At 36.4% G+C, this 144,179-nt stretch overlaps 1 long non-coding RNA gene across 1 annotated transcript; it reads left to right on the top strand.

Moving 5' to 3' along the window:
- Positions 1-45,296: 45,296 nt before the first annotated feature.
- LOC131405648 (uncharacterized) lies at positions 45,297-139,422 on the top strand. The gene is made up of 4 exons (XR_009219989.1): positions 45,297-45,463; positions 82,922-83,017; positions 138,011-138,184; positions 138,291-139,422. It is a non-coding gene; the product is annotated as an uncharacterized LOC131405648 (long non-coding RNA).
- Positions 139,423-144,179: the final 4,757 nt, after the last annotated feature.

The following is a 144,179-nucleotide window of genomic DNA, read 5'->3' as shown; positions in this document are numbered from 1 at the left end:
TGAAATTTTACTGGGATTTTTTCTTTTTATCTAAAGGAATATGGAAATTAAGAAAAAAGCATTCTAAGACATTTCTTATTTGAAATGGGCCTAGAAGCCTCTAAATTCAGTTCCTGCATGACTGAATGATGTGTTTATTCTAACTAGTCTGTGAATACTTTGTGTTTCTGAAATAGGTGTATGAGGTCACAAATTTGGCATACAGTATAGTCCTTTCGGGAATCTGATGCTCCTTCGAAGTGTCTGCACCACACGTGGAAGGGATTCTTAGATTTTCTCAGGAAGATAACTCAGTTTTTATCAGTCTAGGCCATCCATAGATCACACATTTAATTATAGCTACCTACTTGACACTCTGCCAATTCAACCCTCACAGCTTTCAGTTGTGTTAGCAATACATACAGATATGTGTCCAAAGACACAACACAGTGTTTTAAAGTTCCCTGTTACTCTTATTACCATTACCATTACTCCATTACTCTAGTGCCATTCACTGCTACTTTCCCCTGTCTATTGGTAAATGGACTATATGAGATCCTGAGATCACTGCAAGGCCAGCAATGGCTACAACAGTTACACCTACAAAATGAGCTATATCTATAAAAGCAGATAGAGTAGAGAGAAAAATGAGAAGTTTCTGTGTTTTAGTTTATGCCTGACAACCAAGCAGCTAAATAGATGATCATTGGATAAATGGTGATTTACAACTTTGATGGGTGTCACTGCCAGAGTAAGTGGGAAAAACCTGTTTTAATCCTCAATTCCAGGTCTTGGCATTAAGTGATTCCTTCAGAATATCTTTTTGGTGAAGAATAATGTGATATATAAGAATGACATTAGCAGATGCATTGCACTTCTTACTTTGCTTGACACCAACTACAGAGGGATTTTACATTGCCCACATGCTGGCCACACCCATCTTTTACAGTGGATTTTACACACGGTCCAACACTTCACAGTCAGCATGACGCTTGTGTCCATCTACCACTAATACAGTGAGCTGAACAACATCTGAACACATCTGAAAAACATCTATACGCACAGTAAAGAGTTGTTCTCCTCTTTTCCACACTCAGAAGAGTTGGTTGTGAAAATCTAGCTGCATCTTCCATATGTAGCATAGATTCTGTTCTTTTTACTGGTTTGAGAATCATGGCCACCTCACACACATGTGGACTGAAAATCCCTACAGTCAAAGATACCCATGATTGATCAAATTATTGACAGGATCACCAATTAGAGGCAAAGTCAAAACTTTCCCAATTAGATGAGATAGTGTTTGGCATACTACATGATCTTTTGCTCATAGAGAGGCACCTGCTCGTGGTGATGTTTTCACAGAATGCCAAGCAAGGCCATAAGTTTTCAAGGCGCCTTCCTGACACTATGACCTGAACATACCAGAATTTCCCCAATGCTTTTTAGAAGGGAGTGCAAGGATCTGAAAGCCTGTGATATGATTTCTCTATATACATTTTCCTAGACTAGTTTAGCAACAACCCAAGCATGTCAAAAGAATCAAGACCTTACTGTGTCATCATGGGTAAACATTGTAGAATTGCTGACAAAATAAGCAATGCAAGCCTCACTCTCCTTTGCTAGGAATATTGTGGCCAGAACAAGGAAGGTGCAGACCTGCTGTGGCAAACCAAACTTTGGGCCCCAACTCTTCATCCTGCCTTGTGTCTGCATCTTTGCCATGTGACTTTGCAAGTCCTAATGTAAGGTATACTTCTCTGCCTCTTGATTTTGAGTTTGTCCATGTAATTTGTTTTGGTGATGGGATGTTGACAGATGTGACTCAAGCAGAAGACTGAAATGTGCTTGTGTGGTTGAACTTGGCACTTTATGCTCTGGTCACCATGAAAACAAATGGCTTCAGGTAGCCCACCGGTCTCAGAGGAATGAGAGATATGCAGAACAGACTAAACTAAACATGCACCTGGGAACTAAGCCAAATTAAGTCTTGCTAGTATCAACAGAGAAACCTCCAGATAACTTGCAGATACACGAATAAGAATAAATGATTGTTATTTTAAGCCACTGAGTTTTGGGGTGATATAGTATGCAGCTTTAATGGCATTACAGAAGTTGGTACTGGGAACAATGAGGTGCCATTGCAACAAAAACCTAAAGTATGATTTTGATCAAGGCTGTAGGGTATAAGAAAATGCCTATAAATGGCCATAAAAATAGTGAGCAAACTATTATGCACATTAGAAAAATTGTGACCTATGGTATGTACTATTGAAACATTTACTAAAATTATTGCCTGCAACTGGAAGGAAGATTATGTACCTGATAAACATAGAAGTAAAAGAAAATGATGAAATCTGAAAAGAAATAGCCAGTTTTCAAGCAGTATTTACAACTAGTAAAGACAGTGCAGAATTGTAGGGTTTCTAAATGAAATTATTTTTCACCAAATTAAAGATGTGGCCATTAAGACATAGCCTCAAGGAAAAGGCCCAAAGAAAAGGCCTAAATCAGAGGTTACCACTAGAACTCACCTCAGGAGAAATATCTATGGAAGGACATTGTCATCAAAATTTTTGTTAAAACTTCTAAAATAAATTAACGTGCCTTGTAGTATATGCCTCTAAAATAACTAACATGCCATTCAGCAGGCGAAAAGTGATGCTAGAATGAATAAAGTAGTATTTTTGCTGAAACATGATACATCCAAAATGTACACAATTGAATCTAGAGAGAGAGGCTTGTGGAAAGAATTATGGACATAGATTTGGTGGAGAGGATCTGAAAAACACACAGAAAATCGATAACCTCGTAAAATATAGTTGTGCTAGCAAAAAGCACCACCACCCTGGACTGGAAGAGATCGTGAGTTATTGGTATGCTAAATACTTCTAGGTCTCCAAATTTCTACAAGTAGTTAAACCGATTGCCAGGATGGAGGTGTTCTCCAATCCTCTCTTCATGATTGGCCAAAGAGGATAATAAAAAAGGAATGAATTTTCAGAAGGCAGAGCTGAGAACAATGGTAGATGGACCTATTCCCAGAACTTAAGGAATATATCTTACCCTCAGGTAATGCCAAGTAGGATTTCAGAATTGCTATGGACCAGCCACTGCTAAATAGCCCCCATCCTTCCCCTTTTAGATGGGAGAGTTTATTGTAGTTATCCTGTCTCTCTTCTACTGTTATACAGCAGATAATTTGACTTTTTAGTTCATGGGTCTTCAGATCAAGAGACACTGCATCCAGACCTCATCCAGATCATGAGATTCTGGACTTTGTGCCTGATGTCATGATTGGGCAAAGTTTTGCAAGTCCTGTGATGAGGAAAGGAGAAAGAATCAGATGCTTGCAGGAAGACATGATCTTAACCCTAACTATATAGCTAAAAATGAAATCATAGCCCAGTGGTTAGAAGTATATTGAGTAGCTAAACCAGGATTTTAGATACTTGCTAACTCTTGGTCATACTTTATATTTAAAATGGTAGTAATAATATGTAATTAATCTTGTTGTAATGAGTATATAATGTGCTATATGCAAATCTCTAATACAGATTTGACACACTGTAGTGACTCAGTAAATTGGGGTCCATGTTGTTCTCAACTGAATTGTTAGTTTTAATTCATTTTATGTCTATTTTTGGCATATTAAAAAACTGCATTCTCATTGATGCAGTCGCTTGTCATGATGACATGCAAAGGTCTTGAAAGCTGATGAAATATTCCAACTACAATTTTGTTCTTATATATAATTCCACTATTAATACAGAAATTTAGGATGTTAGAATATTTTTAATGACATAATGATCTATTTGTACAGCTGTGCTAGTGATATCTGCTAATTTCAACTATAAATTCTGGTTATTAAACTTTTGTATTACTCATTATAAGAAGACCATATTATTAACTGCTAAGAAGAGGTATATTAATAAAATGATTTTAGACTAGATTTCTCTCTTTGAAATGTTGCTTGGAAATATCCATTTGTTAAGAATATCCATTTGCTAAGCAGATGCAGTAGTTAGTTTTGCAATATTCATTTCAGTTTTCTATTTTTAATTTTTGGAATTAACCAACAATTCTTTTGTACAATAAAATGATATAACAGCACTTACAATGTCCTGTTAATCACTCTATTGTAATTGTTGCGACAGTCCCATTTAGCCAACACTGTATCAGGTCTTTCAGAAACATATCACAAGTTTTAAAAGAGGCCTGCTCCTTACTTTTACCACACACACTAACAGCCACAAACACGCTCCAGGTTAGGGCGAGACAAGTCTGTGCCATAAATCCTGATTGTACACAATAAAGACTTATTATTATTAACTTTTACAGTAAATTTAAACAAATGTGGTTATATCTGTGCCTAAAAGAAGCAAAAATGGATTTTAATAGGTAGCATTACTAAGCAATTATGACAAACACGAAAACCTTGCACTGGACTGTCTCTCCCTAAGACCCATGCTCAGAGGTATAGAAGTGACGTGGTTCTGTAATCCCTATTGTCAAGGGTTCCTCTCCACACCAGGGCAAAAGGGAGCCTTGAGTCTCTGTCTGTTAGGAATGGGTGAGCACCTGGTCTTGTTCCACTCCTCCCTGGCAGCTTTGTGCTTAAGGAGGCTTGCACCAACTGGGAAAGTGTAATATTCCATAAATATGCCTATCTGGTAGTAGGTACAGGGATGCATAAGGGCTAGTCCCTTGGGGAGAGAGGTCATGTGTTTTATTTTAGCTGTTTCACTCAGAAGATCTCCTCTGTAATCCTCTCCTCTAGAGCAAGAAATCCCTTCCTCTAGAATAACTATAGTCCTTGGCCCAACTACTATTTCTAAGCCTGAGGTGACCATGGAAATTATCTCCCATCTTGAGCTCCTCCCACTTAATGCTGAGGAGTATCTTCTGAGACTTGCACCATTTAAATAATAGTAACGTATTGCTTAATTTCATCACTAATTATGTCCTATATATAATCGACAAGTCACAGACATACACTTTTTAAGTATATTCCGTGTAGTTTATAGTACATCTACACTTTGGCACTTTTCCCTTTCTCTCATATAAGGCTGCTGGTATTTATTTGTATCTTTATTTTAAGGAGTGCTGTTCATATTTTGATGTGTTATTACAGTTAACCATTCGTTATTTTCCTTCCTCTTTCCTCAGGCCCCTACTACCCAATGAAGTATTTCTGTTACCATTAGTACAATAGTAGCATATGGAACATATAAATCATTTCACTCTCCTCTTTAAATTTGTTGTGACAAAGCTTTACTGAGGGGTGGGAAATTGAGATGAAAAATCCTTAGCTCAACAACTGTCAACTCTTAAGCAATTAGTCAACTGGTAAATTTTATAGTGCATGGAGTCTTGCGTCTAGTGGAAAAGCGAGCTACTTTGAAAATCTAACTTCACATAAATTTTCCAGTCTTGGTACTGTGTTTATTTAAGGGAACCACTTGGTACATTTGACCCCCAGAGACAGCCAAATAGGCAGCCAGCATGAGATTTTGATAACATGTGGGTTAATTAATAAGGTCTAACCAGTCAGAGGAAGTGTTGGATTTAAAGGCGTTTAATAAGATTAGACTTTCAAACATTATTTTGCGCATTAATTCAAGAATGCAAGTTGGTACAGCCCTGAGGCACAGGCATGAAAAAAAATGAGGGAAGATAGGAATAAAATTAAATTTTAGGAAGGTATTAAAATAAAAGTACACTCACAACTTGAAATTGAGGGTTGGAATTAAGAGTTCTTCAGCCTATTAAAACTCACTGCTATTAGTTTCTGAGGCCACTAAGGTAGATAGGTGGGTAAATTTGCAAGCAGGTATATATGTAAAATTAGAAATCATTATTTTTTTCAGGCATTAAATTTAAATCTTCTATATAGTCTACTCAGGCAATTGCTGCCAATACTAAAGCATCTTTATTCTTAAAGAATTAAAAATAGTACAGCTTTCTATGAATTATAATTAAAGATGTTTGCTGTATAACTGATTTGATATTTCACATTCATCATGTTAATACCTACATGTCCATTGATAATTCAGGCCAGTGTGGGAACCATGGAAAGAAAAAGTAAACGTTTGCTCTGAAAACTCAACACCATTGAATTTTGAATTTTGAAAACAGAAATTAAAAATCATCAGAAGTATTTCCTGCCAGGCACTTTTACAATGTAATATTTGGTGCACTTATAAGATAGCATGAATTTTTTATACTGTAGTTAGTAAATTAAAACTAAAATGAAATTAAAACAGAGCCTGTTTACATCATGTTATAAATGAAAGTTATTATAATTCAATATCTGATATGAATCAGTTAATTCTACCTCAGCCAAAGCTCTGATGTTTCAGAGAACAGCAGATGTTACCCTTTCTACCACCCCATTAATATACCTACTCAGTTTTTCTACTCTTCTCCCTAAGGCAGAGAGAATAAAGGCATATTTTCCTTTCTATTCCTTAAACAAACTTATTTGCTCCCTGAAGCACAAGATTTAATTATCCTTATTGCATTATATTTGCTTGAATAGCTATAGAAATTATTAATGGGCATAACATTCTCTGATCTTTTTCATGAAATTCAGCTATGATATTTATGCTGATTTAATTCCCTCTAGCACATTAATCAGTCTAGCAGTAAGAATCAAGGACTTTGGATTTCTAACAAATTTAATTTATTTCTATTGATTATTATGATATGTGACAGTTTGGCTAACGGGAGAGTTTAGACATAGAATTCACATACCTATACATGTGTCTGGGAAGAAGGAGGTGGTGACTCACTCTATTAACTAGCTGTTTATGGGAATATCAATCAAGAAAGGACTCTGGAGCCATAGTGGGTGCTAGATCAATCACTAAATGGCTGCGTGACCTTAGGCAAATAATTTAACTTCTCTGTGTCTCAGTTCTGTCATTTGTAAAGAGGACATAATGATAATCTCTGTGTTATAGAGTTCTTTTTAGGATTAAATAATGTAATGTTTGTAAAGCACTGAGAGCAATATTTGGCACAACATATGCTCTACTTAAGTGTAAATTGTTGTTGTTGGTTGTGTTATTATTATTGAAAATCAGCAGAAGAGACAGACTTTGAAAAACAGAGAGTAAATTTGTGTTCAGTCACTTTGACTGCTATACAGAAATCTAATGAATAATTAAAATACACAGGGCTTTTATGACTATGGCTCTATAGTTGGGTATTTCAGGATTATTGGAGTTAATAGTTTTGGGTAACATTAAATTATAGTTAGTATTTGAAGTCAAAAAATCAAGGGGAAATGTGAGATAAAATGTGAAAAATTAAGGAGGCAGTTAGGACAAACATTGGGCATTGAAAGCATTTTGTCAGTCAGGAAAGGAGTGAGGAATGTGAAGGAAATTGGGGTGGAGATAAGGAGATGGTTGGTAAGAGGAGCAAGAAAAATTACAGTTCAAAAGGCACAGAAAAGAGACACAGTGTTAAATGCAGTAAAATAGTGACATTAAAAGGAAGCCAGGGGCTTTGAATATGAAACTTATTGGTATCCCTTGAGTGTAGTTTTAGAAGAATTTGGGGAAAAGACACTGGCTGCAAAAAGTTGGGGAGTAAATGTGAGTTTAAGCAAAGGAAATATTTTAGAAAACTTCAAAAATATAGGTGGGCAGGCTGGCCTCAAAACTTGATTAAAAAATGGAAGGGGAACGATAATCACAAGCCAGCCATAACATGAAATTTCACCACCTGATTGTCTTATCCTCAAGTTTTGAATTTAGTTTGAAGTGACTGAGTCAATAGTGGCCTCAGTTGCCTGGGAGAAGCAAAAGCAGAGCCTCCCTGGAGAAACCCATTTCCGCACAGACCTCAAATAACTTGCATACTTAACATTCCAGAAAATGTGAGCCTTCTCATAGGAAATCAGAAAACTCATACGAAAACAAAGTATCATGAACAAGATCCGGCAGAAGCACGCAAAGTGGGTTCATAAACACGATAATGTGAGATATTGGGTTTATCAGACACTGTTTAAAACAAGTATTTCTTAAAGTAATGAAACAAGAAATTTAAAATATGAGCAAAAAGAAACAAATTATAAAATGACCAAGTACATTTGAAATAGAATAAAATACAAATTCCAAAAATGAAAAACATTTAATTAAAATAAAAAATAACTTAAAATGTTATATTGTAGATGTTTATCCTGTCAAAACATGAAGATGTAACTTTTTGTCAAATATATTTCATACTTTAAAATTATATATGGACATGGAATGTATTAGTTTTCCAAGCTGTGTAACAAATTATTACAAATAATGCAGTCTAAAACAACACACACTTATTACCTCATGATTTGTGGATCAAGAGTCTGGCCCAGGGTCCTACAAGACTGCAATCAAGGTTTTGGCCAGGACTGGATTGTACTGAATATGCATTGAATTTGCTTTCAAGTTCACTCAGGTTGTTGCAGAAATCACTTCCTTGCAGTTGTAAGACTGAAGGCCCTGACCTCTTTCTGGCTATTGTCTAGAGGCTGTCCTCAACTTCTTGGCACATGGGCCTTCCAGCATGGTCATTTGTGTTATCAAGCTGATAGAGAGACACTGTCGAGTGAGCCTGCAAGCAAGATGAAATCTCTTATAAAGTAATCATGGAAGTGACATTTCACCACCTTTGCCTCCTGTTGGTTAGAAGCAAGTCACAGGCCTCATCCACACTCAAGGGGAGGGAATTATACACGAGCAGGGAATTATACAAGGGCAGAAGTACCAGGATACAGGCATTATGGGGAGTCACCTTAGAGTCTGTTTACTATGTGGTTAAAATTAAAGCCATACAGAAAAATATAACATTAAGTGCATAAAATAAAGTGAAAAGGAAAAGTTTCCCTCCTCCTGTCCTAATATCTTGTTCTCCCCAATAGTATTGACTATATGTAGGTTTCTTTTGTGTCCTTCCTGAAAATAAATAAATGTATTCCCCCAAATTAAAAATGGCCCCTACTAGATGTTATGGACTGAATGGTGTCCTCCAACCCAGGCCTTCAGATTCATATGTTGAAGCTCTAACCCCCAATGTGACTATATTTGGAGATAGAGCCTTTAAGGAGGTAATTACAGTTAAATGAGGTCATAAGGTGGGGCCCTGATCTGATAGGACTAGTGTTTTATGAGAAGAGGGAGAGACACCAGGGATGCATGTGCACAGAAAAAAAAGCCATATGAAGACAAAGTGAGAAAGCGACAGTCTGTAAGCCAAGGAGAGAGGTCTGACCAGAAACCCAGCCTGATGGTTGATCTTGAGCTTCAAGCTTCCAGAACTGTGAGAAAAACAATTTTCTGTTGTTTAAGCCACCCACTCTGTGGTATTCTGTTATGGCAGCCCCAGCAGACTCATACAGTAAATTGTAGTTTTAATGAACTGGAAGATACATCTGAAGACACTAATTGGAATGTGGCGAAGAAAAACATGAAATGCATGAAAGAAATATCAAGGAAGACGAAGAATAGAGTAAAAGGTGCTAAGAGTATTGAACCGGGGTACCAGAAGGAGGGCAGAAAGAGGACGTGACACGGGGGATAAACAAATAAGTAAGTGCTAAGAATTCTACAGAACTAATAAAAGTCTGTCGAGAGCTTTGAAGGGTTTGAGATTTTACACTACTTGCCAGCTAACAAGTTAGTCTGCCACAGTTTTATAGAAGTTGGCAGAAGACACAAGATGCCTGCGTCAGAGGAAGAGGACTTTATTGCTCACAGAACAGTAGGATCTAGAGTTTCATGTTTGCTTAAATTCTTCTAGACCTCCAAATCTGACAAGGGTGATGTGGAGGGAAGTCCAGGAGGGTGGTATGCATAGTGGACTGTGTGACAGCTGAGGTCTTCTGAGCTTAGGGAACACAAAACTTTAAAGGTGATGTTAGCAAACCTGCCCAATGCTCCCCTGGAGAGACACACTGTGTTTATTTTCCTGGTTAGGAAACAAATTTGTTTGACGAGGAGGAAGACTCTCTATATTCCAAGGCTGTTTTCTATGCAGACATCTTTAAAAAGATAATGTAGAACAAAGCTGCCAATATCTCTTCAGAAGATGTGCAGAACTGTAAAAGACCCCTGGAGAATTGCCTCCCAACCAAGACATTGCCTCCCAGAAAGTCCACTGGATTCTAAGCTGGAAGAATTTAAAGAAATTCTCACCTAGATGTATATCAAAGTGGAACTACAGAACACCAAAGGCAAAGAGGAATCTCAGAATCTGAGAGAAAAGACAGTTTACCTCCCAAGAATGGCAATAGCAAATAGCTGACTTCTCAACAGTGTCAATGGAAAGAGAACAGCAATGAACTAAAATGATCTAACAAAAATAGTTGGCCACGTATAACTGAATAACCGGTCCCATTTTTCCAAACAAAACAACAAGAATGACAGCAATAGTAGAACTGAGTTTGCTACCAAGTGAACCTCACTAAATAAAATTTCAAAGGATATTATTTGGGCAGAGGAAAAGAGATCCCAGCTAGAAGGCCTGAGATACACGAAGATATGATGAGCAAAGAAAATATCAAATATAGTTATAAATCTACACAAATAGTGACTCTAAAAAGCAATAATAATTTTTCTGTTGGTTAACGTGAGCCAGAACTCAAATAAGTAAAAATAGTATGTAAGTCAGGAAGGGGATGATAGGAGCTAAAGTCCTCAGTAGAAGGGTAAGTGTGTAACTTGGAATGATTTTAAAGTTGGATACATTTAGAAGGCATGTTAAAATTTCTATGAAAATTACTAAAGCATCAGAAATAGAGTACGTATCTTTCAGAATAGCAGAGGAAAATAAACGGACTGCCAAAGCTACCATGAACATGCTAAGAAAATTTCTGATATAGTAAAACTGGTCTTTAGGGTATTGGATAGACTCTGAGTGAAACAGACAGAACAATATTATTTCTCCAAAGCACGAGCCTACAAATACCTGTGCAGAAAGTGCTTTGTCTAAGATTGCTGATGTAACGATAGTTGAAAAAAGATATGTTCACTAGATTAGTTTTGTTTTTTTTGAATTGAAGTATAGTTGACATACAATTTGTATAAGTTTCAGGTGTACAACACAGTTATTCCACATTTATTTACATTACAAAATGATCACCTTGATAAGATTAGTTAACATCTGTCACCATACAAAGTTATTACAATATTGTTGACTATATTCCCTATGCTGTACATTACATTGCCATGACATCTATTTTATGACTGGAAGTTTGTACTAGATTAGTTTTAGTTTTATCAATTACAAGGAATAGACTTTGGAAACTGACCATCAAAATTATTGCTTTTTATAGTTTTATGTGTCAGTACATATTCACTTCAAGCTTTGTTTCATATTGGGCAAGCTGATTCATCATTTTTGTGGATTATTTTATCTGTCAATCAAATTATATATTTTTTGCAGATATGTTTTTCAGTTTATTCATTTGCATATTTATTTAAAGTTGCCTAGTTTTTTCGAGTTAATTATTTCAGTGCCAAGCAGACTCAACTTCAAAATGATGCAAACACCTAGATTTTCCATACTATATAAATTTATGTGTAGATATTTTGAAAAAAACAAAAAAGCATACTCTTTCAGTGAAAATCTCTCCAAAAATCTATCCAAAAACTGTATAAATTTATCAGGATATAGAAAATAAGAGTTTTGTGATTCTAAACCATTTTGACTTGCTTTATCCTAATAATGGGTGCTATTCACTCACATCTGCAAAGAAAACAGGAAAATATAAAATATGTTTTAATACAGAAAAGATTTATATGAGTTCTAATAATTCTGATACCATATACCAGTATACTTTTAAAAATATGATATAATGAAGTGGAGAATAAATCGAACATTCACAATTTCAATTGTTGTGTATAAAAATATTTTAAAACTGAATATGTAGCAGTGGCATCTAATTAATCCATGTCAGACATTGATAGCATTCCTTATGACAGCCTGTAATTATATTCTTCACATGTTAGAAATTAGAGACAACATATGCATTATAATTTTAAAAATGTAAGAGGACTTTCTTTTTAAAATGGGAAAAAAAATACAAATATAGAAAATGACCTGGATTTTAAAATGTAATAGGCTTATCTCTGTGTCCAATTTAATGTGTACAATTTAACGTACTCAGCATTATCTGTAATGGTACTCTCGCCAGAGGGTGAACACCTTGACCTGATAGGGGTACAGTTGTAAAGATTTAAGAAGTAAAGTTGAAAAGGTATTTGCCCTTTATTTTCTGATACACAGGTGCATCAGAGTGTTATGTTAATTATGGAATAGAGATTGCTACAAAGGTTTGATTTATTGGGCAGCAAACATCTATTCTCTCAAAAATCAGTGCAGATGTCTGTATTGTATGATTTAATGCAGCTTCTCTCTCTGGCCCATCTCCTAGCTAATCAGACATTGAATGGAAGGGAGGCTAAAGTGCTGACGGGATCAAGCAGTGTCTTCTGGTGACAGAAGAAAATGAGTAGGCACACCAATATGTAATGATATGCCTAGAAGGGACTTTCTGCCATTGAAAAAGTTGAAACAAATGGACAAAATGTATTCCTTCTGTCCTGATAGGAGGCTCACTGCAACTAATGAAAGTTTCAGAAACAAAGAATGAAACTGTTCAATTTCTCCATTCGAGAGTTGTTGTAATATTAGAATGTATTAGAGTGGTTTTAACATGACTGGAGAAGAAAATTCCGTCCAGATAATCTCTGATGGCTAATATTTAGAAAAATGTCTTTCAGAGTTCTCTTTAGAGTCTGAGGGGTCATTTAAAGTTTTATTTGAACAAATTTCAAGGCTAAACATTTTGAAACCATTGGCTGAAAGACACCTATTTCAAATATTTAAAACAGAATCTACCAGTAACTATCAATTATATTTTCCCTTCTTTATTAATAATATATACCTCCTGGAAAAATAATATGTTTTCTTGTTGTGTCCTTATACTTATATAGCACACAGGAATTCATGTGAGTCAAGATTTAAAAGTAAAGAAAAAGAAATAGTATGAGTCTGTGTGGTATAGTGAAACAAAGAGCACACTGGAGGAGGAAAGAGATGTGACACTGTCTTAAATAACTGTGAGTTCTGTCACCTTCATTGAGAAAAATCACTCAATCCATTTGTGTGTAAGTTTCTTTATCTATAAATTGCACATACTAAAATGAATGATCTCTTTTGGGATGAAAATAATTTTGTTATTGAGTCAATGAATTCTAATGCATTTATTTCTTTCCAGCAGAACTTTTCTGTAATTTTTTAAAAATTGCCAATGTTTAAAAACTTAGGAAATGTAAGAGAAGTTATATACTTGGTGTACATATTCAACATAGCTTTTTTTTTTTTCAAGTTTCATGGTTTTTAATCAAAGTTAGCAAGGTTGGGAGGGGTTCCAAAAATGAAGTCAGCATTTCCTGTAGACCATCAAGGGTCAATTTTCAAGGTTCTCAGTTTCACATCATGATAGAAAATCAACACTGAGTCCATTCTGGGGTTGTTAGCTTCAATTTTTATATTGTAAATATTTAAGAGTGTGTGTTAACAGATTTAAAACTTTTTATGAACTGATATCTTTTGTCTTTGAAAAAAAACAGCATGGTCTGTAGTTCTGTCATTGAAAAGACCTAAGAAAAAGTGATAACTTGAACCCAAAATGTGATCTCTAAATGGAATTTTCAAAAAAATAGGAGCCAGTATTCCTTGGAGAAATGACAGACCTCAGATCTGGAACAGAAAATGTACAAGATGATCCTGGATCATTTGATCACACAAGAAATCTAGGAAACTATAAAAACTACCATCTTTATGGCAAAAGAACTCAAGGGCCAACATGAAGGGGATCCCATTGTCCAAAAATGGGACAATTTGACCAACAATAATAAAAATAACTGCCCTTGATTGAAAAATAACAATTTTAAAATCCTAATGTATGGCAAATATAATGAAGTCATAATGATACTTTAAAAAATACTAAATGTTCAATGTTGTAGAATACTAGTAAACGAACTCATTATTTTGAAAATTGGTAAATAAAGTGAAAGAATTAATCAAGAAAAATAGATTAGGGGGAGACTTACTTTATGGAAAGTTTCCAGGTAATAATATAAGGAGTGGCAGAATTAGAATATCAACATTTTGCAACGCCTAATTAATTTACTGTATCTAAGTATTCATCATCAATCATCACCTTCAAATTAGTCCACTTCCCCATCCCCAAAACTGTAGTGGAGTTTGATCTAAATTGAATTTATATTTTATGGGAAATCTAGAAGGTAGAGGAAGATGTTTATACTACGGGAATGAAGTGAGCAAAATCTAGTTGCAAGAAGACTCCATAGGACAAATGACCTGGTTTCCTCAACAGATAAGTGGCAAGCAAAACAAAGAAAGATGAAAGAAATATGAAGCATGTCAATCAATCACAAAATGTGGAATTTATTTGGATTCTGACTTAAATGGTCAAAAGAAATATGACATTTCTGAGACAACTGGAAATTTGACTCTGATTTATTATTTAAAGATAATAAGAATCAACTTTTTCTCATAATGGTATTATGGTTATGTGTTTTAAAACTATCATTGAGCAATATAGTAAAATATTCATGGATGAAATGACATGATGTCTGAGATTTCCTTCATAGTGATATGAAGTTGGGAAATGGATGAATTCATGAGTCCCATGAATTGATAATTACTGAAACTGTATGATGGGTACATGGGGGTTGATTTCATTATGATGTCTACTTTGGTGTGTTAAATTTGTCCTTACTTAAAGTTTTAAGTATAGATTTTGCTGCCATGAAATATACCTTTTTACTCAATGGCCCATTATGTAGGTCAAAGGGTAGCTCCTGACCTGGATATACATCTAATCTATCAGTTTTTTTTCCCCCAGGTTGTGCATTATTATTTGTCAGTCACCATATAAATGCCCCCCTTCATCCCTTGTGCCCACCCCCGCAGTCCCCGTCCCCCTGGTAACCACCAAACTATTCTGTCTGTCCGTGTGTTAGTTTATATTCCACATATGAGAGAGATCATACAGTGTTTGTCCTTCTCTGTCTGGCTTATTTCACTTAACGTAATACCCTCCAGGTCCATCCATGTTGTTGCAAATGGGACAATTTTGTCTTTTTTTTATGGCTGAGTAGTATTCCATTGTATATATATACCACATCTTCTTTATCCAATCATCTGTTGATGGGCACTTGGGTTGCTTCCACATCTTGCCTATAGTGAATAATGCTACAATGAACATAAGCCTCTTTGGATTGTTGATTTCAAGTTCTTTGGATAAATACCCAGAAGTGGGATAGCTGCATCATAAGGTATTTCTATTTTTAATTTTTTGAGGTATCTCTATACTGTTTTCCATAAAGGCTGCACCAGTTTGCATTCCCACCAGCAGTGAATGAGGGTTCCCTTTTCCCCATATCCTCTCCAACATTTGCTATTTTTTGTCTTGGTGATTATAGCCATTCTCATGAGTGTAAGGTGATATCTCAGTGTAGTTTTGATTTGCATTTCCCCGATGATTAGCGATGGTGAACGTCTTTTCATATGTCTATTGGCCATCTGTACATCTTCCTTGGAAAAATGTCTGTTTATATCCTCTGCCCGTTTTTTGATCAGTTTATTTGTTTTTTTGTTGTTCAGGGGTGTGAATTCTTTATATATTATGGAGATTAATCCCTTGTCGGATATATGGTTTGCAAATATTTTTTCCCAGCTGGTGAGTTGTCTTTTCATTTTGATCCTGGTTTCATTTGCCTTGCAGAAGCTCTTTAGTCTGATGAAGTCGTACTTGTTTATTTTTTCTTTCGTGTCCCTTGTCTCAGTAGACACGGAATTTGAGAAGATCCCTTTATGACCAATGATGAATAGTGTACTGCCTACATTTTCTTCCAGAAGTTTTATAGTTTCAGGTCTCATCTTCAGGTCTTTGATCCATTTTGAGTTAATTTTTTTGTATGGTGAAAGCAGATGGTCAACTTTCATTCTTTTGCAAGTGGCTGTCCAGTTTTCCCAGCATCATTTATTGAAAAAACTTTCCTTTCTCTGTTGTATGTTCTTTGCTGTTTTGTTGAAGATTAGCTGCCCATAGATGTGAGGTTTTATTTCTGGGGTTTCAATTCTGTTCCATTGATCTGTGTGTCTGTTTTTGTACCAGTACCATGCTGTTGTGATTACTATTGCTTTGTAGTATGTTTTGAAGTCAGGGATTGTGATGCCTCCAGCTTTGTTCTTTTTTCTTAGGATTGCTTTGGCTATTCGGGGTCTTTTGTTGCCCCACATGAATTTTAGGATTCTTGGTTCTATTTCCGTGAAGAATGTCATTGAGATTCTGATTGGGATTGCATTGAATGTGTAGATTGCTTTAGGTAGTATGGACATTTTAACTATGTTTATTCTTCCAATCCATGTACATGGGATATGTTTCCATTTCTTTATGTCATCATCGATTTCTTTCAATAATGTCTTAGAGTTTTCATTGTTTAGGTCTTTCACCTCCTTGGTTAAATTTATTCCTAGATATTTTATTCTTTTTGTTGTATTCTTATTGTAAATGGGATTGTATTCTTGAATTCTCTTTCTGTTAGTTTGTCATTAGAGTGTAGAAATGGAACTGATTTTTGTAGGTTGATTTTGTACCCTGCAACTTTGCTGTAGTTGTTGATTATTTCTAATAGTTTTCTGATGGATTCTTTAGGGTTTTCTATATATAAAATCACGTCATCTGCAAACAGCGAGAGTTTCACTTCTTCATTGCCTATTTGGATTCCTTTTATTCCTTTTTCTTGCCTAATTGCTCTGGCCAGAAATTTGAACACTATGTTGAATAACAGTGGCGAGAGTGGGCACCCTTGTCTTGCTCCTGTTCTCAGAGGATGGCTTTCAGTTTTTCCCCATTGAGTATGATGTTGGCTGTGGGTTTGTCACATATGGCCTTTATCATGTTGAGGTACTTTCCTTCTATACCCGTTTTGTTGAGAGTTTTTATCATAAATGGATGTTGGATTTTGTCAAATGCTGTCTCTGCATCTATTGAGATGATCATGTGGTTTTTATTCCTCATTTTGTTAATGTGGTGTATCACATTGATTGATTTGCCGATGTTGAACCTTCCTTGTGTCCCTGGTATAAATCCCACTTGATCATGGTGTATGATCTTTCTAACGTATTGCTGTATTCGGTTTGCCAATATTTTGTTGAGGATTTTAGCATCTATGTTCATCAGGGATATTGGCCTGTAATTTTCCTTCTTAGTATTGTCCTTGTCTGGCTTTGGTATCAGGGTGATGTCGGCCTTGTAGAATGTGTTAGGAAGCGTTCCATCTTCCTCTATTTTTTGGAATAGCTTAAGAAGGATAGGTATTAAATCTTCTTTGAATGTTTGGTAAAATTCTCCAGAGAAGCCATCCGGTCCTGGACTTTATTTTTTGGGAGGTTTTTGATTACTGTTTCTATCTCTTTACTTGTGATTGGCCTATCCATGTTCTCTATTTCTTCCTGATTCAGTTTTGGGAGGTTGTATGAGTCTAAGAATTTATCAATTTCTTCTAGATTGTCCAATTTGTTGTAATATAGTTTTTCATAGTATTCTCTTATAATCCTTTGTATTTCTGTGATATCTGTTGTGATTTCTCCTCTTTCTTTTCTAATTTTACTTATTTGAGCCTTCTCTCTTTTTTTCTTGGTGAGTCTGGCTAAGGGTATGTCAATCTTGTTTATCTTCTCAAAGAACCAACTTTTTCTTTCACTGATCCTTTCCACATTTTTTTTGTTTCAATTTCATTTATTTCTGTTCTAATTTTTATTATTTCCCTCCTTCTGCTGACTTTGGGCTTTGTTTTTTCTTCTTTTTCTAATTCTGTGAGGCGTAGTTTGAGACTGCTTATTTGGGATTTTTCTTGTTTGTTAAGGTGGGCCTGTATTGCTATGAATTTCCCTCTCAGGACTGCTTTTGCTGCATTCCATATGAGTTGGTATGGTATATTTTCATTTTCATTTGTCGCCAGATATTCTTTGATTTCTCCTTTAATTTCTTCAACGATCCATTGATTGTTCAGTAGCATGTTGTTTAGTCTCCACATCTTTGTCACTTTCCTAGCTTTTTTCTTGTAGTTGACTTCGAGTTTCATAGCATTATGGTGGGAAAAGATGCTTGTTATGATTTCAATCTTCTTAAATTTATAGAGGGTTGCCTTGTTTCCCAACACATGGTTTATCCTTGAGAATGTTCCATGTGCACTTGAGAAGAATGTGTAATCTGTTCTTTTTGGATGGAGTGCTCTATATATATCTATTAAGTCCATCTGGTCTAGTTTTTCATTTAAGTCCACTATTTCCTTATTGACTATCTGTCTGAATGATCTATCCATTGATGTAAGTGGGGTGATAAGGTCCCCTACTATTATCATGTTGTTGATACTTCCTTTTAGGTTTGTTAATAGTTGCTTTATGTACTTTGGTGCTCCTGTGTTGGGTGCAAATATATTTATAAGTGTTATGTCTTCTTTGTGGAGAATCCCCTTTATCATTATATATTGCCTCCTTTGTCTCTCATTACCTTTTTTATCTTGAAGTCTACTTTGTCTGATATAAGTATGGCAACATCTACTTTCTTTTGTTTGCCATTAGCTTGGAGTATCATCTTCCATCCCTTCACTCTGAGCCTGTGTTTGTCTTTAGAGCTGAGATGTGTTTCCTGGAGGCAGCAAGTTGTTCGGTCTTGTTTTTTAATCTATCCAGCCCCTCTGTGTCTTTTGATTGGGGAATTCAATCCATTTACATTTAGAGTGATTATTGATATATGAGGGCTTAATGCTGCCATTTTATCTCTTGTTTTTCAGTTATGTATTTCCCTTGTTTCTCATCCCATGTATTTTGGACTGCTAATTCAGTTTTGTGGCTCTCTATGATGGTTTTCTCATTATTTATCATTTATGTCTTTGTTCTGATTTTTTGTTTTGTGGTTACCATGTGGTTTGTATAAAAGATCTTGTAGATGAGATAGTCCATTCCCTGATAGCTTCTTCCTCCCTTAGTCTAAGCAGGTTTCATCCCTTTCCTCTTCCCCTTCTAAGTTGTTGTTGTCACAACTTATTCTGTTATGTGTTGTGAATTTGTGGTTAAAATTAAGTGATAATATTTATTTTTGATGTTTTCTTTTCCTTTATCTTTAGAGTTATAATTGTTTGCTAATCTGTTCTGATAGAGAGTTGCAATTTCTGATTTTGTCTGCCTATTTATCTGCTTGCTCAAGGCTTTGTAAACCCTTTTTTTCTTTTTTTTTCAGGTATGAGGGCTTTCTAGATCAAATCTTGTAAGGGGGGCTCTTGTGGCAATGAACTCCCTCAGCTTTTGTTTATCTAGGAAAGTTTTCATTTCTCCATCATATCTGAAGGATATTTCACAGGATATAGTATTCTTGGCTGAAAGTTTGTCTTTCAAAATTTTGAATATATCATTCCACTCTCTCCTAGCCTGTAAGGTTTCTGCTGAAAAATCTGCTAAAAGCCTAATAGGGCTTCCTTTATAAGTTATTCTCTTCTGCCTTGCTGCCCTTAATATTTTTTCTTTATGGTTGGCTTTTACCGGCTTTACTAACATATGCCTTGGAGAAGGTCTTTTTACATTGATGTAATTAGGAGTCTTGTTGCTTTCTTTTACATGTAATTCCAGCTCTGTCTCCAGCTTTGGGAAGTTCTAAGTTATTATTTCTTTGAACAAGCTCTCTGTTCCTGTTTCCCTCTCTTCTCCCTCTGGAATACCTATGATCCTTATGTTGCATTTCCTAATTGAGACAGATATTTCTCAGAGAATTTCTTCATTTCTTTTTAGTCAAAGTTCTCTCTCCTCCTCCATCTGAAGCATTTCTGTGTTCCTATCCTCCAGATTGCTAATTTTATCTTCCATATTATCAGCCCTGTTGTTTAAGGACTCCAGATTTTTCTTTATCTCATCCATTGTGTTTTTCATCTCTAACAATTCTGTTTGGTTTTTCTTTATAGTTTTGATATCTTTTGTGAAGAATTATCTCTGTTCAGTAATTTGGTTCCTGATTTTATTGAACTATCTTTCAGAATTCTCTTGTAGTTCATCAAGTTTTCTTATGATGGCTGTCTTGAATACTTTGTTATTTAAATAATAGATTTCTATGCCTTCAGGATTGGTCTCTGGGTATTTGTCTTTTTCCTTCTGGTCTGGAATATTAATAAATTTCTTTACTGTTTGATGGAATGGATTTGTACCAGCACATAGTGATAGTTTCTGAATGCAGGGTCTGCCTGCTGCCACTTGGGGGGGCGGGGAGAACAGAAGCTGTGCAATCTGAGTCCACTGCCATGATCCCTGTCAGCTGTGCCTGTCCAAGCTTGGGTCACTCCTTGGGATCGCAGTGGCCCTTTGGGGTCTCCCACCAAATGGGAAAGTAGTCACGTGGGAGGCTCAGGGCCACTGCCGCCTGCTCCCACAGACCCTGAGGGTTGTGCTCCCTGCTTCTGGGCCACAGTGGTACTATGAGTGTCCACGGCAGCTGGGAGCTTGTTTACCTGGACTGGGATCTCAGCCACCCTCTGCTCCTAGGTCGCACCAGCCGTTGTGCTTGGTGGGCAGGAGCTCCCCTCTGGGACCAAACCAAAGCCACTCCCTGGGACCACAGTGGGGTTGTGGTCTCTCCTACTAGATGAAAGAATGATCACATGGGGGCTCGGGGCCACTGCTGCCCGCTCTCACAGTCTTGTTGAGACACACTTCCTCCCTTTGGGGCCGCAGCAGTACTATGGGTGTTCACGGCAGACAGGAGCTTGCTTGCCTGAGCAGCAGCTCAGCTGCCCTCTGCTCCTAGGTGGCACTGGCCTTTGTACTTGGTGGGTGGGGCTTCCCCACTGGGTCCAAGCCTGTGCCGCTCTCTGTGGGCTGCATGGCTCTGAAGGCTCCCCCACTAGACGGGGAAGTGATCACATGGGGGGCTCAGGGCTACTGTCACTTGTTTCCATAGTCACACTGAGGTATGCTCCCACCCTTGGGGCCACAGCAGTGCTATGATCACTCCAGCCAGGAAAAGAGTCACACACTTGCACTGGGCTGTCTGAAGTCCAGAGGGTGCTCACCTATCTCCACCACCTCCTGGGGGGAGGGCAGTCCCTCCACCTTCAGATATACAGCTGCTCGGGTCTCTCAGGCATCCTGGTGTGCTGTGTGGGTATCCTCCACTGATCCATGAATGTCCTTTTATTTGTAGTTTGAAGGGGGAGAGACATGGAACAGCTCACTCCACCACGTTGCTGATGTCACTCCCCGTCAGCTTTTTAATTGCATTTGGATCTCGGCAAATAGCTTAACTTTGTGAAGGTTCATTTTATGAAAAAATGTCTCTTTTAAATGCTTATGGAACAAATGAGTAAGCCCCTCACCTGAGATTGTTTTAAACTTAGTTCAGATTAGTAGAATTATGCTGTATTCCCCCGAACCTCTAAAGTCATTAATGATATATTGCCCATACGTAACAAATTTAAATTCTAGACTTAAACTTGTTTTCTCAATTCTAAATTTGTTCTCCTTTTTATTACTTAGAGAATTTTATTTCGAGATTTTTATTATATCTGTATTTGTTTGCATCATCCCTTCTCTTACTCTTTCATTTTAAAATTAGTATAAAGAAAATTGTCAAAATATTAGGATCTTGGTCTATCACTGCCAAGGGCAAGCTTTTTTATTATTTTAAGTTTTAATACTAAAATTCTGCCTTACACCCTGACTTACGTAGTAATATAAAGCAGAGTTCATGAGATCTAGATCTCAGCATTTCTCTGATATTTACAATAACCATAATAAGTCATAAAAGGTCAAGAATGATATACTCTTTTAGTTAAATATAAATACAGTCATACTTTTTATGTCTCTACATGCACAGATTATAGTATGGAGTTGAGTTTTGCTGTTCTTTCCCAGTTTCCTGACTTCCACGTCAGATCGCCTCCATCTTGGAAGTGAAGTCGTCACAGTTTATGGTTAGTGTTTTCTTTAGTCTACTGCTTGGTGGTCTTCTCCAGCTTGTGGATGCGCATCTGGTCCTAACTCAGTCTTGCTTGGAAGGCCAAGGCCTCCTCTTGAGCCTGGCTCCAGACCTGGGCCACCTCCTCATTTGCCAGCTTGACTTCTCTTCTGTCTTCCTTTTCAACACTTACTAGGTAATCCTCAACACCTCTTCACCGTTCTTGATTCATGTGGTAGCCTTGGATCACCTTCTGTTTCTCAAACCGCTTGAAGAGAAAGATTTTTCCATGGAGTTGAGGTCTGCTGTAAGTTGGTCTTTTTCTTTCAGAACCTCTGGATTTCTTTGGCCAGTTTCTTCCGTTTCTGAGCCTCCTCCATCGCCCTGTACATGATCCCCTCAAACCCGTCTGTGACGTTCCCCATCTCCAGGTTCTCCTCCTGGAGCTCCTCACACCTGCTCTTCACCAACGGGTTCTCCTCTTGTGTCGCTTCCGCTGCCATGTGTCTGTCCTTCCCGCGGTCCTGCAGCACGTCCATGACCTGCCCCACGGGCAGCAGCTGACCCCCAGGCCGAGGTCACATGGGGGCAGCCGGAGCTCCCAGGAAATCGAGTTCCTCCAGCTTCCTCGGGCGGACTTCGGAGGAAGGGGCCTCGCATCAGGCGGAGGGCTTGGCTCAGGGGCCAGGGGCTCGGTCTCTGCAGGCCGTCCTTTAGGAGCTGGGCGAACTCGAGGTGTAAGGACCGTGTCCTCGAGGCCGACTCCTTCAAGAGGAAGCCCCAGACTGCTCCAGGTACCCCACCTGGCCGGGCCGAGAGCTCTGCCGGTCCCGGAGGCCTCGCTCCCTGAGGTGGGAGGCAGGCTCGCCCCGCTTGGGGGGCGGCTCACTCCCTGGACTGCGGGCGGGAGCCCCGGCTCCGGACAGTGCACGGTCCCCTCCGCACCCCCTCTCGGGCTCCTGCGGCCCCACGGGGCCGCCCCACAGGAGTGTCCCGTGAGGCTGGCGGCGCCCGGGCTCGGAGGTGAGTTCTCGGGGCGCAGGCCCGTCTGCTCCCGGGCGTCTGGGGGCCGGCCTCCGCCACCTCCAGGCTGTAAGTCTAGACGCAGGTTGTGAGACCCCCGGGAACGGGGATCGGGCCCGGCCCTCGCCCGCCTCCCGGGCCGTCTCCTGCGGCGCCTCCCGCCTCCTGCAGCGGGGTCGAGGCGGGGTCTCTCCCCAGCGACCTCGGTGGAAGTCACGTCCCAGCCTCCAGGGCCCACTCCTCCAGGGGCCGGCGTTTGGCCTCTTCCTTCCGAGGACTCGGGCACACGGCCCCTCCCGCCTTCAGAGGGCGGCGGCGGCGGCGGTGTGCTCGGACCACGAGCGTCCCGGGGCCCGGGGCCTCGCCAGGGGGGGTGTGAGGGCCGGGAGCTCGGACCACGAGCGTCCCGGGGCCCGGGGCCTCGCCAGGGGGGGGGTGTGAGGGCCGGGAGCTCGGACCACGAGCGTCCCGGGGCCCGGGCCCTCGCCAGGGGGGGTGTGAGGGCCGGGAGCTCGGACCACGAGCGTCCCGGGGCCCGGGGCCTCGCCAGGGGGGGTGTGAGGGCCGGGAGCTGCAGGGGCCAGGCCGGGAAGCGGGCAGGGCGGGCGAGCCCCTCCTTCGCTCTGTGCGGTCCTCTGTGAGCCGGCCGGGAGGGGTTTCTAGGATCCCGGAGGTGGGCCTAAGGCTTTCTCTCAGGGATAAGAGCTGACGTTTCCTCCCAGGCTTGCTCAGGGCTGTCAGACCTTCCTCCCGGAGATGCCGCTTGCTTTTCAGGACTTCCCGGGGTCTGGGGAGAGCTGGAGGGATCTAGGGATTTCTTCAATTCCTCTACAGTTTTCTCTAAGCCCTACTTTACCTGCCTTTTGCAAATTTCAGTAAGTTGTGTTTTAATTTTCATTCAGTTAAAATATTTTTAAATTTCTCTTGAGGCTTTTTCTTTGACCCATGAGTTATTAAGAAATGTGCTGTTTAATTTCTGAATTTGGGGAGATTTTCATTTATCTATTATTGATTTCTAAATTAATTCCATTGCAGACTGAAAATACACTTTATATAATTTCTGTTCTTTCAAAATTAAGGTATGTTTTATGGCCTGGAATGTAGTCTGTCTCAGTGAATATCAATGTACGCTTGAGAAACATAGGGATTCTGCTGTTGTGGAGTGGAGTAGTCTATAGATGCAAGTTATATCAAGTTTATTGCTATTCAGGTCATGCAAATCCCTACTGAATTGACCTATTAACTACTGACAGAGGGATGTTGATGTCTCTGACCATAATAATGAACTTGTCTATTTCTCTTTTTAGTTCTTTCAGTTTTTTTTCCTCCGGTATTTTGATCTTCCATTGTTAGATGCATATGTATTTAGGATTTTTATGTCTTTTGGAGAAATGACCCTTTTATCATTATGCAGTGTCCTTCTTTGTCCCTGGTAATGTTCCTTCTTCTGAATATGCTTCATGTGAAATTAATATAGCTACTCCAGCCTTCCTTGGATTGGTGTTAGCATATCTTTCTCCATCCTTTTACTTTTCACCTATATGTAGTCTTTCTTGTAGACAACATATCTTTGAGTCTTGTTTTATTTTTAACCCCCTTTGACAATTTCTCTTTTTCAATTGATATTTTCAGACCATTCAGAACATTTAAAGTGATTATTGTTGTAGACCAGACAAGTTATATTGGGTAATAGGAACTGAAGTAAATAGGCTTTTAGTATGAGAATTTATGTTAATCTGGCTAGGAGTTGGGTTGTGTTTAATGTTTACTGTAGCTGCCAGGGGCTTCAAATTCCTCTAATGTCCTTGTTTTTATCGCCCCTCTTGACTTTGGGGCTTCTCTATACTACTACTCACCGAGTATGCATCTTGCAGTTCTTTCAGTTATGACCTACTGGAGCAGCCTTAGTGTGGTGATAGAGTGTAGGGGAGAGGGAGCATTCTATAATCCAATTAAGTGTCAGTCTTTCAGTGGGCCTGTGTCTCCGGCCTTCAGAAGTGTTTCTGTCCCCCAAAGCCTACTCACTTCCCTGACTGCAAGGTTCACGAGCTATTTCCTTGACATCTTGAACCATTCTAACTACTTTTTCCCCTTAGGTGAGATGATAAGTCTAGGGGGGACTGTAGTTGGGAGGAATCCTTTTCCCCAGTTTGGGTGAGGGTTCAAAATTGTGCTCTGACAGAGTACTATCCCACGGAGAGTAGACCTTTGTTATGGAGAATGCTCTGGACATGTTTCACAATGTTACTCTTCCTCCTCCCCCTGCCTTGGTGCAGTGGATCTTTCTCAGATCCTCACCATAAGAACCTGGTGGGGTTCCTGGAAGGAAAGCCATGAAAGTATGGGCCCCGTAATCCTGAGACCACCAGGAGTTTCTCACTTTCGTGTTAGTCCACACTTGATGTGTAACAATTCATCAAAATTACCATTTAAGCACGCCTATCAGTTCCTATCAGCTCTAGTAGCTTCTGCTTCAGGAAGGCATATCTCTGCTGCGATTTCTCTGGATTCACCTTTCTCTCCAGATTTAGGAGTGGTGGTTTGCCCTGAGACCTCAGATCTCTAATGGATCCAAGAAACATCACTGATTTTCAGCTTGTTCTGGTTTTTCCTCATTGTAAGGATGAAAGTGACCACTTCTAAGCTCTTTATGTTTTGGAACTGAAAGTAGAAGTCCCCCCATACCTCTTTTTCTAAAATTTTTTTCTTGATTTTAAGTAGTCTAAAAGTCTAAGCATTGTCATCTCAACTAATTTGAGTTCAGAATATCTAAGCAGTATCAAGAATGCTGTAGCAATCTAATTTTTGCATTAAATATTTTGGGGCATGCTTCTGCTAACATTTGAATGGAATCTTAAATAGAAATTCATGCTAAAAAGTTCAAGGATATCTATTGAATGTTTTAAAGTCTTCCACAAATATAATAGATATATATGCAAAAACATGCTTGGTTTAGTGCATTGAACACACTTTTACGGAATGTGCTATAGCAATTAGCTGTGATTTCGTTTATACAGATTTATTAAATACTCAAGGACTTCTCTATCACTGGCTTTGCTGAAGTGTTATTATCCCTTTTCCAAATATGGGCTAAGTGAATGTGGTTTGAAATGCTGGTAGTCTAAGGCAGCTGAGGCATTTGAAGTTTGCTGGCTCTGCTACTTTGGAGAGAGCATCTACATGTCCCAGTAGTACTCTAGGCATTGACCACAAGAGAAAGACAACTTATTTTCTTTTCATTTTAAGGGTTTTGCTCACATTAAGAATATAAATTTCATGTTACAGGGTAAGATAAATCATTGTGACACTATAACTGATTCTGCAGCAAATTCTATTCATTCTGCTACTGTACAAGTTGGAGACCTCCTAGGATGAATTAGAGATGCTGACTCTATAGGTTTCACAAGTAAAAATGGGAGCCAAAAATAGAATCACACACAAACCAGTAGAGAATTACAGCAGCATCTTATAATGTTGATTTTTTGATATTTTAACAAATAGATTTTAAATTATATTAAAGATTTGAGAGATTTTCCACATAAGTACTATAAATAATCTGATGCATACATACACACACATTTAAAAACATATCTTAAATCATGTGGAATAATTGCATTATCAAGTGATATTTTTCCTGCTTTTATATATTACCTCGTCTACATTTCAATTTCATTTTCATATGACTTTAGTTTAGAGATATAGTAATTCAAATATAATTTTCAAAATGACCCTACTTTAAAATCCAATTTCCTTTTGACAGTGTATTATGCTCAGTGTCTGACATGTTTCCAGTAAATTCAGAACCAAAAACAGCTAGGTTTCTTTAGCCTAAATTGCTAATTTGTCCATAAAATTAAATCACATTCAAGTATCTTAAGAAAAAAATCCTGGTGGAAACTCAATTACTATTAAAATAATAAACAATTATTATTAAATTAATTAAATGTTAAATCAACCAAAAGCAAAACCCCTAGCCACTTATTACTTTGACAGAAATTTTATAATTTCTTGGATTATCTTAGTTTTAGTAATGCCACCGAATTTTTATAGAGAAGCACACGTGCTTTGATATATGACTCAGATTGTAGATATATTTAAGAAAACATTGTTCGCTCAGATTAAAAAAAAAACACCACAGGAAAGATACAATAAGTTTTATGTGCTGTAGTAACTAGAAAATTATGACTAAGTTGATGCATACATATGACCACTTTCCACCTAAGAACTCAAGATGCATGAGCCTCGTTTCACAGAGACCAACACTTCATCATTTTCAGGCTTGGCAATGAGAGTCTCCCCAAAGAAACAAGAAGTGTCTTGTTTGCCCAGTTCTAGAATTATGTTTGACTGGTGCTGTTTCTCAAAGTCACATCTTAATTTGTTTCCTAGGCTTCACTGGAATTGCCGGGTGCACCGTTGCATGGATGTATGCATTGAAAGTGCATCTTTCCAGAATAAGAAGACTGGAGAGAGCTTTTAAAAAGGATTTAAAAATGAAAATGTATGACAAAGATAAAAATCATGGAGGAAAATAATTTTCAACAAATTTGAACTCACACGATGTGTAATGACTTTGGGAAACAGTAATGCAATGTTATTTTTGCTGTTCCATGCTCAGTAGAGGTTTACATTCAAAACATTTTAGTTCACGGCAGAGTTTAGTAATGTTTTAATGAATTTAGTAAAAATAAATTTTTATATGTAATAAAATAGAGGCACAGTAGAAGAAGAGGATATCTCTGTCTGAACTTACTTTTAGCACTCTGTATGAAGTGGCAACTGAGCCCTGACTTCAAAGTTTCATGTAGGCAGGGATAAAGGAAGCATTAGAGGCTGAGAGCACATCATGAGCAATAGCACATAGCATAAGAATGTGGAAGATATTCCCCATGATAGAGAAGACCTCACTTTTGCTTCAGTGGAAGATGCATGGTCACTAGAATTTAGAATTGGAACTTGGATATGGCCAGTTTGTTGAAGACATGGCTTCAGAATTTAGAAACATTCTAGAAGCCTTTCTGGCTTAGAAGCAGTAAGGAGGTAATTACAGTTGTCCAGACAACAGGAAAATATTTTTTGGCAATATAAATAAAAAAATAGAAGATTGAGATAGGTAGAGATAGAATTAATATTGTTTGGTAACTGATTAAAAACGAAAGTGAGAAAAGAGTCAAAGATAACTGGCTTCAAACTTAGATCACTTGGGGCTGTTATGCCTTCACAAAACGGGAGAAAAATGAAGCACAGATTTTAAAGAAAGAATTATTGTTTGTTTTGGATATCCCAGTTTTTGGGTGTTGGTGTCTATCAGAGAATCCTTGCATTTATCCTGATAATTTGCCTATATTATAGATGATAAATTATGTCTAAAAGAGACTAAGGTCACATAATCTGTGAATTACTAAGCAGATCTTTAAACTCAAGAATTTCGTCTACAACAAGAGTTCTTTTTTATCATCTACACTTCTGCTTCTCTTTTTGTAAATCTAAGTATGGCAGGTCGTATCCATAAAGGACTGGAGAATGTGCTAAGGGGATAGACAGGCCAGGGTGCATGCTCTCACTGCCACTTCCCAGTTCTGTTACCTGCAACATTTTACTCAACCATAGTGAGTTTCAGTTTGTTCACGTGTAAAAATATGGATAACAACACCCACCCATAAGCTTGTTGAAAGGATTATATGCAATAATGTTGTAATAATTAAAGTAATATAAAAATAGGAGAAATTTATATAATAAGACTGGAAAATCAGTGGAACCTATCAACAGGCCATAAATATCAAAGATTTTTTGCAGAGTGGGTGTACATGGTGTGACATTGAAGGGTGACATCAACCATTGATTCACAACTCATCTTCCTAAAAATGTGAAAACAAAATTAGACCCTGTTACATCTGTTTGGAGGCAACAGAGGTGAAAACAGTGATACCATAAGACAGATTGGGAAATCCAATGTTGGCCTTTTTGCACTCTGCTGTATTGATTGTTTTGAAAATGAACTGCTGTTTACATGTATGGCAGTCAAATACCTGAGAAGCTATTTGATAGCTGATAATCACACCATGTATTTAGAAGATGTGGACCAAAGGTACATGTTTCAATAAAGATAGAAATTGTGACCTCCCCCTGATGTGAGTCTTTGTTGGTACAACAGGGCTAATACATATTTCAGCAGCTCCAGGAAAGAAGTTGAACATGGTCTCATTATATTTGTGTCATGGAAGCTGGCCCTAGTGCATGGTACTCTTTAGAGACAGGGGAGAGACAACTCAGAGAAAACAGTTACCTACTGGGACAGCCCATGTCCTGTCAAGAGGCTGGGTTACTTAACGGGTAGTATAAGCTGGCATCATCTCCCAATATGGCAAACATAGACCTCCCATTTTAGGGATAAAAGAGAGAAGAAGAAAACTTAATGGACTTAGTCTTTGTTCCTAGGGCTTACTTAATAATCTTCTTGGCCTTACTTCTCCCAAGAAGAAGAAACACCTCTGCTTATAGGAGAATAGTGATGATCTTTTTAGTCTCTCGTGATATTATGTGGTAGGAATAATCATAGCCCTTCGTGTCAGACAAACCTGCATGTGGATCTCTGATCTGCCACTAATTTGTAGGTGTTTGACTTTGGGTAAGATATTTAAATTCACTAAGCTTCAATTTACTTATCTGTTAAAGAGGAATAATAAAAATAATATAAAAATAACACTTACTTCATGGGTTGCTCTATAGAATAAATAGGGTATTCACGTAAGCAATTGGTATATAGCTTGGCACATAATGAACAGTTACTGAATGTTAGTTCATATATCAAGATTATTACCCATGGAAAATTGAATTTTATTCCCTTTGGGAAGAGCTACCAAAGGGCTGAAAAATTCAGCATAATTCTCAATATCTCTCTCTTCCTGTTGTGGTTTTCTCTTCCAGTTATTTATTTTTGTCTTAACAAACTACCTCAAAACTTATTAGCTTAAAACAACATTTTAAAACTGATCATCTCTCACAGGTCTATTGGTTGACTGCACTCAGCTAGGTGGCCCCTGTTGGAGTCTCTCGTGTGGTTGCAGTCAGACATCGGCAGGGGCTGAGTCTGCTGAAGCCTTGACTGGGCTGGATGTCCCACACGGCTCACTCACATGGCTGGCAGTTGATGCTGGCAGTGGGTGGGGAAATCAGACTCTCCATGTGGCCTACACGCGGCCTTTCTATGTACCTAGGACTTCTCAGAGAATGACAGCTAAGCTCCAAAAAAGATTGTCCCAAGAATATTTCAAGGAAAGAAAGAAGTAGAAGCTTCCAGATAAGTTGGGAGTTATGTTCAGAACTGACACAGCATTTCTTCAGCCAGATTCTGTTGATCAAGGCAGTTGCGAGTCCTGGTTATATTCAAGGGTGTGGAGAAATACACTCCACCTTTTTGGTGGAGTGAGAAGTGCGCATTGCAGAAGAGCATGCGGAATGGGAAATATTGTAGCTTTTTTTGGAAAATGCAATAGGTTACAGTCTGCTTTCTTACCAAAATAATCCACATCCCTCCCACAAACAGAATACCCTCACCTCCTCCCTTAACTCCACTAAAGTTTCCTAATTAAGGCATCAAAGCCATGAGTGCAGGATCTCACATCTAAACCAGGATCATGTGCCTATTCCTCCGGAATGGTTTCTCAAGTATTTCCTCTTGATCAAAAAGCTATAAAAAATGTGGTTTATCCTCTACAGACCCAGCATACAGTATACATAGGATATCCACAATAGATCGTCCTGTTCAAAAATGGGCATGAAATAGGAGGCTTATGAGCAGTCACTTATCTATAGCAGTATTGGGACCCAGCACAGCACGTCACCACTTCTTCCATTAGGGCCCCGTCCTGCTCTCTGGGCAGCAGTGCTCAGGGGACCTTGGCTCTGTCCTTTGAGTTATACTTCATTCTTCATATGAAATGGTCCGTGTTTGGAGTGGAAACATGAGGGCCCAGAGACCTCTTCATAATGAACTGTCTCTGTCATTTTTAGTCTGAGCTGATATAATTCCTTTTAAAACTCGATGGGTTTCTTACATATGGAAGTAGAATCAGTTTCATTAGACAGAATGCACAACTACATTTTTTTCCAAGCCAAACTCCTTTCTACTTTGGCCTGACTGTAAAGCTACATGGGACAAATATCCTTAAGATTCTTAGAAACCTTTTTTGGCTAGTTCAAAGAGTCTATGAGGCAGCACCTTAAATTTCTGAAGTCTCAAAAAAGGGGCTAAAATTCATACCCTTGATGTTAATTTTACTCTGAGACCATGTTTTATCGCCAGTCCCCTGGATTTGTTTCCCCCAAGTCCATTTCTTACTTTGAGAACTTTTTGCTGTTTGGAAACACTGAGGATGAGAAACTTCTATTTTATTCCTTCTAAATTCTGCTCAAAATCTAAATAGTCCCTTCTTTAAATCTTCTATAAATTGATTATCTATATTTTAATTATATTTAATACAGGATTAAATTATATTTAATTCTATCTCTAAATTATCATATGAAGCTAAAAGAAATCAGGTGCCTGAAAATGTCCTTCTCTAGAGCCATGGATTTATTAGGTACATTTTCTTTATTCCATGTTGCCACAGACAAAAATTTTACTAAACTTCCTACCTCTATGTACATGACTCATCTTTTCTCCATCATCCGATAACAATTTCCTCACTGTCATTTCAATCACATGCATAGTCCTCTTGTGGCCTTCAAGCCCCTGCTCACTGCCCAGTGCCAAAGCCAATGCCATATATTTTAACTTTTTGTTGTAGCAGTACTCCACTTCTAGGTACCAAATTCTGTTCTAGTTATACATTGGTGGGTAATAAACTACCACAAAGCATAGTGCTTTTAAACAACAATTTATGCTTATTTCTCACAACTCTGTGGTTTGCCTGGTCTCTGCTAGGTGGCTCTCCTCTGGAGTCTTGCTTATAGTTGCAGTCAGATGTTGGCTAGGGTTGACGTCAGGTGAAGTTTTGACTGGGCTGCACATCCCAGATGATTCTCTCACATGGCTGGCAGTTGATGTTGGCTGAAAGCTAAGCTGAGCCTGTTGACTGACGCAAAGCTTCTTCATGTCACTTTGGCTTTTCACAATATGGCGACTGGGTTGTGAGAGGGAGCATCCCAAAAGTGTGCAAGAAGTGTCAGGAAGCAGGAGCTGCCAGACCTGATAAGGGCTGTGCCTAGAACTGGCATAATGTCACTTCTGCCATATTCTATTAGTCAAAGCAGTTATAGGGCTTACCCAAATTCAAGGTGGTGGAGAAATAGACTTCACATCTTGTTTGGAGAGTGGCAGGGTCACATTGGAGAAGATCATAGACACTGAGAGATTTTATTGCAGCTCTGTTTGGAAAATACAATCTCCATAGATGGTAAGCAGGCCAGGGCTGCTTGTTAAAGTGAGTCCTTCTCTCTGTCAGTCTGTCTTCTTCTTACCCTCTTCCTCTGTGTTCACCTTTATTGTCGCCTCATTTTCCATTTTGTTCTCATGTAATAGCCTTGTCAAAAGTTGTTGCTACAGTTTAGGAATCAATGGGTGGGAGATTCTAGACCTTGGGGATGAACTTTGCTTCCTACAGTGTCTTTCTAGGTAAATTTTCTCAAGTGCTGGTACATCTCATCTCAACGGAATTGTAAATTTTGATATTTGCGTGGCTTAGGGCAAATAGGTCATTTTATTTACTTTGGCTTTGGGTACTACTCTACCACAAATGAGACAAAAGAGTGTTCTATATATGTTATATGTCAGATCATTTACATCAGTAGTGCACTGCATAGTGGTTTGGGACCAAAGGTAAAGTTATAATTAATATACTATTTTGATTCTGTTATTTCTTGGTGTGTATTCCTCTGTTTGAGTCCTCTTGGGAAATAATGTGATAGCCAGGACCAAGTCAGCACCCAGGTTAGTATGGATTTCCTGGTCAAAGACCTGATGACATCTCATGAAGATCATATGAATATATTGACATGACTTTTAAAAAACTTGGTACAAGGTACAAAGAAAAGGAACCAATCTCTGTATTGGGACAAAATCATGGCCCTTTGAAACAGTGTTCTATAAGAAACAGGAGAAATTTATGTCTTCAATTCGTATATTTAATAAAATTCAAAAGGACATTTGATGAGATTAAATAGGTTAAAAGGATAGTTATGAAAAAAAGTATAAGAAAGATTATTGTAGAAGGAAAACATGATTGACTATTTTTGTTTAAAAATCACGCTGGAGGGAGTAAATATAAGATAGGGTAATAGGAAAACCAATTTGTGAAATAGAGGACAGAGTTAGGAAATTGATGAATCATGAAAGCAAAATATAGAAGACACAGAGAATAGGTCTCAGATATCCAACATAGTCTCATTTAATTAATCTTTTCACATATTTAGTGAGCATCTATTATTATTTTATATCCAGCAGTGTCCTAATTGCTTGGGACACTGTCCTTTTTCTGAAAGAGATTAAAGTCAAGCAAATGAAACAGAAAATTAAGTAATTATGGTAAAACATGATGAATTATCTGATTGAGAAAGTACAGGTTGCTAAGAAGAGAGTGAATAATGGCTATATGAAAGTACTCTTAATAGGGTCAGAAAGTCTTCTTAGAGGAAGTGATATTTAAAATGAGCTCTGAAATATGAGTAATAGGTAAAGAAGGCAGTGATATGGAGAGAGAATTTCAAAGGAAATACTGTAGATATACCCAATTAGGCCCATGTAGAGGAGAGAACATGGCACATTCAAAGAAATGAAAGAATTTCTGTTGATAGTTGAACAGTTGATCCATTTCATTCAGCTCTGTGATTCACTGGGTTAAGCTGAGTTAGGCCAGATACTTGCAAACTCTGAGTCAAGCCCCAAACTAAGAACCAACAGCAAGGCCCAGTGTCTAGAGACCTGCGTTTCTTAGTATGACGGCACAAGAGTTGAGTGCATACAGTCAACAGAAAATTCTTAGATTTCACAGGGTTTGCCCACAGCATTAGAATGGCCATATAGCTTGTTGCTACTTATTTTTGACCATAGGTCTCATATTCTTGGATCTATGGACATCCTCTATTGCTTTGATTAGAATAAATTCAAAACAAATGCTTTCCAAAATTAACTTTAAATTAATTTAAAATTTTCTGTTAGATATCTGTATATCAAATATATCCTTTTGCTCTGAGCCTTGAACATTATATTTTCCATTTTTTACTTTACCAAGTACTATAATATTAATAATAACAATAATAACAACAACAACTAATATTTAGTGAATGTGTCAGGTACCATTTTAAGCATCTTATATGTAATAAATAAATTAATCTTCACAATAACCCTGTAAAGTAGGTGCTTTTTTTTTTTCATCATTAATGCTTTACAAATGAGAAAACTAAGACACAGCAAGCTTGAGTTACTTGCCTAAAGTCACCATAGCTAGAATACGGTGGGGCATTTAGTCTGAGCACAGAGCCATGTTTTTAATCATTATAGTAAAAAGCCTATCTTGGGGCTGGCGTGGTGGCATAGTGATTAAGTTCGCATGCTCGGCTTCGCGGCGTGGGTTTCGCAGGCCCGGATCCCTGGCACGGACCTACGCACTACTGCTTATCAAGCCATGCTGCGGCAGGCATCCCACATAAAATAGAGGAACGTGGGCATGGATGTTAGCCCAGGGCCAATCTTCCTCAGCAAAAAGAGGAGGAGGATTGGCAACAGATGTTAGCCCAGGGCTAATCCTGCTCACACACATACAAAAAAAAGCCTATCTTTTTGTAGAAACTTTTTTTTTTTACAGTAGTATCATTGCTGATTTAGGAAATGCAGAGGAAGGATAAAAACAAAGAAGATGAGGAGAAACTAGTGAAGAAGAAAACAGAAGCAATTTCTCTGAGCTAAAGAAACAAGTGAAGCTTGGGGTTGGCCCAGTGGCGTAGCGGTTAAGTGCGTGCGCTCTGCCTCAGCTGCCTGAGGGTTCGCAGGTTCTGATCCCAGGTGGGCACCGAGGCACCGCTTGTCAAGCCATGCTGTGGCAGAGTCACATATAAAAGTAAAGGAAGATGGGCGCGGATGTTAGCCCAGGGCCGGTCTTCCTCGGCAAAAAGAGGAGGATTGGCATCATATGTTAGCTCAGGATGATCTTCCTCACCAAAACAAAACAAAAAAAGAAGTGAGGCTTGAAATTTCTTACCAAGTGTCACCCTAAATTTATAGTGAAATGTGTGTAGTTTATGAGAATATGAAAAAGAGAATCTCTTTTAAGCATCTAGACCAAAAATATACAAATTATATTTAAAAAAGAAGTAGATTGATAACAGGTTTTTCTATTGCCGTAAATTTAGTGAGGCAATGCTTGCATATTTTAATTTAAATTATAGCAATCTGGGAATTTTGTACACAGAAAATACATTAGTCTTGTGTAAGACACATATGTCATGAAAGAGTTTAGAAATTGTACTACTAACCTACGCTTCATGAAAAATGTCTCAGGAAAAAGAAGGCAAACGAATAGAGTGAGAGCTAATTAGATGAAGCTCATTGTCCCTATAGTGGTAGAAGTATTGTGAAGGGAGTAATTGAAAGGCAGCCAGGATGGCTGGAGCCAGGCGAGAAGGCAATGATATGGCAAGAAATAGACCTGAAGAGATGGAAATGGTAAATTAGAGCAGACAGGGTCTTGTAAGCCAAGTTAAGTGGTCTTGCCTTTTATTAAAAATAGTGGGATGGCTTTAGAAGATATTAAGCAAAATCAGATTTAGGTTTCAAAATAATCTGTTTTCATTGTGGAGAATGGAAGGGAAGGTGCTAAATGAATGAGCAGAGAGAAGTCAAGATGTTACTAGTAATATAGATGGCTTGGACTGCAATGTTTGTGGTGAAGATAGGTAAAGAGATTTGCGCATGGGTTGAATATGTTTAGTCACTGTATTGAACACAAAATTTAGCTGCCTTTTCAAATTCCTTACCAATGCCAACTCCCTCTGGGACAAGACTACTGACGTCTAAGTGAACTTGCTCTGAGATATCCTGGTCCTTCTAAATGACTGCTGATGCAGCCATCCGACCAGCCATGTACCTGGAGTTTCTCAGAGATGTCAGAACTTTCTTGGTATAATATTAAAAAAGTGATTGGAAAATTCAAGGAGGTTGGAGTGTTAGACTTGATTTATTATTTACGGCTTGAGAATCCACCAGATTCCCTTAGTAGATACTTCTTTACTAAGGCAATAAAGGATGCAATAGTTTAGGGGACACTAGCACCCTCTTCAGACAAGGATTGATGGTGGAGAGGTTGCCATTAATCTGGGATAATATTGTGAACAAATAATATTGTTATTATTACCTTAGAGTGGCAAATCCTAATAGCATTGCAATTGTCAGAGGTGACATGAACTGTGATTACTGAAATTGTCAGCAGGGCCAGAGTAGCAATCAAGATGATTAGATCTACAGAGACCTGTGAAATAGCCAGTAGAGCATGATGTTCTTATGGCAAGGTAGACAGAAAACCAACTGGATTTTTATTCAGTTTGTATAATCAGAAAAACTCAGAGTTGGAAAACAGGTCTACATCAGCTGCTACAATGGAGAATATCATCTTTGTAACCAGTTTCCATATTTACGCTAGTTTACAGACCCACTGTTCATTGATTGAAAGGGAGGTCAGATCTTCTTAAAGGACCCTACAACTCCATCAAACACACACGCAGTAAATACTCCTCTGAACTTTCCTCTAAGGTGTCTGAGGGCATTAACCAAGGTAAATCCGTATTGGGAAAAGGAGGAAAACTCAGGTTTTCCTGTGTCTATTAGATATGGCATCTGACACTAAATCTAGATTACCAAAAATGCCGTATGGAGACCAAGTGATAAATGGAGTTTTGGCATTAGTTTATCTCACAGTGGGTTCAATAGGTCTGCAGACTCACTTTGTCATTATTTGCCTGTTTCTAATTTTTTGAATGAGATAGCTCTACCTAGCCTCTGGAAGAAGCCTCACAGTGATACTTTAATCATTGAAATAGGGCATATTATGGCAAGAAGGGCCAGGTGGAAGACCCTAAAACTGCAATCCTTTCCCTGCTAACAGGGTAGTAAATCAGAAGCGATACCACATTCCTGGAAGAATTGCAGATATTGCCTTTAAAGATTGAAAAGGTCCAGGGATGGTGGAACTTATCTTTTTCCCATCTTCAGACATAGAGTGAGAAAAACAAGGGTAGACAATAAATCTGATTTGGGAGCATAGACTGAAAATTACCAACAATATTTATCAAATAACTACTATATCTAGCTTAAATGCTACACTGAGAAATCTAAAACAATTACTAGCATTATGTCTATACTTCATCTTAGTGAGAGACTAGAACATCATTGAGTGAAATAATTATGTCTTCATATAAAATAATTCCTAAAAAGTAGAGGATGAACAATAATGTATTCATTACAAAAATATTATTTGTATGCTAATATTTTTTGCAATTTGATTAAATGCTATCTATGACTGTTTTGTTTATTAAAGGAAGAGAAACTTTAGTTATTTTTCTCTAAAATGCTTAATTATGTTTATATCTGTTCCATAAATATCAATTAGCTCATTTTGGTTAATAAGTTGCTCACATGTTCTATATCTTTACTTGTTTTATTTCCCAAATATCCTATTAATTATCAAAAGAGACAGATTAAAATTTCCAAACATTACTTTGGATTTGTCTATTTCTCCCTTCATTTTTCTCAATTTTTGTTTCATGTATTTCAAAGCTCAGTTACTAGGCACATACAGATTTATGACTGTTATGTCTTCCTGATGAATTGACCTTGTTACCATTTTGAAATGTCCCACCTTATCTCTAGTAATAATCCTTTTCTTGGAGTCTTATTTTGGTTGATATTAAAGTATTCTCTCCAGCTTTCTATGGTTTCTCTTTACTTGTATGTATTTTGTATCTTTTTACTTTCAAGAGATAGGCATCTTTCTATTTAAAGTTCATCTCTTATAGACAATGCATGGTTAGATCTTGCTGTCTGAAAATCAAAGCCTTTAGATTGGAGAGTTTAGGACATTTATATTTAATATTTTTTTGTTTTGTTTGCACTTATGTCTGCTAATTTACTAATTACCTTCTATTTGTAACATCATTTTTGTTTTTTTTTTGTTCTTGTGTATTTTTCCTTTCTTGACCTTTTTGGACTGATTGTTTCTCAATATTCCATTCTAATTTCTCTACTGGCTTTTGAACTACAGTTTTTTGCATTAGTTTTTGAGTAGTTGCTCTAGGCAGGATTATAATACTTAGAGTCCTTAACATAGAGTCCTTGAACATAATTGTAATTGCAAGTTTGAAGCTTTTTCTGATAGTTCCAACATCATGATTATCCTTAGATTTGTTTCTATTGGAACTGTTATTTTCTTACAGTGCAAAGTTTCCTCTCTCCCACCCTCAAGAAAATGCTAATTAACAACCAAAAAAAAAAAAAAAGAAGAAGAAGAAACTGAGAATAAAATAGGAAAATGATACACATTTTCTAAAAATTAACCCAAAGTTTCCAGCTCAGATAACTTTAAAGGCAATTTTCATCACCTTTAAAGTACAAATAATTCTTCAAATAATCCAGCTCTTCCATAATATAGAGAATTGTGGAAACTTTATAATTCTAGCAGACTATGATTTACACAATGAAGCTAACAAATGAAGCTTTTAGCATCTTGAATTAGAAAAGTTAGTCATATTTTCATATCACAACAAATAATCTCTAACATTCACCATCATAGTTAATGGTAAAACATGATAGTCAAGTTGTTCTGGAATAATTCAAGGGTGCCTGATATCACCATTTTTATTTGCTATTATTCATATAATTCTATCTAGTGCAAAAATAAGAGAAATATTTTAAAATTAAAATAATATTGGAAAAGTGACAATAAAATCCTCATTTTTCTATAATCATATGATTATTTTCTGGATAAATCCAACAAATGAACTTAAATATTATTATCCTAAATTAAATTTCAATGAGATCATAACTTAGAAATAGATATACTGTGTTTAGAGTGAACTAAGCAAAGCTTTTTTACCTCACATCTGTCATAAAAATATATTCCAGATAAACATATGTTAAAAGAAAAAATTGTTTGTAGAAGAATGTACCTGCCAATATTTAACAAACTTTATATATATTTGAAATGCCTTTTTCTTGTACAAAACTAAAGGCAGAACCATAGAGGAAAGTAATTATGTAGTTGATAACAAAACAATGAAATATTTATAAAAAAAGAAAAAACTAAAACAAAAACCACCATTGCTAAAGAAAAGTTTGGGGTCATCTCCATGAAGGTGCTAGGGCAATCTGTGAGCGTTTATGGAGCTGTGGAAAAAAGGAAGACAGTCTCTGAGTGGATCATTGAAATTATGTACAAGGAGAACAGAATAAATGAGAGCAGCTGGCTATGGAGACAAAGAAGATGCAGTCCAAGAGATGGGAGGATAAACAGCATCACAGAACTCAAGGGATTGGAATTTCAGCGGGAAAATGTGTTCAAGTGATTTGAAGGCTGAGGAGAACTTCAAGAAAAAGTTTGCAGAATTTGTTGTTGAGAAGTCATTGATGACATGTAATTATATAGTATATTTGGAGATATTTAACTAAACTAAGTAAAATAGACTATTAATTATGTCAATCAACCAAAGTAAACATATTATCAAATTTTATGGTATTTCTAGTTCAATAACACTTGATGAGTATCTTTTCACTGACACTTGATAAGCCAAATCAAATGACAAGTAAAAACCTTGAATTATGGACGTAATTGCAAAAAAGAAAGAACAAGATCAAGGCACATGAGTTTTCATTACATTCTTTAATTTACTTACAATAACTTTATCATTAGCTTTTCTTTATAAAATGGAGTTCTGTCTGTTCTATCTCCTCTAAGAGAAGTTTTAAAAAATAAATCATGGTTGTGAAAATACATTAAAATATTTTTAAGAACTCTGTAAGTATATGGTATCCCTCATATACCTCCAGTTTCTGATTGCTGTGAACCAAGAATGGAATAGAAAATTCCCAAATCTCTAAAAACTGTCAATGGGAGATTTTTGTAGTCCTTACACTGAAATGCTATGTAAAACTTAAATTGTTATGTAAATTTACAGTAAATAAAAACGATTAAGTCAGAGTTTGAAGAAATAACCACAGACGAAAATAAATTTGGCTAATGTTCCATTCTCATCCTTTTTTCATACTATGGCCTAAATTTTCTTTCTCTTTACTGTACTGAAGAGATAACGAATATGAAAAATAATATATCAGCTACACTTTTCCCCCTAAATTTGCTTGTCTTTGCCTGTCTTGGGAAAGTTAAGCCCACTGACTGGATTGCAGGTTGAGCTAGATAAATAAATTGAACGAGAACTAGGTGGTAATTCTGTTATTAAAGGAATAAACGAGTCTATTTACTGCACTTAAATATGCTAATTAACATTTTAGGACAATATATGTTACTATGGTGGAAAAATTGTTAGTTTCTCTAAACCTCAAGTTCCTATCAGTAATTCGGGAATTATCTAAGTTACTGTATTGTTATAACTTTTAAATGAGATAATATATTCATGTTACTAGGGACTAGCACAATGCTTGGCAAAGATTAGATACTCAATAAGTGAGAGCTGCTGGTATTTTTATTGTTCTGTTTTGTTGATCGTAAATTGAAAATTGCTAGTAGTTACATTTAGTTTAATAAAAGCAGCTATTTCCAAAAACTTACAAACACCTCTGCTGAGATACAGACTAATGACATTTTTGTTCCTTGGATATCAGTTTCTTCATTCTTTGAGAATAAAGGGTATTTGCAAATTGTACTAGCTTTTGCAAATTCCAGATAAAGTCCTAATTTAAAATATGTCTTTCTTTTGTTCTCCTTGGGAACGTGACTCGGTTCTACATCACTATCTGCCCTTTCAAATCTCACCCATAAATATACAATAAATACTGCTATCTTCATTTAGAAAAAGTATTATCCTGAATATTGTTATTTTGAGAAATGATTATTTTTAAAACTATGACTCCTTTCTACTGACTGAGTTTGTTGACTGCATATCCAAATATACCTCATGCTATTCTTAGAAGATATTTAAATAGTCAACAATATATTTCATTCATCTGAATTGAAATGAGGTTATGTCATATTTGTAGTGAAGTAGGTCTCATATTTAGGAAAAATAAACTTAAGATTTGTTGTTAGATTTATGGTATCTATTTTACACCCACAAATGTAAGCAATAAATGTATTCCAAAATCTTTTTTTTTAAAGGATAAATCAGTGAAAAAAGAGGTTGGTTGATTTGGTCAAAGCATCTAGATGATCTGTTTAATTTTTTATTTATTCAAGTGATTTTTGTCACATGACTTAAGCCCAATCATCATTTCGTGTATTAATTTGCATTTTATCTCATATAAGAGTGTATCCATTTTCATATTTCATATGCTTCGTATTTCTGTAATACATTTTATACACTCTAGATTATTTTCTATAAAATTTTAGTCTATGCTGTTATTTCTAGAGCAAGATATTTCAAACTACTTATCTTGCTGTTATAGTCATCCTAGTGTCTTAATATCGATTGCTTATACACAAGATGAAAGAGGTTATTTTCAGGGTGTCATTGTTTTAGTGGCCTTGTTAAAACTGCTCAGCAAAAAAGGCCAATCTGAGTGCCGTTTACTGCATTATAAATTGCTTATGTCTTCTATATTGGCATTAGGGACAGATTGAAAAATGGATACTCTAAGGTGGAACTTCTTAAAACTGTAAATTTCTGAGATCCTAGAACATCACACACCCTGGAGAGATCTGTTTTGCCTTGGAATGTAATTTAAAGACTCTGTTGATAATATTGTAGGAATTTCTTCTGCCAAACATTTGTATGAGAAAGAAGGAAATCCCTTTATATTCTTTATGAAATTCAGATGGGAAAGTTGAAGCTAAATCTGAGATACAAAAGCTATAGTTAACCTTTATAAAATATATATATATTATATAAAAGATATTTTTACAAAAATTGGCAACAAAATGTTAAAACTTATTTTACTCTTGATTATAAAATTCGAATAAAGCTGCATTGCAGAGAGGGATAAGATTATTTTTCTCTTTTTGTATATTGATGCATATCTTTGGTATGTCATATTTTTGTATCTCTGGCAGTTGATTATCTTCCTTTCAGAAAGACAAGAAAAAAAATATTTTGTTGAAGTTTACTAAATGTCGCCTCCTCTGTGGAAGAACTAGTGTTTAGTGACTCAATTGAATATGTTGAAGTTAACTTTCAGAGAGTTATGAATAAAATATTGATCCACAAATTGTCTGTGAAAAATTCATTTTATAACATTTTACATAAGCCGTATTCGGTGTATTATTTCTTGATGAAAGTCTTCATGTATCTAGCATTAATTTAATGCAAACTTTTGATCTTGATGGTGGGGAACAAAGTTTGTGTTCTAGAACATTTTATTTCTATTATCTTAGTTGTGTTTCCCTGATTCCTACAAGGTAGTTTAGAGAAACTGTATTATTGTCCCAATTTTACATATTGGGAAACTGAGCTAAGGACCGTCAAGTAACGGACCCAAGCTCATTAAACTCTGTTGGTATAATTCTCTATCAGTTATATAACTGATACTGGAAACTCTTGCTTCTTTTCCCACAGAGAAAATAAGTAATATGCATTTATTTTAAAATGATAATAGTGAGATGCTCCAAAAGCTAAATCCACATCCTGTATATGTTTGTTAATTGTGCTATTTTGTTGGACCCTAATGTTTGTGAGTCCCTTTAGCATCAACTAAAATGATTAAGAAAATAAAATGTTTTAATGGTAAAACAATCCCTATTTCTGTTTGTTCACTGATGTGGAACTGCATCTTTTGCCTTAGAGGTCATGACAGTGTTATGTTAAGGATTATTAAGTATGGAAAATTTTCGAAGGAAGAAAGAGATTGAAAAATATCCCTTGTCCAAATCTCTTCTCTTGTAATAGATGTCTATTGTTTTTGATACCCAGCATCTGTTTAGCTTTCTGAAAACCAGCACTCTGACTTTTTATGTGGGAAATTAGCCTTCTCCCATTAGATCTAGTGATAGAGTTTTTCCATGCCTTATCTCAGCTAAGGAATGGGAATGAGACCTAAGCTGGACCAAACCGACTTTCTTCCCTGGGAATTTGAACTTTGAGCAAACTGAATGTACAAACACTGAGCAAGATTGGAACTTATTCATCTACACTAATTCTTGGTACCTTGAAGACTTACATTGGTTCCCACTACCTACTGAATTACCCTTGGTGTTGTACAGTATTTGTCTTTCTCTGTTTGACTTATTTCACTTAGCATAATACCCTCAAGGTCCATCCATGTTGTCACAAATGGCAAGATATCCTCCTTTTTTATGGTTGAATAATATTTCATGTGTATTTATACTATATTTTCATTATCCATTCACCTATTGATGGGCACTTAGGTTGCTTCCATGTCTTAGCTATTTTAAACAAAGCTGCAGTGAATGTGAGGTGCAGATATCTTTTTGAGTTAGTGTTTTCATTTCCTTCAGATAAATACCCAGAACTAGAATTGCTGGATCATACGGTAGTTCTATTTTTAATTTTCTGAGGAACCTCCACACTGTTTTCCATCGTGGCTATACCAATTTACATTCCCACCAACAGTACACAAGGGTTCCCTTTTCTCTGCATTCTCGCCAAATACTTGTTATTATCTTTTGGATAATAGCCATTCTAACAGGTATGAGGTGATACACTATTGTGGTTTTGATTTGAGTTTACCTTAGATTAGTGATGTTGAATGCCTTTTCATGCCTCTGTTGGCCATCTGTATGTCTTCTTTGGAAAAATGTCTATTCAGATCCTCTGCCCATTTTTTAATTGAATTGTTTTTTTGCTATTGAGTTGTATGAGTTCTTTATATATTTTGGATATTAACCCCTTATCAGATATATGATTTGCAAATATTTTCTCCCATTTGGTAGCTTGTCTTTTCATTTTGTTGATGGTTTCCTTTGTTGTGCAGAAGCTTTTTAGTTTGATGTAGTCCCACTTGTTTACTTTTACTTTTGTTGCTTTTGCTTTTGGTGTCAAACGAGAAGAATATTTCTGAAAAACCCAAGCAGACTTGCAGTTTCTGGTCTGTTATATAAAAATCTTGGAAATCACTACTCCATCCTAACAACAAATAAAACGCTGAACAAAATAAAATATCAGCGACTCTTCTTAGATCCATAAGAGAAGTGAAGTCACAGGGCAAACTGCTGCCCCCAAAATTGGAGAGACTGACAGGCCGATACAGAGAATCATAACTCACTGGAGCCAAACTCACTAACTGAAGCTTCCGCAGAAACCAGTGCCAGAGTAGGGAAACCTGAACTGTGATGAATTTCAGGAGGCTCAGTGTGAAAAGCGGGAGATAAAAAACTCTAACGGGACCCAGTCATCGGGGTGGACCCCACACTTTTGTGAGTTTTGCCTCCTTGAGCTCTGTGAGATTCTCAAAGTGAATATCAGAGAAGGGTCCCCTCATGCTTCCAGGGGGAAGAGGGGAAAAGGAGCCATTTGGAAATATGCCAGATCATTCTGTTCTTCTTAATGAGGTTTTCCCTTGGGAGAAACTGTTTGACCAGAGCCTAACTGCTGGGGTTTTCTCAGAGCCTAGCTGACCTGAGGGAAGGGAAATACCCAAATCTAGCTGGCTCTTGGCCTTCAAGCCCACTCCAGCCATCCTGTCACACCTAAGGAGAGAGGGACTAAGAAGCACCTGTGAAGTTCATAGTCCAGAGGCATGGGCTCACAAAAAGACTGGGACCTAATTATAGGACTATAGAATGCTTCCCATCCCGCCACAGCTTACCACCACATTACTAAAGCCCTATTTATAGTAATGCCCGAGTAGTACCTTTTACCTAGTACATCATGGGCAGCTATCAAGAAAAAAATCACAAGACATACTAAAAGTGAAAAACCGCCACAGTTCAAAGGGACAGAGCAAGCTTCAGAGTGAGACATGGCAGTGATGTTGGAATTATCAGACCAGGAATTTAAAACAACTATGATTAAGATGCTAAGGGCTCTAATGGATAAAGTAGACAGCTTACAAGAATAGATGGGCAATGTAAGCAGAGAACTGGAAATTCTAAGAAAGAGCCAAAAAGAAATGCTGCAGATCAAAAACATTGGATGTTTTTTTTCACAGAAATGAAGAATGCCTTTGATGATTATCAAATGGCCTTTGACGCACATGACTGAGGAAGGAGTCTCTGAGCTTGAGGTTATCTCAATAGAAATCTCCAAAACTGAAAAGCAAACAGAAAAAAGACACTGAAAACCAGAACCGAATATCCAAGGACTGCGGGACAACTACAAAAGGTATAATATATGCATAATGAAATTGGTATAATTTCTTCCTTAAATACATAATTATCTATACAGACAACCTAAAAGAATCACCAAAAAAACTTCTGCAACTATAAGTGATTACAGCGAGATTGCAGGATACGAGCTTAGTTAGCAAAAGTCAATCACTTTCCTATAAGCCAGCAATGAGCAAGTGGAATTTGAAATTAAAAATGCACTATCATTTACATTGGAACTACCCCAAATAAAATATTTAGGTATAAATCTAACAAAAGAGGTATAAGATTTATTTATTTATTTTTTTATTATCTTATTTATTTTTTTCCCCCAAAGCCCCAGTACATAGTTGTATGTCATAGTTGCACATCCTTCTAGTTGCTGTATGTGGGACGCAGCCTCAGCATGGCCGGAGAAGCAGTGCGTCGGTGCGCGCCTGGGATCCGAACCCAGACCGCCAGCAGCGGAGCGCGCGCACTTAACCGCTAAGCCACGGGGCCGGCCCCGAGGTATAAGATTTATATGAGGGAAGCTACAAAACTCTGATGAATGAAATCAAAGAAGAACTAAATAAATAGAAAGGTATTCTCTGTTCATGGATAGGAAGACTCAATATTGTCAAGATGTCAGCTCTTCTCAACTTGACCTATAGATTCAATGCAATCCCAATCAAAATCCCAGGAAGTTATTTTGTGGATATCAATAAACTGATTCTAAATGAAAAGGCAAAAGACCCAGAATAGCCAACACTGTATTGAAGGAGAAGTAGAACGTCAAAGGACTGACAGTACCCAATGTCAAGACTTACTCTGATGCCACTATAATCAAGACAGTGTAGAGTTGATAAAAGAATATACAAGTAGATCAGTGGAACAGAATAGAGAGCCTGAAATAGACCCACATGAATGTAGTCAACTGATCTTTGATAAAGGAACAAAGACAATCCAATGAAGCAGAGGTATTTTTTTCAACAAATGATGCTGGAACAACTGGATATCCATGTGCAAAAATGTGAGTCTAGATACAGACCTTTCACCCTTCACAAATATTAACTCAAAATGGATCACAGACCTAAATGTAAAATGCAAAACTATAAATCTCCTAGAAGAAAACATCCGCAAAAACTTAGATGACTTTGGATATGGTGATGACTTTTTATATATAACACCAAAGACATGATCCAGGAAAGAAATAATTGATAAGCTGGATTTCATAAAAATTAAAAATTTCTGCTTTGTGAAAGACAACGTCAAGAGAATGAGAAGACAGGCCACAGACTGGAAGAAAATATTTGCAAAAGACACATCTGATAAAGGACTGTTATCTGAATATACAAAGAATCCATACAACTCAATAATAAGAAAACAAACAACCTGATCAAAAAAGGGGTCAAAGACTTTAATAGACATCTCACCAAAGAAGATATACAGATCCAAATCATATGTCATAAGAGAAATGCAAATTAAAGTGACAGTGAGATACTACTGCATACCTGTGGGAATGCCCAAAATCTAGAACACTGACAACAGTAAATACTAGTGAGGATGTGGAGCAAAAGGAACTTCTAGTCATTGCTGGTGGGAATGCAAAATGGTACAGCCATTTAGGAAGACAGTTTGACAGTTTCTTATAAAACTAAACATATTCTTACTATACCATCCATCAGTCATGGTCCTTGGTATTTACCCAAAGGATTTGAAAACTTATGTCCACACAAAAACCTGCACATGGATGTTTATAGCAGCTTTATTCATAGTTGCCAAAGCTTGGAAGCATGGCCTTTAGTAGGTGAGTAGATAAATAAACTGTGGTACATTCAGACAGTGGAATTTTATTCAGCCCTAAAAAGAAATGAACTATCAAGTCACGAAAAGACATGGAGGAACCTTCAATGCATATTACTATGTGAAGAAGGCAATCATACATACTATAAAAGACGTACCACTGTATGATTCCAACTATATGACATTCCAGAAAAGGCAAAACTGTGGAAACAGTGAAAAGATCAGTGGTTGCCAGGAGTTAGTGGGGATGGGGGTGGTGTTTGGGAGGGATTTTTAGGGCACTGAAACTTGTATGATACTATAATGGTGAATACGTGTCATTATGCATTTGTCCAAATCGATAGAATGTACAACACAAAGAGTGAACCCTAATATAAACTATGGACTCTGGACGATAATGATGTGTCGTTGCAGGTTCATCACTTGTAACAAATGTTCCACTCTGGTGAGGGATGTTGATAATGGGGAAGCTGTGAGGGGCCAGGAAGGACAGGGGGAGTATGAGAACTCTCTGTACCTTCTACTCAATTTTACTGTGAACCTAAAACTTCTCTAAAAACAAAGTCTATTTAAAAAAAAAGCCCTCAAATAGACTACCCCTTATGTCATATTGTCTACTCCAAGCTGTAAGTGCAGTGGGAAAAGGTTTGGAATTTTCAGCCTCTAAAATGGGAGGAGGCTCTGCCAGCACAGAAGTGTATCTGTTTTATTCATGTTATCATAAAGTCCTTCCTGGTATATTCCCTCCATCAAATCAGGTGATCAGTACTTGGTAGTAGGACTGTGGGAAGTAATATTTTATTGTGAAAAAGAACTAAGGTTTTAGTCAGAAGTCATTGGATCAAGTCCTCTCTCTGTAACATACAAGGCATGTGACATTGCATAAGTCGGGTAAGTTCTCTAAATCTCTTCATGCTCATTTACAGTGTGAGGTGATCTATAACACATGCATTTATGGCACTCGAAAGAGAGAATGCTTATAACTGCTTTTATGTTGAAAATGTTACATAGGTACCACTTTTATTATTTATTTTTTATTCATTCATTTTTTTAGTAGATGTTTGTTGAATAACCACAGTTTACCAGGTGCTGTTCTAGGTTCTAGGGATACAGCAGTGACAAAATGATATCACTGCTTGCATGGAACTTACTTTCTGAGGGGTGTGTGTGTGGCAGAAGATGGGCAATAAAAAATAAATATATCTCATCTGATATTAAATCAAAATATAAACTTTATGAGAACAGGGATTTTTGTCTGCTTTGCTTAGCCATTAAAACATCATCTGACACACAGTAGGCGCTTAATACGTAAATGGTGATAAATGTTATCAAAATAAGTATACCGTGATAAGGTGATAGTGACAAGTGGGTGCTACTTAAGCTGTGGTGGTTGATTTAGTGTCACCTCTTGGGTGAGATGACATTTCAGCAAAGACTTGAATGCCCTGAGGATATCTGGGAGAACATTCCAGGAGAGGGACTAGCATGTGCAAATTTTCAATGTAGGGAGTGTGCTTGGCACATTTGAGGAACGGTAAGAAACCCAGTGTGGCTGGAAGAAGGGAGAGAGTGGTAGCAGTTGAGACCAGATCATGTAGGTCTTCATAAGTCATAGAGAGGACTTGAATTTTATTAACAGTGATGAGTGGATAACTTGAAATGTGTCATGATCTGATACATATTTTTAAATATCGTTCTGGTTGATCTCTTGAGCAAAGGCTGTAGAGGGGTAAGAATGAAAATAGAGAAACCAGTTCTTATGCTATGATTATCATTATTATCACACTGTTTATTTTATTTTTAACTTTTTTTGTCTTATTGAAAAATACTATTCTTTAAAAAATGTCTTCACCCTATGTTCTCTGGGTCTACCAATTTCAAAGGAAGAAAACATGTATTTTTAACCATACCAAAAGCTTTTGCTTTCAATAACCTCAAGCTAATGGGAGGTAAAGAAGTCACTTTGTTTAAAATGAATTTTATTCCCAGAGCCCTTGTTAAATAAAGTATTACTTAATATTGCTTTTGAAATAAAATTACGCTATAAACCTAGGGTGAGGGCAAAATTTTATTTCCAGCAGAACAAGTATTTTATAACAATGGCTGCATGAACATATGAACATATTTTTAGACAAAAACTGTTTACTAAATCATGTAAAAGTCTTAAAACTGCTTTTCAGAAGGACTAGTTCAGAAATGACTACTTATGTAGTGCAAAAACTATCCAGTTTTTATTTTATGGTCATCGAAATCAAAGACAGAAATGAATTTCTGGTTAAGTTTTTAGTTCTTTACTGTGTTAATAAATTGAATATCCTAACACTCATTCTATAGAGCACTAAAAAAGAACAAAATATTCTAAATATTTACTAATGAAAGAAGTCAAATATAACTACTTCTTGACAACTGTCACATGAATATTTAATATGAAAACTATCAGACTAAGAAAAATCACATAAAAATTAGAATGGCTTTAGTTACGTATTTTTACTTTAACATACATTTATAGGATTTATTTTGTTGTTTAAGAGGTATGGGGACTAAGTTGGTTACCATGCTATATAAATTAACAGGTTTTTTAATGTAAGATTTTTAACTGATAGCCATTCATGAAGACTGTGACGCATGGAGCATACGGTAATAAAATATGTGTTCTTGCTAATTCGACCATGAACTTTTCTCTACTACTTTTGAGAAGATAGTACTGATAATGAAAGTTATGCAGTTGTAAAGTGATTAAATGGAGGTTATTACAAGACTAACGTATATTTAACTAGTACTTGCCAAGTGTTGGCTTTATAAATGGAGATGACGTGAGCTAAATATGTTTGTGTTTATAAGCACCTTCTTTTGAAATGAAAGTAGTCCTATAACTTTTTGTGAATGTGTTTAATCAGATTTCCTTATAGCAATGGCATCAGCAGCACTCTGAAAATAGAAATTTTCAGCTGGAGAAAGGGGAGCAGGAGGATGGTTCTTGATTGTGATTAAAATGTTTGAAATCCTGCTCATTATATGCAGATTCAAAGGCTAGAAAAAATAAATATTCTGTTAAATGAATAGTTGGGCTCTTGGGAGATAAATAGGAAATTATTTGAAACAGACACAGAAAATACCGGAAACTTGATGCTGGCTTTCTTGGTGGAGTGAGTTCCATTTCACTGCCCTGGGAATTGAGTTATTAAAACATCGATGAGGCAGGACATTCCCTCTAATATGAAAATGACATTCCCTCTTAAAGCCACAAAAAGCTAAGATCCTGCAAGTTCTGCACACATAATAAAAGGATATGTGTTCCTCCCCCACCCCCCCACACACACCAAAGAAATCTTTCAGCCGTAGAAGATTTCAAATGAGGAAAACTTTTCTGTGAGAATTGTTACCCATAGCTACATTTCAAATGTGTTAGTGTTGAAATTTTTGGTATATACATTGTCTTAAATCCGCCAAAGAAGAATTCCGAAAAGTTCTCAGCTATTATATCAACAGTAATTTTTACTAGTTCGCTAGAATTTTTTTCCTGTAGCTTCTTTTGGATTTTACTCTTCTATCGTCCATTTATCTTAAGTTCGTAAACAGTTTTCGTTTCTGCTATACAAGATCCCCAAATATAATGTTTTACTAAAGATTAACTCCTATTTTAATTACATACATATTAGAAAACAATGTACTAAGAGTGAAAGTAAGCGTGATTACAAAAGAAAAAATAGACAAATATTTTTCAAACCATTTATATGTTAAAGTCAAGAGGAAAGAAAACACATAAAAGTTCAGATCTGGAAAAGAACTAAATGGAACGTCGAGAAATAATTAAAAAAAAAACTACTATTAACAAAAACTTAGTGCATCAGTTAAACAACAGATTGGACACAGCTGAGAACAGAGTATGTTAACTGGAAGCTTATCTGAGATAATGAACTAAAATGCTGTTTGAAGAAATACAGAGGTGGAAAGTAAGGGAGAAATTAAGAGAGATGGAAGATAGGTTGGCAAGGTCCAAACACTATCTCAGAGGAAGTAATAGAATTAGTGAAAGTAAATGTATATTGGCATAGAAGCTGAGAATTTTCTGGAGAATAAAAAGTTAGCATGTTTACAATCAACAAACACAGGAAATCCTTAGCAGAACAATTTAAACATGAAACCATCCTATAAAATTGTAGTGAAATTGCAGAACACAAAAATAAAATACAATGTTACCAAAGATAGTGAGAAAAGACATACTACTTATAAATTAATCTGACAAGATATATCGACAGCAAAAATAGAGTCCAGAATTTAAAGGAGTAACAACTTCAAAATGCTGAAAATGCTAAGATAAAATAACTGTCAACCTAGAACTCTGTATTCAGTTAAATTGTGATTTAAGATTGAGAGTGAAATAAACCTATTTCCATTAAATCAAGACTGAGAGTCTGTTGCTCGCGCGGCATCCCTGAAACAATTATTTGAGAGGAAGGAAGTTGAATACCAAAGGAAGAATGAGATGCAAGTAGGAAAGGTGAGCAAATAAATTAGTAAACCTAAAACTACATGAGAAAAGATGAAAATAGTGACTCATTTGAGGAGTGAAAACAAAGTGAAATAAAAGTAATGGGAAAAGAAGACATGAAGTGAAAATTGTAGTTTTAAAAAAAAAAATCCTTATCACTTCTCACTTCTCCATAAGAGAGATAATTTAGTAAGGAGTAATATCTGCTTAGTCTAGTTGATGTAGAAAGATTGCTGTTTAAGTTGCCAGATTTTCATAGAATATTACTAGGAAGGAGATGTCCTACAGTCTCTAAAGGATCACTTGAATGACCCTCTCAGTTATGTAAATATAAGATCTGCAAGCAATCATTGTAGTGGGAGAGAGGTATGACAAAATCTCGTGTGTTAACAAAAATGCTACCACTCATAACACTACCTGGTCTCCCGAAAAGGATTAAAAACATATCTGCCTGGGGCCGGCCCGGTGGCGCAAGCGGTTGGGTGCGCGCGCTCCGCTGTGGCGGCCCGGGGTTCGCTGGTTCGGATCCCGGGCGCGCACCGACGCACTGCTTGGTAAGCCATGCTGTGGCGGCGTCCCATATAAAGTGGAGGAAGATGGGCACCGATGTTAGCCCAGGGCTGTCTTCCTCAGCAAAAAAAAAAAAGAGGAGGATTGGCGGATGTTAGCTCAGGGCTGATCTCCTCACAAAAAAAAAAAAAAAACATATCTGCCTAGGTGCCCACTGGCAGGAGAGAGTTGGCGAGTAGGAACCCCTTGGTGAGGTTCAATATTATTAGAAACTCTCTCATGGATGTGGTCATCCAGAATGTAGTTCTATGGCCTCAAAATGGAAACTTATTTTGGGCATAATTGGAGTGAATCTGGGCCCAAGTAGTTGTATGTGTGTAGGGTCAGTGGATGAAAGCAGGTAGAGTAGCGTTGAGCCTGGTATTGCTTGTGACTGAGTGGAGAAGTGAGTGATATTTCCAGTTGAAAGTAAACTTCAGATTTATTAACTTAGGGAACCAGTCAGATAGGCACTGTTGGTTGAATGCAAGACAGGAACTATATAACCTTCAGAGACTTGGGCAAACAAGAGCAAGAACTTAGTGGTGAAGGATGCACTGAGTTGTTCAAAAACTATTTTCCACAGCAAAACTTGTGTGAGAGAAGAAATAGCAGCCCAAAATGTTTCATTCTCTAGTTTTCTCTTTGGCATGAATTTGGAAAGGGGATTAGTTCCTTTGGATTTTTATAAGGACAAAAATGAGGTGAGAGGTTCCAAAAGAAAGAAATTGGATGTTCTATTAATATTAGCGGATGAGGGACCCAGAATTTAATGTAAATATTAAGAAGAGAGGTGATTGAATTATTCCCAAGGCTAGTGAGTTGGAACCTACCGGTAGTACTGGAATTGTCTACATTTGTGTATATAATTCCTCTTTATTTAAAGCTATGAGTCTAAATAATTATTAAATTCTTCAATAAAAGGTGGGAAAAATTGAGTTTAGGAGATTTGTTTGTATAACACATTAGCAGGCTACTTGGAAATACATATCACCATTTAGCCTTTGAGAGCTAGAATTTCACCCTCCCTTTGGTTTTAGTTTGGAGGAGGTTATTTGGAAGCATAATTTATAAGCTGTGTGAACTGCGGGTTTTTCTTTGTCTCTCTCTCTGAGCTTTAGTCACCACCCTGGGACTGATATGAGATTGTATAACATCATGTTTATGGAAATGCTCAAAACCAAACTGGTTCATTTTGAATTACTATGAGCAAAGGGTATTTGCCATAATGCCTTATGTAAGAAAGCTGATAACTAAAGAATTGAAATGAGATCAGGAAAGTTCAAAACAAAAATACGTATTATTTCTTTGTCGTGTGAACTTGTTACCATGTTATCTCTCCTTTGTATTTTACCTGAATGACAATCTCATGGCAGGGGGAGGAGAGGGCATCATCCGTGATATTGATGGTTGTCTTATCTTTTCTTAACTCACATTTTCTTCAGTATTCTTATTCATTTCATTTTCTTATTCGTCTGCTATTACCAGCATTTTCTAATTGTAGAAATTTGAGGAGCACATATCAAATGTATATGAAAAATGGAAACTCTAAAAAGAAAAAAAAAACGAGGTGCACTTTCAGCCAGTTATCCACCCACCTCATATTACTAACAGTGCAGAACACTCAATTTTAAATGTAACTCTCCAATTCCACAGCACAGAAAATGAGCCCATGTATATCATTACAATCCCCAGTAGAGATAATGAGAGCATATGCACAGCTACAACTATCTATTGAGATAATGAGATTATAAATACTATACTCCTACTGCTTCCAGGTATAATGAGAAGCTACCATTTTATGGTCATATTTGTGCAATCATCCTTGAGACCAGGAGACAGCAAATTCAGAGATAACCTAATGAGGAATAGAAACAGATAACCATTTATCACAGCCTTTCCAAAAATCGGCTCCTGAAGAAGGGCACACATGGCAACAAAGTTACTGAATACATCACTGGTTAACTAATATCTGCTGTTCTTAGAACACCATGAAAGATGAAGGCATTATTAAAGAGGCAATGACCTGAAATACTCCTTTACAGGGTTAAAGGTCATACCAACAGCTCTCGAAAAAGTGGGGCACAATGAAGAGCCTTCTGGAAATACTCATTTAGTGTATTTCTATTCTCTTTTAAATTAAAGAAAAATCAGTGTCTAACACATTATCAATAAATTATGTTTTTGGCAGTAGCATTGATTTTCTGCAGCCAGAGGATATTTATATCCTCTGGTACATCCACTTTCTTGGAGATATTTATTTGTGTTCAAGAAAGTTATGTGGAGAGAAAGAGCTCCAGGCTCAGTTTGGGGATGAGGTGGAGGATTAATTGCCATTTATTCCAAATTGGAAAAATTTTTATGTACTTCTGCTTAGTTTTGATACTTGTAATCTAATTCCCCACAGTAAAACATCCCTGCATGTAAGAAAAGGTGACGCTAGTTTCAGGATGAGGGAAGTAAAATTTCCACCCTCTCCTGCATGTATTAAGTTGCAAATTTTTAATCTCTGATTATTTTGAGCCTTTGCTAGAATTTTTGAAGTAAAATCTAGATTCTGAATGGTCCACAAAATTATTTCTGCCTACCTAAAAATTTCATGATGCACCACTCACTCCCCTCTCTTTAAGATCCAAGCACAGTGATTTCTTTACTATTTGTCCAATATGCCAAAATCTTTTCTAGGCTTTGTTCACAAAGGGCTTGAATCTACTTCCCCAGCTAAAAATAACTTCTTACTTCCTTTAGGTACCTAAGCAAGAGAGGTTGTTATTTCTAATCATCTTATTTGAGAAGACACTATTTCCCCCTATCAACCCAGTCAGGTTACTGTCTCATGACACATTTTCATTTTGTTTTCAGTAATTATTACAATCGGAAGATATATTTTATTTGTAATATTTAATAACTGTCTCCCCTACATGAACATAAGAGTCAGGAGGAAAGAAGACTTTTCTGTATCGTGTATGGTTATAAAACCAATATAACACATTCCTGGGACATTATAGATATAGATGAAAGATAGGTACGGTAGGTAGATAGGTAGATAGAGTGAACAACTATGTATCATTGACCATAAAGACTTTAAAATAAAAAGAATCGAGGCTATGCTTACCTTATGTTGGATGTGTATTTCTAGATACCTAAAGTGATGTATATATAATCAAAATCTGGGCATTTGGTGTGCTCATTGCTCATTGCTACTAGGGAGTTTTTGCTTCTAGGCCCTCTCTTCAGACAGAACTAGGAAATATATGCATGTATTCTAATTAATAAACATGTGGACGTCTATATTTATTTCTGTGTCTATCTGAATGCATATAGCTTTAACAAAAACATAAATTTATATTGCTACCTCTAATTCAATCTAACTCTACTAGGTTCATTTTAGCCTTCCACCCATCTTTACTTGTAACTTTTTTCTCTGACAATGAGAAACCTTTCTCACTTTCTTTTTCTGTAATATTTATTTGCCAATCCTAGTACATATCTAAAGTAGCTTCAGAGTTACTAATCTATAACCCATGAAAATGTGCTAGCTTTAATTAGAGAAGCATTCATAATTCTAAAACAAAGATAATGAAAGGAGGTATTTGACCTTCTTCAAACTGAGAAATTAGTTTTTAAAAAGATTTTGGAGGAAGCCCATTGTTTACCAAAGTGTTCTTCAACAAACCCCTGTTGCTTGCTGCTAACTTCGTCTTTAGCTTTCTTGATTCATTGATGAACATTTCCAATCTGAATCTTCACTTCATCTCTTTATCTAACTTTATGGAATCACAACCTTTTTCCGTAGTTGCATTGTACTTGGACATCTCTATAGCACCCAATTTACCATCTTTGGTAACAGGTTCATTTTAGAGCAATAGCTAGTAAGAGTTATTCCTGCTCCTGATTTAACATTTAAGGAATCAATCCCAAACCAAATGGAGGGGGTAGCAGAAGCCTTTTTAATCCTTAATCCTTTTATCTTCTTACTTCCACCATTCTCAGCCTCATTCAAGCCAATTACTCTTTAGTATTCCCTCTTTCCCTTGATGACGTAGCTAACTCATTTCACCATCTTTATTCAGGCTAAAACTTTAGAGACATTGTTGATTCTGCCTTTGCTTTGTTTTTAAATCAAATTAATGGCTTCACAGTTTAAATTTTAAGTTATCTTTCTCACCTATGACTTTTTTCATGTTTTTATGCCCACGAGAGGCTTTTGTAATAGCACAAACCAGCAGTATGTCCTGCATCGGAAATTGCAATTAGTTGGCCCTGTGCCCCAAAGTATTCTTCATACTGCTAAAAATAACCTTATTAAAATAGCTGATCATATGTTTTCTAGGGCCAAGTAGATCATATTAGAATTAAGTACAATTGCTTAGTCAAATATTCAAGTCTTTTGCTGTGATTTCAGCCAGCGTTTCTGGAGGCGACCTTTGCCCTTTCTCTTCACCTACACACCACTCAAGTCAAAACAGAAAACTCTACGTTCCCTGGACCTTCTTTCATTTCAATTTGGCCTATGTTATTTCCTTTGTATTTAAGAGGAAAAGTTATAGCCCTAAAGGCATATATTAGAAATTTAAAAATTTTGGGATTTAGTGATATAAACGTCTCTCTTAAAAAGCTAGAAAAATACATCAAATTATTCTAAAGAAAGTAGAAGAAAATAAATTATAAAGCTGGGAACAGAAATTAATTAAATAGAAAAAATTAATGAAATAGAGAAAATCCCCAATGCTAAAAGTTGGTTTATTGAAATGTTTCATAAAATTGACAACATTCTGATAAGATTGGTGACTAATGAAAATATATGTATAATCTCTCTCTCTATATATATAATTTCAGTAGATAAAAAAGGCTATGACTTAATAGACCCTACAGATATTAAAAAGATAACAAAATGATAGTAAACCATTTTAAAGGTAATAAACTTATATTATGCATAATTTTATGACTATATCTATATACCCAAAGTGACAGTTGAAATTAAGAAATGTGTATCTATGGAAGAAACTGAAACTCCAAAAATCTTTCCCTCAAAAAAGTAAAGTTTATATGATTTGTCAACCTTAAAAATAGAACAGCCAGTTATTTTACCAGCAAAATGAGTTTATTCGGGAATAGCCAAAGAATTGCAATTCGAGTTGTGCATGCTATGGTGGACCATAGGCAAATCCAACAAATGAGAGATAGGAACATTATGTCATAGAGAAAAAGGAGGAAATTGGAAGGGGTTGTTTTGAAGGAGAGTCCATTGGAGAAAAGCAAGAGTTCAGGCTGGTGATGGTTTCTCATTGGCTGAGTTGCTGGAGTAGTGATTTCTGTCTGGGATGCAATGTACATTTCTTCCTGTAATTAATGATTCTTTTCTGTTGACAGCTTTGGTTGGGGTCTGTAATTGACTATCTTTCCTGTAATTGATCTTGAGTGGTACTGTGTGGGAGCTCCCCCTTCTGGCCTCCTGACTCCATTTTAAATAAGGTTTCCCTTTATTAATTTTCAGAGATTTTACTACTGAATTTTTCTAAATAGTTAAGGGCAAAATAAAATACCATTTTTACATGAATTTTTGAGAATAGAAAAAAGGAACACTCTTTCTTTTTAGAGGTTATCCTAATTTTTATATCAAATAATGACAAGAACATTACAGAAAGGAAAATAAGTTAATTTCCTTGTGCATGTGAACATTCATGCACACATGCAGATAGCCTAAATAGAATATTTCAAATAAATTCCAGATACATAAAAAGGTAGTATATCATGACCAAGTGGGACCTATTCCAGAGATGCAAGATTGGTTTAGTATTCAAAAATCAATCATTGCATTTTACCTCATTAAAAAGATAAAGGAGAAAGCTCAAATGATTATCTCAGTAGATGCAGGGGAAGCATCTGATAGATTCAATCTACACTTAAAACTGTTAAAAAAGATAGAAAACTTGGAATAGAATGGAACTGTCTTAATTTGATGTATTATATTTAAAAACACCTAGAACAACCATTGTTCTTAAAGGTTATATGTTGAAAATTTTTTCCTAAGACTGGAAAATTAAAAGGATGTCTGCTAAGACATATTCAATATTATATTTGAGTTATTAGCCATTGCAGTAGGCTAGGAGACAAAAGATATAAACATTATAAGAGAATAAATAAAACTGATGAATATGACATTATAATGTATACAGAAAATCCAAAAGAATCTACAGATTCTATTAAAAAATTAATAGTTAATTTAATCAGTTAATAAAAGTCATTATGCAAAATATAACTAATATTTCTGTATACTAACAACAAATAATTAGAAAATAAAACTAAAATATTCAGCTCAATAGCATCTAAAGAGAATTAAATAACTAGGCATAAGTCTAGCACAAGCAGTGTAAGTCTTCCCGGCTGAAAAAACAAAATTGTATTGAGAGGAACTAAAGAACTTAATAAAGTCTCCTCTATTTTATTTACAAATTCAATGCCTTTCCATTCAAATTTTCACTGGGTTTTTAAATTGAAAATTGACAAGCTGATTTTAGAACATATGTGGAAATGAAAATGGCCAAGAAAAGCCAAATTATTTATATTAGTTTTCTATTGCTGTGTAACAGTTAACCACAAACTTAGAGGCTTAAAACAAAATCCATTTATCTCACAGTTTCTGTAAAACAGAAGAGCAGCACAGCTCGGCTGGGTTCCTTGTTTAGGATATCACAAAGCTGTAATCAAGGTGTCAGCCAGGCTGCGTCCTCATCCGGAGGACCAACCAGGGAAGACTCTATTTACAAGCTCATTCAGGCTGTTGGCAGAATTCAATTCCTTGCAGCTGTGAGACTGAGGTCCTTGTTTTCATGCTGGCTGTCAGCCAAGGGTGACTCAGCTCCTAGAGGTTTCCCTCGGGTCCCAGTCACATGGATGTCACATGTCATGGCAGCTTATTTCTTCAAAGGCAGGAACGTCATCTTTCTCCAGTTTGCTGCATGATAGTCTTATATAATGTAAGGTAATCATAGCAGTGACAATCTCCTATGAGTGACGATAAATATGTCCATATAACATAAGCTAATCAAGGGAACAATTATTCCATCATATCCTCAGGTCCTGCCCAAACTAGTGGAGAGGACCATGCAGGGTATGTATACCAGGGGTTGGGAGACTTGAGGATCATCCTAGAACTCTGTCTGCTACAATACTCCCAAAAATTAAGAACTAAACTGGAGGACCTACACTGCCAGTCAAAAAGGCTATAAGCTGGTTAATAATGTCAATTACTGGTTCAGTGACAGACAAATATAGTAATACAAGAAAATCCAGCAATAGGAAACAGACCTACACACATAGAACTGCTGTTTGGTTTAAAAATGACAATGTAGTGTGTTGAAGAAAAGATGATATTTTCAACAAAGAGTGTCGTGTCAATTGGATAATTACCTTGGAAAAAATGAAAACATAAGCAAATCTTTACCTCCTACCTTACATCACACATAAAAATTAATTCCAAATGGATTGAGTATTTAAATGTGAAAATTAAAAAAGTTTATAGAAGATAAAGTTTATAGAAATATCTTTAGAACCTTGAGTTAAACAACAATATTTTGAAAAGGAAACAAAAAGTGTTAATCATAAAACATTGATAAATTTGGCCATCTTAAATTAATAATTTATGTTTGTCAAAAGTACCATTAGAAAGTAAAAGTACAATGCACAAATTAGAAGATATTTTCAACATATATCTGACAAAGAACAATGTATCAAGAATTCTATAAATCAATAAAAAAACATAGCTATGTCCTTTTAAAAAATTTTTGTAGTAGGGGCTGGCCTGGTGGCATAGTGGTTAAGTTTGCATGCTCTGCTTCGGCGGCCCAGGGTTCGTGGGTTCAGATCTTGGGTGCAGACTTGCACACCATTCGTCAAACCATGCTGTGGCAGTGTCCCACATACAAAATAGAGGAAGATGGGCACAGATGTTAGCTCAGTGGCAATCTTCCTTAAGCAAAAAGAGGAAGATTGGCAACAGATGTTAGCTCAGGGCCAATCTTCCTCACCAAAAAGAAAAAAAAAACTTGAAAAAAAATTTTGTAGTAGACTTTTGGGGTGCAAGAAAAGAGAGTATCTAAGTAGCCAATAGACATGAAAATCTGTTTAACCTAATTAATTAGTAATATGAAAATTAAACCCACAGTGTTATACCACTGCACAATCACCAGAATGGCTAAACTTAAAAAAAAAAAAATCCAAGTTTTAGACAGTATATAGAGTAATTGGAAATCTCATACATTACTATCCGGAATGTAATCTGATAAAACCATTTTGGAGAAAAGCATGGTTGTGTCTACCTTATAGACATATGCAAACTTTATTACTCAGGCATGCCACTTCTAGGGATTTACCCTCATATATGCATCAAAAGATACAGAGAATATTTATAGCAGCACTATTCATATTTGCCCCAATTTGGAAAAAACCTAAGTGTTTATCAATAGTCGAATGGGTAAGTAAATTGTGGTATATTTGTACACTGTAATGGAATGCTAAAGAGCAAAAAGAATTCATGAATTATTGCTACTTTGACAAGAAGTATGAATCTCATAGATATTGAGCCAGAAAAACCATATACAAAAGCAGGCATTACTCTATGATTCAATTTATATGAATTATAAAAACAGGAATATCCAATTGATTGTGATAGAAGTCAAGATAGAGATTACTCTTGGCGATGAAGGAAAAGAAAGTGGGAGGGCCATGGTTACGCAAGTATGTACAGGTTGTGGAAAATTTGTTGAACTGTACTTTTGTGGTCTTTGCATTTCCTTGTATATATATTTCAATGAACATTATCTTAAAAAATCTTTAAGATTATGTCTTGACATGAGTACAGCCACGTTTGGCCACTTCATTGACCTACAGCCATGAGCACACAAAGAAATATAAAGCTGCTTTCTGTGTGATGGGAACTGGCCCTTCTCCCATGGAGATAGTTGCCATTTGTAAAAATTCCAAGGTTCTTTGGGCGTCACAGCCTGGGGCAGACTGGCCATCTGTGCCTGGCTGGGATGATAACCAGGAAAAACAATGCATGTACACAACTGCCGGGCTGGGACGATAGCCAGGAGACTCAGTGCACGTATGCCACTGATAACCATTTGTGCATGGGAACAGTGAATGCTTGCTCTGTAAACTCTGTAACTGCTTACTCTGGAAACTATTGATGCCATATAAACTGCTGGAGATTGAGGTCTGGTAAGAGTCTCACCTGTGGAGGGGACGCCCGGCCCAGGACCTCTGATGATCGAATTCCCACCCAGCCAAGTCAATCGAAGGGACTCTCCCCGGCAGTGGGGCGTGGATGTTGTGAGTAACCGATCTGATGTGTTCTCTTTTCGGTCAATCTGGTGTTTCTCTTTCCGGTTGATTTGTGTCATTTTCCTTCAGTCAATGTGGATGTTTTCCCTTTCCAGTCGATCTGATGTTTTTCCCTCTCATTATATGATCTATTCGAATCAGCTGCTATCTCAGTCAATGTGGATCTTTTCCCTTTCCAGTCGAGCTGATGTTTTTCCCTCTTAATATTTGACCTGTTTGTGGACTATCGCCTTTACTATCATCTATATAATAAAATATACCTTCAGTCCGTGTGTTTGGAGTGGAAAGTCTCTTTTACGTCTCCGATTGAATCCCCAAACCTCTCATAACAGATAAATCTTCAACTTTGTAGGGTAGGGTTTAGGTAATTTTACTTAACTTTTAATTTGCACTAAATGTACATATACTTCAAAAGTCTATGATTAACTGTCATAATTAAAATGTTATCTGTTAATGTATTTATTTGTACCTTAAATACTACTGAAATCAAGCCTGTGCTATTACAAGTAGATTAGAGACTACACAATCTGACTACAAATTATTCAGTTTAAATTGTGATAGTGAGAGGCTTCTTGTCAGCCTGAGCCTTGATGCTGACAGTAATTTCAAGTAATTTACTCCAAATTTCGCCAAAGTGCACTGCATTTGCGGTCACATGGGTACTATAATATATTAATTTTATTCTTTTTTCCCCCAAGATAAAAGCAATATATGCTTGAAAAATTTTCCGTGTTGATTTATGTAATGCCTTCACATTGACTACAGGCAAATTCAATTTAAATTTCAAAGTTAAATTTGAGTTTAAGATTTTTGTAATTCTGGTTTAGTTTATCCATCAAGCAAGCACGTCTCTAATCAAGAAAGATATCACTTGGTGGTTTTGCATCAAATACCCATAAAACATTTTTAACCTGAGTTATAACTTTTTAGAAGCATTGTTTTCTATTCTATGCTAGTCTGACAGCTAAGAGATTAGGAAAAAGGATTTATATCATTTCTAGAACACTTTCTTAGTCCATTTATGTTTATTTCTGATACTTGGTGACAAGTAAACTTTGCACTTCAGGGGACTCATTTTAAGAAACTTTTTTCCTGCTTCCAAGAATAAAAATTTCTCCAAGGGGTGTAGAATTTACAGAGTTTACAAATCATTCATTCATAATTATTCACAGAAGTATGGTAAACTGTAACCATTACATCCTCCAGATGTTGAAAAAAACAGTATTTAAACTAATTCTAACTACCCTTACTTACCCTTACACATGGGCTTAATGCTTTAGGAATAAAATCTTGAAATTTTATTAAGGTCTGTAATGTTCTTACAAAATTATGTAGGATTTTTAGAAATTTATTTTGTTACTTTAAAACATATCAGACTCTAAATGTATTTTTATCCATGCATTTTTTTTTTTTTTTTTTTTTTTTTTTTTTTGGTGAGAAAGATTAGCCCTGAGCTAACATCTGTTGCTAATCCTCCTCTTTTTGCTGAGGAAGATTGGCCCTGGGCTAACATCAGTGCTCATCTTCCTATACGTTGCATGGGATGCCACCACAGCATGGTTTGACAAGTGGTGTGTAGGTCTGTGCCTGGGATCTGAAACCGTGAATCCCAGGCTGCTGAAGCAGCGCATGCAAACTTAACCACTACGCCGCCGGGCCAGCCCCCTAGCCATGCAATTTTGAGTAAAGGTTTTAAGGAATAGGAAAAAAAAGATTTTGGTTCTCTAGCCTAATTAAAGAAAAACTCAGTGTGCACAGTAGCATTTTCCAGATAACTGAAGCCTAACTAAACATCAAAATGTTTAATTCTATTATTTTTAATGGAAATAAGGATGAACTATTTCAAAAATCTTTCTGCCCTCTTAGAGACTAGTGAGAATAATTGGGCCATTTCTAAAGTGTCTTAGACAACTCAGGCTGCTATAACAAAAATACCACAGACCAAGTGGCTTAATAGACAACAGAAATTTATCTCTCACAGTTCTAGAGATTGGAAGTCCAAGATTAGGGTACCAGCACAGTCACATTCTGGTGAGCACCCTTTCTGGGTTGCAGACTGCAGAAGTCTCCTTGTATCCTCACATGGCAGAGAGTAGAGAGGGGAAGCAAGTTCTCTCATGACTCTTACAAGGGAATTAATCCCATGCATGAAAGCTCCATCCTCATGACCTCATCTAATCCTAATTACTTCTCAAGGGGCCACCTCCTGATATTATTAAATTGAGGGATAAGTTTTCAATTTATGCATTTTGCGGGGGATACAAACATTCAGTCCATAACACTTTGATGGGTCAGCAAAATTCCACACATTATCTAATCTGGGTCTATGTTATAATGAACTATAGCTGATCTTTTCACCCGTCTACTGTCTTATTTTACTTGAACTAAATATTTGTAGTGTAACTTTTTCCATTTCAGACATTTGAAATAATTATGTTTGAGGGAATGTTTAATCTATGTATCATTGAATTCAATGAAGAAACATTTATTGAATGCCTTCTATATGCCAAGCACTGTGCTAAGGCTTGGAGATACACAGATGAATTAAGAAGGGCCCTAATCTAAAGAGCACATGATGATATGGTCAAGTAAATTTTAATAAAGCATAAATTCTATAATATAGGTAGTTACTAAGCACAGTGATGGTAAAAAAACAGAGTGACCTACCTAAGTGGAAAGAGGACACAATTCTGCTGGGTCTTCTCCTTCTAAGTTTAGAGTCATGATACTTTAAGGATTCGTCAAATCAGTCCAGTAAATTGTGATCAGTGTTTAAAAAAAAATAGATGAACAAATTATGAGATGTATTACATGTAGTAAGATTAAGGATTTTTATATGATACTTTTAAAATACACATATACACAGACATACTTGTTTGTGTATTTGGCTGATCTTTAAAATATGCATCTTATTGGGAGTCAACATCTAAAAACTAAAGTATTTCTTAGTGTTACTGGGATAAGAAATCCCAGCAAAACAGAGAAATAAAACAAGACACCACATTCAGTTTGGTTTGTCTAGATTGTAGAGTATGTGTTAGTGAAATAAATGGAGGGAAGATGTAGGTAGAAGCCCCATAATGTAATGTGGTAAATGCTCTATAATGAATTTACACTTTTAGGATTTGTTTTTATCAATATAGGACATGATGTTTCCAGTGCCACAACGTAGGGCACACTTTTCTTCAATTACACATAAAGGTTCAATTTTAACAGTGTGATGAAGTTAAGAGGAAGGGTTTATTGCTTATGTGTTACTCCAGGAATTCAGGGATTTAGGGGCAAGATGATGTAATTAATATTTTTTTAGCAGGGGTACCCAATCATTTATGCCAGGGTCAGCTGCCACCTGCCAGTCAGAATGAGACCGGAGCAGGTGGAGTGGAGAGCACAGTTCTTAAGCTCCAACGGAGTTTGCCTGAGGTGAAAGAGACTCACCTGAAGTGAAAGAGAGGAGCAAGAGTGCTTCAAGAGGGCTCAGGAGCACGTGAGACCTGCTGCTGAGAGTGGGTGACACGGATGTCCTGTGGGATGCCACTTCATTTTCTTTTGACCCAGTCTCTGGAAGAATTTGAGTCAAAATATTATAATATGAAGGTTATATAAACGTCAGAAAATAGTCTGTTATATAAGAGGTTGTAAGAAACTAATAGGGCCCTATTTTTGTCCTAGTAAATGAATTTTTAATGCATTTCAGTGCACTAGGAAGAAAATTGTCATTTTTGAATCAGAAGACAGGATCTTGACAAACATTTTCTTGTCTGCACTGGTATACACAAAGTCAAAAATAACCGCAAGTGTTATGAGGCAGCAACAGAACCAACGTATAAGCCAGGAGGAGAGATGACGTGACCACGGGCGTTCCTAGCCACAGGCACAAGAAATAGCAGAGAAAAAGGGACCAGGGATGCTTTTGGAAATGGCATTCATTTATCAATATTCATTCATTTATTTATCAATCATTTGCAGCACACAGGATAATTATGTGATATGTTTATCTCAGTATTATTAATATTAGTTAAACTTTAATCTAGAAGAATCTTCAAAGTTGTTTTGTTTTTTAATTACTTCTGCTCAGCACCTGTCTGAATGTAATTAATAAAGCACATTCTCATAAATATCTAATCAAATCCTCTGCACTGCAATACACAATCCATTCCCTCATGGAAAGTTTCTGTCTTGAAAAATGTTCCAGTCATTCACTTAGAAATATTACTGCATTGCATGCAAGCCTAAGCCTAAACCATTCTATTCTATTCATTTGAGTGAAGTTTTGCTTTTGGCATTTTAGTGTGTCCATTTAAATTTCCATTGTGTTGGTAGGAATTACTTATCTGAAAAAGTGAAATTCCTACATTTTTATGTCTAAGGGCAGCAGTCTCTTCTGCATAATTACCAACTCAGCCTTGAGCAGGCCTGCTGGCACACTCAAGACAAAAGGAGACACCACCACTTCAATTTGGTTACATTGCTGTTTGATATGGGCTGGAAATTTTGCAAAAAGTTGTATCTATATATTTACACATTCTTGTGAGTGTCGTGTTCACAATCATTTTGTAGATTGATAGAAAACAAAACTCAAGACCTTTATTATATGATAGGTGTATGTACATATTTTTCATGAATATCAAAACAGAATTTTCCTTGGCTCATATTGCATGCTTTTTATTCATTTGTGGTATTCATTTCATGCTGGATCTTAGGGGCATAGATTTAGATTGATTCACCTGATCATCCTCTTTAGTTGAGACCCTATTTTTGTGTGTGTGTGTGTGTCCCATTTCCACACCTTTTCTTCTCATCATAAAAACACATTATCACAAATTAAATGCCTAACCTGCCACTTCTCCATCTCTGCCTTTATTTATAGATATACATATAAGTAAGCAATACTTAATATTGTGTCATATGTGCTTTTAAAAATTATATATATTTAATGTACATATTCTACTGCAACTTACCTTTTCACTCAGGATTATTTTATGTGACATAATCATGCTGAAAAAAGATGAATAGATGTTGTGATATATTCCATTAATTACATAGTGTTCCAGCTCATGTTACACCACATTTTGTCTATGCATTGACCCCATTAAAGCATCAGTTGTTTCTTGGGATGCCACAGTGGACATCTTCCCACTTATCTCCTTATGTGCTGTGTACCAATTTCTCTAGGATATACTCCTAGAAGAGTATTGGTAGGGTCTAAAGATAAACACATTTTCACTTTCCCTACATTCCCAAATTGTTCTTTAATGTTACTGTGTTGTAGTTTTACCATCAGCGTATATGAGTTTCTCTTTTCTCCATACCCTCAAACTTTGGTGTAATCACATTTTTTAAAATTTGCCAATCTTGGGCCTGCCCCATGGCTTAGTGGTTAAGTGCGTGTGATCCGCTACTGGCGGCCCAGGTTCGGATCCCGGGCACGCACGGACGCACCGCTTATCCAGCCATGCTGAGGCAGCGTCCCACATACAGCAACTAGAAAGATGTGCAGCTATGACATACAACTATCTACTGGGGCTTTGGGGAGAACAAGGGGAAAAAGAAAGGAGGAGGATTGGCAATAGATGTTAGCTCAGGACCGGTCTTCCTCGGCAAAAAGAGGACGATTGGCACAGATGTTAGCTCAGGGGTGATCTTCCTCACACACACACACACACACAATTGCCAATCTAGTGGGTGAAAAGTGTTTTCTCCTTGTTTCCGTCTGCATTTCTTTGAGTACTAGTGAGACTGAGCAGCATCTCCGTGTTTCCTCTATGAACAGACTCCTCAGAGCCTCTGCCCATGTTTTCTTTAGTTATCATTTTCTATTTATATGAATTTGCATATTCACGTAAATTTGTTTTCTCTCACTACTAATCTTTCGTTACACTTTTCAAACACAAAATGTTTTCTTTACCTATGGTATATTTCTACCTTCCATAGTTAATCAAATCGGCTCTTTTATTTTTCTTTAACCCTCTAAAATTCCCTGTTATGTACATTGTAGTTTGTTTCAACAGATTTTGTTTCGTAGTGCTCTCACTGGAGTTCCCTTCCTAAACTTCCATAGATTTCCTCTGCATCCTTAGATTACTCAAAGGTGAGTGTGACATATGGGTGGGTTTTCTCTTCCCCCTGTGAAGTTTTAACAGCTATCTTTCTACTGTTGATTTCTAATTTCAATGCATGTAAACTAAGAATTTATCCTATAATATGAAAACTCTTAGAATTTCTTGAGACAGCCACTGTTCTCTAATACATGGCCATTATTTCTCAATATTTTTATTATGTGATAATAATTTTTATTTTCTATTCCTTGGATATAAATTCTATGGAATAAAGGTCATGTAACTGTATCATTTCTAATTTTTTGTCTGCTTGATACATTCGCTTATGGGAGAAATATGTTAATTATGAAACTAACAGTTGTCCCCTTTATGGCACTTTAGCTGCTGTTCCTCCTCCTCCTCCTCTTCCGTCTTTTCTCCTTTTTTGTTAGTATTTGCCTGATATATATGTTTTCTATTATTTTATTTCCAAATTCTAAAGACAGATATTAACTATATTCTATCTCTTAGCATACTTTTCTGTTTGTGCTTATTTTATATTATTTCCCTTCCCTTTGCTCCCTTCTACCCCTTACCCCTGTCTCCTTCCTTTCCCAGCATACTCCAATATTTTTAACCTTTGACATTGTAGTTCTGGACTTTTATGGAAAAATACTATTCTTATTGGATAGGCAATAAACAAATTTTAGTAATTTACTTTTGCTCTTTATATGTCTTAATATTCCTCCTGGATTCATTTTTCTTTTCTTCTTGGATAGCACCATTTAACAATCATTTTGGAGAGGGTCTCTGGGTGGCAAACTTCCTGAATCATCTGTATGTCTGAAAATAACTACGCATATTTAAATATTACTCTAGCTGGAAATAGACTTGTATTTTCAAAGCTTTTTTTTTCCAGCTTTTATGCCATTGTTTGATTGCCTACAATGTTGTTGAAGAGGAATCAGATATCCCTCTTATGCTAATTAACTGTAGGTATTTTAGCAATCTCTTTGATATCTTTTATAAGCTTCACTTTATTCTTGACTTCAAGAAATTTCACTCCTGTGTGTCTAGAAAGGGTTGCTTTTAATTTATTTCTTTTTCTTATACTAGCTTGTCCTTTTAAATATGCACTATGTAAACATATAGAATACTTTAGTTCTGGGAATCCTTTACTATTAATTCTTAAAATACTTCCTTACTATCTTTTTTCTTTCTGAACCTCCTGTTAATGACATTAGACATTAGCATTTATTCTTTATTTCTCCATTTTTAATTTATATTTTCCATCTGTCTGTTCATTTCTGCTTTAAACTAGGCAAATGACTCTCTTTCCTAACTTGCTAATTGGATCTTTGTCTATTCCCTTATACTGAGTATTTATTTTTTCATTTTAATAATTTTGCTTTTCATTTCCAATATCTTTAATTGTTTCTTCTGAACAGACCCTGGAACACTCTACCATCACAATTTCTGGATTGCTTCACATCCTGTACTTTTCTCCACTCTGTTTCGGCCATTGTCATACTCTGGATCATGTTATCATCTAAAATTCTGAAGAATAAGAATATTGAATTTTATTATCTTAGTTCAACAACAATTTCCAAGTGCTTAACTCTCACTCCTTCTGTACCTGTTCTTTGATCTCAGAGATATCTCTTGGGCTATTTTTTTTTCGGGTTATTTTTTTTTTTTCTATCTTTTCATCTTGGCCTCTCTTTCATAGATATTAATCAATGGTTGAACTTCACAACCAGAGAGATGTTTTAACACATCTCTTTTAGAAACCAACAAAAAAAATGTAATAACCCTATCAAAATTAACTATAGTGGAGCCATTTTAAAATGGATTTGGAGCTGCCTTTCCAGAGAAACTGCTTAGCTGTCTTGAACCTTGGGCTGGGCCAAACCTTTGGACTGGGTCAAAATGGCAATTGTTTTACACGCAATTATTTGAGAAGTCAGCAGGGGAATGGACATCCTGATCACAAAGACTGATGACTGTGGACTCTCTGAAGATAGAATCAATAGTCAATCAATGTTTAGTCCAGACTAATTCTCAGCCTCCAACTCCAATCAAAATTCTTCATAATACAAACCTCCCTTCTTTGTCTTTAAAAGCCCCTGATTTTTACTCCTTAGTGGGACACTATTTGGGTTTCTACCTGAATCTGTGCTCCCCAAATTGCAATTCTTTGACCCCAAATAAACACTTTGCCTCTTAAACTGGTTTCTGTTTTTGAAGGATGACAATCCCAAAATTCCAAATAAAATATATGGTCAAAAATAGAGTACATATACAATTTCCTGTTTATAAAAATGGAAAACCTCCTAATGACGACTGTCCCATATTATTTGCTAAGTATGCTGTATGCTGGTTAGAAACAGTAAGAATCATTTTTCTGGCAGTGGAATGTTCATTGATCAAAAAATCTATTTGGGCCTAGGCCTGTCCTCTAGAAGACTCTTCATTTCTGGGTCCACAACACTTTATCAATGCAGTTCCTATTGTCACAATTCCGGAGGTCTGAGAATTGTGATTGTCATTATGTAGCAGTAGTTGAGCAATAATCATCTATTCAATCTCTGAGAGGATTATGGTCTATTTTGTTTTGTTTTTACTTTATTTTCTTAGGAAACTCTATGGACTGGTAACTAAATTTGGAAATCTTGCTTCATGGAGTTTTATCAGTGCTAAAGTTAGTGTATGGAAAGATGCTCATCTTTAAATGTCTTAATTTTTTTCCATATTTATTTTTCTGTTCTTTTTTAACACTTTTGGGGGGAAAGTTAAGAATATATATATAATAATATAAGTGCCTAAAATTATAATTTTTACATTTTCCAAATTAGTTTCCAAGATAATGAATATTGCATGTTTTTTTTACATTTTAAATTGTTTATATTCATAGTTAAAGTATTTAGTCATTTTAATGTGTATATTTTGTTCTTAACTTTGTTTTTTGGATTAAGCTTGCTGAAAAAAACATATACATTACATAAAATCATAAATTCTTAAATTCAATGATACTACCTTTATTCCTTTTTTATTAAAAAATTATATCTATATCTATATATCATTTAACATTGCTCAATTCTACTTCCATTACTTTTTTAAATTATAAATATTAAAACTAAGTTCAAATTTAGTTATGGTTATTATTATTTTTGTTTAATAATAAAAATGATTAAAGACTGCATTTTTCTCTGAAGACAATTTTGGGGAAAGTCTGTAAGCTGTAAGCAGGTTTTGTTCTTATTATTATATCCTTGAAGACTGCAGTTTACATTAGGATTTATACTTTTAATTTGAATCTTAATGTATTATCATAGTTTCTTGTTTAATAACAAAAATTATTAAATATTGTATATTTTTCTCTGAGAGTACAGTTTTGGAAAAAATTCTATACATTTTGACGTTTTGTTCTCATTGTTTATTTTTAAAAATTCTGTAATTAATGTTTGGATTTACTCATTAAGCTAGACATTAGACAGATTTTTTGCTTCTAAAAGATATATCTTTTATTTGTTTATACTTTGTTATTAATTCTTGTTGCTTGCATTACTTTTGATTTTTGAAGTCAGTCAATTTTATATAAATATTCTACATATACAGGAAAGTAAACTCTGTTTCTTAGAGACAGTTTGATATATTTAATAAAACATAAATTTTCTTACTCGTATGACCAAAATTCTTAGTAATTTTTGCTGCTTAATCTATAAATTACTAAACAAGTATGGTATCATCTTCAGTATTACAATACCGCTATCCTTTTCCTTGTATTTGTTATCTATTTATGTACGTCTATAGGGAGGTACATATGCATTGATTGATCAATTGATTGATTTGCTATTTTAAAGTCCAGTGGTTCCCAGCATTAATAACTTCATTGTGGACTAACTGCTTCATACAATTTTTTACATGAGTTCAGGTAGTAATACTGAAATTCTTTTTCTTTTGTTTAATGTCTCATGAATTTCTTAGCTGTTCTTTAAACTACTGCCCTTAAATTAGCGACTAACAGATTTCTATGAGTCTTCAAAGTGCATATCAGCAACTTAGTGAAATTTTCTTTACTGGGGAACCATAGAAAGATGAGGTTAGGAGACTCGAAAGCTTCTAAACTGAGTTTTCAAGGTTTTAGGCAACTTTGAGGAGAAGACGCATGTAGTTAGTAAGTCATAAATAATTTTGGATCTAACTGCTTTTTAGAAGGGCTGCCTGGATTCTCAACGTACGTGAATTTATTCAAGGATTGGAAGAAAACAGGTGCATATCTCGCAGTGCCACAATGAGCAGGAGCTAGGGCAGATACAGGAGGCTGGACATGTGTGATGCTAGGGCACCTTCTCAAGATGGACTCTGTACCAGTAAATACAAATCTAAATAAGAAAAAAACAAAACAAAAAACGGAAATTTTCCCAGTGTAGAAAGGGAAAGAGATTCCCTATCTCCCTTTTCTTAGAGCATTTACTTTAGAATACATGTAATTGTGAATTCTTTCTCTGCCCCGTTGAGATATATATAAATATTTTAAAAAGCTAAATGAAAGCCTTTTATCAGCTTTACAATCGAGGTATGTCTTTTTTAAGGACCTGGGAGCCATCTCTGGAAAATGTAATTATCAAGGATGATAGCACCCCTATCTCCCCATCTCCATGATAGTTCAACTTAGGTTATCTGGCTCCAAATTCTACCTACCTTCATGGAGATATGAGTGAGAAGTTTTATTATTCCTTTGGATAAAGGCAATTAGCAAACACAAATGGCCAACCCAATTGCCAGGTGAATTTAAGATGAACTATATATGACAAATGGTGCTGTCATATCTTAAGAATATGTCTGTAAATGTTTGTATCTGTTTGGTTAAACGGGTAAGATTTCTTTCTGTGTTTGCGAACTCTTCAGTGGTTGCCTATGATGTACATTACATTCTGGTTTAATGTTTATTCAATAATAGAACTATTTTCTTTCTCTTCTGTTTTGGAGAGGTTTTCTGGGTTGGCAGGAGATTTGGTTTTTAGTTATATTTTCCCAACAATTCCCAATCAGTATTCAGCAGGTAGGGATAGGATGGTCAACAAATTCCAACCAGGTGCCTCTAGAGCCAGTTTAGCATCTGGAAAATGGGCTACAACACGTGATTTGAGTTCAGAGTGGCTAAGAGCCCCAAATTGGACAAGTAGAATTATTTGGCCATTTGCCCATGATGTTCCACAGACCCTCATGTGTAGAAAATAATATGAGGTTTTACAGGGTGAGATAGTCTAGAGCTTGCTTCAGAGGTGGGAAAGAGGGATAGCCTGTAGCTGTTGGCTCTGGGCAATTTTTTCCTCCCCAAATTAAAAAATATAAGTCTTTATGTTAGAGGAGATTAAACGGTAATAGTCTGTACTTGCTCCTTGAGAAGTCGCCCATTCTCCAGTTTAAAGGTTTATGAGAAAGGATTGTGTTGCAGTCAGCCACACTCTGAGTTGCAGTACTTACAAATCTCCAAGAGAAATGTTTTACCCTGTTAGTAAAAGAAGACAGATGTTGGGCTGTAGATGGAAGGAGTACTCGGGGAGAAAGTACACTCATAAATATTGAGTATATTTTTAGGATCCACTGTCTTCACGCCTGCTTAGTTAAAACTTTCTAGAAGAACAAAAAGAAAAACATGTTTTACACTTGGGAGGTAAATCCATAGTGAGGAGCTTCCAGCACTGGGAGTGAAGCATGTAACCAGGGGAGAAGATGACAAATTGCTAGGATTCAGTAAATAGAGAGGAGTGACAGTCCAGTCAGCAGCCTAGGTTTGGATGCAGATACAAGAATGAGCACAATGTAATACAAGACCTTTCCACTCGAATCCTGCTTACTGTGAATTCAGACTCTTTTCTGTGAAGGCTGAAGTTTCCAGCACCCGAAGACAGACCTTTTTTCTAAACTTTAGAGGGCAGAACCATGCAACATTACAGCCTAAAACTATGCACACAACCTTTTTAGTGCTGAGAAATATAGGAAGAGTCCACAATATAATGTGCCTTCCCTGTTGGCATCATCAAAGCTAAACATCAGTGGATTTCAAATGACTGGATTTTTTTTGTTATCCTGACATCAGCAAAAATTACTGTTTAGAAAAGATTTCCAGCTCCATTGTGTGTGTCTCATATTGCTGTCAGTTGTACCCTTCTAAGCATATCACAATCTTCCCATAAATATCTTAACCTGGCTTTGCCAACAAAGCAGCAAGAATACTCTAATACAAAACACCGCAAGGACTACACATGGAAACAAAAGGATGTGGAACTTCCTCATCTCTTTGTCTTGTCAGTTTTATCAAGCTGGCAGGCAATATTCGTTGTAGGCCCATTATCTCTCATCTACATCTGAAAGTGTACCAGAGCATTCTGAATAGAAATTAAGGTCATTCTGTCAGTGACCCAATTGAATTGCAATGCACATCATTTTTATCTTAGTATAGCAAGCTTTTTTTTTTTTTTTTAATACTTCACAATGCATTTAGCTTCCTGATTTAGTTACAAGCAGCAGGAAATTAGAATTGACCATAAGTATATTTTCAGATAGGCAAAAATGAAAGAAAGTGTGGATTGCATTCTCTCAAGGGTTAGTGTTGGAGAATTTCCTGTTTCTAATTAGTGTTAAGGACCTGAATTATGAAACCACTTATAAATCTATTAAATTAACTGATGAGAAAAAACTGGGAGAGCAGTATGTGCTCAGCATGAAGCAGAGACATCCCCAGCAATTTAATATTGACGTGTATATTATAATGGGGCAAAATTGTGCTAGTAGGTAACAAGGAAATAGGCACTAAGAAAAGCAGATAAGTTTGGATTACTTTAGAACAGGTGTGGACAAAATAAGGCCTGTGTGCCAAATCTGGCTTGCCACTTGTTTTTGTAAACAAAGTTTTATTGGAACTCAGGCACACTTATTGGTTAGTTATTGTCTAGGCTGTTCTCAAGCTACAACAACAGAGTTGAGTAGTTGCAACAAAGACCTTAATGGCCCACAAAGCCTAAAGCATTTACTCTGTGGCTCCTACAGAAAAAGTTTGCAAACTTTTGCTGTAGAGGATATTTTAATACATCCAGATCAAGAAAATAAGTAATGATTAAGTTCTTAATGAACATTTGCTTAATTAAATATGATATCTGTATATTGAGAACTCCTTGAGTAGGGCACAAAACTCTCATAGGCGCTGAACACGTACACTGATTTGGTTCTAAATTAGGCTAAAATTTAATTCTGTGAATAGAAAAATACAGCATGCCAAAGCCATTTTAAAATGGGAATTACATAATATATTTTAGAATGTCAATAAATAATTGATATTATAATTATAAGAGTAACACAGGCACATGTTAAAATATTCAACAGCAAAGAAAGTAAAATCGAAAGTTGTTTTGTCTCCCTTCCTTACTCAGAGACACTACCTAAAATATCTATTGTTAATTTTGTTTTTATTTATGTAGCTAGACATTGTTTTAACTTTAAATATACTTATTTCTAAATTTATTTATTATCAATGAAAACAGTTTTTGTTCTTCTCTTTTTGAAAAAGATGCAATAATAGACTTACTCTTCCTTTCATATCCTCCCCCACTGTCTCCTTTAGTGTATGTTAATTGTATTTGTCTTACATATTTTTAGTTATTTATAATATTTTTAAACAGATTTATTGAGGTATAATTGACATATAGTATTTTTATTATTTGCTAGAAAATATAATTTTTAGCCTGTGTTTTGTTTTTAGGTTGATGATAAAATTGAGAATCAATAAATAGAATGAAATATTATAATTACGTAAATATTTTTCACTGAAGAAGAATCTTTCCAGCATCAGGATCCAGCTATCAACACCAATTCTAAAACATACTCAGTAGCTCCTAGTATTTTATCCTACATTCTCAAAATTCTTGGATTCCTTTTCCAGTTTTTTAAAAAATTGTTTTCTGAGTAATATAAAATTCATACAGATCTACACATATTTTTATTTTGCTCTCAAACTTTACAGAAAGATTGGCCATGCAAGAAATTCTAATTTTAATGTAATTTTCTGTCAGAATTAGCATTCAGTTCTGCTGAATAGAAGTCTGGTGCTAATTTGAATTTTATTCTTTTAGGAAATTTTGTTTTTCTCATTAAAAATGTTCAGTTTTCTCTTAATGGTTGGAATTAAAATCGCATAGCATTTTATCTAAGTGTGATGCTCTGATCATTTATCCTGCTTGGTCTACGTGGGCCTTCTCAATTCAGTCTTTTTTTCAGCTTTGAGAACTTTCTTCTCTTAAATTCTCCCCTGAATTTGCTGAAACTACCCTTAGGCAGATGATAGATTCAATGACAATGGTGGACTTCATGAATATTAGCTTTTTTCTTATATTTTCTATTTATATCCTTACACTCTATGTTCTGGTAGAGATTTTTAATGTTAACTTGTATCACCAGCTTGTTTCTCATCTGTGACCACTTTATTATTTTAGTTTAGCAATTATATATATTAATGTCTTGCAGTGTTTGTTCTCTGCTATTTTTTCTTAGGAGTCTGTGCTTATTTTATGGATTCATTGTGCTCTTAAATATCTCTGACATCAGTAACATGAATGAATTAAAAGTTAATTTATCTTTCTTATCTCTAGGAGTTAGTTCTTTGTAGTTAGTTCTTTGTTCATATTAATCCTTCTCTTTCTCTTTTTTTAGTAATCAAGTAACTATATTGATTAATAGAAGTTGCTGGTAGTGTTTTGTCTATAAAAGACTACAATTGATTTCTCAACAGGCCTTTTCCTTGAATTAGACGGGTGACTGCAGATTGGTCTAAGTGAACAGATGATGTTAAGTAATTAGATTCCCTTTCAGGCATTTAGGTAGGATACACACAGGCAGGTTTTTTCCTCTTGCTGTTGCCAAAGTAAGGAATGCTTTTACTTTGGCAGCAGAGATATTTGAGGTTTTCGTTCCTGGTTAGAGCTGCATTTTCTTCCTTCATTTTATCCATTTCTCCCTTTTTCCTAAATACCTATAATAGGAATCTTCAATAGATTACTCATATCCTCTAGAAAATAATTCTCGGAGCCCTGACATGGGCAGTTGAAAGAGGGAATAGGCTGAGTAACTCAAGTTTTTTTGTGCTCAGTTCTCTGGTGATTTATCTTATCTAATAGATGATGCACAGCTGCTCTTCAATGTGTTGACTCTGACCTTGAAGCATCTTGTAGGGCTTGCTGGAAAGAATTTATATCAGATTGTGGTTGCCTCTGTTATTACATTCCATTAATCCAACTATTCCTTAAAGTTTTGGATTTGCTGATCTCAGGCTTCCCTATTTTCAAATATTATTATGGTTTCATTATATATGCATGAGAATATACACACATTTATATGTGCCTGGATGTGTATGTGTAAATGTGTGTGTCTATATGTATATTACTGCCATTTCAATGAGACCTCTGGAGAGATGGGACATAGAACACTCTCAGTCTGTCCTTTTGAAAATAAACCTTCCCGAAGTGATTTCAGTTCATCTCAAAGAATAGGCACACGATATATCAAATAATTGTACGTTTGTTTCTATGTATTTTATAAGCGACAATAACTAGATTGGGAAGCAGTATTTCTACCTAGAGACAATTTAAAAATTCTTGAGCCAGATCATCTTGGTTCTACAGGGGAGCAAAATTTGCTTCCTCAAAATGTGTCTCTTTGGCTTGATTATTTTTAAGAATAAAAGACCCAGGACGAAACTTTGGCCTTCTCCCTAACTGCCTGAAAGAATTTACAACAGAAGGCCTTTTCCAGGAAGGAGCAATCATCATGGATAACTATAGTATAATGCCACCTAGGTGTGGTAGACACAGAGGAACTTAGCAAGGCCCGTTTGATCAAAGTCCTCTCGATGTCCCATTGTCTTTGCAAGACGTTGCAAACATTTATTTACCAAACGTTTGCTTTTTCATCTCCACTTGAATTGCTTTCCTTCCCTTTGAAGTCCCAAACCACTATCCCCAACATTCTCTTTTGTCTTTAGCTGAAGATGGTATTTAAAATGGTGGCTTAGGCCTTTTTGGCAAGTTACTCAGTTTTCCTGGGATTCTCCCATGTATACATATTATTAAACTTTTATTCTGTCTTATGTCAATTTAATTCTTCAACCAGCCAGAAGAACCTAGAAGGGTAGAGGAAAATTTCTTCCTCCCCTACAGTTCAAATCATGTCTCTGCTATTTAATTGCTGTGTGATCAACCATAGGTGCCCAGTGTCCCAATCTACTCATTTTTAAAATAAGGATAATACTAGTACCAGCATCAAAAGTTGTTGTAAACATTAAATGAGTTGGTTTATTAGTGCATGGCATAAAGTAAGTGAATATGTGTTTGCTATTATTATTATTTATTATTTCTTAATATAATCAAATATCCAGTCAATATGGTAGTATTCAAATGTTCCCGACTGGGAACATTGAACTGTAATACACAAACATTACCAATTGTTAGAGTAGGCGTAGAGTAGGCTTTCTTTCTTTATTTTTTTTTGAGGAAGATTGGCCCTGAGCTCACATCTGTAGCCAATCTTCCTCTTTTTCTTTTTTCTCCCCAAAACCCCAGTACATAGTTATATATCCTAGTTGTAAGTCGTTCTAGTTTTTCTATGTGGGATGCCACCTCAGCATGGCTTGATGAGTGGTGAGTAGGTCTGCATCCAGGATCCAAACCAGTGAACCCTGGGCAGAATGCATGAACTTAACTGCTATGCCACTGGGCCGGCCTGAGCTCTTATTATTATTATTATTGATCTAAGACATATACCATTCTTACCTAGAAATTAAGAAATTTTCACAAGTATTGTGTATGCATAAGTATTTTTTTTTTTGATGAGAAAGATTCACCCTGAGCTAATATCCATTGCCAATCTTCTTCTTTTTGTATGTGAGCTGTTGCCACAGCGTGGCCACCTACTGATGAGTGGTGTAGGTCTGTGCCTGAGAACTGAACCTGGGCTGCTGAGGTGGAGCACGCAGAACTTAACCACTAGGCCACCAGGGCTGGCTCACATAAGTATTTTTTTTAGGAAAGTTTGTATCAATAAATAAAGACCATTTATTGTGTCCAGAATCTTCATTGTCTATGCTGAACTATACAATATGGCAGCCATTAGCTACATATGCCTATTTAAATATATATTTAAGTTAATTAAAATTAAATGAAATTGAAAGATCAGTTTTCAGTCAGACTGGCCACATTTTAGGTACTCAATAGCCAATCAATACTGGATAGTACAGTTATAGAACATTTCCATCATTTCAGAAGATCTATTACTAGCACTGGTCTATAGTCTTCACTGATCTAATCAATTCAATTAATTCCCTGACAAAATGTATGACATTAGTTTAGGAGTGTATGGGAATAAACTTAATGTAATTTTCATTTTTACAAATTTGTTTTTTTGTCATATTGTAAGATAGTAAAAACTAAAATCATATACTTAAGTCTTATTCAGGCATAAATATATTTTCTCTACTGATTAGTTCAATTTAACATATGATGGATGAAGGAAATTGAGTTGTCATTTTTTCCCCATTTAAATTACGGGATTATAAAGATATTAGAAATTTAATTGGATTTATTTATTTCTATGTATCATAAAATTAGTATTTGAATAAACGTTTAATAAATAAAGATAAGAAGTAGACCTATTACTGTAAAAATAAAACCTTTCTGAAGAAAAATCATTCATTGAACAACTGCTGAATACAGGAATTCCATAGCAGTTACTTTGAGAAAAGACACTGCATGAAAGCATATGGTATGGATTACAGTAGGTTACATCCTAAGTGGTAAAAAGCATAGAAGAAGAAATATCATCAACATAGCAAAATGTGTCAATATTGCACTACTAGACATGGAGGTATGAGGAAAGGATAACTTTGAAATATGAAATTTAAATAATTTGGTGATCCCAAAATAAAAGGTCAGTTTAAATAATTTGGGTGAAGAGTCCATATACAGTAGCAGGGTTAAGAAATTATGTGAAAGGGGCCGACCCCGTGGCTTAGCGGTTAAGTGTGCGCACTCCACTACTGGCAGCCCGGGGTTCGGATTCCGGGCGTGCACCAATGCACTGCTTGTCTAGCCATGCTGAGGCCGCATCCCACATACAGCAACTAGCAGGATGTGCAACTATGACATACAACTATCTACTGGGGCTTTGGGGAGAAAAAGGAGGAGGATTGGCAATAGATGTTAGCTCAGGGCTGGTCTTCCACAGCAAAAAAAAAGAAAAAAGAAATTATGCGAAAGAAATAACAATTGATTATTTTTGCAGGAAATTAATTTAAGTGAAATGTTGAAAATGTTTTAAGGTTTGCCTTGAAATCAAGCAAAATATATTGCTTGTTATAAACATATAGTTGCATAAAAAGTCCCATTATTTTAATATTATTTTTCCAGTACTCTACATTTTATATATGTAAAATATTAACAATTATTTAATAAAACACCTAAAAGGCAACTACCTTGTTAAAAAGAGATAATGTTTACTGAATTAATTTTCTGTTGTAACCCAAGTTTCTTTCCTTTAAATCACATTTTCCAGCTAATTATCCACAAATAAAAGCTTACCTAAAAATAGCTAATTGTTAATAACATTGTACTTTATTTTATTTTTCTGCTTTTGTTAACAATTTTTATTTTGGAAGTTATTAAAGGGATGAAAACAGAAAGAATATTACAATGGACAGTCTTATACACGCTTTCTCCAAAAATTGCCGATATTTTGTGATATTTTAAATTAATTTACAAAAATTCCTTTAATATCCTGCCTTTGTTGAAATTTCTATGATTGTCCCAAAATATTATTTTGGAGCTTTTTGTGTTTGCTTTTTTTTAATCAGGATCGCTGCCTTTCCATCCTCTGCATTTCCAAGATACTAGGATTTTTATCCCCAGGCCAATCAGATTAGAACTAACAGCGATTCAGCTTGCATATTCTTGGTTATGAGTTACTTTCTCATTTGGCTCCTGAGGATATTTCTTTCTTAAGAGCCAGGTGCATATGTTTTTGTATATTTAATCTAGCATTTCTATGTGTTGGCAGCAAGGGTGTGAGAGAGAGGGCAGGGCTGTTACCTCGTTCTAAATTTTTCATAAAATGTTTTATCAATCTCTGTTGTCAATCTGTATATTCTGTAAAATATACAAAATTGTTTATTCTGTAATGATATAATTCCTTGTAAAATGTCGTGAGTAGAAACCTCTTGGTTGATAAAAAAGATGGAGGTTCATATTATCTTTCTCTTCCAATGCCACTTCTTTTTCATCATTCTTTCATTATCATTAAATCCATTCTCCCATTGTGACTCGTGTTATTCAGCAATACCATTCTCTTTCCTCCTAGCCAGTATGCTCTCTCCTGACCTCTAAATCACTCCAGCGCAATGCACTTGACTTGACCACCCCATTCCAATCATGACAACTAGAACAACTTTAATATGAAAATTTAACAATACTCACATCTCCACCCACAACCTCCAACATTTTCTGTTCTCTATCTTCTCTATCTCACTTCAAAAGCAAGTTGACATTATCAGTATTTTTTATTGAGATGCAATTGACATATAACATAGTGTAAGTTTAAGATGTACAACATGTTGATTTGATATATTTATATATTGCAATAGGATTATCACTGTAGTGTTAGCTAATACCTTCACCATGTCATATAATTATCATTTCTTTTTTGTGGTGAAAACATTTAATATCTAGTCTCTTAGCAATTTTCAAGTATATAATACAGTATTGTCAACTAAAATCACAATGCTGTGCATTGGATCCCATAATTTATTCATCTTCTATCTGCAAGTGTGTACTCTTTGACCAACATCTCCTCTTTTCCCCCACCCTTCAGCCCCTGGTAACCACCATTCTACTCTCTGTTTCTATGAGTTCAGCTTTTTTTAGAGTCTACATATAAGTGATATCACATAGTGTTTGTCTTTCTCTGTCTGACTTATCTCACTTAGCATACTGCCCTCAAAGTCAATTCACGTTGTCTCTCTCACCAGCAAACTATCCCTGTTTTTACCTCTTTCGCTTTATCCTTTACTCATGTGTTCATCATAAACTTTATTCCCCTTTGCTGCCCTTTCCTTCTATCTCAGCAGTTCTCTAACCTAACACCAGAGAGCGATACTTCCATCTACAATATCTATTCTATTTTTAGGCTGCAGAGCACAACTATAGACAATCACAGACCCACAGATTGGTGCCACTATGCATTTACCCACTTAACTGGATTAAAGTCACCAGGCATTCTAATTGTCCCTGATATAAACAAAGAACAAACAAAACAAAACCAACTAAAGAAACAAGCAAAAAAATAAAAGCAAAAGAAAACTTTTTCATTCCTCATGGCAACTATTCAATCATTTATCACAATTCTCAGACTCTATTCACACTTGTTCAACATTAGTAGATAACTCTGCTTATGACTTCATAGAGAGAAAGAGATACCTTTTGTGTAAACTTGCTTCTCTAGCTTGCAAATGTAGCTCTGTGGCCTCCAGAGTGTTCTGTTCTCTCAGGGACTTCATTCCATTCCTTGTCTCTTATTCTTTGGTATCCTCAAACCTGCCTTCTCTGATTCCTCTCATATAGCCCATTAACTCTCATTTCTCAACTTGGTTTTCCCCTCAATTATTCAAAGAATATTTATTAGAGACCAACTCCAAGCCCGGCTCCCTATAATTACAGGGTCTTAGTGTTTCAGCGTTGTACAGAGCCAAACTTTCTACTTCTATAGGACATATCAAAGTAGTACACACACTCACACACACAAGAAAATATAAGAACCTCATCATTTACCACTTCTTCCTCTATTCACAATTCTGACAAGCTTCTAGGAGACCTTATATTACATTATTAATTATTAAAGTTTCATCTTTTGGTAACATAGAAATGGCCCTGGGAAGATAATAAAATAACAAAAAATTTATCAGTTATTAACAATTTAGTGTACTGTATTTTTAGCAAAACTTTTTACAATAATGAATACAATTTTGCAGAAGTTTCTGCAAGATGTTTCATTAGAGGTAAGTTCCAATGGTCATTCTTGATTAGGAGAAAATTCCTTGCCACACACCTTGCTCAGTGTGGGCCTGGTCATTGCGAGCACTGTGAATAAGTGTGCAGAAATAATGAGCAAGAGAGAAATGGGAACCACATGGATGGTGGTAATAGACTCTTTTTATTTACAGATTTACCCAGAACAAGCTTAACCCTAGTGGATTTTGTACTCATTGCCTGTATCAGTATCTTCTGATACCAACATCAGGCCTGCGGAACTGGAATCGGTAAGTGTGAAACTGGGGAATCTGTATTTTTAACCAGCTCCCTGGGGATTTTTATGCACTGAATGTTGAGAGCCATTGCACTAAGTGGTTAGCGTGATAAATAGATGAGTCACTGTTTATGAGAATTTTCTCTGCCATTCATATTCTCAATATTTACTTCACTATTTTTCAGGTAATTAGTTTCAGTTCTGTCACAGTGATTAACATTAAACTATTAATTTATACCATTGTTTGGATGTTTGAAAAATAAAACAAATTATATATGTGTGATTACTGTTCATTTTATCAATCATAAATTTGTTTTGGCATGTCATTAACCCACTAGAATTTTGTTTACATGGTAATGCCTACCTACCATTTATATGGCATTAATTCTGAATTTAGAAGACATTGAGTGATAATGCTATAATGAAAATTAAGCAATTGTAGGTATTACCAAGATAACACTGTGGAAAAGGCAAAAAATTCCTAGTAGTTGAGTCCTCAAATAATAAAAAAAAATGAATATTTGTGTTACTTAATTTATGTTTGAAAATCCACATTTTAAAAATTCACAAAGAGCCATTAAAATTCACTTGAAAAACAAAGTTATAAAACTTCATTTTCTATCAATAGCTTGGGAGAACAAACTAAATTCAATACAAATACCTACTGTAGAGTCATAGCTTCTATATTAGTGAAGCTTTTCACTCCCAGATATACCAATACCACAAAAGTGCATGCATACCTGCCACCCAACACATATGCGAGAATGTTCTTGGCAGTTTTATTTGTAAGAGCTTCACATTGGAAATCATCCAGATTTCTATCAGCTATAAAATAAATTGAGATATATTCATGGAATGAGTACACTGCAGCTATGAAAAATAAAAAAAAAACACAAATGAATCTCACAAATATGATATTGAGCAAAAGAGGCAAACACAAAATAGTATAATATTGTATGATTCTACTTATGTAAAATGCAAAAACAGACAGAATTTTTATTTTGAAAGAAGTCAGAATAATGGTTTCCTTGGGAAAAGAGAGCGAGTCTGGCGATTGGGACAGCACAGGGGGAAGTCCTCCGAGATACTCGTTTGATTTGTTTAACTGAGAAGTGGGTTCATAATTTTAGTCACTTTGTGATAATTCATTTGTGCACTTTTCTTCTGAAGGCTACACTAATAAAAAATTAAATAATTTAGCTTATGATATGATTATTATTGTGCAACTCAATAAATATAGTCCAGATGCAAAGAATTTAATCAACAAATTGGATTGAACAAATTTTAAATTTGTGATACATTTAAGGAAAACAATTTTCTCATTGCCTGAGATGGTCCCGCTTACACTAGTTTAAAACAACGTAAAATAAAGTTAAATTAAGTAAAAAAAATAATAGCATAGAAGAACCTCTAAATCTTGTCATTTAACTGAGAATGTAAAGTTCTCCTCAATGATAGTGTACATGTGTATTCTGCTTTAGTAAAATATGGCCCAATTTACAAAATGTTTATTGAATTCTTAAATGTGCAAAAGACACTGTGTTAGGGAAAAAACAAGGGACAGACCTAGTACTTCTCTCAAGGACGTAGCTATCTAAGTGTATATTTAAGGACCATTCACTCTTTTATATGTTGATGTATAATTTCAACACAAGGCATAAAGTAATCATTGTTACAGGTTCCAATATGATGTCCTTTATATGTTTAAAGAAAAAGTAAATCTCTTTAATCCAAAGGTGAAGTTCTTGCTACTAGTTTGAAAAATTGTATCAGTGTGAAAGCAATTGAAAAGGATTTTAAGAGATTGGGAAATGGCTGCACTTGTTACAGGAAATAATTAAGGGTAAGAGTGAGAAAAGGCACTCCAGGAAAAGATGATTACTTGAGCTGAAAAGGAACTGTTGAAAACTGTGGGATATTTCCAAATAACAGCTGGTCATACTGTTTGCCAGCTTTGTAAAATAAAAATCTGAAAGAAATGTAAGACAAGATTTGGAAGTTAGTGGGGCTACTTTACAAAGGACTTTATTTAAAAACTAGGATGGAGATTACCTGTTTAATTTGTTATGCAACAGAGGGATCCCTTTGAAGAATTTTGATTTAAGATCATCTGTTTTGGAGTATTCAACTACTACTGACATTTTATGGATTAGAAAGGAAGTCTTATAGTAAATTGATCTTTTAGGAGGATATAATAATCTAGATGAGAGTAAATAAGCAAATTACCCTGAATTGTAAAGGCAGGAATAGAAAAACATCCAAGGACCATTGTAGAATCTATTGGTCCTAGTGTTTTTTTTTTTTAATTGAGATATAATTGACATATGACATTATATTAGTTTCAAGTGTACAACATAATGATTCAATATTTGTATATATTTCAAAATGATCATCACAATGTCTAGTTAACATCTGTCACCATACAGTTACAAATTTTTATTCTTGTGATGAGAACTTTTAAGATCTACTCTCTTAGCAACTTTCAAATATGCAATACAGTATTATTAACTATAGTCACCATGCTGTACATTACTTCCCCATGACTTATTTATTTTATAACTGGAAGTTTGTACCTTTTCACCCCCTTCATCCATTTTGCCCACTCCCCCCTACCACCTCTGGCAACCACCAATCTGTTCTCTTTATCTATGAGCTTGGTTTGTTTTTTAGATTCTGCATATGAGTGACATCATATGGTATTTGTCTTTCTCTATCTGACTTACTTCACTTAGCATAATGTCCTCAAGGTCCAAAGTTCATCCATGTTGTTGCAAATGGCAAAATTTCATTCTTTTTTAATGGCTAAATAAAATTCCATTTTATATATATATATATATATGTGTGTGTGTGTGTGTGTCACATTTTCTTTATCCATTTATCCATCGATGGACACTTAGGTTGTTTCCATGTCTTGGCTGTTGTAAATAAAGCTGAATAAACGTGGGGGTGCATATATCTTTTTGTTTTTGTTTTCTTTGGATAAATACCCAGAGGTCCTAGTGTTTGGTTGAAAATCAGAGAAGAGAAACTGGGGTCTCAACTGACTTCAAAGTTTGAGATGCATATGACTATGTATCAAGCAGTGAAAGGGTAGACCTAGCCAAGTCAGCAAAATGGATTGTTTTCTTCATGTCCATAGAAACTTGCCAATGAATGGAGAGAGACTGGAGGATGGGGGAATTAAAGGCAGAGAAGAGTCTAGGGAAGAGATTTTCTTCTTCGAGTTAAATTAATGCTTTCTTTTTCTGTTATCACAATTTTTAAAACATTCTTTATATTTCAAATGTGTTTTATTTAGTTGAGAAACAAGTTAGTATTCGGAATAGTTTTCAAATACTTTTCCAAAAATCACCATTTATTTTTGCTTGCATCAAAATTGATATATATTTTATGAAGACAGGGGGTTTCCTAAGTCTAAGAGAATCTAAATAGACTTTTGTATTGTTGAATTAATTATTCAATTATTTTTTTAAAATGTACTTTAAATATCAGTGTGACCAAACATGATTTTGTCTTCTTCATCTTCTTTTTTTTTTACCTAAAATCTTTCTTTTTAACATTTACCCATTCTTTCTTCTTGCCCTCTTACCTCAGAGAAAGTTGTATATCATCTAATTTTCAAGGTGAACCCCTTTCCCATTTCTATGTTGAGAGCTACTCATCATCCAGTTCTTCTAGGAACGTGGTCTAATGTTAACCAGGTCTGTTTCTTCTACTTTTGATTTCTTCCTCTATTTTAGATCCTTTCCCTTGCATGCCAAGCATATATTTTCCAAATTCTCAAAACTGCTATCCCTTGGTGTGCCACATTTCTGTACATTCAGTGAAAACCTTTCCAAAGACCAGAATTTATATAATTTTACTTTCTTGCCATTTTCTTACTCTTCAAAATTTTGTAATATGACTTATTTTCATGTCACTTTAATGAAATTGCAGTCTCAAACCATTAAAATCATTCTAGTCTTCGAATGGAAGATCTTTCACAATACTTCCTTCTTTGACTTTCTTCAATGTTTATACCTGTTGGTTATCCTCTCCCTCTTGAAAACAACTTTTATGCAGATCTAGATCTTCTCCATACTCTAATGATTGCTTCTCTTATTCAGATTCTGTGTTGGGCCTTCTCTCTCTATAGTCTTCCACTGATGATTAGGTCCCTTCAACTATCATTTTTTGTGACACTGTCACACATTTTTTTCTATTAAATTCCACTATGAATGCAAATCTGCATTTGTATTAACAGCTTTATGTGAATAACCCATTCACTTTTCAAATTTAGTAATTGTAAACAAACTTGTTATTTTCTCTTCAATATCTGGTATTCCTCTAGCTTATTTCTGTTCTCTAAATGACACCACTATTTGTTTTGCTTTTACTTGTTCATTTTTTCTAAAATACTTCGAGATCATTACGTCTCAAAGGATTGGTGGGAGAGGGATATGTAAATCCTGGGATAGGGTGAAAGCAGATTAGATTGGAGTGGGAGACTCTGACCGTGTGATACGGGACTTCTGAGAGACTTTATGGCATGTAGCTAAAACACACCAACTGGAGGAATAGAAGGGATAAGCATTTAGGCAACATCTTTAGTGTTTTATTGGGTAAGGATTGCTCTACTTGTTAACTCTTCCAGATGTCTAAGTGTCTGACTGCGAGGGATTCTTCAGTTATCTGACTTCCATATCTCTGAGAAGCCTCAGCGTAGAAAGAAAGAGGCTCACAGTAGGCAGCCAAAGCAGGCACACTTGAGTTACCCTTACAAGAAGCTGGCCTATGCTGGTCAAAAATGCTTGGAGCTAGTTGCTGCAGTCATTGCAAAACAAGGAACGCGTGAAGAGAAAGTGAAGCAGTGTGTAAGAAATGTCTGGCTCACTGTAGTTATCCTGCAGTTTAACAGACCAGATTGCTTTCCATTTCCCAAACCTGACCTCTTCTTTCCCACTTGTTTTGATCAAGCTAATCTGTACTTTCAGCTGCCCTTCTTCCCAGTTCTGCCTGTCCTCATCCCACCTGTCCTGTAATTCCTGGCTCAAATTGTCCCTCCTTGATTTTGCCCCATTAATAAGGAGCTGTTTCCTCCTCCTAACTCTTATATCCCAATACAGCCAACTCTGGTCGCACTAATGAAATGAATCTTTGCTAAAGACAAGAGTATTTTTCTCTTCTTTGTAATGTTGAACTAATGAATTTGGAAAAGTTTGTCATGTAGATATTATATCTGTGACCAGTTATTAATTCCATTTGAGCCCCAACTGTCTCATCTATATAATCTGGGTTAATAATATCTATTTTGCTGGGTTATTTCAAATTTTAATAATAAACTATAAGGAATATGCTTGCACAGAATCAATGCCCTCTGAAATTCTCCCACCTGCAAGGCCACACTAAAGTCTAGACAACTGATTGTTCTTTTTTTTCTTTATGTTCCTCTGTTGCAAATTTAGTTGTCCACAGCTAAACAATGTTTTACTCTCCAGTGAGGATGACAATTTTTTTCAGTTTATCTGATTTGCTGATTGCCACACAGATCATAGTCTAACTATCTTGGGGAGGGGTGGCGCAGCCTCCGAGAAAGCTGATGCTAAGGCAGGCAGAGCAGAGAGCAGAACGATCCCACTGTCTGGCCTGCTTCTGGATCCTGCTCTACCTCTGAACTTCTAATTTTGTGAAATAATGTATTTCCTAATTTTTCAGCCCTGTTTGAGTTGGGCTTTCTGGTTCTCGTTGTTTAAAGTGTCTAAAATGACATGTACTTCAATTTAGCTCTACTGATGTTTAGTCTTTTCATTTATCTCAGGTTCTGCTGCTGTCCCCTCCATAAGGTCAGATGTTGACAAAATATTAAACTACAGGAAACACAACAGCCTCAGAGAAACATGACTCAACATGCATGCAGGGTGGGACAGCTCGGGGCCCTCCACTGTGCACAGCACTCGTTCTGCTTTCAAGGCTCCCCCAGCATCCGAAGCTTTACATCCCTGGAGGCAACTGCCCATATGTTCACCTTTATTAACAACCTGCAGTTTCCAGGCATCTGCTAAATTACAACTTCGAGTGCTCGATGGCAATTTCATTTGCGTAAAAAAAGAGATTCTTTGCTCCTCATTAAGTTAGAATGGCATTGTACCACAGCGTTGATGCTTGCATATAGGTATATTAAAACTCTAGAACTAAGAGGATTAGAAGCTTATGTGTGCAATTAGGAGGTGAGGAATCAGGTTGTGTTCATGTGTGCTTATTGTTCTTTCTCAAAACAATAAAGTAAACAGATTCTCTCCTATGAAAGAAAAAGAAGTTTCAATAATGTAGAATTAGCTTTGCTTCTGTCTACAGCCCTTATGTCTTTTTAACCCCAAGGAACGTATCACAGTGTATGTGGGAGAATACTGACAACATATAAAGGCTATAAAGGCCACAAAGGCCACAGAGCTACAGATGTCCCGCAACCCCACGCATGCTGATTCTTCATGGTGGCTTCCTTTCTGCAAAGCTTCTAGCTTGTTCTGTAGCAACACCTGATTAGATAGCAGTGCCTGCAACATTCTTGGCTGTCCTTTCTTTCCTTGGTTAACTTCTCTTGTCAGTGCAGTTGAGTTATCAAAGGGTATAAGTGTTATGTCAATACTTTTCAAATATAAAACACTGTGCAAAGGCTAAGGCAAATTGTTTTCCAACTAGCTGCTGGCAGCCTGCTCTTACAGATTAAGACCAGGTCTCTCCACAAAGCACTGGAGCAGCAAATTTAAAAGGAGGCAAATAGAACATAGACTATTTGGCATCAGAGATAAAACAGTTCGTTGCCTGGTTAATGTTTGCGTTTTCCTGGTTTAGAGCAAGCATAAAATTACAGATAACAAAGTGACACTTAATAGGCCCTGGACATTTGAAGAGAAATGTAGTTTTTAAAGACATTTCTCTTCCATTCCTGGAAAAATTAAGGGGACAGGGAAGGAGATTGTGTCAGTTACAAATCTCAAAGGCAGAAAACATAGGAAAAAGGACTAAAGTCTAGCCCAATTCTACGAATTACTAATTATGGAAATCTGGCCAAGCCACTTTGCTCCTTGCAGGGACTTACTTTTCAAATTTATTATACACAAATTAAAACAGCTGTGTTCTCTACAGACAGTGTTGTGGTAAAAATGAAATGAAGTCACGTATGCAAAAGTGCATGAAAAACTCTAAAGCAGGGGCCCGCCGGTGGCGCAAGTGGTTAAGTGTGTGCGCTCCGCTGTGGTGGCCCGGGGTTCGCCAGTTCGGATCCCAGGCGCACACGGACGCGCTGCTTGTCAAGCCATGCTGTGGCAGCGTCCCATATAAAGTAGAGGAAAATGGGCACGGATGTTAGCCCAGGGCCAGTCTTCCTCAGGAAAAAGAGAAGGATTGGCAGATGTTAGCTCAGGGCAGATCTTCCTCACACACACACAAAAAAAAAACTCTAAAGCATAATGGCAAAATTTAAGCCACTCTTTTACGTGAAGATCCACTACATTACGTCGAGTTTGCAATCTCAATGTAATAACCTGAGCAACAAAGACACGGAATATGCAGCTGGGACTGAGATAGTCATGATTCACAAGGACATTATATTTAATCTAACTCAGCCTCTCAGAGTTAAGTGGCACTTTAGAAACTAGTCCATCTATAGCTGTGGTCCCCTACATGTGGAAAGGAGTTTGTCTGCCTGTAATTTGGACACATCCTGTGATAGGGAGTTCAGTAGTTATTTATTCGAGCCCAATCTCTGCTCTCTGAAGTTAACTGCATCATGCTATGCATGAGGCATGGCATTTTATAAGAAAAGGGTTCAAGCCCTTGCTTTGCCACTTATTGTTTTCATAATACTGGGTAAGTTCGTCCAGATTTAACTTCCTCATTTATAGAAGTGTAATAATAATACTACACGTGTCATGGGGTTATCATGAGTACCCAAATCCTTTACAAATGTTTGTGATTATTCTGAAGTGAAAATTCATCTTATCTTACTAGATACATTATCTTATTTATTGACTGAACACATGCTGCGAAAGTAGTGCCAAAGATGATATGTGCCATTTGAATCATCTGAAGTACCTTTCAGAGGTGTACCATTCATAAATGTTACCTTGAAAAATAAAGGTTATTCCATTAGCATTGAGAGAAAATGAGGAACTGCACGTGAACTCTGAAATCCCCTTAACACAGCTTAGTTAAATGCCACTGTGCATTTTCTTTAAAACATAATACAACAAACAAGAAATAAAAGTGTTTGGACATCAAAGATCAGTAACTCATAGAATAGAGTATAGGCTAGTAATCTTACTTTCAAAAGGAGGAGGCTACAGTTATTTGACATGACAAGGTACAGGCTTGAGTGAGCCAAAATTGTAATGTAGACAATGTATCTGTCACTTGCACCTGCCTCTTGCCTTCCTCTCTGCATTGGTCAGACTTACCTTCCCACTCCCTTTTCCGTACCCGCCCTAGGCATGGAGCTTCTCTTCTTCCTTAACAGGGGCCTCAACTAATGTAATGGATGTAACAAATCAAGCTAATTTCATTTGTTTGTGTTGGGTCATTAACCTCTCAAAGTCTTCATTCAGTTACTTCATCTATAAAATGGTGACAATAATGTCCACAGCTTTGTTTAAGAATTAAATGAGGAAATCCATAGAAAGCATTTAGCATATTTTCCCACTCATGGTGAGGTTCAATGATTTCTAGACATAATTACAATGTCATAATTAAGATATAGTTTTATATTATGCTTTCAAAAGTTAGATCTCCAAATAGAAATAGTTTTAGAGCCAGAATTACTATATTTGAAACTTAGATTTATCAATTATTAGTTGTGTAGTATTAGGCATTATTTCAACTCTATGATTTTCAGCTTTTATATATGCAAAACAGGGAAAGTAATAATATCTACCTCAGTATTATTGTGAAGGTTAGGTGAGAAAATCCTTTCAAAGAACTTAGCACGGTAAACACTCATAGTAAATAAATAAATGCTACCTGTTATCATTGTAATAGTTTAGGAACAATTTCATATTCTATTTTCTTAAAAATAAAGTGTTAAAGTAGAAAAGACTGATTTTATATTTTGCTTATTGCTAAAAGTCTTTGCAAAGAATGACATCAGAGCTACAGGGAAAAACAACAACATTTGCACAGGAATTAGGAGAGAACTCATTAATCTCAACTGAACTTTCTTCTTCCTGACCCTCTATTTCTACTTCCAGAAACTGAGACTCAGATTAGTATTTCCTCATCAGCTATTTATCTTATCAAGGAATGACATAGATCTTACTGCATTTCTGTAGGGAGGAGATAATGGAAACAAGAACGTGTCTTGTCTTAATGGAATGATATTAACTCTTAATTAACATTTGGTGTTACTATAGTTTTCTAATGAAATCCAATTGTTTTCAGCTTGCTTCTGCCATCTACCCTCCTTCTTAGTGATTCAGTAGAATCAAGATGATGTAAAGTGTGTGCTCTGTTCTTTACTCTCCCTAACTTATGTAGGTGTAGTGGGTAGCCCCTATCAGCTGAGTGAAGTATAGGGCTGATTTGCAAAGTTGAATTGCGTACGTTAGTAGTGACAGTGCTAAAAACTGAGTAATACACAACTCAGTCATTGAATATTTATCACACGGTATCTCAAAGTTCTCAACTGGATTCTGACACTATTTATTTAAAATCCTCTGTAATATTTTAAATATCTGTTCTCTATTTTAAGTTATTTAAATAGTTTGTATATTCTCTTTTTACTACAAAACAGAGAATAAATAAGAAAAATACATAAAAAAGATTTAACTGTTTAAACATAATAAAACTTTGAGACAATTTCATGCAATTGATAGTATATAAAGAATTAATATTTAATTAAATTATTTATAATTAATTAAAAAATAAATGTAGCAAATTAGTATGGATGCTATATATTAAGATGCTATTTTATTGTTATTTACACTTACTCAATGAGGGCTAGGAGTGTTTTCTAGGAGGAGAACTTTCTATTTAAAAATTGTAAAAGATCATATTTATTTCTATTTTTAAAAAATCATATGAGGAGAAGCTTTATACCCACTGTAATCTCTAGAGCAAGAAGTCTTTATGAATTTATGATGCCCAAATATCCAGCCCACATTTTTTTTTGTCTGCTGAGCTAGGGCAGAGTGGGAAAGAGAGAGGTTTTTGGGCTGGGAGTATAGATAAATACAAAAGAAGATTGCTTAATGTAGGAAAAACAACAACAGTGAAAACACCATGTAGCAGTTGTCATTTTTCTGGCTGTCCAGCATCTGAAAATCCTTAATATATTTATGCAATTGCCATTGTTCATTTGCAAATTAATTAATTTAACAAATATATGAGTGCTAACTTTGTGAGCATTGGACTGGATGCGCAGTGAGGACAAGATAGGCAAAGCCACTGCCTTCACTCAACTTACATTCTAGACATTTATTATAGAAAAGAGAGGTCACCACCTGTCATAACCAAAAGCAAGATGCTTTGATTTTCAAGTCCCCTCTGTGTTCCCTTGCCACACATACATGCACATGGACCATTTGCAGCATGGGCAAGAGCTTTAACCTAGCCTTGGCCAGTTAGAAACAATCATCTAGGATTTTGAATTAGAAGCTACTGATGCAAAGAAACAAGAACACTAGCAATCCATTCTAGTCATGTCATTAATGAAGATCACAACACCTAACTACATGCCCATAAAATAGATCCCCTATTCCACCCATTACAAGGATTATCACCAAACATATGTGTAATTTACCCATGTTTGATGATTTATATACATTTTACCACATTCTAACATTATTTTTATTCAGCTATAAGATTTCCTGTTTTATATTTTGAGATATGAATATTGCTTCACTTTTACAAATGTCTTTACAAATTTTCCATCTAGAAAAAAAAATTAAGCTCACCTCTACATACTTCCATAGTTTCTTTATCAGTATTCGCCTATTAAGTAACACAATGCTTAGAGCGGCATGTTTGATTATCAAAAGGGCAAAAACTGATGGAATAATGACCTTGTCCCACTGGGACCCCTAGGATTACAGTAGATGTTCAGTACATTAAGGTCCTATATAATTTTCAACTTGGGGGAAAAGACATGTGTCATAAGTCCTAATGCTTGAAATTCATGGCTGTTCACCTGATTCTAAGGCCTGAGTGCCTTTACATATTCATAGGCCTTGAAAGGGTGACCAGGTATTCTTGAGGAAAGTCCTTGCTATAACATTACAGATACATACTGTGAATCATTTTCGCCGAAGACTCCTATGACCATTTTCTCAGTTTCTGATTACATGGCTGATATATACACATACATGCATACGTATATATTTAAAATTAAATACAAACTGGAGACCAGACTTGAAAATTCCCTGAGCAGACAAAACCATTTAGGCCATGTAAACAAATCTAATCTAGCTTATAGGTTATTTCCTGTAAACGCCTCTGAAAATCATAAAGGACACTTAAGCTGTTCCCCTAAATTTTAACCAATCTCTTATAACTAGGAAGACTCTAATGCTATAATCAATCATTGTAAAGAATAAACAGCCTGTCCTATAATAATATACCTCTGAGCCTCATTCTGTTGTTGATTTAATATGGATACATATATAATAAAAAATCCAGAACTGGATGTATGTATCTCCTCAGAAAGTGGCAAAATCAGTATCATCACATCAGTTGCATAGGTGAATAAAGTGCAGAATAAAGGTGAGTAAAGTACAGTAAAGATTGGAAAACCCTATAAGTCCCTAGATTTCCCCTTTACCAAATAATAAATGAAAAAGTGATATCACATTCCCGAGGGAATAGTAGAGATTAGTGTAATCATTAAAGGCTTAAAAGATTTAGATGTGATTATTTTTATCACATTGACATTTAATTCTCCAGTTTGCTGATTACAGAAGATAAATGAGCCATGGAGAATGATGATGGATTATTTTAAGCCTAATCTGGTGGTGACTTTAATTGCAGACCTTGCACCAAATGTGGTATTCTTGCTGGAACAAATCAATACTGTCTTATACATCTGAAAAGAAACCATTGATCTTACCAATTTTTTTCTCTATTCCAGGAAAACTTGAACTTTAAAAGTAATTTGTTTTCACCCAATAGGGACAGCAATACACCTTCACCATCATGTCTTAGATCACAACTGCCACCTATTTCTGTGCCACACTTTAGTTTGCAGTGATGTCGACACCTCACTATCCTATGATGAGGCATCATGCTGATTCACTATTTTAATAATACACTGATCATGGGAACTGGAGAGCAGAAAGTAGCAGGAATAAAGTTGCCTTGGTAAGACTTATTTCAGTAAAGTTTCTGCTCTTCACTATAATGAGGCACACAAGGATATCACCACTAAGGTGAATGACTGGTTCTGCTTCAAAGGAAGAGAAACAACTTTACGTTGATACCTTTGATTTTGTGTGCAGCACATACTAGGTTTGAGTGTATTGCTCATAGTAATTTACCTAGTGTCCTAAAATGCTGCTAGCTTTGACTGGATCAGAGGGATCTTTAATGGGTTTAGGTTGCACTATAATCAATGCCAACTCATCCTGCATGACCCACTGGATCTTGTGGTAGTTGAAAGCTCTGTGGCTAATTATGATGTTGTATAGAATCTGTAGCAAACACAATAGGAGAATCACAGAGGAAGGCCCCAGTGTTTTGAAATGATACCAGACTTTCTTGGGTAAATAACCACTCTGCTCCTCAGAAATACACCTTGGCTTACTGCTGCTACTTCACATACGCTGAAGAGTTAATTACAGGACAGAAGATAAACTTGTGGCTCATCATGTTACCATATCCACCTAGTCATAAACTTGATTACAACCAGCATCCCTACAGCAGGGCTTCAGGATGTGTAAAATAGTTTGCATAAGCAGGCTCTTCCAAATATCCATTCTGCCACACTGCTGCTTCTCCCTCAGTGCACAGCTGGGGTTTCATGGAGTGTCCCCTATGACCGTTTGACTGAGATGGAGGGGAAACTGAGTCCGAATCACAGTTGACTCTGCATGATATATTGGCACTAGCAACAGGTGGCTCTAAAGAACAATGGAAAGAAAAAGCTACACCGAAAGCAGACCTCTGAGCATTACATCTCACTGCTCATCTTAGCTAGCTTTAATAGAAGTCCTTCAGGATTTTAACCACAAGTCAGATGAACCAAGGTGAGCTATCCAAAATTCAATTAGAATATCATAATAATTATTCTTATTGATAGTAAATATTGGAAAGAATGTAATATTTCATGACATTCAAAAGTCTTTGTCATTAGTTTAAAAATAAACCTTAGGATCCCATCATCCCTTTAAGGGTCATTAAAGATAAATGGGTATATACAGGCATACACTTTAAGAGCAACAGATAATCAAATTTCATTCCATTGATCAGCCTAGATAGGAGTTATATGCTTCTGTGATTAGATAATCACCCTTTGACTGTTGTAGCTGAAGATATAGTAATTATTTTTAAAATGGGTCATTGAGGATATTCAGTTTACATGTCTGCAGCTCCAGGTCTCACACTCGACTGAAATCTGATTGTGAATAACTTTAGTTACTGGGATGATGCCTGTGTTCTTCCTGGATAGGAAACTCGTTTAAATGGGATGTGTTGTGGAACACTTGAAGGCGTTTCTTTAATATTGTAAAATGGAACCAAACTCCCTAGAAAGTGATTTTTAAAATATACTATACCTGTAAACAGAAGAAAAATGATTTTCTGGCTGAATTTAATAGCCTAAAGAACTCATTTTTAAAATTTGTAACTTTAATAAGCTGAACACTAATTGTTTAAACCAAAAGCAAACTTCTAAATATTTGAAAATAAAGCTCACTTAAGGTAAGTATCTATACACCTAATGGTTTTGGTGAGTTGATCACAGACTTGGAAGGGACAAGATTGGAGTGTTAATTACACAGAAGTCTGGGCCAAAAGCGTGAGTATATTTGTATTTCACATAAATGCATTTAGTTCCCCACTATAGAGAAGGATCTTAGTGCTCTAATGCGGGTACCGGCCATCTACGGGCTGCACGTCAAATCTGGCCCATTGCCTGTTTTGGTGTGGCTGAAAAAAAAAGGCTATTTCATGATGTGGAAAAATTATGTGAAGTTCAGATTTCAGTGTTCAAATATAAAGTTTCGTTAGCCCACAACCACCCATCCTTTTATGTATTGACGATGCCTGTTTTTGTACTATAAAGGTAGTTGAGTAGTTGTGATAGAAACTATACGGCCTGCAAAGCCTAAAATACTTACCATCTGACCTTTATGGAACAAGTTTGCTGATCCCTGACCTAGTGAATAAGATGACGTGTTCTGTGGGCTTCATTCGTTACTGTGGATTCCCAAGAAGAATAGAAGATTGTTCTGGATTTGGTTGTTTCCTCCAGCACCACGGTCTTTGCACTTGCTGTGTGCGTAGTATTTGCAGCAGGACCAGCAGCAGCTGCATCCGGGGTTCAGGAGCCGCCCTGCCATGGGGCCGGCAGCCTGTGTGGGGCCAGTGTCCTGTGCTGAGCAGCAGTGTCTTCAGCTCCAGGTGTAGCTGACCAGTCTCTCAATTTGTCTGAGCCTGCCCGGAGGTCTCCTGCTTTCCCAGAGATTATGTGAACTACCCAGTATTCTCCCAATTACTTTCTTTTCTGATTAAATCAAACAAGTAGTTACTTGCAACTAAAGACTGACGGGTACAAAACCAAACGCACCAGTAAGCAAACAAAATAGGATCAAGCAGATATAAAGATCGTAAAGTGTTTAAGTAGATTAAGTGGTTGTACACAACGGTCCTCTGAGTCATGTATGAAGAAGCCAGCATCCAAGGACCCACGCTCGTAAGACATCAGAATGAGTTAAATAGAAGGGTGGCCCACCATCTTCCAAGACGAAAAATAAAAGAATTGGCTAAAATTGAGGAATAAACTTGAACAACTTGTAAGATAAATCACACATGAATAGCGACACAATGCAGATAGTTTTATAAACATTTGCTACATTGTTATTTTGCCTTAAAGGGAACCTATTTCTGAGGAGCTGCTGAATGTGAAGGAGTCAGTGAGTGTCAGTGAGCAGTTCAACCAATGTCCTGAAGCACGAGAGACCAAGAAAAGACTGGCATGAAGGGGAGGGCGGGAGGAGCTGCTGCTCTCTACATGACCTCTCAATCCCCCCGACAGGCAGGTCACTGTCTCTCACGGTCTCAGTTCCCTCAGCTTCACACCTAGGATAGATCCACCTCCTTTTAGGGTTAATGATGACGACGAAATGAGTCTGGTTAAGACCATGAACTCAGTCTGGGGATTACGTTCTCCCCCTGAGATTTATTATCAAGGTAATTTTGGGTAAGTGACATATCCTTTCTAATTTGCTTTTCCTCATCTTTAAAGGAGATTACATTAGTATCTACTACATAGGTTTTTGTGAGGTGTTAAATAAGAGAATGTGTTTTAGTTCTTGGCAGAGTGCCTGCACATAAAAAGTACCCCATAAATGATAGATGAAAGGAAAGAGGCATAAGGGTTTGTGTGGGGTGGTCAAATGAAGAAGTGTCCACCTTGGAACCATGATGAAATGCTCTTGTGATCTGGGCACGTTCCTTCTAGATAGATGAGGCTGACAATAGATAAAATGCAAATAAATTCTTTTTAGACCATTCATTGGCGTCTCTCAAATTGGGCCTCCCTATCCAGTTGCTGTTTTAGAAGTGGGGAATCTCACAGTCCTATGAATAAACCCACATGTTACAGAAGCCCTCCCACCCTGTGTCCAGAACTGAGTCTTCTCACAGCATTTCCCAGCCCTATCCCTCTGCTATATAGCATGGCCTGATCCTCATTGGCCCGTCTACTCTATAAGGTTACCTAGGATGCCGGGACTGAATTTTCATTGGCTTATTTGCTGTTAAGGCAACTTCTCCAGAAACAGGAGCCTATTCATTTTGGCTCACTGCTTATCTGATCTTGTTTGGTGAAGAAAAAGTTTAATCACACTGTAAAATCAAATTTTTCAGTCAACCATTGTCTAGGGGTACATGAAGGAGTTTCTGCTTCTTTATCACAGCACTTGGCATGCATAAATAAGCACCTATTCTTTTGTCCTCATTTCTTATTTCAGAAAATCACAAAAAAATTTAAGGATTTAAAAAAAATCACGCACAGTTAAGAGTGAATGTTTCGCAAATATATTTGAGAATTAAAAGTAACAAATAACAGGGCCGGCCGGTGGCGCAAGTGGTTAAGTGCGTGCACTCCGCTGCAGCGGCCGGGGTGGGGGGTGGGGGGGCGATTCGGAACCCGGGCACACCCCGTGGCACCGCTTGTCAAGCCATGCTGTGGCGGCGTCCCATATGAAGTGGAGGAAGATGGGCATGGATGTTGGCCCAGGGCCAGTCTTCCTCAGCAAAAGGAGGAGGATTGGCAGATGTTAGCTCAGGGCCGATCTTCCTCACACACCCACACACAAAAGTAACAAATAACAAATTCCAGACATTTCAGTATAACTATGCTTAAGTGCATGTCATCAAAGTACTTGGTCAATCTAATTTAGTTCAAGTTGCTTTAATAATCTAGAAATAATGGTTTTGTCATTTCTCAGAAGTTTTTCAAAAGCTGTAGTGAATCAAAATGACATATTTTTAAGAGGTCTTTTAATTTTCTTCTGATCATAGATACTTGGCATAGCATGAATATATATTTAAACTAAATTGCTTAATTCCAGGCTTATCTATTTATAATTACCTGCTTTTCCTATAAAGAAGACTTGAAGTCTATCAAAAGCTGTCTTTAATAAACTTGCAATTACTGTTACAAAATTTTTGCATTCATTGGACCTATCGATGAACACCAAATCTGAGGCTACCCAGAGCTAGTCGTTTTTGTTAGGTAAAATGAATTCTCTTTATGCTGTTTCTTCTCAAAAAGCATGTCTGGTGGAAAAGATGGAGATTTCTAAAAATCAGTATATTTAGTTTTATAAAAATCAGATATTATATTTACTAAAGATATTAAATTTACAGATGGTTTAAATTAGAGTGAAAAATTATAATTTATTTTAAACTTTTATTAGAAATGAAAATTTTTGTTTTCTCATCTCATTGGATATTGGCCAAACTTCTACAGTCATGCCCTGCATAAAGACGTTGCAGTCAATCGACTACATATACGACAGTGGTCCCATAAGATTAGTACCATATAGCCTAGGTGTGTCGTAGGCTATACCATCTAGGTTTGTGTAAATATATTCTACGGTGTTCACACAACAATGAAATCACCCAACGACGCACTTCTTAGAACGTATCCCCATCGTTATTGACGAAAGACTGTACTTGTAATTATTAAAAAGCAGCAGTATTAATGAAAATTTATTAGTCTCAACAACAAACTAAACTAATTTTAACCTTATAAGTAAATAGCAAGCACTAGATCAGTATTAAAAAACTTTCTTCTGAAAAATAGATTAACTTAATTATCAATAAGAGAACATTAAATTAATTCTTTGTTATAGAAAATGAAGGGCCAGATGTCAGTAACAGTGATGAGCGCCCTACAGTGGAAAAATGAAACTCATTCATAGAGTGGAGGGACTTAGGCTGTCTGAAGAATAAAATACTCAGGAAAACAAAGGTGTGTGTAGAACAAATATTTAATTTTAACTTTTTTCCTTCTACTAATGTAAGAAGGGAGAAATCCTTACTGGACAAATTGCTTTACATTCCTGATTAAACACCTCCACATCTCTCTTTTAAATAGTCTTTTTGAAAACTTGAAGTATTAATATATTTAAGGAAGAGAGGAAGATAAGATCGTCTTAAAGTTTTCCTACTCAAGAAGGAATACCACTTGCATAGCTAGGCAAAGAAACACAACATCAAAAAACCATTCTGTATTTCTGATTGAACAAGTGGAAAAGTTACAAGAAGATGGAAAAAGATTCATGAAAATGAGGTCATTGTGGAAAAAAAGGCTTTGAAAGGGCTGATCTGTAGCTTTCTTGTGACTTCCCACTGCGCAAAGGAATGAGTAATGCTGATGAATAGATGAAGAAACAACCACTTTTCTCTTTATGTTCTAGCATCAGACAAGAATCCCTTACTATGGACATTACTATAGCAACTCCTTTTTGGTGATCTCTGAATCCATTCATATCCAAAGCATACTTTGTGGATTGAAACAATATGATGTGCACTATTGTTGTTCACGTGACTATAGATGCACTTATGATTATTAATATGCATGTTACTCACATAAGAACCAAGACCAGATTAGAAAAAGACTGAAAGAAATGCTGGGGCACTCTAGGTGAGGGAAAAGTAGTCGATCTAAGGGACTGGGTGTTAATACTTGTCATTCTTCACACCATAAATGATCTAATTATCTTACAAGAATTGCAACCTGAAGTTAAACAAGAAAAAGAAACTCTCCTTTATTTCTTCTTCCACTGTCATATATCAAAAGCTGTTTCCAGCTCTGTCCAAGAAAGATGACACAATAAGTAGAATAGAAGGATTGAAATTCTGATTGACAAGCAGTAGAGGCAGGCTGAGCTATGTAGGGGGGGCAGAATTTGCCACTCCAAAATGTTTCTCTTTGGCTTGATTATTTTGGGCTGATTATTTTCAAGAATGAAAGACTCAGGAAGAAAGTTTGACCTTCCCTCTTACTGCCTAAAAGAATTGAGATAAAACTCCTGTTCCAGGAAGGAGCTATCACCATAGATAACTGTAGTAGAATATGAACTAGGTGTGGTAGACAAGGAGGAACCTAGCAAGGCTTCTCCATCTCCCGATGTCATGGAAAACATTTTACGAAACATTTGCTTTTCCGTCTTCATGTGAGTTGCCTTCCTCCCCTTTGCAGTCCCAAACCACTGTCCCCAACACCCTCTTTTGCTTTTAGCCAAAGATGGTATTTAAGGTGGTGGCTTCGGCCATTTTGGCAAGTTACTCAGTTTTTCTGGGTTTCTCCCATGAATACATGTTCTTAAACGTTGATTTTCCCCTGTTATTCTGTCTCAAGTCAATTTAATTCTTTGACCAGCTAGAAGAACCTAGAAGGGTAGAGTAAAATTTCTTCTTCCTCTACAGTTGGTGATGAGGATGGGATAAGCTTAACTGGCTGGACGCCACTCACTCTGGGGCTACTGGGGCTAAGAGATCTTGGACCTGTCACAAGAGCTGGTAGGGGGTAAGAGTTCTTACCACATCAATCTCCCAGATCTCTGCCTGCAAGGTCCAATAGAAGCAGGAGTGGTGAGTTTTTTTGCTTTTATAAATTTAGATTAGCAGGTTAGAATATTTGTGAAACTAATTTCTTGGACTTAGTGACTCTGGCAAATTTGGTAGAGTACTCTGGTTTTATTGATCCTTCTCCTCCCAGAGATGGTCACTGTTTTCCCTAGTCTCTGTCATTTGTGTCATTTGTCATAAAAAGGAAAATCCATAGGGTAGTACACAGGCATAGGCCCTATAAGCCTCTTGTCTGGGCAAGCCCCAAAGTCTGGTGAATTTTCGAGTCTCATCAGACTGGTGTCTATTTAGACAAATTATAAGGACAGCAGAAGGGCAAAGGAGACTGAGGAGTCCACGGGAGAGGGGGTCAAGAGAGAAGGATTGCACAGAAGGAAGAAGCCCTCTAAGGAAATGGGAAAGGGAAAACTGCCTGTGCCCATAGAGGAGTAGGCAAGTCTACCTGAATTGCATAGAGGAGTGAATCCAGATTTCACACCTGGGGGTCACTTATATTAGTTTTCAGTAGGGAAAGATTCCAGTGGCCCTGTGTATGATTGATTGGATCAGAGTATTTGTTTTTGGTGGAGATGGGTGTTGACGCAAACAATCTATAACCAATCTATAAATCAAAATTGAGGTGAGATTATTAAGAGCCAGATCTGAGGGCTAGCCCAGGGCCTTCCTTCCCCGCTGAAGGAAGGGCACTGAAGAAGTGGGGTATACAGAGTGGTTATATACCTTCAAAGAGCATGTATCACATATGATTGGAATGTCACTTTTACGACAGTCACGTGGTTGCCTAGCCAGCACAGTGATTCACACAGCAATTGATGAACACAACAGGTAGCAGGTCTGTGGTCTCCAGCTGAGTGGTCACAGCAGGTCGGCAATCAATCCCTAGCCTAGGGAGAGAAGATTATCCTTAAGTAAATGCCAGTGTGGGGAAGTTACTTTATCTTAAGGGCCTTTGTTCTTGTCTTTGGAACATAGGAAATGCTTAAAGCAGATATACAATGCATGCTGAACAGCCACATCAGGCCCTTTTGGAAAAACGTTACGCCAAATTTGTTTTACACCAAATGGCTTCCTCATATACCCAAATATATCCTATTGCTTGCCATTTATTTATCATGGGTGAAATAACTTTATCTAGAAACTCTTATGTCCTTCTTTAGATATGTTATGATATTAAAAACAAATAAATAAACAAACAAAAAAAACACCTCATGCTAAATGTCTGTGGAGTCCTAGGGAGCTCTTTTTCTTTAATAGATTAATAGCTTAGAAGCTATTTAGAAATGGTGCTGATCACTGATAGAGGAACTCTCTTCCTGGGAGTTTTTAGTCTATTACGAATGTGCACATGGCCCTTTATTCTTCAGGTGACAGCCTGAGGGAGGACATTCAAACTCACTGGCAACAAGTTCAATGTGGAAAAAAAATTCCAAACCCTTAAGCATCACTGACACACATGTTTATTATGTCTCTATCATTATTGATGAAACAAAGGTAAAAAAATATAGATAATATTTTTAAGAAAAAGTGCTTACATTACCTTAAAAAACATAGAATATATATAAATCTTATCAGAAAAAATGTAAAGATAAAAAAAAATCCTCAAAATTATGCTAGTCCCAGATATTTAAGATACAGGACAGATTTCTTTCTAACCTTTGAGTGATAGAAAATGACTATATTATGTAAATTGTTTAGTTATGGAAAAGACATAAAAACTCCACAAATTTTAAAAAATAAATATAACACTTATAAAAATACGACAAAAGAGCAAAAATTAGGACTCAATAGAAAAGCTTCACTGAGGAATAGTGATAAAACCTTGAACATAATCATAGCAAGTAAAGCCCAGCAGTGTATTAAAACAACTATACAAAGTCCACGTAGCGATTACTCCAGTGTTATTACATTAATGTATAAAAACAAAGAAACTATTACTTTTACCTAAATTTTCATCATCTAGATGAAAATATCAACAGTGGTAGGAAAATATCATTACAGGCACCCCTCAGTGTATAAAAGCATATACGCATGTGTATACAGAGACATACAAACACATTTTTTTCTGTAATGAATCACAGAATTTACACAATAACATTTAATATTTTATTGAATTTAAAGGAAGAAACTGAAAGGGAGGAATAACTTGAATTCAGATTGATGTTTTTCCTCTACAGAAATAGGTTTCTAAAATCAGACAAGGAAGAAAATTATCTTGAAAGGGGAAAGAATAATAAAAAATGTTAAGAATTTGGACTAGTTTAAAATTAATTTTTTATGCTTTAGAAAATATCTATTGAATTTCTGTTGTGAAAGATGAAATTTAGAACTGGTTAAATTATGTAATGTATACATTAATAATAATAATAGTTACTATTAATATCAATATTATTAGCTATTTACCATTCAATAACATAGGAAATGTCTATGACATATTTTAAGTGAAAAAAGGGAAAGTTTTACAAATAGTTTGTTAAAGCTAATTGGTTATATAATATTTACATTGGGAAAAAAACAAGTAAAGTGATATCCTCAGTTTTACAATTAATATCTTTGACCAGATATCCGGTTGATTGTTTTTCTTATTTATCCTTTGTGAATTATTCCTCTTAACCTCTACAATGACTGTCTAATATTTAATATTTATAGTGGTAAATATGTTTTTAAGTGTGTACGGTAATATTCCAAGTATATACATGCGTGCATATATTTATATATATACGTAGCCCCTATGAGAGATCAGTATTTGCCACCCCAAAATGAGGTCTCGTTACCTCGATTATTTTTAAGAACAAAAGACTCAGAAAGAAACTTTGACCTTCCCCCTAACTGCCTAAAAGAATTTAGGACAGGAGGCCTGTCTCAGGAAGGAACTAATACCATAGATAACTAGAATATAATAAACTAGGCGTGGTAGACAGGGAGGAACCTGGCAGTCCTCATGTCTCATTCTCTCTGCATGGCATGGCAAACATTTGTTTACCAAACCTTGGTTTTTCATCTCCCTGTGAATTGCCTTCCTCCCTTTTGAAGTCCCAAACCATCATGCCTAACATCCTCCTTTGTCTTTAGCTGACGACTGTATTTAAGGTGGTGGCTTTGGCCATTTTGGTGAGGTACTCAGTTTTCCTGGGTTTCTCTCATGTATACATGTTATTAAACTAGTTTGATTTTCTTCTGTTATTCTGTCTCATGTAGGTTTAATTCTTAGACCAGCCAGAAGAACCTAGAGGGTAAAGGAATATTCTTTGCCCCCTGTACCCCATTCCTACTATATTGGTAACCCTTCTCAGCGTCCCCTAAAGACTACCAGTACACACCTGTAGTCAAACAAAGTCGGGTTTATTACTTGCTGCAGAGGGCAGACTGCATACTGTAGGGAAACATGGGTATCTCAATCAGAGGATATTGGGGTGGGGGGTTGTTACAGTATTTAGGCTTGAGTTAGCAGTTTGGGGCTGATATTGGGAGTCTTTACTGGATTGGCTCATACGTGAAAGTGAGAGTAATGCTATGGTTGAGTAGCTTTGTAATTTTTACATAGGAGAAAGAAAGGAAGGAGAGGGGCTGAAGTAGTCATGGACAAAGAAACAGCCATCATTGATGTTAGTCAGCAGGGGAAGATGCTTGATTATCTTTGTGGTTTGCCTCGAGTTCCAGTTTTCGTCTGCTGAGACACAGTTATATAATGGTTTTGTTTTTGTCTTGTTCATTGTGGACACAGAGTGACTTAAAATCATGTTGGTGTATATGAAATTGTTTAAGTAGGAACATCATAGCCTAGCTGTTAATGCTAGCTGTCAAGGCTGTTTTTTCTTTTTCACATTCTTTAGTGTGGTGGAGTTGTTCTCAGAGCGTAGGCGCTGGACTGTAACATCACCTGGGAACTTGTTAGAAATATAAATTCTCAAGCCCCACCCTGGACATACTGAATCAGAAACTCTGGGGATGGGGCCAAGCAATGTCTTTTAACAAGCCCTCCAGTCCAGATGATTCTGATGCTAGCTAAATTTTTTTTTGTGTGTGAGGAAGATCAGCCCTGAGCTAACATCCGTGCTAATCCTCCTCTTGTTTTTTTTTTGCTGAGGAAGACCGGCTCTGAGCTAACATCTATTGCCAATTCTCCTCCTTTTTTTCCCCCAAAGCCCCAGTAGATAGTTGTATGTCATAGTTGCACATCCTTCCAGTTGCTGTATGTGGGACGTGGCCTCAGCATGGCCGGAGAAGCAGTGCGTCGGTGCGCGCCCGGGATCTGAACCCGGGCCGCCAGTAGCGGAGTGCGTGCACTTAACCGCTAAGCTACGGGGTTGGCCTGCTAGCTAAAATTTGAGAACCACTGGTGAAGTGGTTTTCCACCCTGACTTCGCATTAGAATCGTCTGGGGGATAGGGGCTTTAAAATCATACTGATGGCCAGGACCAAACTCCTCCCCAATTACAATCAGAATCTCTGGCACGGGCCTAGGGCTTGGTAATTGTTAAAATTTCTTTGGCTATTCAAATGTACAGCCAGGTTGGAGAAACTCTGTTGTGGAGTATTTGGGAAAACGGAAAAAAAATCTATTTTTCCCCCTGCTGCATTCACCCACAATGCTATTGCTTCTCTTTGGAGAATAATTTTGAAGTATCAGAGTTGAAAATGCACATAACATACAACTTAGCAATTCTATTTTGAAATATAACCCATAGAAAACATCTTACATGTGCATAAAGTAATCTGAATAAGGATGTTTATTTCATCATTGTTTGCAATAGGAGAGGGTGTAAATACGATACAGTGCACAGCTGAGGGATAGATAAATTGTAGGGTATTTATAAAATGCTACAAAACCTTGTGTTTAAAATAAACCATATGAAATATATCAATGTGAGTGAATATGATGATGAGAGAATACAGCAACTTGTAAAATATTACATATAATTTTAGAAAATTTTAAAAACACACTGAATAATGCCACATCTTATTTTAGGCACAATGTGTTGTACAGTAAAAAATTTAAAAGCAACAACGTGAATGATTTGAGGAGTTTCAACAGAGGAGTTACTCCTGTGAGAAGTCGGATGGGGATATGATTCTGGGAGATTGAGAAATATCTGTAATATTTTATTTCTCTAAAGAATAAGTGAAGCAAACATAACAAAGTGTGATATTTTAAAATGAGCTAGAGACTGCCACTTAGAGTTCTGGGGCTACCGTCCTCCTTTAATGCTGTGCTGACACGGCCAACCTGGCCTCATTCCTTCAACGCCTCATCTATTAATTCTGCATAGACTGTCAAGTTGTGTGTTTATGCCTTTTGGAGTAACCAGATGGAATTGCAGGAAAAAACAAAACCAGTAAAACAAAAACTGGAAGCTGAACGCTGGATATGACTGTTTCTGGACTCCAAGATCAGAGAAAAAATGGCAGACTCCTCATACAGGATGTCTTAATGGGTAACCCTCAGTATCTCACCTAGAGCCCCCTTATTTCCCTTCTCTGAGAGTCCGCACTCCCACTCGACTCTCTTCCCTGTAGGAGAACCTGCCTTATAACCATAGGAAATGGTCCCACCCTGGGATTTGCACACAACCCTCTCCCCTACTGTCCTTCCAGCTGTACAACTAACTGCCATAATCCACAAGAGCAAGGCAGGGTTCAAGCAGGGGTGATGCTTTAGGTTAAGGGTGCAGCTTTGGCAAAATTGTTCATAGTGGGCATTGCCACTTTATGTTCAATAATTCTTTGTGTTTACTCCACTAATATCCTGTGAAGATATATTCTGTCATTCCTTCATTGGATTTCCAGTCTTTTATGGAAAATAATTCATATGCAATCACTCACACACACACACACACACACACACACACACAAACCCAAATTAAAAAACAATTATTATTCTTGGTGATATTATAGTCTAAATTTGTGTTAAGGAAAGTTAACATTTCTCCAAGAGATAAGAGAATCTTAAAAAATTTACCCTGCCCAAGATGAGGATAGCATTTTACATTGTTATTCAGAGAAATTTCATTGATTTCTTTGACATTTGGTTGATTTCATTTTCTTATTCTCCTTTCACCCTCCATGCAATGAAACCTTTCTGGGCTAAAAATAATGCCCTGTTACTGTACCATCTATCCGAAATTTCTCCCTTTTACATTATAAAGACAAGAAGAGTGTTAAAATAGATATTTTCTCTCTTTAACTTCAACCAGAAAATATTTTTAGGATGACTTTACCTCCAATCGTCATTAATCTCTCTGATTGGTAGAAAAATAGAGTAAAAATTGATTTTTTTTCTCATTGTCTAGCAATTACCTTGTAATTTGAGAAAAAGTGCATATTTTTTATAAATAACTTAGGAGGAGACATGTTAACATGACTATAGAAGAATTATGAATGATTTTCATTTTCTTTTTTAAAGGTTTTTTTTTACAATACATATATATCTTACCTTATCAGTGAAAATAAATGTTATGAAAATAATTTGTAGGAGGTCCAGTCACTGATTTAAGTGTATTCACTTATTTAGTTAAAATTCATTTTTGATCTCTATTTGTGTATCAGTCATCATGCGATAAATAATAGTCTATTCCCTCAAGAAGCTTGCAGTCTGAAGGCGTGGCAGACACATAAAAGGCACTGATTTCCGGCGCACAGGAATATGCGTCTGAATCTCCCTGTATTTGCGTCCCTCTCTGTCACTATCCCTGTTTACAGAAAAGCTGTTTTATAAGGCAGGAGATAATTGTCTTTTCTTAAATACTGTTTAAGGAAAGTTTTCTAGATTAGTGGGTACCTAATGTGGGTTTTCAAGAATGAACAAGAACTAGCCAAGAATAGGAAATATAGCCATGACTGGAAAGCCATAATGGGGGAGAGTAATGGGGAGTCAAGAAGTGCTTAATTCAGTTAGTCACATGAAGTTTCTTTGCAGTGTCCAGATACCATCTCTTCCTGTTCAGGTCCAGGAACCACCTCTTTGTGTTCTTCATTGTCAAATGTGTAATTTATGACAAATTTCACTTCTCCTACCATGAGTAAATAGTAGTAACACATCTTACTTTAACGCCATGGCTCTTGGGGACATGTTTTACTGAAACAACAAAAATCTTGCCTCTGCCAATCCCAAACCATTTATTTAGAGCAGGTTCTATTGTTAGTCATGACACTGCATCACCCATCATGCCACCCATGAATGCACGCTTCCAAGACTTGCTCCAGCGTTGTTGCTCTGCGTAGTTGATGATGACTACAAGTGTAAGTCTTGCCCAGACCATGGAGCAATATATGAATGATAATTTGTTTTCTGGTCATGTTAAATCCACTGTTCGTCATTTTATAGTGTGAAGGTAGGACTATGCCTTCTCTTGAACTCTTTAGGCTGTAATCAGTGAATTCTTAGAATATGATCTCTTTCAAAGTTTATGTCATCCCTGCTATGGAAAAGCCAGTGGGGAAGACAGGAAAGGGGCCTTTGGGTGGAGTGAAAAGAATGGTGTCATTCATGTAGCATGACTACTGACTGACCTGGGAGGGAAAGCAGGGTGGGGAAGGTAGGCACAGGGTAAATGACACTTGAAGCCACTCCTGCTGCCCTCAGGTGCTGTAGACTGGAGATGTCACCAGGTTGGGAACATGAACAGGAGGGAGCTGATTCATGGATCTACACCCAAAGTTAAGCTCAAGGATTATTTGTGGACTGTTAATAGCATCTAAGCCCTAGGGCCCTGAACTTATCCTATATCCAATGTGAGTAAGAATCCCTAAAACCAGTATATCAGCACCATTCTGGTAGCCTAATCTCATGCAATTCCATGAAAGAAAGATCACACCTATCAGCAGGAGCAATCTTGGGAAGTAGGGTCCTGGATGACTCCACAGGCATGAAGTCTAAAGCTCTCTGGAGTATCTGATTGACGCCATGTGGTGAGGGGTGTGTGTCGGGGGAAGGGGCAGTTATAGAGTTGAAGGGTTTAACCAGACTTGGGCCTAGGTGGGCAATAGGCCGGTCTCCGGGCCCCTGCTCAATGACACTATTGACCCTGGTTAGTCTCAGCCACCAAAGGGGTAGTTAACATTTTTGAGGGAAGATTTCAAAGCACAGGGCCCCTGAGGCATAAGACCCGGGACAGGGGCCTCACTTGCCCATTGTAAGGGTGGTACTGACTGCTGGAGTAGATCAGACAAGTGGTGATGTGGGCCTTAGGAGGATAAAATATATATCGAAGAGGTACAATTTATAGTTTCCATGTGAAATGAGACAGTGAGGAAAGTCTATAATTAGACTCTAGTTTCTGACTTAGGTAAATTGTATTTGAGGAACCATTAGTCTAGATAAAAGTTTCATTTGGTTGGAAAGGTAAATTCATATACTATCAGGTAATTGTGTGATTTAATTTTATCAGATCCCTTATTATTAGATCCATGTGCAAACTAGTCACCCAGGGATCATGCTAAAATGCAGATTCTAATTTAGTAGGACCTTGTGGGGCCTGAAACTCTGTAGTACTTCTAACAAGCTTCCAGATGATGCTAATCTTGACAGGTGAGAATTGTATTTTGAGTAGCAATGTGGTAGATTATGGTTCTAAATTACTAGGTCAAAGATCTCCTAATTCCTCTTAGAAGGGCATAATCATATAAGGGGAATTAACATATAGCATCCTTTCTCTGGGCTGTTTCCAAACTGTCATTTATCTTTCCTTGTCTCAGGGACTCACTGACAACAGAAGCAGTCATCGTAAAAACCATGAGTAACAATGGCTCTTCTGTAAATCTAAGCATTCACTCTAAAGTTGTTGTTTTAGTTATCTGTTACTCTAAAACAAACCATCCCAAAACTTAGTGTCTTAAAACAGCAATTTATTATCCCTCATGATTCTGTAGGTTGGCTGGTTTGTTCTCCTCCACCTAGTGTCAGAGAGGGTGTTGGAGTGGCTACAGTCAGTCATCTGGAGGCTGAACTAGGATCTCAGCTGGGACCATCAGTCCAGAGTCACGGTTCTCCTCCACGTGGCTGCTTGGGCTGCCTCATAGCGTGAGGTTGGATTTCAAGAAGGAGCATTCTAGAACAAGCATTCCAAAGAGGAGGAAGTAGAAAGTTATCAGGCCAATTAAGGGTTAGGCTCAGAACTTCTGCTGCCTTTTTCTATGTCAAAACAATCACAGTAGTGAGAGGGGGCTTACATAAGGCTTGAAATCTGGGAAGCATGGTTCGCTGAGGAATCTCCAAAGTAACACTCCACAACAGATGTTTAGAGAAAGGAGTGTAGTGAGAAGCTGATTGAGTTTACTTTTTAGCTAATTGTCATTTCCCTTCTAACATTTATTTTCTTTTTATCTATCAACCATTTGATCACTAGAAAACAAAATAGATTTTCTTATTTGAAAGTAGACACATAAAGAGCAAAAGAGAATGAATAAAAAGAAAAAGAATATGATAGAGGTGGGAGAGCACACAGATATCTATACACTCAAAAACCAAAATAAAACTAGGATTATCTTTCTTCTATCTCATTTGTAAAAAAGGTGTTCCACATATAATACTATAACATTTAATTTACTGTGATTATGTGGATCTGTGCAACTCTATGATTGTAGCATCTTCTTGCTTTAAATTACACTCTGCATCGCCTCATGATGAGGATATGTTCTGAGAAATGTCATTAGGTAATTTTGTCATTGTGTGAGCATGATAGAATGCACTTACACAAATATAGATAGTATAGCCTGCTACACACCTAGGCCATAATGGTGCTAATCTTATGGGACCACTGTCGTAAATTAGGCCCTTTGTTGACTGAAACACCGTTAAGCGGCACATAACTGTTATTGAAGAGCCCATTCAGTTGACTCAATATCTAGATCTTAACTAGCTGAAGCCTTAAATTTTATGCAGCAGTCTTTCACACAATCCTTAGGCCCACTATGGTTTAGTAGAATTGAAACGTAAATAAAGTTGAAATGTAATTTGTGGAACATTTTCTAGCCCAAGCAGACTCTAAGACCTAAATAAAATTCCATAGAAGCGATGTATGCTGGAGCAGTGGCAATATGAAACTACACTCTATTTCTAAAGAAATAATGTTGCAAATTGAAATCAGTTTCAAGAGATGTTGAGAGAAATAAAATTCCATCTGATAGATCCTGTGACAGGACATAGCGTTTAGACTACTGGTTTCCTCCCCTTGCTTCAATGTTCTTAGACTCTCAGCTACACAAAAGAGCGAGACAGGCTCTGAAGGAGCCCTTATCTAAACGGGCGTTTAGTTTCGATGCTTGATTTATGCCCAGAACGAGCACAGCACATGCGCTCTAGTAGCGGCGTGGGGAATAGTGTAAAATACAATTTTACTCATTGTGGAAGAGAAATTTAGGTTTTAATGGCTATCACATCTCCTTCTTTTTTGAATGTACACTTTAATAGTGGAAAAAGAAATCTTTGTGGTGCCTGTAGTAGTTAAATGTGTTAATCCATGTTTCTATACTGAGAGGAGTCTCTCTCCAATTACACAGATTTTTAATGCACTTTTACTTTGGAATAATTTTTGATTTTCAGAAAAATTACAGACACAGAGTGGTCCTGTATACCCTTTGTCCCACTTTCCCTGTTTTTAACGTCTTACATTTTTACGGTACGTTTGTTAAACTGAGAAACTGACCTTGACACATTTACTTTTAACTAAACCACAATTTTAGTTTCCATTTCACCAATGTTTCCATTAATATTCTCTCTTTGTTCTAGGACCCAGTCCAGAGCACTGCATTGCATTTAGTTCTCATGTCTCCTCAGTCTCCTCTGGGCAGTGACAGTTTCTTAGTCTTTCCTTGGTTTTTAGTACTTTGAACGTCAAGAAGTACTGATCACATATCCTGTAGAACATCCTCCAGTCTGGGTTTTTGTCTTGTTTTTCTGATGATCAGACTGGGTTTATGGGTTTATGGGAAGAATACCACAGGGGTGAAATGCTCTTCCTAGCACTTCACATCAAGGGGTGGATGATGCGTGCCGGGCATCGCTGGGGATATTAAGCTTCATCACTTGATTAAGGTATTTTGTTTTCCAGGTATCTCCAGTGTGAAGTTATTATTTCTCCCCTTACCTATTCTGTTCTTTGGAAGCAAGTTACTAAGTCAGGCTCACCCTAGAGTGTGTGTGTGTGTGTGTGTGTGTTATAAGCTCCGCCTCCTGGGAGTGGGAATATCTACATATATTAAATGGAATTCTTCTGTAGGAAAGATTCATCTGTTCTCTACCATTTATTTATCCAATCATTTATTTATATCAGTATGGACTCATGTATATGTATTTTATACTTTGGGTTTATTATTTAACACTATGTTATTTCTTTTGCTGCTCCAAATGTTCCAGCTTTGGCCACTGGCTCTTTACAGTTGGCTACTTTGTCCTGTAACATGTCCTCATCCCTTTGTATTTTGAGTACTTCATTACTTTCTGTTACTATTAGATGCTCAAAGCTCATTTTGTATTTTGCCTGCCCAAAATAGCCCTAGAACCAGCCATTTCTCCAAGGAACCTGGTTCCTTTTATTAGAGAATGATATTTAGAAACTAAGATCTGGACACTGGGTGCGCTTGTTGCTGGAGAGTCATTGTTTCTAGGCCTTATCCGCAGTGTGGACGTTATGTGCCAGTCAAGTCAGCTCTGACTCCTGGCAACCCTCTGAATGAGTGATGTCCTGTCCACAACAGCCCTACTCAGCTCCTGTAGACTCATGCCTATGGCTTCCTTTATAGAGTCAGTCTATCTCATATTTGGTCTCCCTCTTTTCCTGCTGCCTTCTACTTTTCCCAGCATTATTGTCTTTTCTAAAGAATCCTGTCTTCTCATGATGGGCCCAATGTGGGACAGCCTCAGTTTATCATTTTTGTCTGCAGTGATACTTATCCACAGACTATAAATATATATAGATATAATAACCTATGCGAAAAACGTATCTATAATTATTTTGCTATCCATCCGTCTATATATTAAGCTAAATGTTATTGCATTCTGATGTCCCTGACTCTGATTTAGTACCACTTGGTTTATTCTAACTTTCCATTTTGTTTACGTGTAACTTCTCTCTCTGAAAGTGAGAAACTTAGCTAAATATACTTTATTTTAAAATTTTGATTTCAAATTTTTTCTCCCATTTAATCTTTTTGGCACCACCTATGAGTAGTACATTCCTTATATAGAACATAAGATTCATTAATTAATACAAGATACATTTATCCTGTGAATGTGTTCTATGATATTCATATGTAGGTTGTTAATTTGAAATACTTTATTATTAATATAAGTACCAGCCATGCTTTGCATTCAAGGGAGGAGTATAGCAAGAGTCTAAAAATAATGTTGAGTGAATAATCAGACAATAAAATTATCCTCATGTGAACTGCAGTTATTTGAAGCTGTAGATCAGTGGTTCTCAGCCTCAGCTGCACATAGAAATCACCTGGGGAGTTTAAAAAAAAAGCTGATGGCCTGGATCTCACCTCCAGAGATTCTGATTTAATTTGTCTGGGTTAAGAATGAGCGTGAAGACTTTAAAAGCTCCCCAGGTGATTTTGATATGCAGCCAAGGTTGAGAACCTCTGTTGCACTTGGCTAAGTTAATGCTGATTGCAGCATCTTCTGTGCTGTCTTGTTTTCTAAATGGATATATTCCAAGCTAAGTAAATGGTAATCTACATTTGAGTTTGGATAATGGGGCACATTGTGTTGTTATAGGAGGTGTGATCACTGATGCACAGTTATAGTTATTATAGGGCTATCAAATGTATGTGGTGATCTAAGCCTGAGGAGTGATATGTTGTGATGTTGCTTTCTTATTTTGAATTATAAAACACAGGGCAGACACTACAATTAAAAGTTTCAAAATAAGGTACTGCAAAAATTTATATTTCCATAAAATTATGACCTGGACATGTAAGGGTCTATGTCAACCTCAATCCAAAAAGCCACCAAGCAATTCCAAGATACCGTTTTTTAATCAAAAAACATGGACACTATGACCTAGTGTGGTAGACTGAATTGTGTCCCCCCCAAGTTTACATGTTAAAACCCTAACTCCCAACATGACTGTATTTGGAGATAGGTCTTTAAAGAGGTGTTTAAGGTTAAATGAGGTCATACAAGTGGGGCCCTAATCAATAGGACTAGTGTCTTTATAAGAAGAGGACGAGACACCAGGAGTGCGCACACACAGAGGAAAGGCCATATGAAGACACAGCAAGAAGGTGGATGTCTACAAGTCAGGGAGAGAGGTCTCGCCAGAAGCCAACCCTGACAGCACCTTGATCTTAGATTTCCAATGCCCAGGACTGTGAGAAATTAAATTTCTGTTAAGTCGCCCAGTCTGTGATACTCTGTTATGGAAGTCCTAGCAGATTAATACAACCAGCAATTTCACTTCTCATGATATAATCAACAGATACGTATGCACGTATTTAAAGAACTGTTCAAAAATATGCATAATAGCCTTATTCATAATAGACCCCAAATGGAAACATTCCAAATGTCTAATCTTAAGTGTAGAATTCAATGAGTTTGACATATACACAGGGCTGCGTAATCTGCACAACGTCACAGTATAGATCATTTCCACTGCACCAGAAAGTTCCTACGTGTGCCTTCCTGATTAATGCTTCACACTCAGAAAACCTCCCTTTTTGATTTTTTTCACTATAGTTTTACCTGTTGTAGATTGTAATATAAATGAAATCGTAAAAACATGGAGACCAGAACTATATAGTCATTTGCCAGACAAAAGGCTTTAGTGTTTCAATAATACTTTTACTAAAAAGATCAATAAAATTTTGACAAAACATAGTCTATAAATACTTAAATGTATAAATCTAACTGAACAGAAATAAATTTAACACTTTTTTTCCGTAGTTATTTATTTTCATGCTTTAGGGCACTTCCTTACCTTGAAATTGTAGGTATTTATCATGTATTATATTATAAATCTTAGATATGCCTCCAAAATTCACTTTGAAGTAAAATAATGCATCATTTTAACATGTTGGTGATTTACAGCAGGAAATACATGGTATTCGGAGTTGATTTATTCTGTTTAATAATATTCCTGCTGTATATAAGTGGTCGATGCTTTCTGTGTTTCTAAGTGTTCGTTTGGGACAAATATGGATGTCCATAATATCTGAACTCAGTACATTTTAAGTATTGCTTGAACGCATTGAATGTCAGTGGATTTACTGTGGTCTTTACAAAATTAGAAGAAAAATGGTGCAATACTAGAGTACATTTTTTTCCCGGCACTGTTACTTTTAAAAAGGTATACTTTTAAGTGTTTTAAAGGACTTACCTTTAAATTTTGAACAGTATTCACTTAAATAAGTAGTCCTAGTAATAAATACTAATAAGGATACAAATTTAGGATGCCAGCTACTTTCTGGCTGTGTAGTAAACATTAGTGGTCTATTATTTTGCATTGTTTTTACCTGAGGGGAAATAATGACTCTTTGATGGTTTTAATTCTGATAGCCACACCAATAAGCATTTTTCTCTGAAACACTTTATTTCTTATGTATATTCCTGAAATAAAGATTTCAGGAATAAAGTTTATCACTAGGTCTTGAAAATAATTTCCAAGTCTGGATATATATTTAAAATGTAATAAATCTACCACTATGGTCATATACAAATGTTACATATTTTTAATTGAATTTCAGAATCAATAATAAGACATTTCTGATGATATTTGTAATTATTCAAATTAACACCCAGCGAATATTTACTTTCCATGCTCGCCCTTGAGCAAAGTACATCTCCTTGCTCCCTTGATATCATGGACCGCGTGACTCACTTTGGCCTGTGGAATGTCCACACACGTGATTTAGGCAGAATGTGTTTGAAGTATTTGTCTTGATTCTTGTGCTCTCGTGATCCTCCACAAGAAGAGAATGACCTCAGCAGCTGCTGCTGTTCAGCCTTCGCCTCAGAAGAAAAACATACATAGTGGGCCTAACCTACGCCCCCAGCCTGAATACGGGTCCAGATAAACCGCAGCCTGATGCAGAGCTGTGTGGTTGATCTCAGCCTTCATCAGCTGAACCGCAGTCAACCTGCTGACCATGAATCTGAGATTTTGAGTTGAGTTTAGTGCAGCAGTAACTGACTAATATGATCTTAAATCTAGTTAATAATCAGTTATCCAGTGGGAGATATGGAAGCAAAACAGGACACAATCCCTTCCTTCCAAATATAATCTACTTGGAGAGCTGAGTGGAAAATACAGGAAACTGTGGTGAGGAAAACAAGGATATTGATAAACCCAGAATTAATTGGATAAGGATAAAGATAAGTTTGTTTGGTGGACCACAGCTCACTAAAGAAAGTCCTTGGAAAACTAAATAGGTAGGCTGTTCCAGTTTTGTATACTGCAGAACTAAACACCCTACAACTTACTGGCTCAAAACTACAATTTATTATTATCTCTGATAATTATATGTGGTAATGTGGCCCAGCTGAGCAGTTCTTAGTTGGGTCTCTCATGTGGTGGTAATTGGATGTCAGCTGGGGCTGTAGTCATCTGAAGGCTTAACATTGCTGGATGCATGAAAGGGTTACAACATGGTACCAGATGCTGGCTTTAAGCTGGGACTTCAGTTGGGCTGTCCACTGTAGCACCCCACATAGTCTCTTTATGTGGCTTGGGCATCTCACAGCACAGAGGCTGAGTTCTGAGAGGAAGTGTCCCAAGAACAAGCATTTCAAGAGACCCAGGCAGATACTGCAAGGCTTTCTATGACCTAACCTCAGAACTTCCAGAATATCACTATTACTACATTCTTTTCATCAAGCAAGATACTGAGATCAGCCCAGATTCAAGGTGGAGGGATGTAGACTCCAACTCTTCATGTGGGAAGCAGCATGTACAAACAGGAAGAAAGAAACTGAAAGTGGCCATCTTTGGAACCTGTTTATCGTAGAGGCTTTGATTCAATTTGGATAAACAGCTTTACCTACAGAGTGCCCGTATAATTTGTCATCCACATCACGACATGTTTAAGAGTAAAACGGACACTAAATATGAATACATTGGAACTTAGAAGAAGAACTAGGGTTTCTTTCAGTGTGTTGATTACTAAGCTATTGTGTATTAATTTTAACTCGTCCTTCTATATTATGCTTTGTGATGCTGGGGCTGTGATTCTGCAAACCACATTTCTCCTTCACCAGCTGGATCCCTCTTAAGCTCTGCAACTAGGAGACACTAGAGGGAGGCCTAAAGGCAGGTGGAGAAGAGACTTGCCGCTTCCTATTCCTATTAACATGTTCAGCAGTCACAGTAGTGGCAATAGGTTCCAGTTCCCAAGTTTGACTTTTCCATATTCTCCAAACCAGCCTCAATGCGCTCCCTCAGATATATCAACGTCAACAGATGGCACCTCCTTATCAAAGATATGAGGCTCCTATAAGCTCCTAGGTTCTAATACCTCTAACCTCTTCCCTTTGTTCTCTCTGCCCTAGAGGTGGGAGCTGCTCTTGTTAATCCTTCAATACCTCTTTAGCCAATTCTTTATAGTAAATTCACTGCCGGAAAAAAGGTGTAATGTCTGTTTTCCTAACCTTAATTGATACCATTATCTTATATGCCTGGCTTCTTTCCTGGCTTGAATATATCATATTAATCTGAAAGTTTTACTAAATAATCAGAATTACATTGGCCATGTTTTGGGTCCTAAAAGATAAAAAAAAAAAAAAAAAGAGCAAAAACCCAATTCTAGGACCATTTTACACATTGCTTAGAGTGAACTTGGAATCACTGCAACACTCAATGGCAAGAGCTGGGCTCAAAGAAATAAGTTCTGTTATTGCTGTAGTATAATTCATTTAGTTAAATATTGAAAAATGTCCCTAAATTACTCTATCAATTTATGTTATGATATATATGCCACTGGCTTCTTTAATATAGTACAAACTGATTATATTCTAAAGCAATCATTCACTGATTAATATGTATGTAAACATGACATTATGCCATTATGTACATAAAATCATTTTTATTCTTCTATTATCTTATTAACATCCAGTAAAAGATATTGAACCAGTATCCTGATGTGTAATCTATAAGAGAACAGGACGTATCAGCACAAATCCCGAGAAGAGCAAGCAGGCACAAAGCTGGGCTGTAGGCTTTAGGGATCCAGAGTCCACATGGAAAACACTTTGTAGATCATTTCAGTTGTTCAAACCCACTCATATGGTCTAAGCAATGGATATATTCTTCTATAAAGTCAATTGTTTGTATTTAGAGAACCAAGACAAAATATAAGTGAAACATTTGTTAGCAATTAAAAAATACCTTAAGGGTTAAATTTATGTACGCACTGGGAAAAACATTAGCAATGCAACACCTTCTTTATTTTCCTAAAATTTTCAGTAGTACATCTGCTTTGCCTAGTGTGAAATCCATGACTTGTAATGGTAGAAGATTTCCTCTCTCAGATTTTATTTGGACATTACTTTTTGTTTTTTGTTTTGTTTTATCTCTGCTCGGTAGAACAAGAAAACCTGCTGACCCAGGTGACTGCATGATTCCCTTGTCAGATAGGCCACTTAGGGTTCATGCTGTCTTTCTCTCTGCTTTGATGGAGCCAGAATAGCACTGCAGATACACAACAAACAAGTGTTTTGATGGTTCTTTTATGAAAAGTGCTATCCATCTTTCATATGAGATCTGTTTATTTAAAAGCATTTTAAAGTGATATTGTCAGAGGTCCTGCTGTTAGAGTCTGCCACTTAATTATGCTACGACAGCAGGACCTACCTATATTCTATAACAGATTATATCAGTGGGAGTCATAGCAACATAATTTTAAAAAATAGAATCGAGTGATTTTGTTTCTTCAGTTAGCAGGAGGGGCTCCTTATAGACACACAAATCTGTGTCTGCAAAGGTGCAGGTGATTTGTCACTCAACGGTTATGAACTTTTGGGAATATGGGCAAAGATTTGAGGGATACAAAAATAGAGGGATAGAGAAAAGATATCATAGGCAAAGAAAGGAAAATATACGTTTGAAAGGAGAGAAAACTAAAATGTTTAAGAGAGGAAGGTCGGCTTTTGGGAGCTGGTTACTAAAAATAGTATGTCCATATTGTATACCTTTCTTCTTTTTTGTTCTTGTTGAGATGGATCATTTTCATGTGTGCCTTTTTAATGTGAGTTGATTATCAATGAGAGCAAATTAGCTGATATTGAAAAATTATTGTTTATCATATCTTTAGTAAAATAATATTGGAGAATGATATTTTCTGACTAATATTTACCATCTGTGTTTTACATGATTATGGCAATCAAGAACCACAATATATTTATCATTAAAACCCTAATTAAAAATCTGTATTTATTCTTTAGTAATTCAGAGGCTTTTAGAATTTTGTAGGTTGGTAATGTTTTCCAGGATTCCTCATTCAAAGTAAAGGATGGAAGGGAATGGATGGCTGAGATGACAGATTTAGGGTGATATAACCCCATTCCTCTGAGATTTGCAGCGTCATCATTCAGGAGGCACCCAGGAAACATCTCTGAAAGCCTCTCACTCAAGCAGCATCCCCAGCCACACACTCCAATTAACGCACTGATCTTGATGTTTCTGTAGACAGTGGGTTTCCTGGTGGCCACGGACGTTCAGCTTGGCTCACTTTTTTTGTCTGTATCTTACCCATGGCTACTAATCACACATTTCAATCTTAAAGCTTAAAAAAGAAAAAAAAAGGATCTAACTCAGGCTTAGCAAACTGGGGGCTTCATGAAAACACTGCGAGAATATATCTACAAGGAGTATCTCTTTGTAGGTCAAGTACTTTCCAATACAATCATTGGTTAAATACTTCTCACTAGTGTATTGTTTGTAATTCCTGTTCAACTGGCTGTAGTAGAAGGAACAACCTTTTCAGTTAATAACTGGCTGGGCCACATATATTGAACACTCCAATAACACTAACAAGTCCATTTATTTGGAGAATTGCACTCAAACAACAGGTTTAGTTTAAATTTCCCTTCTTGACTATGGCACCTTGCTTGCTGCACTTCACAATACACATAACCACATGCATTCTTCTTCCCTGCCCCTCTCTCCTCTACCACCACGCAACGTTTCTGCCCCATGTGTTATTCTTCATACTTATCCTGTTGATTTCCATTACAATCTATTTTCTTAAAAAATATAGAGATGGTGATTCTATTGCTCCTTCCTTTGGTCATACTTTTGTATTATTATCTAGACCATGTAGAAATGGCGAAGATGCAAAATGAAGTTCTAACTGGGGATTTTTGTTACCGTATGTTACTATTTTGGGAGGGGTGACTGATTTTGTCTAAGATTTAGATAACTCTAGAATTACATTATGTTGAAGAGCTGTCTCTCTGTGGAAAGGAATAAATGATACTGAAAGAGAGTAAATGAATTTGAGTTGTGATTTTAGAGGAATGTTTAGTAAATATACATCCCAAGTGCACTGTAAAAATCTCAAGATGTTCTCAATAATTTGGGTGGTTTACAATGGAAATAAAATGAAAATTTATTTTTTTCATCTGTTGGCCTTTGGCCTTTACTGTGTCTCTTCCACTCCAAAAATAAAAGAATTTTTTAAGCATTATTTTCAAATTGTTGTGGGAATATTTGAATGTGGGTCATTTATTCAAGTTCTACTAAAATATGGGGAAATCCGAGGAGAGAAAAATAAGTGAAAATAAGAGTTAATGTTATCAGGAGTTAAAGTGTAACCAATAGAATTAAACTTCATGTAGAGTGTGATGGAGTCTCATTGCCTTATGGAAAATTCTAACCCTCTGCAGGTAGGTATCAGGAATTTTCTTGCTGTGCTGAAGTTAGTATTCAGGAGATGGTGTTTATCCCTTTGTCTTTGGCCTTATCACCTGCTTTCTGTACTATTTAACTTAGGAAAGTGTCTTTAGTAATTCAAATTTTGATATACTTCTTCTGAAATATCATCACTTCCATTATTCTATGTCTTATTACATATATGAAAATATAATGAAAAACAATCAAAGAGAGAAAAAGACTCCCAGAATTTTAACTAAAATTCCTCACATGTGGTTTTGTCTCTGTTTAAGATAAGACTAATGGTATTTAAATGCACTTGTCACAATTTAAATTCTTAATGTCTCTTTATATAATAAAAACTGTTATACTACAACAAACAATGCACCAGCATTTCCATATCCAGATGAATATTTTTATGAAAAGTTGCTTCTCCAATAAGGTGCCTGGTTCAGCATGATTATGTTAAAATTGCTATCCAATATAACTGTACTAACTGGTCATAATATATAACTTATAAAGAACGCTATCACATTTTCAAAATAAATTACATAGGAAAAGTGAAATCTACAGAAAAAAATACTGAAAATTCACATAAAATGATAAAACTATCATTTTAAGCAGAGAATTGACCAAATGGAAAGAATATTCTTTGTTGTGGATTGTGATGGTTAGTTTTATGTGTCATTTTTGCTAAGGTATAGTACCCAGTTATTTAATTGAATACTAATCTAAGTGTTGCAGTGAAGGTGTTTTGTTGATGTGGTAAGCATTTACAATCAGTTGATTAAAGGAGAGTTTTCTTGCTAATATGGATGGGCCTCATCTATCAGTTGAAATGCCTTAGGAGGAAAATTGAGGTTTTCCTGAGGAAAAAGAAATTCTCCCTCAAGGCTGCAGTATCAACTCCTGCCCAAGAGTTCCAGGCTGCCAGCATGCCCTATGAATTTTGTAAGCCAATCCTTGAGCATAAGCCAATTCCTTGAAATAAATCATACGTACGTGTGTGTGTATATCTGCCTATATATCCTACTTGTTGTGTTTCTCTGAAGAACCTTGACTGATTTGATACAGGGATGCTTACTAGTGTGAAGATATTAATCTATCCTAGAAATATATACATGTTTAATTGTATTCCAGTTAAATAATTCTGAAATATGACTAAATTTGACAAAACTTATCTGGAAAAACATATAGAAAGGGTGAATATACAAATGGACAACGGTTAGATCATATATGACAATATATGACCTACAACCTCTGTAGCAACCAGCCCAGGAAGCCAAACCACAACCTCTGCAGCAATTGGTCCAGAACGGACAGGACTTGTTCAATGGTTGCCAACTTTGCTCCTGCTTCCAACTCAGGACCAACCAGATAGAGCCAAATATACTCCCCAAACCAATCACTTAAGAGGCTGCACTTCTAATTAGCCCACTTTTAGCTTCCCTGTGTGAGCAACCTACAATCAGAGCATACCTGGAGCCTCTCTCTCTCTTTTTCTTTCTCTCTATAAAACTTTCCTCCACTTGTCTTTGAGTTTCTGCCAAATATAGGTCATGGGGGCTGACTCCCTTGATATAGCAAGCCCTGAATAAATAGCTTCTGTTTATTCTCATTTGAGTGGACTTTGTTTATTTCTGCAGTTTTCCTGGAGGTTCCATGGAGATACAATCTGCACTGCCCATTGCTGTGGACTCCTGTCTTCCACCAGGGATGATATTTACAGAGGCCGCTTGTGCCTTGCTACTCGTGGCTTGTGGAGTCCCTGTCAATGTACTAAGTCAGCACCAGGTCTGAACTCCACTCTCCTTGCATTAAATACCTCAGTTATTTGTTCTCAGTTTGGTACTCAGGTTTTCTTATTAGTTGCAATTTGTTTACCTTCCTTAGTAGAATCAGGCAATTTTTTTCATCCATTTTTGCTCTTTTGTGCTTCTGTTTTTGTATTATGCTATCTAACAGTGTTACTTGTCATAAGAAGGAGAATCACAGATTGAATCACAGGTTAGAACCAGGCATAGGCCTTATAATAACTGTTGTTAAAGCTGGCCTTACACACTGGTGAGTTTGTGGTTCTCATCAAACCAGTATCTGTTTGAATGAACATTGGCGTGTGTCACCAATAAAACGGGATGAGTTATCCTTCCATCTCAAATTTTTGTCCTGAGAGCTTGGCGATGATCTAGAGAGAATGTTCTCTCTCATTTTCCATCTGCTGCGGGGTGCAAATTCTCAGGTCTGTGTTCAGAGGTAGCCAGCAATCAGGTTGGGGAACCAAGAAATAAAATATACAAGTGTTGCTTCAGAGTTACCATTGTTACCTCTTTGAGTTCATCTAAATCTAAATCCTGTCCTCCTCCAGGAAACATCTCCTCTGCTTATATGTACTCACATTACAATCCTAATTGTTGTTTCTGGCTCTCTAAATGACATAATTTCAACAAGAATGATTCGCAGGAAACATTTAATTTGAACAAAATTGTTTATTTGAGAGGCTCCTTAGAAAAGAAAAGGAATAAGATTTCTCAGGCCCAGTGGACAGCATTATTTATTAGTATACAGGACTCTCCAAACAAAATTCTGGTTCAAAAACCGCTTCATTAAAAAGAATCCTTGGCCAAAGCTAATGAGCAGTTTGAAAAACTTAAGCAACTAGAAGCTAGACTCATTTCCCTAGTAAATCCTCTCCCCTAAATTGTTATTAGATTATAACCCAAAATAGAAAATAAATATCTATGTGTCTGTACTGATATAAATAAATGATTGAATAAATAGTTGGAGGGAACAGACTAGTCTCTTGTTCAGTTCAATTCCAATTATTTTATGTAGAAACTCCATCCACAAAGAGGTGGAACATAAGTCCTTCCCCTTAAATTTGGGCTGGCACGGTGACTGCCTTCCGAAAAGTACAGTATAGAAAAGGGAGAAGAAAAGAATAACTTTACAGTGGAAAAACCTGCCAAACACTATGTCAGCCAGGTGATCAAAGTCAACATGAATAGTGATATATCATGTTGATAGAATGTTTCCTTGACAGGACATAATGAAAATAATATCTTACCTCTATGGTCTTCCTCCCAGAAAAAATGTAACCCTGGTCTAATCATGAGAAAACCAGCAAGCAAAACTCAATTGAGGAACAATCTACAAAATATTTGACCAGCTTCTCAAAACCGTCAAGGTCATCAAAAAGAATAGTCTAGGAAACTGTCTTAGCCATGGGAGCTTAAGGAGACATGACAAGTAAAAGTAACATAATATCTCTGATGGAATACTTTAACAGAAAATAGACATTAATGAAAACTAAGGAAATATGAATAAGTTATGGATTTCTACTTAATAATAATTTTTCAATATCGATCCTTTAGTTGTGACAAACATACCATATTAATGTAAGATGTTAACAGCAGTCAAACTGGGGATAGGGGATATGGGAAGTCTTTGTACTGTCTTCTCAACATTTCTGTCAATCTAAAAATATTCTAAAATAAAAATTTTAGTCCCCCAAAAAGCAGTTGGAGTATATTTTTTGTGGAAATATTTTTAATAGCATCAAATATTTTTTAAATTTTCAATATAATTGCAGATAGTTCAGCCATGATTTCCTTTGCAAGGCATGGGATTTATAGACTTGGGAGGAATATGTAATGTAAACTAGAGTCTTAGCAAAATTATATTTGCATGTTTATTCATGGGACTCTGAAAAATTTTTATTCATAGGAATAAATATATTTATTTCTGGGTTAAATTCAGCCATTTCCTTGGTTTTTGTTTATGGATTACCTAAATTTCTTGATCTTTTGATAAAATATGGTCAAGGTTACAGGATAATTATAATCATAGTATTGGCTAGGTGAAACAATGCTGTTTGGTGAAATGGAAATGAAATTTTTATTTTTAGAATAGTATATCCATTTTATTCCCACTCATCCTTATAGGGAACTTGAATATTTTGAGGTTCTTTAGTCAGGAGAATGAGATTAAGAGCATTTGTCCTGCTGCTGCATCTGACTTCCCTCTAATTCTTAAGTCTTTGGTAAATCTCTTATAGGGACAGCATGGCTCTTAACATCTAAAGTAATGGGTTAGGATTTGAAACACTTGGAATGCTAGTAATCTATGAAAGCTGTAGTTGGATTAGTTCTCACCTATTTTTTTTTTTGTGAGGAGATCAGCCCTGTGCTAACATCCGCCAATCCTCCTCTTTTTTTGCTGAGGAAGACGGCCCTGGGCTAACATCTGTGCCCATCTTCCTCCACTTTATATGGGACGCCGCCACAGCATGGCTTGCCAAGCAGTGCGTTGGTGCGCGCCCGGGATCCGAACCAGCGAACCCCGGGCCGCCGCAGCGGAGCGCGCGCACTTAACCGCTTGCGCCACCGGGCCGGCCCCTCACCTATTTTTTATTACAAAATAATGGTTATATAAATTTCATATCTGATTTTTAATATATCAAACTCTATTAGGCTGAAATTAAATAAGTATATGAACCCCAACATCACATAATGAAAAGTTCTCTTTAACCATTGATGACATTACATTAATTTCAAGGATATTAGAATGCTATGAAAAGACAGTTTCTAAAATTTAATATAGGTAGTATAGCACAGATACCGAATCTTTATTCGTAGACTGAGTTTAGATTATGCTCATTACATTCAGTATAAAGATGGATACAATATTCTTCCTTGCCTTCAAGAAGCTTATTGTGGGAGAAAGGGACAAGTTAACAGAGCAGTGCAAAATCCTATAATAGACCTCTGACAAGGGAAACACTCTGTCCCAGAGGAGCACCTAAGAGGGATCCTTAACCCAGGTTGAGTTAGGAATTGAGATAAGAACTGGTTCCTAGGCAATGCAATGCCTGAGCCCAATCTAAAAGGACAATCAGAATTTAGGTAGAAAACAATAAGTTGATTGTTACGCATAGAAGATATGTAAAGACGTTGAGGCAAGACAGAGCATCACTTATTGGGGCAAATTACAAGGATTCAGTGTGTTTCAGGGCAGTTGTTAGAGTTGAGGCTGAAGAGACACAGTCAAATTTTACAAAGTCAGTCACAATGTACATTAATTTATGGTTACTTACTTCATATTCATTATTAGCATAATGCCAACAGGTATTTTTGTAACTTTATAATATTACAAAAATCTGTGTCATTGATGAAGCAGGCAATAATAACTTCAATATAATGGCTAATTTAGATATAACTTCTTAATACATTCCATTGCTCAGAATTATTCAGAACCTGGAGTCCTGGTTGTGAAGGAGGGGAGAGGAGAGTCAATTAAACTTATTTCTTTATCTCATCTAGAGGATTCCAATAACTGAATGGAATTGAGGGGTGTCGTCCACTGCTCTGTAAGCTGTGGATGGAGAGAACAATTTACTTAAATTGCAGGTATCCTTTAGTGAAAATTTTGCTAAAGTTTCCCCAGTTGCTGATTTGACTTCTGAAACTTAATAGGATCATCATGTTTTAATCTGCCACTAGAGCGTTAAGATAGTATTCTTCAAAACAGAGCCACATATTTATATAACAATGGACTTAAGCATGCCTGTTTTTATTTTTACACTTTTTAGGGGATGCTTGATTGAAGATTAGATTCTTTGACTTCTGCTCTTTAAAACCTTAGAATGACTAGATACTATAGCAAAACTTCAGAAGTTTTTACTGAATGCTTATATAAACATTATATGATTTCAAATGAATGTGGCCATTGGTGCTATATTGTTAGTCGTTATTATAAAGTAAATGTTTATAAACTAGAAATGTTTATAAACAGGAAAAACACTCCACGGAGAGATTCATTTCACAAATGTATTATTTACTAGGATATCATATCACAGGAAAGTGTAGATTTTAGATGTTAGTTAGATGTGGCTTCAGGTAGGGAACTGAGAGCCCATTAATGAAAATATATTTAGAACTTTATTTACCCATGTCTGAAAGCCCACAAACACTCTGTAATTCTAATTACTGCAACATCATCGTTGTTGTCTAATTTGATCTATAATTATACAACCACTTTTAATCTATGTTTGATTTTCTTTGATTGTAAATGGAAAGATAGGGATTTATATTCTATATGACTTTATTTCCTTAAAATAATGCTGGAGTTTTCACCATTACCATCATTTACTCTGGCAATGCCCCCAAAATTGAAGACTGCATGAAACAAACATTTAAGGAAGTTTAATGCTTTCACAACAGGAAGGCCATATGGGAACAGAATGATTTTTACAATGAAGCAAACTGACCTGACCAGGTGGCCAATTAACAGAGACTATTTATTAAACAATACTCTTTAACAGCTTCATAAAACCCAAGCCAATATTGGAACAGAGCCATATTCATGGGTATCTGGGATTAGATTCAGATAATTTAGACAATTTTATTCCTGCCTACATCAGAAATGTGATTAAACATTGTTGACATTTATTTCATTCAATAGTTACTTTGGGCTTTTTGCCTGCCTGTCTCCAAAAAATATGAATTGTTTGACTCTGGTTCAGCCATAATAGCAAGGTTTGGAGACAAAAGAGCTTATGGTGTAAAATAGATGCTCTCTTATCCTAGGGTAAGTCCTAGCAATACTTCACTGATAATGGAATAAAACACACGGATAGCTAGAAGGCCAAGCGTATTAAAAACAGGGATGGAGGGGTATCATATTATCATCAGTATAATTAGGATAAAGAGCTGTATAATGAGTGTAATCATTTTCTAAGCTTTTTCTCATTCGACATTCATAAGAATGAGTACTTATATAGTACAACGACATAAACACTGAAAATACTAAGGAAATAAAATATTTCACCAATTTAAATGAGATCACAACTCACTAAAGGAGACCAACAATAAAACAAGTAATTAGAATTTACTTTGATAGTGGATAGTTCTCGAAACATCTGTAGGAGTGGTAAATAACCCAGATTCAACTGCAGAGGAGGATGTCAAGGAACGATGCTGGGAGGTGCTGCTTAAGCTGAACGTTAAAGGAAGAGAATTAGGTTTTCAGAATAGAGGTAGAATAACATTCCAGTGAATGATAGCAGAATAGACAAAACAGCAGAGGCATGAAGAAGCATGGCTTTTTTGGGTGGGAACTTATTTGGGGGTAATTTTTCTGGAGATGAGGCTGAACAGGTAATTCAAAGGAAGTCAATCAACTCATTCTCATCGACTTCTTTCTTCATCCATAAAATAGAGATAACCTCCTGTGTTAGTCAGGGTTCTCTGAGAAACAGAACCAATAGGAGGTGTGTGTGTGTTTTGTGTGTGTGTGTGAGAGAGAGAGTTATTTTTAGGAATTGACTCACACAATTGTGGAGGCTGGTAAGTCCAAAATCTGCAGGGTAGGCTAGCAGGCTGAAGACCCAGGGAAGAGTTAATGCTGCAACTCAAGTCTAAAGCTAATCTGGAGGCAAATTCCCTCGTCTTTAGGAGAGCTCCACCTTTTTTCTCTTAAGGGCTTCAACTGATTGGATGAGGCCCACCCACATTAAGGAGGGTAATCTGCTTTACTCAAAGTCTACAGACCATGGCCTATCCAAGTTGACACATAAAATTAAGCATCCTGATTCCACCACTTGTGAACTTGATACCCGTAAGTGTCTCCTTAAACCGTACTTAATCTCTAAATAAAGACAGTAACAAGATCCTGTTTTTGCTTAACATGACATAACTATCCTGTGTACAACTGAAAACACACTAACCCTTTGCATGGAAGAGGATGAAAAGTCCTTGGATGATGTTCACTCTTCGTCTCGATATCTGTAATTTAAATACTATGATGTAAAGTTAACAATACTTAAATACTGTGATATAAAGTCAGTAAATCTTATGTTATATGATAAGGAAATAAGAGAGGGAAGAAAACAAAAATATTTGCTAGATAGACAGACACCCACACATAGACACAAGCATATTCATAAAAAATAAGGTAGAAATACTCATGATAATTACAGTCCTCATTTCTGTAACTGGTCATGTGGTCGTAGCTTGTATTTATATCTATCTTTTTCCCTTACACATTCCATGTTTCCTTTATCCTCAACAAGCACCTCAGATGTCTGTGGTTCTTTACCTGGGGTGGGGGTGGAAATGCTGCAAACCTTTATTCCTGAAGGGTCTGGGCCCTTAGTCGTCCTGCCTGAATTGGGTTGTTGTAGTTTTCCGTTGACTTTAATCACAGGTCATGGTAAAACTAAGGGATGTCCTAAGCGATTTCCTGTATTCCAGACATACTCTTCTTTTCTTTCATTGTGGAGTAGCAGTCCAATTTCCCCTCAGTAATCAGGATCAACCACTTCAGCCAGAACAGTCACTCCTTTCTTTGCCTGTTGATTCAGAGGCATGAGGAGCCCGAATGGCTGGGTGGCAGTCTTGACTTCCTGTTCAGTGGAATCATTGTTCTGTCTCCTGGTGGAAGCATTCCTCCCTTTGGAACTAAGACCTCTAGGCCTGCAGAGCATTAAGTCATGGGAACAGGAAGCAACAGTTTTGCTGGTGAGTCACTAAGGGTAATAGTGAGGGGTGCCACTTCCATTTCCACCCCTTAATTCCTGGACCTGTGAATCTTGGCTATGGGAGAAGTAGCACCATGTATTGGATGCCAATTCAGACACAACCAGCCTTCTGGAGAATCTTGTCCCAACCAGTCATCTAACTAATGCAGTAACTGAGTCTTCAAAAGGCCAATCTACAATTCTATCAAGCCAGCTGCTTCAGAATGTAAGTAAAAGCAGTGAATTCCATGAGCATAGGCCCATTGCTGCACTTATTTTGCTGTGAAGTGTGTTCCTTGATCAGAAGCAATGCTGTCTGGAATACCATGACAGTAGATAAGGCATTCTGTTAAGACCATGGATGGTAGTTTTGGGAGACGCATTGCATGCAGGGAAGTCAAATCCATATCCAGATTAAGTGTCTATTCCGGTAAGAAAAAAAACAGCCCCTTCCGTGATGGAAGCTGTACAGTGTAATTAACTTGCCACCAGGGAGCTGGCGATCATCCCTGGGGAATTGTGCCATATTGAGGAGTCAGCGTCCTCTCTGTTGCTGGCATATTGGGCACTCAGCGTGGCTGTGGCCATTTTGGCCTTGGTGAGTGGAAGTCCATGTGCTGAGCCCTTGAATTACCTCTGTCCCTGCCACCATTTTATTAATAGTAGAATATAGCAGCAAAAGTATCTTATTTTAATTATAGTCCATATGTGAGAAAAAATGTTTGTCAAGGTTAATGTTGAACTTTATTTTATCACCACTTGCAATATTATGAAGTATACTAATGCCCAGCTTTATTTTTTACGATACTTTCACAAAGTAATATTTGGAAATATTTATCTCATTTGTGTAAATCTCACTTTGGCTTCTGATGAAAGAGTTAGTGTCTTAATTCAAAGTACTGTATTCAAAATCAGTTAATAAGATATAAAATGTTTGGAAACCTCTCAGAAAAAAATATGCACCAACCAACAAACACAAGCGTATTTTGTGTTTGCTTGTGTAATCTGTAATCTGTGATAAATGTGCAGGTTAAAGCACAGCCATCAACAGCACTGCTTTTGTTCAGTGTCAAACAAACCCTGATGTATAAATAATGGTGGTATTGCATCTATCAAGCACTGATGTCTTTTCAGGCTTGGAATTATTAGCTTAAAAAGCATCAATAACTTGGTAATTTTATTATGCATTTTTCTTTATAGCTTTTTTAGATTCATTTTCTGTGCATCATGTCAAGAATAGCAAATAATAAATCCTGGTCTTCCTCAATAATTGCAGTTTTCTTGCTTCGCTATAGTTTTAAAACTAATAAATCAAAAATACCTTCAAGAAGAAAAAGAGAAGGTAAAATATTCCCAAATTTTCTGGGGAAAAATTTCACTTAATTTGAGGATCTTAGAAGGAATCATATATTTTATACCAACAATGTTTTACTACTTAACTTTTAGAATTCAAAATAAAACTAAACAAACATGAAATGACCTAATTATTTGATGTAGTAGATATCCATGGTCTTCTGACGTGCAGAAACCGGGACGTATTAGACACAGTTGCTTCTGTGTCTGTGTTTAGATGACATGGGATAGTAATGGGTGGTGATGGCATGTTCTAATGACAGAGAAGTTTACGTTGTGACACGATCTAGAACCAATACACTTATGTTTGCTTGTTTTACTGTATTTCAACCAAGAGAAAATACCTTTTGTTATTTTATTCTTTAATATGATTGACTTGCCTTTATTTCATTTAGAATGGCTATTATATGGCAGGTATTTTTAGTTCTTAGCCACATCAGGGAGAAAAATAGACAAAGGCTCTGCCTTTGTGAGGCTTTTATACTAGTGAGGAAACATAAATAAGAGTAAGTATTACAGGTACATAAATTTTATAGGATATTGGAAAACTATAATGCTATAGGGAAAAGTAGAACAGGCTAAGAAAAATTGGGGGTGTACCGGGGATGGTGTGAGTAGACCCAAGTGAGGAGATTGTGTTTGCTAGGAGGCCAATATTGCAGCAAAATGCACAGTGAAAATTCCTTTTGTTGATGTAACACAAGGCCTCGGTCATAACCAGGTTTATCAAATGTCTATAAAGTAAAAATGAATCTGTAATCTTAGAAATAATTGCCTCTTAAGCAGAGTGGGTTTCATAATGATTCTCTTAAAGATTCTTTTCCTCTTTGGCATTTGTGTTACAATTTGGTTTCAAATGTCTATTATACTTTGAGAATTATTTTTATTTTATAGAGAAAAATTGATAGAGTGAGTATCATGGGAAAGTTGCAGCATTTTAGTTAACTTCCAAGATTGTGAAATTTCCTCAGTGGTTCTCTGAGTCAAGGCCATACCAGTGATATCAGATTCTTTTATTTTGTTTGTTTTTGTGTTTATTTTTGTTTTGTTTTCTTTAGTGAAATTTCTTCTTAATGACGCATGATGAAAATGAGGCTCCTGTCCTCGGATTTCTACTAATTACAGTTTTCAGGTTAAATTTGAAATAAATGTTAAAATGTGCTTCACAAAGATTAATTTATTTTTAATGAGACTTGGAGAAATGCTAATGGCTTTTAATCCTTGAACAAAATGAAGGTTCAAACCAGCAAATTGAATAAAGTAGGCAAAATATTCACTTTCAGATCTGAACTATTTATTTTGAATTATTATTTTGATTAAATATATAAGATATGTTTTTATATTCCTGTTATTTTATACTATATTCATGTGGATTAAAAGTAGTTGATATCAGGTGTTTTCATAGATAATCCAAGCGTAAGTGAGCACTGATACCAAAATAAACCATAAAGAGTGAATTAGAAAATGGAGTATAGAAGAATTTATTCATTATTCTTTTATAGTTAGGCACCGTAGGAGTCAAGGATGAGCCAGATGAGTGTGGGTGAGTGGAGGAGGAGAGCAGAAGGTATTTTAGGTACATGTGGCATCTCTGCAAAATTACTGAGGAAAATAACATAGTGCATTTAGGATATATCAGTAATTTGATGTCTGGAACATGGGATTCCAAAAGGAGAAGACCAAAAGGAGAAGTTGGAAAGATAAGTAGAAACTCCATAATGATTATTATGAGAATATATATATATTCTGTTATGAGAAAAAAAAAATATATATGTGTATTATATATATGTGTGTGTGTGTATATGTATATATATATATATATATATACGAAGATTTTAAAGCCTACTTTTTCAGAGCCATTTTAGGTTCACAGCAAAATTGAGAGGAAGGTACAGAGATCTAGAGTGGTACATTTGTTACCAAGGATGAAGGTACATTTATATATCATAATCATCCAAACTCCATAGTTTGTGTTAAGGTTCACTCTTGGGGTTATGCTTTCTATGGATTTGGACAAATGTATAATGACATGAATCCATTATTGTGGTATCATACAGAGTATTTCCACTGCCCGAAAAATCCTCTGTGCTCTGGTTATTCATGTCTCCTCCCCTTCCCCCACCCCTGGCAACCACTTATCTTTTTACTGTGTCTGTAGTTTTGCCTTTTCCAAAATGTCATGGAGTTGGAATCATACAGTATGTTGCCTTGCCAGATTGGCTTCTTTCACTTAGTAATATGCATTTAAGGGTCCTCTATGTCTTTTCATGGCTTGACAGCTCATGTCTTTTTAGTGCTGAATGATATTCCATTGTCTGGATGAGCTATAGTTAATTTGTCCATTCACCTGCCGAAGGACATCTCGGTTGCTTCCAAGTTTTGGCAATTGTGAATACAGCCGCTGTAAACATCTGTGTGCAGGTTTCTGTGGGGATCTAAGTTTTCAACTCCTTTGAGTAAATACCAAAGAGTGCAATTGCTAGATGGTATTGGAAAAGTATGTTTAGTTTTGTAAGAAATCACCAAACTGTCTTCCAAAATGGCTACACCATTTTGCAGTCCCACCATCAATGTATGAGAGTTTCTTTTGGTCTACATCCTGCCAGAATTTGGTGTTGTCAGGGTTCTGCATTTTGGCCATTCTTATAGGTGTGTAGTGCATCGTATTGTTGTTTCAATTTTCATTTCCCTGATGGTATATGATGTGGAGCATCTTTTCATATACTTATTTGCCATCTGTGTATGTTCTATAGTGAGGTGTCTGTTAAGATCTTTGACCCGTTTTTTTTTTTTTTTAATTGATGTTTTAATAGTTTTTAACATTGTGAAATTTTGGGTTGTACATTTTTGTTTGTCCATCACCACATATATGTCTCCCTTCACCCCTTGTGCCCACCCCGCACCCCCATTGCCCCTGGTAACCACAATACAGTTTTCTCTGTTTGACCCATTTTTTAATCAGGTTGTTTGTTTCCTTATTGTTGCATTTTGAGAGTTCTTTGTATATTTTAAGTAACAGTCCTTTATCAGATGTGCCTTTTGTAAATGTTTTCTCCCAGTCTGTGGCTTGTCTTTTTCTCTTGACACTGTCTCTCAGAGCAGAAGTGTTTAATTTTAACAAAGTTCGGCTTATCAATTATTTCTTTCATGGATCTTGCCTTTGGTGTTATATCCACCTGTAGTTATTTGTGTGTAAATTTCTCAGTGTGGTTCCATCAGTTTTTAGTTTATATACCATACAACTGGGATATTATGTGCCTATTTCCATAACTGTCATATTTTCTTGATGAATTGCCTTCTTGCCAGCATTCTATATTTTATTCTTTTTAAAGTGCTTTATCTTGAATTATATTTTTGTTTTCTTTCCTTTTGTGAGCACTTGTGTAGTATATACTTTTCATCTTTTTTTAACTTTCCTGTTTCATTTGATTTTAGGATGCTTCTTGTAATGTTATATAGGCGAATTTTGTGCCTTAACTCTTCCTTTTAATAAAGATCACTTCATCATTTCTTTGAGTATTCCCTCTATCTCTATTCCTTCAACATTTATCTTTTTTTATCTTTTTCCTCTTTTTTTTAAATTGCATAGTTTTTTTTTTTCAGGGAAAGATTTTCCCTGAGCTAACCTCTGTTTCCAATCTTCCTCTTTTTCTTTTTCCTCCCCAAAGACCCAGTGCATGGTTGTATATCAAGTTGTAAGTCCTTCTAGTTCTTCTATGCGAGCTGCTGCCACAGCATTACAACTGACAGACAGGTGGTATGGTTCCGAGACTGGAAAACAAACCTGGGCTGCCAAAGCAGTGAGAGTGCTCAACTTTAACCGCTAGGCCATCAGAGCTGGCTCAACATTTATCTTTTTTTAGAACTACTTTTAAATAATGTTGCAATGCCTTGATTTACCCTCTATGTATATTAACATTTCTCTTAAGATTTGTCACCTCTGTTTTCATCTTATTTGTCCTAAAAATTTCTTCAACTTAAACTTTGAACATGCTATATGCTCTTCAGCCATGTCTATTCTGCTACTGGTGTGTTAATCTAATCATTAAATTTTAGATTGCAAGTATGTCTCTTTTAAATCCTATGGAGGCAATAACTTCTGTCATCTTGCTGAAGACAATCATTATACCTATTCTAATAATATATTGTATGTGTTCGTATAATCTTACTTGCTCTTAACGTAATTCTGGTTGTTGAGTGGTGTGAGTCTCTTTTATGACATATTTCCTCAATTGTTTGGTCATTTTTCCTGGTACTAGCAATTTCTAGTTGGAAAGCTAAGATGCATTTTTACCTCTGCAAATTTTGATGGATAGAAACAACAGAAGAGCTGTGAAGTCTTCTATGTATAATTGCTTGTCTATGACGAGAGTGAGGGAGGTGTTGGACACCAAGTTTTATATAAAGAGTTTTCTATTTCTCCTGGGATCACCAGCCATCCCAGATACTGCACTGACTTTTTGATCTCACCTTCGTGCCATACTGGTTCTGCACTAGCAGCATCCTGATTGCTGTGAAAACCAGTAAACAGTGTTTATTATTCTCTGCTGAACCAAGTACTGTGATGGGACCCACAGAGGTTAGAATATAATCCCAATTTCCTTAATCTATAATGATCAAAGAAGATATTCCAAGTTTTAAGGTCTAGAGGCTTCTCTTTTCTATAATTCCATTTATTGATCAAAACAACATCACTATTTAATTTTACAGTTTACCATAAATCTTTCCTCTCCCTTACAACTTGTTTATAGATGTCATATTATGTCAGATATCTCTGTGTAAACTAATTAAATGTTAGAATTCTTTTCTTTTCCCTGTGCTACCTGCTACTCTAGTGGAAAATAATTGCTGTTTACTGGTTAGATTTCTGTTAGATTTCTTCAAGTACCTTTTGATTTGAAAGAAAATGCTCTATGAAATAACACAGTGGCTACATAATTTTCCTCTATTTTTGTATGTCTCTGCCCTGAATGAAATGATTGACTCCGAGATCTGGGTATGTGATGGGATGTGTCAACTTTCCATACTTCAATTTAACTTATCAGGAAGTGGTCTCCCAAATGCAAAAATACAGAATGTTTTATTCTAGGTTAACAGTGTGCGTGATGAAAGGCTTGGCCTTTCTTAGATAGATCCTTCAAATTTGGAGAGATTACATTTTGATTTAGTGCTGCCAGCCTTTCTATAACTGGGGTCCTGGGAATGGGATTAAGAGAACAGCTGGTCTTCATGGTGTGAGTTAATTTCTCCGATTACTTTCTCTCCCCACCCCCATGCCCAGTCTCCTTCTGATGAGTTACAGAGAGTCCCAGAGTCCTCACCTGGACTCTATACATGCCAAGTTCAGCTCCAAGTTTAGAGCCCCTCTGGGATCCCCCACTTAGATCTTCATCCCCCACTTCTCCTTGCTGCTTACTCCCTAGGGCACTCTCATTGTGCAGCTTTTTCTGCTCTGTTTTACCCAACAATATGATTCCATATGTTTTCTGAATTTCCTCACAGCCTGGGGTGAGTCCTCTTTCCTTCTGTGTCCTATTACGGACTTTTGGCGGAACATCTTTACTGTTGACACATGAGATTTGTAGGGAAAGAGGGAGAGAAATGTACTACAATCTCCCCTTTTGAAACAGAAGTCTTTTATTAATTAATGCTTTTTAAAAATAAATGATTTTATTGTTTTATCTCAGTTGGTTAAAAATGGAAAAATAAGACCAAAATCCTGTTTCCCAACTAATCATAATTACCTCCAAATTATCATTTGGATATATATTTTTTTAATTCAATAAAATGTTAAAAGGGGACAGTTTGGGAAAAGGTGTTTTGAAATAATTTTGTCACTTAGATAAGCACCTAAATGCATTGTGGTTCTCCTCTCACTGATCTTTAATCATTCTTAATCCTTTGTCTTTATAACTTCACAAAGTGAAAAACTTAAAACATTCTAGTGTTAAAATTCTTTAATTGGCCTTTGCCTCTGTTGAGGAAAACTTTGCGAGAAAAGGAAAAACTGTCTTCTATCAGTTTACCAGGTCCTCATTGTCTTGAATGCCAGTTCAATTTGCAGAAGCATAAAGAGAGAAAGCACAACCTTCTGCTGCAATTCTTTATGAACTGTGTCAAACTGCAAAGCTGGTGATTTTCTTGAACACGAGGAAATAATTTTGCAATCCCATCTAGAGAACAGAGAAGACTGGAGCATAGTTCTTCACCATGCAGTACTTAAAAGGTGAGTACAGTCGCATTTTTTTTATTTCCCACATCCGTTTATTTTGCTTCTTTATAACCTAAATTTGGTAGAACTCAAATTTATTATGGTTCACTATCTTTTTCAGAGATTCAAATTATCCAAGCAGATGCCAAAATAAACATTAGTATGAACAGGACTTAAATGTATATCTCAAGAAGAGATTTCAACTGGATTCACCACACTAGAAATGATCTACTTAAAAGTACACATCAATTAAAATACATTTACAGTGCTGCCAGTGCAAATCATTTTTTCTTACTCTCAACAATGTGGGTTTTTTTTTTGAAGAAAATCGATATTAGAGTGCTAGCACATATAACAACTTTCAACACAAGAGTAACTTCTACAGATAACTGTGGCTCATGAACTTGTAGGACAGACAGATGGTCATTCTCAGATATGATCCTACTGCTTGTGTCAGCAGTATTTGATGCATAGTGTCACTTCCTCCTGGAAACATTCTTCACTTGGCTGCTAAGACACATTATCTTTGTTTTCTTTCTCTATTACTGGCCTTTTCTTTTAGTTCTCTTCGAATTCCTTCTATCCAGCTTCTAAATCTTTTCTGTCTGCACTCAATTTCCAGGTGACCTGATCCAGCTTCATGGTTTTAAGTGCCATCTATATACTCCTAACTCCCAAAGTTGTATCTAAAACTAGGACCTCTCCCCTGACCTCTAGATTCTTCCATCGTTAATATCTTCACATAGATATACAATAGACATCTGAAACTTAACACACTGAATCAAACCACTTTGCATACCTCTAAGGCCACCCACTTGGTTCAAACTCGCATAATCTTTCACCTGCATTTGTTTCTTTGTTCCACTCTGTCTGACTTCATCTCCCGCTACTTTTGTTCACTCTGCTCCAGCCACACTTTTCTCCTTGGTTTTCTTTAAACACGCCTAATTCATTCTTTCCTCAGAATTTTGCTCTAGTTATTCTACCTGGAACCCTGGGACATAGCTATCTTCATGGAACTCTCCCTCTCTTCTTGCAAACCTTTTCTTAAATGTTAAATACTTCATCAACCCTATCCTGACTACTCCTTTTAAACTGCAAGCTGCCCATGCCCAACCACTCCCAATCCCCATGCCATGCCCTCTTTTCTTCCAGAGCATTTGTTGTCTACTATACTATATCATTTACACGTTGTGTTTTTCATCTATCTCCATCCACTAGAATACAAGCTCCATAGAGATGTGATTTTCATCTGTTTTGTTCACTATTTTGTCCCCAGAATCTATCCCAGTACTGGGTATATATGAGTAATTCAATAAATGATTGTTGAGTTAGTGAATGAACAAATTGCTATCTTTATGCTGAGTTAAAGCCAGTATAAGCTAATTGGCATGAAGCTACTCACTTATTAAGATGCTGAATTCTTTTTTAGCTATCATTGTTAGAGATAGGGAAACTAATGGTGTTGCTCAGATGTGTAATGGCATACATATCAATAAATCAAAGAGACAACCATTTCATCTTAACTCTAATTAAAATGTGGTTCTTTCTGTCAAAATAGTTTAAATTATTTTTCTTTATTTAAAATGTAAACTTGAATATACATATTTCAACATTAGCTCTGTCACAAAAAATTGTTGTTCAATTACGTTAATTATTAAGAACATGGCATTTCTCACGGTGCTGAGAATATACCAAAGTCACATTCATATTTTCACTACAAAATGTTTTGTTTGAACTTTTTAACTGAATTTACAGTAGCAATTATCATTGTCTATTATTTTATCTTCTAGAAAATGAACTTCCAAAGTTTTAATTCCAATGAATGAAAAGATCGAATAATTCATGGAATTATCTTAACAGATCAATTATTTGAAGCATCAGATGCAATTTGTAAATAACTTGCATCATTAATTCATTCATGAATTTTTCTGTTTTTTTGGAAAAATTCCTTCTGTGTGTCTCCTCTACTCTCCATACTTAACCCACGGAATACTTCACTTCTGACACTATTGATCACCAAACATGTATGGGAGAGTTTCCCTAAGCCAAGTAATTCTACCATACCAGGTGGGATCCTATAATTTAATTTAATTTTGACACTGTCAGCCTGGAGATAGCATCATATCCCACAGGTTTAGGGCTCAGTCCCACAAGATGCCTCCCCATCCCCAACCCTACTTTAGATGTCCAGTCAAAAGTCCAGGTTGTTACCTGTGCTTCTGAACCAACAGGCTACAAATTGGATGTTCCTGTGACCCCCTCTTTAGGTTCAATCATTTGCTAGAGTGGCTCACAGAACTTAGGAAAACATTATACTTACTAGGTTACCAGTTTGTCATGAAAGGATACAACTCAAGAACAGCCAGTTGGAAGAGATGCATAGGGCAAACTATAGCGAAGGGGTGCAGAACTTGCATGCCCTTTCTGGGAGCATCACCCTCCCAGCAACCTCTATGTATTCACCAGTCAGGAAGCTCTCTGAACCCCTTTGGTTATAGTTTTTATCGGAGGTTTCATTACATAGGCATGATTGATTAAATCATTGGCCATTGGTGATTAATTCAACTTCCAGCCACTTTCACTACCTTAGAGGTTGAGGGGTGGGGATGAAAATTCCAAACTTCTAATCACTTGGTTGGTTCTTCTGGTAACCAGCTCCCCCATCCTTAGGGGCTTTCCAGAAGTTACCTCATTAACACAAACTCAAGTGTGCTCGAAAGGGCCTTGTTATGAATAACAAAAGATTCTACTTTCACCTTTATTATTCTGGAGCTGTTTTAGGAGCTGGGGACAAAAACCAAGTGTTATAACAAAAGACGTTCCTATTACTCTTATCATTTAGGAGACTAAAAGGGTTTCAGGAGCTCTGGCAGTGGTATGTTATACAGCAATACATAAGTTATAATTGTAGTAATGTAGGACAGAGGGAGGAAGAACTGATGGCATGTTTAGACTAAATAACGTAATCTTTATGATTTATTGTTTATAATTTTTTTTTAAAGTAAAAAGAACACTTCAGATATTGGTTATATGTGGATACTCTGTCCAGGTGGATCTAAACTGATCATTTAAGTCAAGGTTCTGAGTCCCAGAGTGAAGACAAAAGTTAGGCACCACCTTTATTGAGTTCTAGGAATTTGTATTTTATGGAAATACATATTTATAACCATCTAATTTTATTTTATTGAACACATGGGTAGGAGTATCAAATTTAGAAGACTTATTAAAGATAATTTAATTTTCATACATTCACTTAAATTTTCTTCACGTATCCCCTTTCATTTTTAAAAATATTTTATCTACATTCTGTATATCTGAAAACTCAAAATAACATGTGTTCTAGTGTTATATAGTAAATCTAAAGTGAGAGTTCACTTTCTACAGAGAAATAGTGTTACACATTCTAGTTCTATTTAGGTTTAGTGTCAATGCATGAAAACAAGGAAAATACTCTAAACAGGGGTATCATTTCTCCGTACTTAAATACTGGTCTATTGGTTTAGATACCAAACCTCTTAATCTCAAGTTTGTGTGCCCCATCCACAGTAAGCCAAACACTGAGACATGGGTGCTTGGAGATGGAGAAAGATTTATTCAGATTGGCCAAAACGAGTAGGTGGGAGCCTGGGTTTGCTCTAATCCACCTCCCCAAGAACAGAAAACAGAGGGGTTTTATAGAGCTAGGGGGCTTGGCAGGAGGAGCTTCAGGGAAACAAAGGGGTCCCTTCCGATAAGCCCCTGGGCAATCGGACTTCTGGGCTTCAAGGACTGCAGATGGCCAGCCATTCAGTGATGGCAACCTCCTTGAAGGCATTCTCTTTCTTCTGCAAAACGAGCTCACAAATCACCTAGAACACAAGCTCACAAATCCTCGAGACCCATGAGTCACCCCTGAAGTTAAATAGAAAAAACAGCACATTGGTTTAATATCTACAGTAACTCATAGGTATCCGACTTCAATTCTTTGAATAATACAATACATATATTTTTTGCTTTCCCTGAACCATGCCTGTAACAATCTCTGTGAAAGAGATATGACTTGATGAATTTACCTCATTCTATAATTATACCATTTTCTAAACATAAATGCCAACGCATGATAAAACCTTCAACAATGGAAGATACAGGATACATATCCATTCTTTCTGATTTTGTGACAACATGAAAAATTGCGTGTTTTCATCTTTCTTTAAAATTCAGTGAAATGTGTCCACAAAACTTCAAATGTGTCTCATTTTCTGTGAACAGTTTGTTTTGGTTCATTTCCTTTTGCAATTACATTAACATTTAATAAAATACAGCTTATGAAGAAGTACTCAAAATGGTAATTTTCAAAAAGATTGTGTCTATGAGGTGGAACCAACACTAAAGGTAAGAAAATGAATTCTAATGAATACTTCAAGGTGTATGGTAAAGTGTAAGTCATTTAATGGATTCTTTTTATATAAATTAAATTCTATTCCTAATGAATATCTTCTTTGGAGCATTTTGCTAACATTTACTAATTATTTTAGATGTCTATCAGTGTATTGTTAAGTGGAATGAAAGGTTTTATTAGAAAGAGTTGACATCAAATAACTTTTCAAGAAAAATGGTCTCAGTGCAATTAACGGAAAAACTGAGGACCATCAATTTCCTATAAAAAGATAATGGTTCATTTGATTCATAGTAGTTAAATAGAGCTCTTTTTCTGAGAAGTCAGATCCCTTCTTGACACACTATTTCAATTCTGTTATTCTGTTTCCTGAGTTCAAATATAATAGTATGAAATTTATTTAGCTTTATTAGCATCTTTATTGTTTAAAATAATAGCAAGGCCTGTGAACCTTCTTATGCATGTCTGAGTCCTTAGCCTATGAATACTGAGCAATTCTGAAATATTATATATTTTATTTAATGATAAATAAATAAAATTTCCTATTAGGTAATTTTCTTATTTCCTTCTATTTCCTCCTAGGAAGTAGAAGAACGTTAAGGCATTGGAGAAGCCTAACTTTTCTACCAGTGAAAGGGTCTATGTCTGTCCTCTTGGATTCTATAAATCAGGAAGCACTCATGTAATTCCTATAAATTTATTTTTACTCCCATAAACTTATCCTACTCAATAAGTTAAAAATCAATGTTAAAGTAATCCAATAGTCAAATTTAACCTCTATACAGCAAATTGAATAATCATAAACTATTTCAAATATACACAATTTGTACAAGTTTCTTAAGATTTCTCCAACTAAAATATTGTGATCTGAGTCAAATCAACTTGAATGTATGGGATATCATCAACAAAAAGTGAAGAAATAGGGCCAGCCCGGTGGTGCAAGCGGTTAAGTGCGCACGTTCTGCTGCGGCGGCCCGGGGTTCGCCAGTTCGGATCCCGGGCGTGCACCGACGCCCTGCTTGTTAAGCCATGCTGTGGCGGCATCCCATATAAAGTAGAGGAAGATGGGCATGGATGTTAGCCCAGGGCCAGTTTTCCTCAGCAAAAAAGAGGAGGATTGGCATTGGATGTGAGCTCCTCACAAAAAAAAAAAAAAAAGTGAAGAAATAGATCAATTGTGACTAAATTCTAGGCTGTCCTAGTAATTTTCTTGGTCATTGCTGTTCAGTATTTTTTTGACCAGGAAGCGTATGAGAGGCAGATAGTTACGAAGGTAGAAATCCCTGCTCCGAGAATATGCATAAATTTAATAAGAACACAGTAAAAGAAGTTCTGTTTTTCCATTTCCTGTGGGTACTTCTCTCTGCATCACTTTTTTCCTTTTGTTAAATATATATCTCTTTTCCAGCCTATATAGCTGTACCATGATCCCAGTTTTATACGTACCAATCTGTTATTTGCAATTCAATTTCTGGGGATGGGATCGAGTAATTAATTAGCCTGTTTTTTTCAAGTCTTATGTAAGATAGAGTTTTGTGCTTATTCTAAGAGTGTCTGGAAGTCTAGTATTGACATCTGGCCATGGTATGGGTGGATTGAACTAGCAGGTGATTTATATGATGTTATTTAAAG

This window comes from Diceros bicornis, chromosome 5, assembly GCF_020826845.1.
Source record: "Diceros bicornis minor isolate mBicDic1 chromosome 5, mDicBic1.mat.cur, whole genome shotgun sequence".
Lineage (NCBI taxonomy): Eukaryota > Metazoa > Chordata > Mammalia > Perissodactyla > Rhinocerotidae > Diceros > Diceros bicornis.
The sequence above is the reverse complement of the archived record's forward strand: the minus strand, read 5'-3'. Positions and strand labels throughout refer to the sequence as shown.